Source organism: Cricetulus griseus (genome assembly GCF_003668045.3).
Source record: "Cricetulus griseus strain 17A/GY chromosome 1 unlocalized genomic scaffold, alternate assembly CriGri-PICRH-1.0 chr1_0, whole genome shotgun sequence".
Taxonomy (NCBI): Eukaryota; Metazoa; Chordata; class Mammalia; order Rodentia; family Cricetidae; genus Cricetulus; species Cricetulus griseus.
In genome coordinates, this window is record NW_023276806.1 from 180,326,202 (window position 1) to 180,470,380 (window position 144,179).

General features: G+C 36.1%; 1 protein-coding gene across 1 annotated transcript; it reads right to left on the reverse strand.

The window, feature by feature from the left end:
• Positions 1–9,492: 9,492 nt before the first annotated feature.
• On the reverse strand, positions 9,493–121,187 carry Sema3d (semaphorin 3D). Its single transcript, XM_035451650.1, has 17 exons — positions 121,037–121,187; positions 99,636–99,796; positions 84,721–84,783; positions 75,474–75,593; positions 69,997–70,090; positions 67,540–67,668; positions 56,776–56,918; positions 43,962–44,076; positions 42,873–42,942; positions 38,802–38,946; positions 29,737–29,959; positions 27,956–28,044; positions 25,662–25,703; positions 23,386–23,543; positions 20,841–20,905; positions 16,543–16,682; positions 9,493–9,918 (listed from the first exon to the last, which is right to left on the reverse strand). Exons 1-17 carry the CDS (start codon positions 121,185–121,187, stop codon positions 9,493–9,495), a joined length of 2,334 nt encoding a protein of 777 aa, XP_035307541.1.
• Between the last annotated feature and the right edge of the window lie 22,992 nt (positions 121,188–144,179).

Here is a 144,179-nt window from a genome sequence, read left to right on the forward strand (position 1 = left end):
CTGGTGAGATTAAATTTGAAACAAAGATGAATTGTCTAAGCACATGCACTGTGGATCTCCTTCTTTGACTTCTCAGGTTCGTGTCAACATCCTATAAATCACAGATAAGTCTTAACATATTGGAATGCAATAATTTTATGTTTTTAATTAATATTAATATTCAATATACAAAATGGTGATTCATAAATAGGTTTAAAACTTTAAATAATATCAAATGTGAAAGGTTGAATTATTTTTCTGGTTGTTTATCCTTATAGAATTACAAAAGGAAAAGAAAGTCAAGTCTTATGAATTGATAGGAATTTTTGTTTCTATGTGCAACTCAAAAGCATATTTCTGCTTATTATCAAGTTGCAGGCATAACCTTTAGTTCAGAATAAAGTCAAACTCTCTAGTGCTATTATTTCATATTAGAGCTGACTGAAATAAATAATGCACATTAATAGTTCATAGTGAAAGAAATTCACTGCATTTTTTACTGTTTAACACACAAAATTTATAAACATGAATAATATGTCCTATTCAAATGTATCTTTGAGACAGCATGAATTCAAGAAAAAAATGTATGGGAAATAGTACTTCAAAGATTTAGCTGGCTCCCATTCCAAACTGGAATTTGAAGGACCAGTTTAATATTTATCTCAAGAAAATTCTGTAACCCAAAACACAAAGTGCCCTTTAGATACAAAAGGGAAGTTGAGGACAGTTCATCAGATTCATGGAAAATCTGTGCTTTGAACATAATCCTAGATGATAATGTCAGAGAAAAGAACAATAAAAGAAGAGATAGAGATGGGAACATGCAATAAAATATAAGTAAACAGATATACCTTGGAGGTGGGTACACTGGGAAAGAGAAAACTGGATCTGAAGACCCTTCATTCCTTTCTGTAATTAATGAAGTCAATATTCCTCCAGGGTGTCATAGGTTCTTGGTGCAAAACAGAAATCTTTTCATCCAGACAACAGCCTTAATATTGTTTAGATTTGCTGGTCATTTCCTAGGAGTTGCTTGTGTGATGTAGAACTCAATATGCATCTAAGGTAGAAAGGAATGATGACTGGGTGTGTGTGTTTACATCAACTAACCTTTCAACTTCCTTAGCTTCAAGCAGGGAAGGAAGTTCTAATTCCACTTACTGTCCTCAGCTCACTTGACTTTGAACCCAAATTAATGTCCCTGACCTTCTTCCAGTTTTAATCTTTTGATGATCTGTGAGCAAGCTTTGTGTCCTTAACACTTACTGCAAGGCCACAGCAGGCTCAGGTTTTATCTAAGAAGGAAAGCCAGTGCTTGAATAGGAGGAAAAAGCAGATTGGGAATTGTTTCACTGTAGCGGTTTTGGAATCTGTCTCCTTTTGTAACTTTCTGACTTTTTAGCCATCCTAACAAGCCCAGTGTCATCACATTTCTGCAGGATTTTAAGAGGAGGGAATTTTTGGCGGGGACCATATAAAAACACATTTCTCTTTAAGAAGACACTTTTCTACTTCTTTTTTTTTTTATCCACAAATACATCACATTTCTTTTTATTGTTTCTGTTTTCTTTTTGTTGTTTCTGTTTCTTTTTGTTGTTTCTGTGGCCTCTGTTTTCATTGTAAAAACAGGATTTTCTCTTTAATACAAGAAATACAAATACAAGCCCTTATTTGCTGGTCTAGACATTAGAATAAGGCACCTACTATTTGTGTGTGTAGAGGGAGTTATTGGCCACTGACCATGGCATGTGTGTCTTGTGTCAGGGGTATTGGCAAACTGAAATTCATATATCCCAAATGGTGCCTGGGTACCAGATGGCTGTGATGGCTCCTTCTCTTTCTCTTTTGTCCTGCTTAGCATCTCCACTCAGTTCTATTTAAAACTTATGTGTGCCCTTGAAGGTAAATCAAACCAGAAAATACTAGGGCAAAAAAGAAAACAATTCAAAATAGTAACAAGGATTGTCAGGAAAAATCTTTCTGAATTTGAATGTTCCATGAATTTCAAGATACAAAGTTTCCTTCAAAGACTACTTTTAAGTGCCTGTGTATAAAGAAAATCCATTACAAATTATATGGGTCCTTTGTCTATCAGTTTGGAGGAAGTTTGTAGCACTGAGCCCACCTGAATCAAAGGGTCGAATGAAGAGAAGACAATAAGACCATTTCATAATTGTTTCTTTAAAACAGATGAATACTCCAAATGAAAATGGACTTTCATCAATTTACCAATTTGATTTAAAAAGGAGCACATGCGGGAGAAATTTTAGAAAATGCTTCCATTTGGTGGATTTACTTTTTCTTAGTCATTTCTTAAATTATGAATCCTGATAGTATAGAAGAAACCTCTTTGTTGCTTTGCCTCACAGCTCAACTGACATTTGTTGCTAAAAATTGAATTAGATATCTGAAATAGAGAAGTACTCTCTAAGAATTTCAGCTTCTGCTATTTGAAAAAGAAAAGGAAAACTCATATATTTTAAGCACTTTACTGAAAGTGAATGACTTATCTGAAGATTCTCTGTAACTTGGGTCCTGTTTAGAGCATCGGCTTTTCATTTCCTGTTTGCTTCTATTTAGTGGACTCTCTATTACATTATTTGTTTTCTCTAGAAACCAGTAACAACCAAATAATCATGATTTTCTATACCATGAACAACAAACCATAAATCACACTCTCTGAGCACCAGTCTTTACATCTCAGACTTAAGGGTCCATGACCTCCTGTCCCTAACAAGTTTCCCTACTGGGTTTCCTGTTATTTTTAGGTGAAATTGTGATAACATGGAGTTGCATAACATGGAAATCATAGAGTCATTTTTACCATTTTGAGCTTATTTCTTATATAGATGGATAAAATTTCTTTATGCAATATGCTGAGAAATGCCAAGATGTCTCTATCTATAGTATAATATTAAATGCAGCCTTAGACAATTCTGAAGCAATGTATTGCCCTATTAGCTTGGCTCTCTGTAATTTCAACATGTGAACAAAGTGCAGTTATTCTCAAGTCAAACTTTGCCCCTGGCCACTGAAGTCTGCAATACTATAGCAAACACAGATCACCATGAGCGATTCACAGTTTTTATTTATTTTTCAATAGCAAAAGGACCAATAAGAGAGGGATGTAATTATAATATAATTAAATAATTGGAGATAATTGCCCAATAGTAATTTGTTTCAACATATTAAAAGCTTAACAGTATGTGGCCCGGAAATAACCCCTTTCCTTATTCTGGACAAGTACTTCCCATGTGGTAAACAGTTTTAATTTCTCCTTACTTTGTAGCACATGTTCTGAATATGTAAGCTCATGCTACATATTTGTCTGTATAAAACTCTCACCAGCAGAATCCATGAACATAGAAAACTGAAAAAGTTCAAATTTTAACATATTTGGCCTATTCCTTCACATAAAAATGTTTATTGTGGATCAGGAGGAAGCAATATGGAATCCTTCCTTAAGAAAAAAAAATGATCTGAAAAACCATTTAATGACATTTAACAAGACACAGAGACATTTCTTCATCCTTTGAGTTAAATAAAGAGCATGGTTTTATATATGTACTATGTGAGCCAGAGAAAAGGGGGTCTACATTTTATAATCAGCTCTGAATCTGAAACCTGCCAGGTCATATTTGTGATTCCTACAGCATATTAAAGGTGTATTCCTGGGTTCTTCCTGCCATAAGCAGTACCCATTATAATAGGGTAGGAGAAGGCTGGATTCTGGGCCACTGAGGTTCCAACTGACACATGTTTAAAATAGCCATATGTCAGGAGGAAATTCTTTGTTGGAAGAATAACTCATGGTGCAAGGTTGTTTCCAAAACCATGGCTGCAATACAAGCATTCCTGAGTAAGCTTCTTTCCTCTTTTTCCTTTTTCTCAAATGTTCTAGCATTTACTGTGGAGGAATTTGTACCCTTTTTGATCTTTTTCCTGCCTACCTGCCATTTGTCTTTCTGCCATCCTATTATATGTATAATCTACTTTCTATTACGAGGTACTCAACTACATAAAATTTTGGTCAGAATAAATTTTTTACCCAATGACCAATGTAGTCAAGTTTCAACAATTTACTGTGTTGAATTTAGACATTTTTTAAAAAATTAAATGTAACTGAAAATGCTCTGACGTCCCATAGTCTCATCCTCTGCTTTGCATCTTAGGGGAAACTCTGGCTTGAATTAAGTGCTTAACTTCACCAGAAAATTTTTATATGTTTACTACTTACATATGAATATTTACATATGACTGTATCATTTGCTTTTTTAAACTTGATAAATATTGTAAAATTCTGTTTGCATTCCTAAAATGTTTGAGTTCCTTTCCTTTGAAGTTGTGTTTCTGAGATCTTTCTGTTGTTACACACAGCACGTCTTATTTAAACGCCTGTATGCACTGAGACTGAACTTCAGTTTATATGTTCTGCTTGACATGTGCATCTCCATTGTTCTCTCCTTGTTGTTATAATTATTCCTGCTATGTACATTCTGGATAATACCTATCATCCATTCTGCCACATGGAGAAGTTTGTCCAAGTTATATGTTACTTGCAGAAATTTAATTCTTGGATTATGTGCATTTTTATTGATGAACACTACTTAATCATTCTCCCAAGAAGTTTGTTAAAAAAAATGTATGCTACTATGTTTATATAACTTCTGTATTAATGAAGGGACATTTCATTTATAACTCTCTCTCCAGGGTAAGTGTTTCTTAATGAATTATGCCACCCAGTACAAGCAGCAGGTGGTCTGACAGAGCCTTTCCATTTTCAACTTAATACTGCATTCTTGATTTTTCTTGCTAGAGAATACTCAATTATCTTCATGTTTCAAACAGTCAGTCACCACTGCATTTTCTTCGTTGCATAGCAAAAGTTTCCTTCCACCTCAACTCATCTTAGATGTTAAAAATCTAACCACAAATTGATGGTATTATAAACAGGAAACTCAGTGATTAATTCATGAGTATAGAGTCCTGAAAACTGAATGTGTGCCTTTTAAAACTTAGACCAAAGGCTTTGTTTGCCTTTCCCATCACAAGAGAATACAATGGGAAGGCAAAGTGGCCCTGGGCAGCCACAGAAACTACTAGTACCTTGAATATGTTAAACTTCCCACACCCTGACACATGAGAAAAAATTGTTCTGCTGACAAGCTACCTTATTTATGGTAGTTTTCTATATATAGACTGCATCAAAGATCTTACAGTTTTGGTTGTGAGCTTAACCTTTAACAGCTGAGCCCTCTATCCAGCCCTGCATCAAAGATCATACAAACTATTTGTTACTATTAAATCATGTTTGAAAATTTTCAGGAACATCACAAAAATTTATAGTTTTCCACAGCATATCTCTAGATTTTTTGTGGGAATATTATACTGTCTTCTACTTGCAAAAATTAAATATAATTTTTGAGTATGCCAAGTTAGAAAGAAATCTGAGAAACCATAATAAAGCCTCATCTTAACTTCTTTAATAAATTATGCTAATATATATCTATATCAAATTACAGATGAATATTTTAAACTTAGACTTATAAGACAACAGTGACATTTGGTAATTTTTCTCCCCTCAGAAAAATTTTAAACTATATTACAATAAAGCTTATATAATTGTATCAAATGGGAAAATGCTTTTGGTTGTTGTTTCACAAATGAAATTATTGCATAATTACAATAAAAATATCTATTTTTTTCAGGAATATCTTCTTTTATTTTGTTTAATTCAATTTTCTATAGAAAATCTGCTTGCCATATTCGAAGTCAAAAAAAAGAAATTTTTCGTAAGTACAACACTGTTTATAATAATAGAACAAACACTGAAGCTCATGTTTTATTATAATACAAACAAAATATACATTTAACAATTTTAATTATGTTATACTACAAGACTACGTATTTTTTAAAGTAGAAAGATTCAAAATTGATTGCTAACTACTTACAAAGATAGAATTAAAATCAACTGTGGATCCTGACAAGTTTTTATTTTTCTTCCCCAAAAGAGTTATGTTTCAAACTTTTCACTAATACTTTTGATTACAAAATAATCAAGAAGAGTTACAAAACCTGTGCATTTTTCTGTTCTTAGATTTCTGATTTGTAGAATCTGGGAATTTTAAATCTTATGCTTTTTAAGCCTCACAAACAAACTGAAAATTGTAGCATTATGATCATCTACTATGAGAAAATATATATTTGTATTTAAAGTAAAAACAGCTATACATCTTCCCCAAAGGCTTTGCAGTTAAAACACACTGTGACAAATGTGCCAACAAATGGTACAGTCCACAGAGAGGGGATTCCCAATTTCACTTTCTTTGTCTTAGTGAAATGTGTGAGATATACCTTAGATGTATATTTAAGGGAAAAAATCACTGTTTACTGAATGGTCTTGTTTAATTTTAATTTTTCATGTGAATGAGATGACACAAGCTGTCCTGGGAACTCAATCTTGGTTATGTTATTTCAGCAAGCAGTCACTGTTGCTGTTTTCTACCTGAAGCCACCAATACAGTAGAAATAGCATGGAATAATATACAAAGAGTCAAGTTATAAAATAACAAAAGAAAACCTCCAAGTGTGTGACCGTATCATGGCCAGCATTTTTGGAAGCGAGTCTTACTTTGAGCAAAAGACACTGGAATTGTCAATGATCCATGAAGAGTTGTTGTGGCTTTCTGTAACTTGCTGGTTTTCCCTATGCTTATTTTGGGTTTTGTTAAGTAATTTGACTTTTTTTTTTCTGAAATGTTTGCTCAATCACGTGAATATAGAGTTTTGAGCTTGTTAGGAAAGAAAAAATATATTTTTACATAAATTGATTATTTAGGCTATCCATTTCTAAACAAACTCTTAAAATTTCCAATAAATTAAATGCAAATGAATTCAGTCGGACAAAATTTCATTTAGCAGCACAAATGACTGGAATAAAAATTCAGCAATAACACACAGGAAAGTTAAGGACATATATTGAAGATAAAGAAAAATATAAACAATGAATAAGCAGATATGTTAGAGTCTGTTCTGAGAGATCTGGTGTCTTTGAATATTTGAAACTTAGAGCAATGTTCTGCCATTTCATTATTTCATTACAGAGTTTCTTTATTCGCAGTGGTTAGAAGGTAAACATTGCCCGTGTAAGCAGGAGGTATTCACACTCTTCTAAGGGTTCTGAACAAGTAATAAAGTGTGATTTAGATACTATTTGTGTTTAAAAATACATATAAACCTTAGTCTCCACTTTCATTAGGTAACCTTATTTTACTAACAGTTTTTATAATATATTTTACTCATCAGTAGTAGTTTTGTATCCAAAGCAGTCAGAATTTTAAATCTAGGGTATAGAATAGATTTCCAGAATGTTGATAGGAATGAGTTACAATTGAACTAAGTAATTAGAAAATTGTTTGGGCATTCTTACTTAGATAAAATTAATTTTTTGAAGTCAATACAAGTATTAGAACATTGTGTGCTTTTTCAATGCCCTCCATATTAGAGTATTACTGTCTGATAGACAACTATCTGCAAGTATCCTTTAAATCAAGCATGATCCCTCTGACTTGCTTTGAGTTTGCTGTGAGTTTGTAGGACTCTCAGCAAACTAATAGATAAGCACCCTTGTGTGGTATTTGATTACTAGTCTAACCATAATACACAAGTATGTGTATGTATTTCTTCTGGAGACACAATTCATTCTGGTTCACTTAAATAGTTCCTTCACTTTTCCCTTTCCTTAGCATGAAGCATCTACAAATATTTATTATTGTACTAGGCCCTCTCAGTTAAGTGTAATGTCTTTGAGATAGGCGCCCAATGTGATTGAACAGATTAAACGAATATAAGATCCTGACGATACTATGAATGAAGAGATTGACTATGTAACACTGCTCTTTAATCACACAGGCTTCTGGCAGACGTCTTCCAAGTGTGTGAAATGCATGGGAAATAAGCAAGGTCCATTGGTTCTCTAGAAAGCAGCCTTCTTTATAGGAAGTGACTAATTGTTCATTTCACACTATAAAGAGTGTGAAAAGGCCAAACAGGAAGGCTAAGGGCTTTGTGCTGAAGCGTGGAAAGGTGAGTTCTGCAGAGATTGGCATGAAAGCAATGTTCAGAGGGAAAGCTGAATTTGAAACATGCTAACAAAACACAAGTGGTTTTTATATTAATGCTCATTGTTTTCTTTACAGACTGACTTGTTGTGAAGCTACTAAAATAATGCTGCTTGAACTACAATGTACCACCTTGGAAATTCATAAAATTTGTGCGAAGAAAAGAATGTCAAAGAGTTCATTTAACCCTTCCCGTCATCAAAATTTTGCACTTATCCATTCATTCAGCAAATATATAGCCCCTACCTTGGTCATCTATTTAATTATCTATGTATGTATTACATATTGTTTTCTCCTATTTCCTCAAATATAGTCAAATAAAGATGTAAATGAAAACAATATACAGAATATGATAAATATGTAGAAAACCAAGAACACAGAAATATATTGATTATAAATAAAATATTGCCATCCCAGAATTCTTTACAAATTTTACTTTCACTTGAGCTTTTGCCAACAGTTCGTTATAGCTAGATTGTTTTTAACTGATACATTGCAAGTTGGGAGATAGTTATGCACTAGTAGAAAGAGTTCCATTACATTCTTTCTAGTCTGTTTGTAGTTTCCTGCCTTTTCATTCAATATAAGTTTTCCTGGGTGCCATAATTTATGGCTATCCCTCTGTCTGTCTCCTAGGTCCTATCTGGATTACAGCGCACACCATGTCTCTCTTACTATATTAAAATATTTCCCCATGTTTTTAAAACATGAATTGTGTATTCTGCATTCTAGAACACACTATGAAGCATCAAGTTCTGTCTGTGAAACTGTTTCTCTTGACCAGTCACAGGGAACCTTGATGGGATCATTAATAACCTCTCCAAAAACAACTGTTGCAGTGTACTAGGTGTAGCTTGTCCTGAAAGAAGTGTCACACCTTTCTAAATTCTCAGACCTGGTCTAAGTGTGGGATGGTAGACCCTTGAGAAAGCTACTGTCACTAACATACTTTTTAATTTGTGCCTCTCCTCCAATTCCTATAACATCATCAATTCTAGAATGGAATGATTTAGCTACTTATAAGAATATAACCAACTGCATGAGAAACTCCATGTATAATGGATGTGCTTGGGAATAATGCACCTTCCACTGGAACTGATGATGTCCATTTGCTTACTTCTATATATGATGTTAAATTCAAAACATAAGACATTTACAAATGTAAGGCTCCCATTCTGAGGACAATTCTTGACTTTGCTGATATCAGTTTTGTTATCAGAAAGCTGGTTCAGATAAAGTCATATCTACCACAGACAGTCTTATTCAGTATGCCATTCTGTGCCTTAATGAGACTCCATGGAAGGCAGCTATTAATTGCTTTGAGGGATGGACAAAACAGAAGACAGTATTTTGTAGGCAGGTAAATAATTTTCTCTTTAAATTAAATAGGAAACTATGTAGCTACAGCTCTGTGGAGCTCATCCAGGTCTCTGTGATGCCGTCGATTTCGTTTCTTCTTTATTTCCTGCATGTGCTTCCACTTTGGGCCGCCCTTGTTGCGCTGTCTCCGCTTCTCCCTGTACCACATCTGTTCACAGTACTGGTCCAGGCTGAAGTTTGGGCTGCTAAGGATTTGGATGTAGTCTTTGTATCTCAACCGTGACTCAGCCAATAGATCCTTGACCTGCCCCTCCTGGTGCTCTGCCCTTTGGGTATTTTCCATCTGTTCATTCTCAATGACATTCAAAGTCAGCTTTACTACGGTGTGGATGAAAGTGTGCTCCTGTGCTTTGCAGTAATACATCCCAGAGTCCTTCTTCTGCAGACTTCGAATCAGTAGCCCATAGTCTGTTTTGATGATCCTTTCATCGGGTTTCAACTGCAGGTTGAAAAAAAAATGTAGGTAATAAATTAGAAACAGAGAGCCATAAGCAAATGAAAACAGACCACATAGTTTTACTTAGATGAACCTAAAAGATATATCCTTCAACTTTCTGTCATCAAACATGGCATTGTCAGCCATAGTTGAAGGTGGTTAAAAAAAAAAAAAATCAACAATCAGCTAAAGTAGTGGCCCCCAAGTGATACCGTGAATTCTCTATATTCAATTTCTGCTCTCCAGTGCAGAAGCAAGAATGAAATGCTGTGGAGAACAATGAAGTAAAATGATGTTATCAAGCAGCATGTACCGATATTTCAGATGGAAATCAATGGCCTAAGATGACAAACAGTTTCAAGGGAGATTTTACAAATAGTCACTTATTAGTAGAAGAACTTGGAGTGTGTACTGCTTGTGACAGAGAAGAGAACAATGGTATTGGCTCTACATTTTACATATCACCAGAAAAACAAATGATATGTATAGTTTATGAGAGCAAGAAACTGAGTAGGAAAAACACGGCTAAGGCTTTGGACATCAGAGCTGTAACTGAACAGGCCTGTACTGTGAAAGCTAGCATCGTCTAAACCTAATTTCCCTGTTATCATCTAAACTTGGACAAGCGATACTGGGCTGCCACATTGGTTGGAATTTTTTTACCATAGCTTCAAATACTCTATCTAATATGGTAATGTGATTTAAAGTGTGAGGAAGCACAATGACTAAGACCTGCCCTGAAATGCTATGCACAACCCTTTGAAGCCACAACACTGAGAGACAATGCAAAGGTTAAGCTTGCCTGGTTCACAATTGGTGTGAATAATGAGCTATCTTCAATATAGCAGGGGCATGTTTATCAACGCAAGGGCCTTATTTCAATGTGGGGTGTTGTAGAAAAACAACAACAACAAAGAAACCTGGAAGAATTCCCAGTTTACACATCTGTCCCAGAATTGTAGGCTGCTAGCGGATGGAAAAGAAAGAGGCATAAAGACAGCTAAATTAAATTTATTCACAGTGGGTGGACTATACTTCACATTCTTATGTGAAAAGTATGTAGGAAAAAATCTCTCTTATTCTGGAAATATGAGAAAAGGAAAAGAAACATCTTTGGCTACCAGCCCAGTTAACTAACAAGTATATGGCAAGCCACCCTTGGTGCCAGAAAAGTGCAGCTGGCAGGGAACCAGTTGAGGCCAAAGGCAGGTCACAGCTCAGATCCTTGGTTAATGAGGCTGAATGGTCTCCAGGCCTGCCTTGTACTGCCTCGAGTTCACACCATCAGGCCTCTGCTTGGTTCCTTGTTTGTGCCCTTTCCTTAGACCATTTGGCGAGCTGGCTGTTTTCCTTTCCCACTGGATACAATCAAATAGCCATGACATCTTAAAATGCTATCACAATACAAACCAACCTCAAATTAATTTAAATTCTCAAACCACAGAAGCTTCCTGCCTAGAATAAATGTGGATATGCATTTGTATACATCTAATGGGGCACTGCTGAACAAGAATAGCAGTTTTGTATTTAACACAGGACATGCATGCCTTCCTTTTAAGTAATTTTATTGTAATTGCTTAAAAAGTCTAAATCAATCTTAGATCTCAAAATACTGGGTCTATGAACTTGGATGCTGGCTTCTCATCTGATTGCTTCCTTCTATAATTCATTTATCTTCCCCAGTGTTTCTCACCTATTAGTTCCTGACTAGCACATGGTGAATTTGAAAGTTAAAATGTGATGTATCAGCAGCATTGTAGCTGCTGTGTTGTACAAAGGGTTTTATTTTTTGCAGTTTCTGCAGTTTCCTTCACCGAAAATGCCCTGAAACCCAAAGCATGACACATGTCTAGCTGAAGTTCTAATGCATCACTCCGGAGATCTCACAGAACTCTGTGGTCTGACTCCAACTGCTGCCCAGGCTACAGTCAATGCAGCCGTTAGACACAGTCACAGTTCCAGCTATTTGCTTTCTCTGGTTTTCTTTAATCTTCCAACAGGAAGAAATTATGATTGTAGCTTCATGCACACTGGGCAGCACCCCATAGATGTTCTGTCCCTCTCTTTCTGTATCCTGTTTATGAAGCTTTGTCCTGGGACTGAGTTTCCTTCCCTCCACTTCATGTTAGCTCAATCCCTATGGGACTGTACATTCCATAAACACCAGGCATTTCATTCCTAGGTCATGGCCCTTCACCTTTTTTTTTTTTTCCTTCTATGCAATACTTTATCTGTTCTTCAGTTTTTGATCATCAGTGATAAAATACACTTTAATTTTTTTCTCTTTTGCTACATGGATTTACTTAAAGTATACCAGGTTGTTTAATGATTCTTTTCCAACATTTCAAAGTATAGCTTTAGCACAGTGCAATCTGTAATAAAACAGATCTTGATTTCACACATTGAGAAGATTCCTGCAATTTATAGATTAAAAATCTGTGACCCAGAAGTTAGGAAGATGACCTGCAGTCACTTAGTGATCATCACTTCACTATAATGCTTTCATTTTTTGCGGCGATGAGACACATCCTCAGCCCATGGTCCACAATCACATGGCAGCACAGACAGAGGAGAAAACAGAGCTCCTCTCAAAGAGATCATTTCTGGCCACCTCTTCTAATTCATGGAACTTTCTCCAGTCTAGAAGTGCTAAGCAAAACTTCTCTAAATTTAAGAACCAAAACCATTCTTCAATTGGAGCCAGCTATCCATTTGCCTAATGTGAGCAAGGATTGTATACTTGGCATTGTAAATGGAACTCTTCAGGAAGGCAATTCATTTCAAATGAGAAGAACAAAGGAAGGATGAAGGGCATTTAGATACTAAACAGCAGGTGAAGATGAGAAGTGCCTTATTCTTTATTAAGAGCAGCTGGAAGGCCTAAAGCATTTCTCATGTCTTGGAAGAAACTACAGTTTCAAGAATATTCCTTTCTCCAGAAAACAGAAGATATTACCGGAGGGGAATCAGTATTAAATAAGGACGAACACTCTCATCATGAAAAATATGAAAGTCTATAAACCTGTTGTAAAAAATGTGTTTGTATTTAAAATACTGAATACTTTTGTAGTTTGATATGTGAAGAAGCCAAAATAATGTTTAAGAACAAGATTGTATGCATTTTTTAGGTTTTTCCACTTATGCTACATAATGAAACATTTATTAATGTAATAGAAAACCAATAATCATTTTTGAACAAAAAGCAAAAGGAAAATATTACTAAAGTAATTGGTTCAATTCTTTTAAGAAATGAAATTTATGTGTAACTTTTAGAACAACTTTTTACCTTTGAATAAATATAATCATGAAAATATAAAATAATTTGAAAAAACATTGATGTCTCACTGTGGAAGAAGTTTCTAAGCAGAACAGTTAGGGTAATTAGAAATAAGTAGACTTGCCTATATCAAATATCACCCTTATTTTAGAAATTTTCAAAACTGTTAGAAGCAAAATATATATAATTAAGTTACTTAATGTGTTACTATGAAATTATTGATTTCTGTAATGTATCAATGGCTCAAGGGAAGTATTTTTAAGCGAAACTGCTAACAACTACCCAAACAATGGACACCTAAGATACTTCACAAAAAAGTAATTAATGGGAAGAAGCATTTGCCCATATGTGCTATTACTGAAGGAAGTAAATTTAAAAAAAAATGTGTGTGTTGTGTGTGTTTGTCTCTCTCTCTCTCTCTCTCTCTCTCTCTCTCTCTCTCTCTCTCTGTGTGTGTGTGTGTGTGTGTGTGTGTTTTCCAAATTGTTAAAGGCTTCTTAAATCTTATAGACAGTATCTCTGGTTCTGTGAGGCAACATTGAAGGACAATCAAACAGTATAAAGACCAATGTCTCCAACTTCTTTTGTTTTCAGGATTTTGTCCTAACTAAATAGAAAAAACAAATATTCAGATGTAAAGGGAACCTTTTTTATTACCAGAAAACATGGGTGATTTACAGATCTTCTGTTAGTTACTGTGGATGCTTTGTGGATGAAGGAGAGACAAAGGCATGGTGTTTACTACTAATAGGAGGAAGCTCGAAAATACTATCATGGCAATGAGGAGTACTGGAACCGAATAAACCCAAAATATCACTCAAGCTTGTCTACACTAAGTGGTCTCACTGTTCCTTCTGTGTTATTACAAGCTTAAAACCATTTATTTGCTTTCATAACAGAAAGAACGAAAGGAAAACAGAGACATGCAGATGGAAAATGCAGATACTGGAAGACGCTTTAAAGGCGCTCAACTCCACCAAGAAAAAACAGTATGGCAAATGGCATGAAGGATAGCTTCTTTTCTTCGTTAAAGTTACTCGCAAAGTTCAACAGAAGCTCAGGGACTGCCAATTAATTCGCTAGCTACAGCATAAACACCATCAGTTTCAAGAGCAGCATTATAAGAAAGTCAGCAGATAAGTGACTCGTGACCTCCCGAAAGCAACCAACAGAGACGTGGCTCAATGAGGAATCGGCTCCTCCTGGCACAGAACAACCTGGTGACAGCATCAGTAGCCCAGGAGACTATGGTCCATCCCCAGGGCTTTTTATGAGCAGAGGAAAGATTCCAACTGGCGACCTTATGAGTGAGGAACAGAAGGCATCCTGCAGGGCAACATGCTTCAAGTGCAGCCGGGATATGGCTCTGTTCCTACACTCAGGAAACGGCACTGCAGGTCTTGGACAATGGGAAACTACCCATTTGCAAAGACAGATGAAAATTCCAGTTGAAACATTGCAGGGAACATACTTTTCAGCAAAATTCAATAAATACATTATTTCTGCTCCATTGAAATTCATGGAGCATGGTACCATCATGATATGTGATATAGTACTGTAAGGTACATTAAAACAACACCTAGAAATTTCAGAAAAATTTAGAATGTAGGTGCACCATAGGCAAATACGGATACCTATAGCTGGAAGAATAACTCAATCAGTACTGCACTTTTCATTCTAAAGGTCAGATTTAATTTGCTATGGGGGACAAATAACTCTCTAAATAATTATATCTAATCTAATAGAAAGGAAAATCACACCCCAGGAGCTATAAAATCTAAAAATTGTTTCAACTCATATACAATTAAAATATAAAAATGTACCTAAAGTAAATTTGCATATTAAAATGCAGACAGCTTTCAGTATTTCTTGGACAAAGAACAGGGGCTTGCATTTTGAAGTAGAATAATCATTACTATATCATATATAGATATAATATTAGAAAAATAGAGTAGAAAATAGATAAGATAGTCTTAAACATTGAGTGCGTATTTCTTCTGCCTAAGTTAGAATTTATGGTTTGTGACATAAAGTTTTATAGATATGTAACATCATAGAGAATAGAGTCAACAGGCATATGAAAATTTCTAGTTTCATACATTTATGTATTAAACTTCAGTCAATAGAGAAAAAAGTGATGCTTATGGTTCTCTTATTTTGGTGAATTTTCTTAACACAGACTTGTGATTACAATATGTTATGAATATTTTATGACATAGTAAGTCATACCTATTAGGGCCACATTCAGTCTTCCCTTCACCACAGTGTCTTTTGTGCAATATGAGAATTGTAAATGCCAATAAAATACCATTAAATTCTTTAATCTTTTTATTTATTTATAACGTATGAGCCTAAGCTAGGCTACGCCACAGAGGTCATAGAGTGCATGTGATGGGGCAAGTCCTTCTGTGTATGTTTATCTTATTGGTTATTAAATAAAGCACTGCTCAGCCATTGAGGCAAAAAGTTAGGTGGGACTAGGAGTCAAAGAGGATTCTGGGAAATGTAGGAAAGAGAAGTCTGGTGATCCAGGCAGGAAGTGACATAGCAGGCAAACTCAGAAGATAAGCAGGAAATCGCTCTTTTGCTCTTCCTTTTCCTCCTGCTCTCTTCTCTACAGAGTTGCCATGTGATTCCTGGGAAGAGGACACCAGTGGAAGGTGTCCTCCATAAGATAAGTCTTATAAAATATATAGATTTATGATAATTAAGACTGAGCTAGCATATAAGAAATCCTAGTCAATTGGCCAGCAGCATTGTAAGCTAATATAACACTCTGTGTGTTATTCTGGGTGCCACATGACGGCAGGGCTCTGTAACATACATGATTTTGTCATAAAATATTCATAATATTTTAATCCCAATTTTCTCCTTTGACTTAAGATTTAAGACATAGATACATAAAACTTAAAATATATATATGTCCAAATGCACAATTTTATCTAATTTCCACTTATGATACAATATTATGGAAATAGATATTTCTGTAAATGTTTCATTTTGTGACCTGGATTAAACTCAATAGTAGCTAAAATCTAGAGATGTTACCATGGTTATGAAAATTTTGTGTTCTTATCAGAAAATGTCTTGAAATTCTTTAAGAAAAATAATTTGAAAGAAAAAATCATGTGAATATATTTTAAAAATGAGTATCAATGCTACATTTTCATTGAATAGGCCTATTCTTGTCCCCAAACAATTGTAACCTATGTTGTTAGTGAGTATAAACTCTTAATTTTTATTGAACAAACAGTGAGGGCAGTGCTCAATGACACTCAAGTTGGTGCAAAGTTAGTATGGAATAGCTTTACTTCAGCTTGATGATAGCATCCTTGCTGATGACTGCTTACCTCCTCACGGTGCTCATCACCTGACCGCTGTATGTACCACTTAACAGAGGCTTGCTGGGATTTAGGTATACATTCTAGAAAAGTGGAATTAAATTCAATTCCAAAAATCACCTTTTCATCAGCTGTTTCATGACTAATGCCTAGAAAGCAAACATAGCATTAGAGATTAACCTTGACCCGATTTTAAAAGAAATGGGAATATAGGTTGATTCAGAACAGATGTCACAAGGGAAGAACCATACACATTATTAAGGAGAAAGGAAATTCATGCTATAATACTGTTACCTGAGAATCAAATCCTATCCAACAGAGTGATCTTTAAACTACACCTGTATCACCCTTGTAGTCTTTCATGGCCACATCACAATTATTTTAAAGAAATAACAATTGATTATATTTAACTCTTACTGTTGCAACTCTTCATTAAATAACTTTTAGGTATGTCAATGTTTTAAGGTTATTTACCATTCTGTTGTTAGTCCTGGAAGAGTAATTTAGTGATTTATTGATTGATTTACATATTTTATTCATTTTCATTTTCATTTTATGTGTATTGGTGCTTTGCCTTCCTTTACACCTGAATCACATGCATACAATTCACAAAGAAGCCAGAAGAAGCTAGCAGATCACCCAGCTTGAATTAGAGATGATTGTTAGGTGTTGGTGCATGCTGAAAATTTATCTAGAAGAGAAGCCCATGCATTTTACTATTAAGTAATCCCTTCAGCCCCAACAGTCTAATTTGAAAAGAGATAACAAGCAGACAGACAGACAGACAGGCAGGCAGAAACAAATATACACACACAAAGAGAGAGACAGAGAGAGAAGAGAGACAGAGATTCTATTTACATCGGTACATAGATTTGATGTGATAATATTTAGAAATTTTGGTATCTGCAATCAGGAAAATAAGTAGATAGTCCAGGCTTGACGAAATTGTGACATGAACAAGATTGACAGCCTGATTGAGAATGGAGACCTTGCTTACATTGTCTACTATTTTGGTTTGGAGTTATTTTTTTACCTGACATGTATTTAGTACAAGTCAGTCAATGAGATGTTAAGGGTAGTACCTCAGATATTTTATTAATTCAGCTACTCTATCTAACATACATTCTATCCAGAGTACTTAAAGGCTGTGTTCCATGTGTCATATAAAATCTGTAGCTCAAATTCATCAAGTAAAAATAATGATGACTGACAGGGCGTTGGTGGCACATGCCATTAATCCCAGCACTTGGGAGGCAGAGGTAGTTGGATCTCTGTGAGTTTGAGGCCAGCCAATTCTTCAGAGTGAGTGCCAGGATAGCTCCAAAGCTACACAGAGGAACCCTATCTCGAAAAACCAAAACAAACAAACAAACAAACAAACAACAACAAAAAAAACTGATGACTGTACATCGAGGCTCAAACATGCACTTTCCAATCATATATTCAGATATCCTATTCTACAGATAAACTAACTTAGTATTTTAGGCTTCAGTAAAGGAGTAAAGGTTATGGAACCTAGGGGAATTCCAAAGCAAAACACAGATAAATATTGGAGAGAAAGGCAGAAAAGTGTTAAGATAGGATGGGCGGGAACGAGTCTCTGAGGAATTGCTGTATCAATATAAAATCACAGGATGGGAAAGTATATCTGTGAGCATTCCTGAAGAGACTACTCACTGCAAGTTGCAGCAACACTAATAGACCCAAGGTAGGACATGATTGTTCCCCTTTAACAAGGGAAAGCCAGTGAGTACACAGTGAAGCAGTAGGTGAGGGAGGAATCCAAGTGGACTGACAAGAAACAACCTAACAGGGTCTTACAGGCCAGGGTGAAATTTCACTAATTATCTAAGAATCTGGTAAAATGATTTTAGTGTAACAGCACCATGATCTGACTGGAGGTTTTAAAAAGGATTACTCGGGATATTGAGTTGATTATAGACTGACAAGGAGGAAGTGTGGCAGCAGAGAAACTAGAAAAGTAGCTCCTGAAGAAAAACCACAGCTTTGTTGCCACTGATGGCAATAACAAGAGGCACAAGAGGCGGAGTTCAGCCTTAGAGTCAGAAGGATTATCAAAAGGTCAATGATAGACTGTGAAAGAAAAAGAGGTACCAATAAGATTCCTAGCTGCTTTTTCACCACAGTTTGGGTGAATTGTGACACCATTTACTATTATGAAGTGGTCTGAAAAACATGAAAAGGAAAATTCTTTCTGAGTCATTCACTGTAGATGCTAAATGGGCATTCAAGTGCAGTTTTGTTGAGGAGGAATGTAGACACTCATATTTAACAGATCGGAGAGGAAAGTTTACTATGAATTCGAGAGTCAAGTAGAATCTATTGCTACATTAAGGTAAACAAATCAACAAATACAGAATGAGAAAATGGTTTGGCATGCTGCCACACTGTAAGTGTGGGATGGAAAAGAATTTGAGAAAATAGAGAAGGTGAAATCTGCAAGGTAAGAGGTCAACCAGAAAGATGCAATGTCACAGCAGTATAAGTGTGCAGAATACTATCTATCTGAGCATAAGTTGGTTTGATTTGTTGTGTCTGATGATTTTCTGATATAAATTAACTGTCAATTATTGATTCAACTTAACAATGATGTTGAGTAAACCCACAAATCTTCCTTACTGGGAATCATGAGCAAAGAAGAAAGAATCAGAGATCATATAAATATCAAAAATGAAAATTGTCTATTGGATTTGAAATGGAAGAAGTTGCCGTGACCTCAGAAAGAAGGGAATGGGCAAGATGATGATTTAGAGAGATCTTGTGCAATGGTTTATTACAAGAATGGTACACGATGAAGGGGAGGCAATTACAGTGAGAGCCTGAGTGAACAACTGTACTGGGTTCATTTTCTTTGTGACTCGTGTCATCATCAGATATAGCATTTTTTCTGCTTTATGCTTGTCGTTTTCCCTAACAGACATGTTAATATGAAGTCCAGGGATACATAGATGGTATTGTGTTTATTAGCACATCCTCAAGTCTCAAAATTGTCCTTGGTATATTTGTTTATATGTATAAAGGATTAGATTCATAGCATGCAATTTTATTCACTAAGGTAAACAATGGACAGAATACTGAGTCACTTTCATATTAGAAAATGCATATACCCTATTCTACACCATAACTTTCTTTGCAGAAAGATTAACTGAAGAGCTAAGAACACCCCTGTGCTTTCCAATCAAGAAATGACTGCTGGCCCACCAATTATAAACTATGAAGAGTTATATCTTTTTGGTCAGCAACAATGTGATGAAAGAATGTATCTTCCTTTCCCTACTCACAGGATTGGTGTGTGTGTGTGTGTGTGTGTGTGTGTGTGTGTGTGTGTGTGTGTGTGTAAAATCTCACCAGAGAAGGATGATTTCTCTGAGTTAAATGTCAGCCTGATCTCTCTGGTTTACATAGCTAATCAAGTTCCAGAGCAGCATGCCAGTCAACATAGTGAGACCCTGTCTCAAAAGAAAAGTGTGTGTATGTTGGATTGGGGGATAAAATTAGAAGACAATAAAAATCTCAAAGTTGTCTACATTTTTCAGTTTCAAATTTTTCCCATTTTCCCACTCAGCAAGCCACCTTTCTACCATCCTACATCTCCCTACTCAGATTTTCAAGATCTTCAGTTCTGTAAATCTTTTCTTCTGAATAACCTACCCTGTAACGACCTCTCCTTTTAATAAATTCTGTATTACTAATTATTTCTTTGGCATCTTGTCCAGAGGGCATAAGCACTCTAAGGAATTTCTTTGCCTTGCAGTATACTCAGATCAATCAAGTACATCCATAACTTACTCAATGCACATTTACTACTTGAATACATACAAGAATAAGTGAATGTAAATAAAGTGCAAATGACCTAAAAAATTTCTCTAGTAAGCACCATTTATTTTTTTATCAGTCCTGCCTGGGAAGTCTTTAGTTCCTCAGGATTCTCAAGTGTTTCTGGATAAACCCTTGTTTGCCTCTAACAGAATCTTTAAACTTTACAAGGATATATAAGGCACTAGAGAAGAAACATTCTATGGCACAGGAAAGTAAAAGACATGTGAAACAAATCATGATTTAACAAAGGATTATTCACTTAGGCAAGTAGACAGGGAATGAATTGGTTTATAAAACTCCTGTTGCTTTTCCAGAATGTAAGCATTATACAAAATTATATATATATATAAATTTATATATATATATATATATATATGTTTATATTCATACAGTAACTTTAAAAAGATATGGGAAGACTAGGCTTATCATTTTAAGTGGTAAGAAATGGGCATTGAGCCTATACTTACTATCTTCTATGTCCCAGCACTGAGTGATTGGGTCCCCATACTTTACATCCTGGCGTCTAGCTCGCCTATGGAAAGAAGATTAGGCTAATTAGATCTTCATATATAATTGGAATATAGAAAGACTGTGTCTCATGCTAACACTGACAGATGCAAACTGTACTTGTGTTACTGTGTAAACTAAATGCATGTCAGAGTTCCAGTCAATCAAACATTAAATTCTTTTGGTAGAAAATTCCAAACAACAAATCCTGCTTTGCATTAATATGTTCAGAATTTCATTTTACTACTTTCTGTTCTTGCTCTGACTTGACAAATTATTCAACAGAACAGATTGAACAGGACTAAGATCCAGGTTTATAAACAAGACACAGGAATAACTTTCCTTCCCCTCCTTCTGGTCAAAATCATAATATACAAAACAGTTTCAGTGAGTAGGAAAGAACATATAAACAAAGAAACCTCACTGTGTCTAAGTTTATTCTATTATACCCTTTGTTCAATAAATTCTGCTCAGTTAGAAACAGAACTACAAGTTCAATATCAAATACATATATACATGTTATTATTATCAATAGACATGTAGCTATCTTTGTAATAGTGAAAATAATACAAGGGATTTTGCATTATGTCACATATTGCCCTCAAAAAGATGCATATCTATTTAAAAAGAAATGCCACATTTCTATTGAATCTAAGTATGTCTTATACTTTCATAAAGTTTCATTGGCTTTGTCTACTTTTAATTTAAACAGAGACTATTTTAATACACACACACAAAAGCCTTAATATTGTATATATTAGCATTTTATTACATAATATTTTGTTACGCACATATGTAATTGTGAGGTGTTGCCATTGGGTTAAATGTATCTATCTCTTTAATTACATTTTGCAATAAAAATATTCAACATCACTACTGGTTTGTTTGAATTGTACAGTTCATTGTTATTACCTTTACTACCCTATGTCACTACACACCAGGATTTCTTATGTCTAATAGTATTGCTAAATCCTCTAAATCTAGTATTGCTAGATTCCTCTTTCCCAGCCTCTCTCTCCAGTCCATGTTGTCACTTCAGAGATCAGAGAAACAGCAGTAACCTTTCTCAGATGCTTGGGGTGCTCCCTAGGGGCAAAGTTGACCAGATGACAACCTTGGAAAAGAGTCATCCATTGTACACAACTGAAACCTCTGATGGACATTATGTTAGGTAAGGGATCACATCACAGTGGCATGTCTCTAAGATCAGAGATACAGTCTTGGGAAATACAGAAAGAAAAAAATTATGATGCTATAAGGAACATAAGGTCATGAATGTTTTTCAATCTTGGCTTCCTCAGGAACGGGATCAATTAATCAAAGTGAACATTTATTGCCAAGAAATGAGCACTCTAGTTTTTCAGCTTCTAGAAGAGAATTCCCCAAAGACTCACTAAGATGAGTCTATTCTGGGCAGAAAAGTTTAAGAAAATGTTAGCAATTATGGCTACACATAATCATATTTACTTACTTATGTTTAATTTATAAACTTTAAAGAACATAAAATGTGTCTCAGTTTTAGCCAATGTATGCAGATGCACAGTTAGTACCTATAAGCTTGGAGTCATAATGTTTAGAAATTGACAAATCAGTGAAATATTTAAAATAAAGTAAATGTGGTAGTGAAACTAATATATGCTCTTCACTTAGAGCGCTAAAAGACACCAAAAGTGGAAAAAATAATTTAAAATGAACATAATTAAAGGCACATATAATTTGTTGACAATTTTGTCATGAAGAACATATACTTTGAATAACACCTTAGAAACAATGTTACTAATATGTACATTAAAAATAATGATGATAAATATTCATCAGACATAAGTATTATTGATAGACATTCATATTATTTCTAATTGTTCTGCTATTAAAATAGTGTAAAAAAGCATATCATATAATTCTGGATAACTCTTACTTGTGTATGTGGAATAACACAATGGTTTAACTTTTCTGGATATTTTCAAGTATTTATAAAATAAAAAGCTACCAATGCCAAGGAAACAGTTTGCTGTTGAAGATTATCTGAGTGACAGAAAAGTTACTAGTTGTACTGTGGGCTGTGTCTAGACTTCCACAAGCATGCTTACTTATAAACAATTTGCAAAACAGTAGATGTGAATATATGCATATTTAAAAATCTGAGAGAAGGAATGTCAAAAAAAGTAGTTAATAAGAACAATTTTGCAAGGTATACAGGATGTCATTATGTAACAGCTCAGGTCATTCTGGAACTCATGTGAATTCTCCTGCCTCAGTCTCTTGAGTTGTGGGATTACAGGCATAAGCGACCATGGTTGGTTAAAAATCCGATATATAATTTATCAGAATTTTTCAAAGTTTCAGAACATCTGTTCTGTCTTCCATACTTTAATTTAATATAAAATGATTGAATATTTTAATTATCATATTCTTTCCACAGGCCAAATTTTCAATTTGTCTTTAATTTAAACTACAAGACAAAGCTTCTGTATGAGAAACTCATGTGGGAGGGAGGAGCACCCTGACCTTTTGGAAGTGGGTGCATATCTTGAGCAAGCATTTCCATCCCAAGCACAGTAGGGGTCTCTGGCAAGACAACAATCCGCACACGCTTTCCCATAAGTGTCACATCTGTGCAAGGAGAGCTGAACCAGTCCATCCCAGGAGCCAACATATAACTGTTGCTGCAAATCAAGCAGAAAAAATGAATCAATCCTATTGCCCACATTAATCTTGAGAACCACTGTTTTGTAACCACTCCTTTTGTAAGTGTCTTGCTACTTTTAAAAAACTAGTAGAATTGTGAAGAAGGGTAAAACAAGTCAACTTCTTCTATGCCTAGCCAAACTCTGTTTTGAAGATGTCGATAATAAAATGGGCAACATTCTAAAAAGCTAAAGTTGGCTTGGCAATAATTTAAGAAGGTAAAAAACAAGCTGCTAGACTGTGGAATTAAGATGTCAAATTCTTTCTCTATAGAAGAAGTTATACTTTGGTAGGTTCTAGCAAGCATAGATATTACAGGCAACATTGATGGCATGCCTCTGCCATGACTCTCAGCATGACAGATGACTAAAAGAGATCCCTGACACTATTTTAAGATGAAGTGATCTCTAGAAGAATATAGGTCACAATTGGGAGAGTAAATGTTTGGTATCTCTATGCAGACATCACCAGGTAGACTTGAACAATACAGCCTTTTCTCATAAGCCGACCTCTGCAGAGGACCCACTCCATCTTCCACAGACAGATCTTTCTAAGAAGATGGTCTTTCATGACATTCCTTGCTTAAAAACTGCAATGGCTTTTGTCTTTAAGCTGTTACGAATCCATCACGAGGACAGGTAGAGACTCACATACTCAGGCTTCCTTCTATTCTTTTACTCCAAGTGCACATATTTTGGGTCAAATTTTATACACACATAGAAACAGGTGTACACCCTTAATTTTCATGTTCTTATTCCTTCATTCTATGCCTCTTTTATTTATTTGGTTAACTACATCATTCATTACTCAGTTTGTCTATATCTTTTGCTATCTCCCTTCTCTTGGTCTTTCTGGTTCCTTTCCAAGTTAATTTCTGCCCATTTTCTTTGGGGTATAAGCTTCAATCATTTATTACCCTCCATTGTCAGTGTGCTCCCTCTCTGTCAGCCCACCCAGAGTTTCTGGAGGAGAGATTGATGCTATGCCACTGGTTCTTTTCTGTATCTCCAGTGCACACTAGCAGTAATTCAAGTAATAAATGCTGTTGAATGAACAAATAAACAAAGAAATACCTCAGAAGCAAACCCATTCAGACTTTCCTCTAATAACTAGGCTTCCAAGTTTAATTGTAACAATGACTTAATGTGGAACCTATGTTATTGGATGACTGTCTTAAATCTGGAGGGTGTGTGTAGAAATAAAATGATAATTCTAAATTTAGTCAATTGAGATGTGGATTATAATACAAGGGAACTGTGAATCATATCATATATATTTATGATTATTCAAATTGGCCACCATTAACACTTACATCGATTTGCTTAAAATATTGGCATGGAACATTCTATTTAAACTTACTGCATGATGGGGATATAGTTCAGTGGTGGAAGAGGTGAAGTGCTTGTCTAGTATTTGCAATGGCCTAGGGTCAATCCCCAGCACTGAGAAAAAGAAAACAAGCTTTTGCTCATTTCTGTCAGCAAACAGTATTTAGGAGGCGGTGTCTGAGTCAGATAATAAGATCCTGTCCCCAGAAAAGTACTCATTAACTTACTTAATGGGTGTAAAACCCAGGGTTTGATGCCAACCCTCACTAAGCAAGTAGAATTAAATAAATTTAAACTCATAACAAACAAAAGAATTTCCCAGTTGAGAAAATTGGTTCAGAGTTTGTTATTGAGTTAAGGATTGAAGGTTAACTCTTCAGTGTTGTGTACCATGGTTCATATTTTTGAAATCCTAGATTCCCCAATTAACAACCCTTTTTAATGCTTGAGATTGGCATCTTAAATACATGTCTTACGACTTAAGCAAAAATACAATCTCAGGAGAACAGACACCCACTCTGTTTTTGGAGGCAAAGGAAGGGAGCACATACTGTTCACTATTCTGTTAGTATGTTTCTCTCCATTCTCCCATTGTAAGGCTGAAGCAATGATTTCTGATCATCAGAGGAGAAACAGGCAGCCTTCAACTTTCTTAATTATTAACAGCTTAACTTCCAGTCTCCAGTTTCAATAGTTTCTGCACATCAACTTTGATTCAGGGAACTTCAGGCTTCTGAAGCTAATTGTTAAACAAAAATTACAAAGTACCTGCTTCAGTGACAACTCCATGTTCAATATGGCTGTTGGGTGCTGCAAACAGAAGCAAAATGTCAGTAAAAAACATTTACATCTTTATGGTAATCAGTATATTGTTTTAGTTTACACCAAGCTTGGCTGTCCAGACTATCAGTGAGAGGAGAAAATTAACTTATTCCTTGCCATTTTCTTGCAATGTGTATTGATTCTATGGTACCAGACTTGACGAAAGGGCTTGATGTGTTTTAAAAGAGAAAACCTAGCTAACTGTATAAGGAGGTGCTGTACTGAAAATGCTTCCTAGTTCTTCAAAGGTTTTCACAATGTTCTAAATGTGCCTTTCTTAATGCCGGCATATAATTCATAATAGTGCTGACAAGTACATCTCCATATTTATTTATTGCTCCATTCTGATGTTACTTGTAGCAAAAATTCAAAACATGTTTAAAGTAACAGAATTTAAAAAGTTGTGGTTCTGTTTGTTGATGGTGATATTCTTTATGTGATACCTCAAAATATCAGCATGTGCAGTTTCATGACATGGATCAGATTTTATTTCTAATAAGAACACAAGCATGAGTAGAAAAGCAACCAAACAAAAAAAAAGGAAAGAAAACTTTTAAATGTATCTTACATATCTATTATCTATCTCATATTTATTCATTTATTGATTTTATGTACTAATTTACAAACTATAGATGTTAGGTATTTAAGATGATCTACAAAATAAAAATTTGAAGTTAAAAAGTTTGTTCTAATAATTTTTTGTTGTTGGTAATTTTAAAAAGATGGCCATGATCATTAAATTGTGTTTGGGTTTTGTTTTGCTTTTAATTGCATTTTACATTAACAAATTTGCTAAAGACAGAAAGGAGATACAGGTAGAGCATAGAAGATAAAGGAGTGGAGATTAAGGAAAAGAGAGAAGAAATGAGAGGAAAGGAGAAATGAGAAGAAGGGAGGGGAGGGGAGGAGAGGAGAGGAGAGGAGAGGAGAGGAGAGGAGAGGAGAGGAGAGGAGAGGAGAGAGGAGAGGAGAGGAGAGGAGAGGAGAGGAGAGGAGAGGAGAGGAGAGGAGAGTTTGGGGGACGAAACTCAATGGTAAATTGTTTCCACGTGAAAGGCCATAGGTTTCATCTCCGGCACTAAAACATAGACATAAATTGATGGATTGATCGATCAATAGATGCATGGATAAGAGGAAGAGAGGGAGGAAGAGGAGGAAAAAGAGAAAGAAAGAAAGAAAGAAAGAAAGAAAGAAAGAAAGAAAGAAAGAAAGAAAGAAAGAAAGAACTATGGTCATTAGGATAACAGTCCATCCTTGACTCTAAGACCCATTGGAGAAGATTTGTTTTCTTGCATGTGTGTGTATGTGTGTGTGTGTGTGTGTGTGTGTGTGTGTGTGTGTGTGTGTGTGATAGAAACTCCCTAAGCCTCTGTTCATTCACCCTTATGTTTGGCCTCAAGTTTTCCCTTAGGAACCACCCAGGATTTGTTTTGGAAGAGGCCAGATAGCAGGTCTTGTTCTTGTTAACTTCTTGACCACTATTATCATCACATGTAAACAGGATCCTGGAAACCCAGCATGATATTTAACTCCCTTCACAGTGGAGGACTCATCTCTTTCCAGACAGTGGATGTTTGCATGGAAACAGTTTTTAATAAACTTTTTAAAACAAAACAAAAACATAAAAGAACAAATTTTCTAAAAAAATATAACATTATTTCTAATGTCTTATTTTTTCATGAAATAATTCTAAATACCTCAGAGTAGCTACAAAGAATTCCTACCACATTAAAATGTGTTTATTGTTAAAAGCAGAATTTAAAACAAAGAACTCTTCCTCCAGGTTTACTAACTTCCATTTAGAGGTGAGAGGATTGTGTCATGCATAACTTATTATAGTTTAATTTTTTTCAGTACAGTAAATCCTATACATGATTCATAAACTTACCCAGTTTTCACAAATCCATTTGGGAAATCATTGCAATGTTACATTCATAAAGTATAAAAGCATCGGGTAGTATGTGATACCAGGCTTTCAGTCCATGTGGCCATTTGACTGATTATATGCTTGGAGAATACAATAGAAGAGTCGACCCCAGGGGCCTCTGTCAGTGGTATCCAGCAGCAGTAGTGAATGCCTTTCCCACTTGCTTATATGACCTACTCTAATGCTTAGGCCAGAGAAACAGTGGACACTCATTTGGACTCTTTCTCCAGGAAAACTCAGAGAAAAGACAAAGTGTGAATGAACAGCACTGTCTAGTCGCAACCTCTGTCTGGCGCCCTGGGTGCTCTCTCACCTTGAACACCTGGAGCTCCTCTAGTACTACCTCTTCCATATTCCACTTTTCCTTGGAAATGCTGACAACTTTGAGCACCGTTCCAATGTCTGAAAAAAAAAAAAAAAACATGGACCCATAAGCCCACTCTTTCTATTTCAATCTTTAGTTGAAGGCATGTACCTTGAAAATCTCAAAAAATCTGAAAAATCCCTCACATTTTCCTCTGGATGCTTTCCAAGAAATCTGCCCAAGTAAAGTAGTAAGAAATGAAGCCTATGGTATATGTTGTTGCCCTTCCAGAGCAGATACTTATAAAGAGAGTACAAGGCAAAATACACAGCAGTTTTGTAACTGTACATATGTATGTATGTATGACTAATTTAAATATTGGTTGAAATAGCAGAAGTGAAACAAATTTTTAATTTTATTGTTTAGATGTGAAACTATGCTAAAATAAAAGTTAAATAAACATATTCATTTCTCTTCAAAAAATTTACTTAGAAACTTTATCTGATTCACTATAAACAAAATGGGATTATACTCTTCTAAAATGTGAACAAATGGACCAGAAAACAAATGGATCTTTTTATGGTCAAAACAAACTAGTCCTTCAGCTATAACGTGTTTTCAGAATAATTGTTAATGGGTTAAAAATTACAGTGTATTCAAGTTATTTCAGCTCAAGCTTAAAAGAAACCATGAGTTTAATGATACATATCAAAAATGATGTTTAGAGAAAGTATCTTAAATAATTGTATAAGGAATGCACTGTGGCTGTTTAGCATATAAGTATATAAAGATGATCAAAAGTTCACTACTAAAAAATGAAAATAGAGTTACCACTTTACAATTACTCTATTGAAAACATGTCTTTAAAATTCTGAGCAGTGGGGATTGAGAACAGGGACATTCAGTAATATCACTATGTGTAGAAAATTGCCTAGATTGCTTAATTTTTTAAAAACATGACTCTGTGATGTTCAAAACCGCTCAATACATTTTTATAATACAACATTTACTTTTTAAAGTCACCATATTTCTCTCAGGAAAGGTTAGGTACTACCATCTAGTGGCTGAGTGCTGTTTATGGTAGTGAACTTAAGGACCTATGAACCAGCTTTGGATGGCCAGAGCAAATTAAATTTAGCTCCTGAGAATTAATAACATACTAATTAAAGCTCTAACCCTTAAATAGCCATCTCTGCAGTCTCGGAAATGGAGCATCCCTTAGATTATCTAGGGTTTGCACTTGCCATCTGTAACATAATCAGGCTTGACAGCTGGTGCCCAAAGGCCCTAGCTCTGACAGGATCTTTCCTAATAGCTTAATTTCTGCCAAACAGTTGTAGTTTTCAAAATTTAAGTAATTCTAAAGTTGTTTTATATTCTTAAGAAACTGTTCCAATAAAACATCTAGCATTTAAACTCATTAATTTCTACCACAGAAATGGTAAGTTTATTAGGTAGTACATGTAATACAGGATAAGGTTCTGAGAGTCCATGCTGTCTTTACTGCCACTAAAATAGTGCTATTACATAGTGTTTTTCTTAATTTTGGGAATCACAGAATAAGAAACAATTCTTTATGTAAAAATGTATGCATATATGTGCATATTAATGTATACATATATTTCTGATCACCATTTAACTGCACAGGCTAAACAATTTCAGGAAACACAGGCAAGGTATTAACTGATATTTACTTGATTTGGGGTCACAAATATTTTGGAACTTTTTGCTTTCTTTATCCACTAATGAACACTTCAATTTCTTGGACTGAAAGTGTGGTTTCAGGGTACCTGTTCCGAGAAACATGACATCATACTGTCCGTCTTCAGCGACCACGTGATCCACCGCTATCTGTGTCAGTCTGTAGTCCACATTGATTCTCTTGAAGGTTGGTGCTCCTGCCACTGGGTACACCGACTTATACATCACCGGATGCCGCCGAATGAAACTGATGACATCATCAGGAAAGTCTCGGGTGGATTTAATCATCGGATCATAGGTTCTGCTTGGACACTGAAAAGAAATGTGTACAGGAATAAACGTACTGCATACACACCTGAGAGGTGCATGCCATGGTGATCACACCACTGTGCAATAAATGCAGACTACCTCCAGTAGAGTGAAATCTGGGTTTCTTAGTATAAACATTCAAAATTATCTGACATTATCTGAGTTTGCTAGTGTTTCCCCAGTGTAATCTTACATTCTTAAAAAAAGATTATTGTTTTGAATAAAAATTAACATTTTTAATTTTTATTAAAATTAAATAATTTTAATAAAGGCATGGTGGTACATTTCTGTAATTCCAGAACAGGGTCAGGGCAGGAGCATCCAGACTCAGGGGCAGTCAAGACTAAAACAGAGTTCAAGGCCGACCTATGTTACAGAAAGAAACCAAATCTCATTACCCCACTAAAACTTTCTAATGATGTTACTAGAAACTTATATTGAAGAAACTGCTGTAAAACCAATCTATAAACACAAGAATGTATGGAAAAACTTTATTTTTAATTTTAAATAAATTTAGGATTCCCTTCCAATTTAGCTACATTCATTAAAGATTAGAAGGAACAAATCAACAAGTCACACAATTAGCTACAGCTGCTGAGAAAATTAGATTTTGTCCTGCCCTGAACACTCTTCCACTAAGCCTGGGCTCTGTGAATACATTCAGGCCACTTTCCACCTCTGCCTAAAACAGCTTCCTGAGAGCACATATTAAAGAAAGAGTTAGCATCAACTGCCCTCTGGTGGTCACACTTAATTTACTCCAAGCACAACTTGATATAAATTCTCTGAATTTGATGTGCAGTTATCCAAAGAAAAGAAGGAATGACATTACCATTTGAATATCTTACAAGGTATATACTCTTTCATGTCATAAATTTAATTGTTGTTTCAACAACTGCATCCTAGCCTTTAGTAGAAGGATAACATCATCACATTTCAAATCTTAATGGAGAAATACTGTTTTTAGAATAAAAACTATTTAATCAATAGAAGTGTATAGAGGAAAGTGAATGACATCAGAGAAAGCCTCTATTAAAAGGATGTTGACATTATCAAAATAAAATAAAAACTAAACAAAAATCTTAATTTTTTTCTGAAAAAGATGATGCAGAATAAAGTTCCCACTGGTGAAAGTCATTTATATCAGGCACTAATTAGATTCATACCAGTACTTCAAAGTCTCCTTCTCAGAGGTCAAGAGAGGTCAAGATCCTGGAGGAACTGATAACTCTAAATTTCATACCAATAAATCGCAATGACCCATTATGAAGCAGTGTCTATTAAAGAAGTTGTATTCAATTTTTTAAAGACCCATTAGTGATTTTCTAACTAATTGAAGAGTATCTTTTACAAAAGTCTTTCATGTCTTCCATTAAGAAACAGATCCTTTCCTGGTGTCTAGTTATTTGTCCCAGGTCTTTCTGACAGAGAAATGCCCTGCACTGTTAGCCATTTGCTTGCCTGCCACTGGAAGTTGGTCTGCAGATCGAAGTCTCTGTGTCCCCTCACTGCTTTCTGCATTTCCCCTTTATCAAAGGAGAATCTGTCAACTTGACAGTGGAAGGAACCCTACATGGAATAGATTGAGTCAAACTTGAAATGAATATAGACATAGATAATATTGAGCTCTTTGCCAATTATAGATATACATTTGAGTCTTACTCAGTAGCCATTTCCGAAGGGGATCATGTCTCAAATTGAACCTCCAGTTCAATTTGAATATTTGTAAATAAAAGTAAGATTTTACCTACATCACAAGTTCGAAAGAGCCCTTCAACTTAAGTGGAAAATATCTGCTTAGACTTTATATATCCGTAGTTTCACACTTGCCAGAATTTCGAAGGACATAATTCATGATATTCAAGTCACAAGTTTTGGTATCCAAATTGAAAATAATTACACTCTTCTCTCTAAGACACTTCAACTTAATGAAGATCTCATCATTTAGCAAATATGTAGCCGGCAGTGTTCCTTCCAACTTGCCTCTAATAGGTTCTGAAAGATTCACATGTAATAAAATCTAAGGGATAAAAAGAGAAGAGAAGGGGAAACCTGGTTTCTATCGACAGCTACAGAAAGATTTTGGAAATACATTTTCTTCTTAGGGCAGCTTCCCCCGTGGCATGTTGGCAGTGTTCGGCTGAGACCCTTGGCCCTGCGCAGCTAGTTGTGAACTCAGGTCCTCAGCTCTTTGCTGGCAAAGCGAAAGCGGTTTCAGAGTGTAATGACTCTGAGGGTTAAGGCAGGACAGGATGAACCTAATAGTGTTGTTTTAGGACATTCAATCCAGGGACATTCACTTTAGTAACACACAGCTGAAGATGCCCAGCAGCTATGTTGGTAAAGCAGGAAAGAAAATCCTATAAAGGGCAAACAAACCAACAAAATGTAAAGAAATACGACATTTAAGGAAAGCCATATTTGGTTATTAATTTTCTTTCAATGATCCCCACTGAATCTGTATATCCTAGGTGTTACTGTGAGGTAGGCGTGCATTCTTTTAAATTTGTAACTATTGTCACAATTCATCTAACTAGCCCACCCCATGTAGCATTTCTTTCTTCCTGCGTATTCATAGCATTTTTTGCCACCTATGAAAAGCAGGAATCCTAGTTGGTTAACTGTGTTCCACTTGCTCTTCACAAAAATTCTTCTGACAGTTTAAGCTTTGAGAGAAGAAAAAGATAGGCCAGAAAGCTTTTAGTCAGACTTCACATTGTTGTGGCAAGACACCAGAGAGCAGTGAAAAGTTTCTCTGCTCAATGCTGCTGGCTACTTTCTGCTTTGTCCAGATCCCTGCTTTCTGCTTTGTCTAGGTCCCGTCTAACAAATCAGCACAATGGCTAATGTCACAGAAGTCATGGCACAAGGAAAGACCAAACTGGGCTTCCTACTTCTGAAACTGAGGAAACAAGCACAATGTTTTATGTGTGATAGGTGAAAAAGAAGTATTATCATTTGAAAATGTGAATTTTGTAAGTGGAATTTTATTCCCTTTGTTATTCCTCTAAGTATCTAGTACAGGAAGAGCCTGCACTAGAGAGTTAGGAAGATTTGCCTAAATATAAAGCCATTACAACACAATAAACCATACAAAAAATAATCCAAGGAACTTGAACTTTTTGAGCTCCGCTCCTCTGTCTTCAGATTCCCTTTCCCTTACAGACATTCCCATAACCAAAAACAAAAATGAAACAAAAAATCAAGATATTATTATTGAACACAATGGGTAGTTTAGAAGCCAAGGTTGTGACTTTTAAACAGCTGAAAAACAGTGAGAGATGTGAATGTATATTTAAAATAAGTTGCCTTTCACTGATTTTGGAGAAGCAGCTAGATCAACTTAGTCCTGGAGTGGTCATGATGTCTGTTCTGATGTCTGTTCTTCCTTTAGGCTAAGGAAGTTGTGTTTCCTGAGATACAGCTCTGCTGCAAACTTTCAAACTAAGAAATTCACAGAATTCTCACAGTATGTGGACCAGCTAGCCTTCTGGAAGACTAAAGTTACAAAAATCAATAATACTAGCTATGACTCCATTTAGTCTCTATCAATAAGGTAGAGAATTAGAATAAATATTTGTTTTGATGATTAAAATGAAGCAGAACATTTTGACAGTAAACACAGTCAAATGAATTAAAATGAATTAAAAGTAAATTACTATTTTTACATAATTTGAAAACTGGGGCAAAATAGTTCAAGGGTAGTGGACCATATCTACATTGTAAAAGCAAATTCTCTTTTTAGCAATGGGCAGAAGAATGGTTTAAAACTGAAGCCTACTTCTGAGTAAACACTGGGGAGCATTTGACATTAATGTGCACATTATGAAAATGCCTTATCAGGACTGGAGAATAGCTCAGTCAATAACATGCTAGCCAGACAAGCATGGGGGCTGACATCCACTTGTGAGTAGCCACATGAAAAACCAAGTTTTTTTTTTTTTTTTTTTTTTTTTTTTTTTTTTTTACACAGCAGTAACCCCAGGATTAGAGACACAGAGATGGAGGGATGCCTGGGGCTGGCAGGCAAGATGCAGATGGTCTTGCCAAATTGGTAAACTCAAGATTCACCAAGAAACTCTGTCTCCAACATAATAATATACAAAGAATGATAGAGAAGGACACCCAACATCAATTTCAAGCTTCCAGATTCATATGCACCCATGTGCACACACAACATATACAAAAATAAAACAGAACACACACACACACACACTCAATTCTTTCTCAATACAGAATTAAACTATAAAATAAACTTCTTTATTTGCTAAAACTGTACTAAATTATTTCTAATAAATCAAATCATAAAATTGAAACCGCCCTTTACAAATCTCCCTGATACTGAAGTATTTTTCAGACTATTATTTTTATCCAGTTTGGTTTCCATGTCTGCTTTTTATCATTTGTTTTTTGTTTTGTTTTGTTTGGATATTTTATCTCAGTCAGAACCTCACAGAACCAAACCAAACAGGAAATTAAAGATTCTACAATTTCATCCCAACAAAACCTGGTTTGTTCAGAAGCTGCTCTCTTCAGACACCAGAGGGCAGAAGAATCACTGAGGTAAATTCTTTGCAAGTGTGCAGGTTTATTAACTTAGAGCATCATGGACTAGGAATTGAGATTTGGCATTGGTCCACAGTGGGACAACATTCTATCAAAAGCAAGAAAATTAAAGAAGATTGGAATGACCCCATGCCTGTAAGCATTTAACTGAGGTTGCTACTGGGATATCAACTCAGTGTTCAATCATAAAAGTAATATGGAGACAGAAAATACAAAAGCAAAGACCCGAGTCAATGTATATGAAACAAATTGTATATTTAGCAAGTCTTTCACTGAAGTTAAAACCATTTCCCTGGATTCAAATAAATAATTCAAGTATCACACTGCTACAGACCTTCATAATACTTGTATAGAAGACAAATCAGAGCAAGGAGAAACAAACCAGGATTCCAGTTGTTTTGTTATCACTCAAAAGGCATCAATATATATGCAGCTCTTCATATAGCTTAAGGTAAGCCTATCACTTTAGAAGTTATGAGACCGTGAACATGCATGAATGGTGGTTGATATTCCTCATTTATACAACTGTGCTAATGGATCAATACTATGATTATGTTATAAATATGTATGAATCATTTTGGGTATATTAGCATAAATCTGTCATCCTAGTACTTGATAGGAAGGGTCAGGAATTCAAGGCCATCTTTGGCTACATAACAAGTTTGAGGCTTCTCTGGGATACATTAAGATCTGTCTCAAAACAACAAAAATAATGTAGTGAAACACCATGTAAGTATATATCAAACTTTCCAAGTCATAAGGAATATTTAGTCATAATTTTATATAAAATTTCTGAATTGGAGGAAGAATATAGCTCTATAGTTTTGTATTTTTAATAAGTACTGACAGGAGACTGTGGTGGAAGATGATATAAAATAAAATTAACTAATTTCAGATAGGTAGGAAGGCATATATTTATATGGGGAATGTTAAGAGAGAGGTAAATATTGTATCAAAGAACAAAGGAATGACTGACCATAAAACTCTACCAAGCAACCCCCTTCATTTTGCTGGTTGGGTAATATGAGATTGGGTATGTTATTTAATTATTTTGGACACTGGTTTCCCCCAGTGTAATATGAGGGTGAGTTATGATGTCTCTATCACTCATTCTAACTCTTACATTCTCAAATTTTACAAGGTCAGTCACTTGATAGTCTGTGAAACTTAATTTCGCTGATTTTGTAAATGTGGTTACTTAAAGTGGTAAAGTTCATTTGGTAAAAGCACTTGGGTAATAGATTTTCACATCAGATACTTGGTATTTCTAACTCAATGTCAGCATTACAATTAAAATTAATTATTTTTAAATAAATTACAAATACTTGCAATGTAGAAACAGGATGATCATTACAAGCAAATAAAATAATGATTGAAAAATAACTGAATAAGTAAAGAAACAAAGAAGTTAAAAACCTATGCTTTATTTTAGCCATTTCAAAATTTGATTATAGCAATTTTCAGTGTATAACAGTAGAGACCAGCATATGTGACATATTTTGTTTCTTTTTCTTTTGTCACTGATGAAAAACACTAACATAAGCATTTTCTGATTTTGTGAGAGATACCAATTGCTATTTCTGAGAATGAGCTTAGACATGTGATGTATAATAAGTATTCTGTAAGCCTTCTATAATATTTACAGCTTTTTCAGGCATTAGCTGAGAAAATGGTGACAGTAAACTTGACTGCAGTTTCTTTCACTTATAACTACAAAGTAATGTTGGTATGGAGTTATGTTGATAATTGTTTTCTATTAACGAGTATGATAAGATTCAGTGGTTATATCTGTGCATGAAAATTATTTATTGTAATTAATGTAGATTGTTCCTGTTCCAAATCCTTCCACTTATAATACCCAGATAATTGGAAGCAGGGGTATTGTGATGTCTTGAATTCAAATCAGTACCAAAAAAGTATGATCATTCCTAGATTCATAGCAATCATATTCCATGTAGTAAAGTTGTGGAACAACTCAATGTAGCTTGACAGAAGTACGCGCAGTGAGTTTTCAAACACACACACACACACACACACACACACACACACACACACACACACACACACGTATGCACACACCCCACTGGAATACAATTAGCCATAAAAAGGAAAGAAATTTTACCATATATAAGATGAAAAAGCTTTTAGGATGATGTTGAGTTAACCAATCCACCCACAGAAGTTTATGAATTGCTTATACAAAGTGTTGATGTGGTTAAATTCATAGAACCAAAGGAAAATAAGGTGGCTATCAAGGCATAGGGAGAATAGAAAAGAGAAAGGAGAGCACTGAAAACAATGGACACGTCGTCTCACTCAAGATTTATCATCTCGACACACCTGTTATACAACCTTTAGCTCTATGCTGCATGGTGGTATATTGCAAACTTAAAAATGTAAGAGGTTATATCATAGGTGAGGTGGGGTTTCTCAATAATGTTGCTGCCTGAGGTCACTCAGGCTCCTGAAATAAATCCTTCACCCCTGTAAGTTACACCAGGAAACTCACTGGTTCTCCAATCTAGATGCAGATGTAATCATTTCTTTGATCTCTCAAGGAGCTCTCTCTGGTGTTTTTACATTTACCCAGGAAAAGTCACCCTCTTTCCAAATAAGTAAACAAATAGCAACATAATATAAATATAAAAATTTGACAAAAATAACATACCTCCCAAATAAATAAATAAATAAATAAATAGGATATTAAATACCCAATAATCAAAGCAGAACATCATGGAAACAAATTTATACTGAGGAATAATTACAAGAAAATACAAACAGTTGCATGATAATACATACAAGTTTAGTTACATTTTGTAACAGGAAGATAATTAAGAAAGTCCAACTACCAGTCATTGCCTCTTAAGAATAAGCACAAAAAGGAAATACTAAGTAGAATTTGAAGGCTTAAATCAATTTCTTTTGATGATTATTTTAGATATCTTTGTGGAAATTTTTAGAATCCTTAAAAAGATATGTAGGACATGAACTTTCTTGACACTAAGTTTCTAAGAGTTTGTGCACTTGGGTTTTTGTTTGTATACATGTGTTCATGTCTATGCTTACATGTATATCTGTGTACCTGCATATGAAGCCTGGGGTCAGTATAGGTGTCTTCCATGGCTTTATGCCTTATTATTTTTAAGACAGTGTCTCTCATTGATCATAAAGCTCAAGGCATTTGGCTAGAATGGCTAACCAGAAAGCCCAAGGCATCTTTCTATCTCTGCCTCTCAGCGGTTACAGGCATGTACTGAAGCAGCATCCAGATTTTCTTCCCTGAGACAGAGTGTCTCTATGTAGCCCTGGCTGTCCTGAAACTCACTCTGTAGATCAGACTGGCCTTGCTTGAACTCAAGAGATCATCCTGGTTCTGCCTGCCTGGTGCTGGGATTAAAGACATGTGCCGTCACTGCTAATCACATCCAGCTTTTTGTCTGGTTTCCCGGGATCTAAACAATATCGCTAATGCTTTCACAGTTAAGGGAACCATCGTCCAAGCCCATTTTTCTTTTTAAGCAAATGCATAAATTGTAAAATACATTTTATTTTTTGTTGTCCAGCTTTAAATATGGTTTACACCATTTGAAATCAATGTGGACTAAGAAGAACCTTCTCCTCCCCTCCACTTCCTCCTTGTGCCAGTAGCTTCCCTTTCTAGCCTGCTTAGGGGATGGCCTCAAATTCAAATCTTACTACATCTTTCAGGCTGCTGTGATTACAATATATTCCATCAAATTGCCTTGTACCCTGGGTTATTGAGAATTTCTTCCACTCTAAGAATCATATATTATTTCAAAAGCCCAGCATAATAAAGAAGAGACAGACAGATATCCAGTAGGAGATGATTTAAATGAATCTCTTTAAACAACAGAGCCTTTAAAAGAAACAGACACTAAGAAATTCTAGAGATGTATACAAGATATATGCAGAGATATAGAACAAAACAATTTCTCAGTTGGCATTTTCATCTAATTTACAAAATTTGCATTTGGAATAACTAAATTGACATATCTGAGCTAAATTTTGTAATGCCATAACAATGCATCCATCACAATACAGGCCAGTGTGTTCCTTAGTACTTAAAATTATCATTCAAAAAATTTTAATTTAATTCATTTGAATATTGGAAATACTAGTATATTGCTATACAAAAATAACAGTAATTTCAAAATTGACAGCACATGTAGCTTTAAGAAATGGCATAGCTGGTAATAATAGAATAAGGAATTGAATATGGATTTAAGAAAATAATTCAGTTATTTAGTTGGGTACATACCGTCCCGGGTCGGGGATAAGGTATCCTTCCATCATACTGGACCCAACGATGGTCTGCACTTTCCTTGTGAGCATATGGGCCATTAAAAACTGCTCTGATGTCAGCCATGCTGTACACACAGACAGCGGAGCCTTTGAAGATGGAGCTGAAAGAAAGGAACATGGTCCAATCATTCACCCAGTGAGCACATATCTGCACCCAAGAGCTGTGTGGAATATCTATGACACATTCCAGTAGATAGGCAGTGCCAAAATATTTGCCTATGTCTCGAAGGAGTTTTTTTTTTTTTGTAAGTAATTCTGACTAACAAATGATGATGATGGTGATGATGATGATGATGATGACGACATCTGCCTTACAGCCTTACGGGTAGGTAATGGAAGAATGCAGCAAGAAGGGAATGAGAGGGTTGCCAAGTGGATCATCGGGAACCCTCAGGGAACAGGTGAGCTCTACACTGACACCTAATTGTTAATAAGAATCATTTAAAGTGTAGTTCTCAACTTTCCTAATGCTGGACACTTGAATACAATTCCTCATGTTGTGGTGACCCCCAACCATAAATTATTTTCATTTCTACTTCATAACTGTAATTTTGCTACTGCTATGAATCATAATGTAAATATCTGAATGTGGGATATCTTATTTGCAACCTCAAAGGACCCACAATGTACAGGTTCAGAGACACCGATTCATAAAAAAAAAAAAAAAATGTAGGATAGAAACGGTTAAGTAAAAAAAAAAAAAAAAGAAATGATTAAGTATAATGCTTACTCTCATATTGCTTAGTTTTTTAAATCACTATAATACTTACAAAGAGCTTAACATATGAAGCTGTATTATCTATGTTTAAAATAGTAATCATACCAGTTATCTGTCTTTTTGAAACTTCTTTTTTTGTTCTTTTTTTGTTATTATTGCATTTGTATATGATCCGTAATTCTGAAGGAGGGATAATCTCAATTCTCTTTTTCAACCATTGTTGGGATAGAACTACGGTTGTCATGCCTGTATGCTGACTGAGTGTTTGCTGACTGAGCCAATTTCCTGTCCTTTATCAGTCTACTAAAACTGCACATTCTGAGTTTATGTACTGAATGTGTTGTTCACATGATTTTTTTAAAACAAATTTAAAGTCAGAAATAAACTTTCATTTCTTAAAGTGAGCTTATGAATTATAGTCATCTACTTAATACTTAATGTGGTCATAATCATGTGGTTTTAGTAGAAATGATAAGCAGACAAATTTTTCACAGGAATTTTAAAATTCACAAGACCAAGATGACAGTTGTTAGCACCCTGCAGGTATTTCTTTTTTGCTTTATTTTGGGAATGTAAATTGCACTTTCTTGGAAGCCTGTTCTTAAAATTAAGATGAACCTTTCTGACCAAATGATGTCATCCTGGCTTTACGCAAACTAATGTTTCTTTAACATGAAAAGGTCGATAATGAATATTCTTAGAATGGTGTCATTGGGAACCATCAGAAGGTAATGGTACACAGGCAGATAGGAGGAAAGTGATAGTGTGATAATAATCACGTATCTGCAGATTATATTTTAAAGAAACAATGCACCATTATGAAAAGCTAATTACGTCTTTTCTCTAGACAAAGTATATGACATACATTCCAAAATTACCTCAGTCTTCAGGTCAACATTAAAAATAAAACAACAAAGAACACCAGGAACAAAGAGCTGATTTGTAACTTCACACTCTGGGTGGGCAGAAACTTGATAGGGGAAGAAAAAAAATGAAAGAAATGTCTTAGGGCTCTGTGTCCCTGGCACATATCTACCTCTGTGTGTGGAACACACATCTACTTCAAAGAAAGATTTTGCATGGAAAGGGGCCAAGAAAACGAGAGCTGAGATACATGAGCCGTTGCAGGCACTGCTCCTCATCTTGCATTTGTATATACTCATTGCACATTAATAGGAAAATAGATTCCCAGACAACAGTTCTTAAGGTATCTTCCTGATGTTCCTGTTAAAATATTTCCACCTTAAGTCTCACAACTAATCAAACACTCTGATGTATTCTGAATCCATAGGAAGTTCCAGCTTATTAGGGTGTTGCTATGGAAAGAAACAAATTGTAAATTGTAGGAATTTATTCAAAGGGAGGTAGCAGAGTCATTTCTTTCACTATGGATAACAATATATCCAAGTCCTCAAATATTAATATCAAAGCACATTAGTAAAGAGTTAAGGGAAGATATATGCAAAACTGAGAAGTATTCTAGGCAAGCAATGGAAGTATCTTTGTACTTAAACAGTCAAAATAAGTAATTGAATGAAATAGGATGAAGACATTTATAAAATGTTTGTAGATGCTGCCACAAACTTTTGGAAGTCACAGAATCTCAGTGATAATACAAGGCAGCACTATGCATTAACCAGGCAAGAATATAGGCATAAAAATGATGACAGTCTGGTCTTATTGATAAGAATGGGCCACTAATTTTAGAGAACACTGTAGTGGACTGGTCAGAGCAGCCACATCTACCTGTGCGGTTGTGATTTGATAGGTTGAGGCAGCAAAGCTCCATCCTATGATGGATTACATCTTCATCAATGAACTTAGTCCTTCTAGGGTCACACATCTGGAAAGCACTAATTATGAACATTATATGTATATTTTTATACCTAACAACTCTATGCCATGACTTCATTTTAGAGATATGCTTGTTCATGTGTGCTGTGGCATGAGCTCAGGTGAGTCATTGATGTTTCATGTGTAGCAGAAAAAGACCGAAAATAACAGGAATGGACTGGGGATTGGGTGCAAGTTATCTGTGGTAATTAGCATAGTGGCTACCAAACTGGTATAAAAAGAATGAAGTGAATTTCTAAGAAACACAAAAACCAGTTCAAAACATATATGTACTATGGAACTGTGAAGGAAAATTAAAAAGATCATCTAGCATAAGGTACCCCTAACAGACTCGTGTTTTTTAGCAACTGTTCCCAAGTTGGTAGTGCTATTTTGGAAGGTTGTAGATCCTTTGGGAAGTGGGACCTCAATGAGAAAGTGGGCCTCTGGGGAGTAGGCCTTGATGATTACAGCCCAACTTGGATTCTGGCCCTGGTCTTGCTTTGTTTCATAATTCTCTCAAGTGTGAGCAAGCTCCTGGAGCATACCATGATGGATTACATCGTTGCTCTTAAAAGTTGCTTCTTTTGGATATTTGATTACAGTGATAACAAGTAACTGCTATACCTATGCTCCTGCGGGGCTGGAGATGAATCTCAGTAGAGAGTATTAGCATGTAAATGTCGGTGAAACAAACAAGCCAACAACTATTTGGCTCATATACATGAAAATTTTCAAGGACTAAAAGCGTTCTTTTTGGGGCAGGAGAGATGGCTGAGGAGATAAGACTGCATGCTGTTCTTGCAGAGAACCAGAGTTTAGTTTCCAGCCCTCACTGCAGGCAGTTCATATCTGCCTCTAAATCCCAATCCAAAATAGTAGATGTCCTATTCTGGCCTCTATAGGCATACACCTACATATATGTACACACAGACACAAACAAATAAATATATATAACAAAACAAAGCAAAAGTCTTTTTAAAGCTTAAATTAAGAAAGTACAGAATGGACTCTCATCGGACTGGCAAGATATGAGTTTGACTGGGAGCAAAGAACCTCATTATCCACCACAGGCAAACCACTTACACTGCGGTGGCCTTTCTATTGTGTCAGCTTCACCAGACTAACATCTCCAATTATGCAAACACAAAGCTAGTGACTCAGATGAAGGTATTTAATAGATATGATCAAAAGACATGATCACATGATTTTAAGGAGATTATCCTTGATGATCTGGGTGAACTTGATTCAATAAATTCACAGATCTTTTAAAACCCAGCTGGGATATACTCAGATTCTGCCACTGAAGTAATTTGGGCCATGTTGAGAATTCAGCTTCCCTGCCTTTTCCCAGCAGCCTGCCTTTTGGATTTTGGAACTGCCTAGCAAAGCCCCATGTTCTTGTAACCTATTTCCTTACAATAATTCTCTTCATAGGTTAAAAAAAAATTAACAAAAGGATTGCGTTCAACCTACCTGGTTGTGGTAAAGACTCCATATACTACGGGATTTCTTTCATCTCTCGTAGGGAGTAAATAAATGTCTTCTGTTAATGGAAAAATAATTATGTAGCATATTTTTTCAGTATTGCATCTGATTTTAATAATATATAATACTTCAAGAACTATAAGCAGCATACAAAATAAAGATGAATCACTACAATATTAAGTGCTTAAGGGTAAAAGCTTTCTCAGTTATTTGACTTTACCTCTTAGTGGTATGCGTTAACCAAGTGTAAATGAGATGAATTAGTTAGCAGTTTCCATGACACTTTTCAATTAAGAATATGTGAATTCGTATAAAATGGAAACAGTTTTAATAAATGTTGTGCTGTAATGGCTTCAGCCTAGTGTTTCAATAAGAAAATAACTGCATGTTCAGTGCATACACCACTGATAGTAAAATAGTACTAGAATGTGCTACAGGATCATTCAAGATGTGGTGTGTTTATTTTCAATATGACTGAAGCATAAAATACTGATGAAGTAATTGGAGGACTCCATCATTTTCACGATTTCAAATAAAGTTAGAGGATAAAAACTAATGCTGTTGACTTGATAGGCAAGTAAATCTTTCCAGAACTAGAATTGAGAGGAATACAAAAGAAGAAATAAAGAAATCTGTCTGCAGCTTCTCTGAATATGTTTTGAGTAGATGACCATGGTTAACAAATCTTCCACACTCCCCAGCAGAGGGCATCCTAGGAACAAGGAATCCCGGTTCTTCTACCTGTAGAAGATTGCTCCTACCAAGAAAAAGGGAAGAAGGGCATCGCATGGATAGACTTTCTAGTCATATGGTTCACACCTTCCAATTACTGCAATTCTGTTTTCTTTATTAAATTTAAGGATCTCTCAAATACAGGAATACTTCATTATATTGTGTATCCAGACTGAGAGCAAAACATAGGCTTTGTGTGTTCTAATATCTACTTAGTAAAAATAACTGTAGGCTGAGCTTATTTGTGAATGTATGTATCTGCGCATATGATGCTAAAATAAGTAAATGCTGAATTGCTTCATTAGGCAGTAAGACTCTCCTAAGAACAAGGGATATGTGACTTACGGAGTTCATCAAAATGAGTATCTGCTCCATCGCTTCCAGGAATTGAGCAAATCAGTCTGGCTTTAAGAAAAGTGGTCCATTTGTTTATCAGACTTCGTTGCCCACCCACATCATTCTAGAAGAATGGGAAACAAAAAGGTTAAAAAGTTACCAATAGGAATCTACAACTAACTAAACTGAGTAGGAATTACAGGTAGTGCCTTATAAATACTACCTTTTAGAGGGCACACAACCTGCATATTTACTTCAACTACTCAAAAATGGAAGAGTTAGTTTGTCACTCAACCAAAAAATGTTTTCTTATGGCTAAATGAATGCAATGCAAGCAATTTAACTCTCGTGAGTGAGTAGATGCATGCAAGACTGCAGTAATTAAAGCAGGCTGGAATCAAATTCTGTCTGCCAAGTTTTTGTTCCATGACCTATAAAATGCTAATACATCTCTATTTTGTCATTGATAAAATATGATTAATGTCTTGAAATCCAGTTATTTTGATGATCAAATGGAAAGTTTTGTATAATGCATTTAGTATAGTGCCAGGCAACAGAGTTCAATAGCTGTTAGAATGACTTATGTATCATTTATGTATTTAAGAACAAAATTTGCATGTTTTAGAAATAGGCTTCATTATAGAGTTAAAAATGGTCTTCCTCAAACTAATGCAGTACTAATTAAACATCAAGGAATCATAAGTATACACATGCATACATATGAAAATAATTTTCAATATTAACCTACATTTCCATACATTACTTCTTCTCAGAAGTTTTTTATTTAAAATGATTTTGAACATTGAGCCAAACATAAACATCCATATCAAATAAACAGAATAAACAGAATTATGTCCCATTATACACTACATTTATAAGATTTTAAAAAATGTATTTGTAGCTAGTTTTTTTTCCTGTGCTTATAATAAATAAAATGCAAATGATTCATGGAATGCATATACTAGGCATTCTTTTCTTCAATAAAAAGTATTCTTAGATTCATTTTCCATCAATCTACTTACATTTAAATATGTTACCTAAATCTTTTGTCTTTCCTCATCTCAAATTCTAGAAAGTTAATGAAAATTTAATTGAAAAGTTGGGCATTTGAAAATCTAGTACCTACCTTCTCTGCCTAATATCTATAGTCTAGACTAAATTGTAGGAGAATGTCTGAATGACAACTCTAAGCAAGAAAATTGAATACATTGTATATATAAGCATATACACATACATACATATATTCTTCAAAAAACGAATGAGACACTGAAGGAAGACCAGCTAGCCTCCTATCTTCAGGAAACTTAAGACCAAGCACAGAGTGATACTATATGCAACACTCATTGTGACTCATCTTTTACATTCCTTTTTGTTGAACAGGGATAGCTCTTGATCAGCAAAGTGTAGTAATAATTATTCTTTTCTTGATTAAATTTAGATTTCTAAGAAACAACAATATAAGCCGAAGGACAATTTTAAACATTAGAGGCATCTATCTTGAATAAAATATACTTCCTGTACTTAATAAATCGCAACAATTCTCAGATTTTTGTCATGCTTGTTTTCTTTTTAAAAAATTGACACAGGGTCCCATTTTGTGCCCGTGGCTGTCCCGAAACTCACTATGTAGACCGTGTTGGCTTGAGCTAGCCAAAATCCACCTTCTTGTATCTTCTGAGTGCTGGGATTAAATGTGTGTATCATTGCCCATCAACTATTTCCTTTACAGCTTAAATGATTCCAAGGTGTTATGAACAATAGAATAGATCCATAAGTTACATATATAACTATATATTCATATGTTTATGTTCATACACAATAAAAATCAATGGAAGACACAGAAAGTTCTTAAAATTGGGAGAAACAGAAGAGGAGGATTTGGGTGAATTTTGTTTTGTTTTGTTTTGTTTGTCATGTATACAGTTTAGAATTTCTGCCTTTTGATGATAATAAAATCTACAACAGCATTTGGTTTTTAGATGTTTTAAGTTAGCACCATAAAATCAACTTCTTAGTGCTTTTACTAATCAGAATATTCTTTACAGCTCCGCCAATATGGTGCTTAATAAACATACATTCAATCATTAAGAAAATAACTAATGTTACAAATGAAATTGGCAAATTGTTTGGAAAGGTTTAGAGGGCCAAGGAAATAGAGCCTCTGCTGGAGGTTGTGAACACTGAAAAAACCAAAAGACATGTTTAGGAAGAGGCAGATTCGATACTAGTTCTTTTCACTGGTGAGAAGTGTTAGGGTACATGTAAAGATGAGTTGCAGAAATGCCCCAGGGGCTGGAAATTAGGGGAAGTACAAGGGATAGAGCAATCCAAAACACACCGAGAGAACCAAGACAGAACTTGTTTCTATGAAAACTGGGATCAATTAAACTAGTGAAGGAAAATGTTAGAAAAGTAAATTAGGGATAGACCAAGGGAGGCTTTCATACAAGGCCAAGGTGCCTGTGTGTTATTAAGTACAAAATGAAGAAGTGCTCAAGTAATGTAATTAGAAAAGAAATGAAATAATTATATTTGTCTTTAAGAAAACCACATAGCATAATAATGCCACTCAAGTAACAGTCATGTCTATAACTGTTCTCTCTCTCTCTCTCTCTCTCTCTCTCTCTCTCTCTCTCTCTCTTGGTGTTTCAAGACAGGGTTTCTCTGTGTAGCTTTGGAGCCTATCCTGGCACTTGCTGTGTAGTGGCTTCAAGCTCAGAGATCCTCCTGCCTCTACCACCCAAGTGCTGAGATTAAAGGTGTGTGCCACCAACACCGAGCAAAGTAGCACTTATACCAGGAGTGGGGTTTGAATGCACACAGATAATATGCCCACAGGATCTTGAGTTCAAATGTAACTACTCTTAAATATCTATTGTGTATATTTATTTTTTGAGTATCATTGCTTAAACAGTACTATTTTTGATGATTCTGATGTCTATGAAGATGTAAAGTCGGACTTAACTAAATATGCATTTTTAAATGCTCATGTTTCAGAAAGTTTCACTCTTTTCTAAATATCTGGTATACAAATGTCAGCAAGTGTCCACATTGTAATATTGTCCCTATTCCATTTTCAGTGTTTATCTATGGCAAACATAAAAAGATTCCGAACTACTAGCTCCAAATTTATTCTTTCAAAAAGGAATATTTATTTTTTAATTGGCTAAATAAAAATTGCAATCTTTTAAAAGGAATCATCTCTGACTGCTCTTGCCTTGTCCAGTTCCTTAGGGAGCTCAAAATATAAACAAACAATCAAGCAGAACAAATCAGGTCAACACCACCTGTTATCATCAGAGCAGCAAGCACAACTTTGGCACAGTGCTCTCAGGAAGCACTGGTTACTGCACAGTAACTGTCCGAGAACCCTGGATCACCGGGAGGGAAGTTCAGTACACGAGACTTTGTGTTTCTTCGGCAAGGAAGTATCAGTCTGACTTTGTTGTCCAGCTGTCAACCCACGTGTTTGTTTGCAAATCCACAGAATCCCCTCTGAGAGCTTTGAGCCCAGAAGAGGGCTGAAAGGAGGTAATCAGTCTTGTACTAAATTGTCACGTCTTAGCTTATTTTTGTGAAGCTCTCCAGAAGCCAGCAGTATCACTGACACAAAAGATTTATTATTGAGATGTCAGAATCAGCAGCTCATGGTCACCAGTCACTTGTGTGTGCTTCCACTCTATTTATCATGGCTCCTTTGTTGTTAGGTCCTCTACACAAAGATGCACATGAAAGTAACAAAGAGATGAAGGTAAACAAGGCTGAACTCTCTGCCCCTCCTGGGTGGTGAATAAGAGAGTGCTTGGGTTTTTACAACAGATTATGAATTGCTTTCATCTAGTAATAAGTGGATCAGTCATGATACAGCCTAATGGATAGAACATCTTCCTTCTGGCAAGCAAATTTAGGTTTATATACATATTAAACTGACATGCAAACTAGCTCTAGGGGGAAAAAAAGATCTAGGGAAATATATTCATTAACTTTAAATTGTATTGCTAAATCCTGAAAGTCAATGAAGTTGCCAAGGCAATTGAGAATATATTGAAACTGTATGTTCAAGAGATAGAACATATCAAGAGATATGTTCAATGAGCTGAGATAGTAGAATGTTTGCATGCATATATGAAGACTGTGTAGTCTTAAAAATAACTGAGTTCAACAAGCCACACATGTGTTATACAGGGAAGTGGCTAGTTTTCCTCTCTGCCCTTTTCTTTAGTGATTTGTTTAGGTATGTTTTTGATTTTCCTTCTAAGTTATCTCAACTGTCAGATGTGGGGATCAGGATTCTTGGTTCAAGCTCTCTGGAACTTACATGAGATCATAAGCATCAGAAAAGCCACTGGTGTCCTTTAAAGCAGTGGAGAGTGGGTCCCAATAGATCCAGTGTTGGTAAACGGAAGGGGAGTTGCTCTGACTGGCTCTTTTTCTAAACATATGTGTCTCTTTAATACCAGTCTCTCAGGAAAATAAATAATTCTTTTTTTGTGGCACTTAACCCATTCTATGTGAGTCACTAAGGCTTCAATATTTGTTTCTCCGACTCACCTGAGAGGATTGTCAAGTATGATATCCTGTGAAGACTGAGGTTATTCTTAATTAAAATTTTTATTACACCTGGCATTTCCTTTCTCTTATTGGGAATAGTTTTGATGTTCTTCCCATGAACCAGCCACAAGAAACTACAGTTACAACCTATGGAAGACTTAGAGTCGAACGTAGGAAGAACAACACTGTTTTCTCAGTTGTTTGTGGGGCAGAGCTTCCCTATCATAATTAGTTCCTTCAAAGTAAGGAAATATCCTCATTAAAGCTCTTCTTTGAAGTGCATTGATATTGTTTTTAATATTTACTTTTCTTTTTCTCAGGGGGAGAGGTGTCATTGGAGACACAAAACACATGTGAAGGTCAAAGGACAACTTGAAGAAATCAGGTCTCCCCTTCGACCATTGGATTCTCATGCTTGAAGGCAAGTGGCTTTATCTGCTGGGCCATCTCACCCACCCTAAAATAGTAATATATTTTAATGTACATGGTATATGTCAAATGAGGCTTTTAAGACCTTATTCTAGGTTTTACTTTATTTCTCTAATGTTGCAATTGCAGTTTTAAGCTTTTATGTCTGCCATCTTGAGATGGGATTGTCCTTTCTATTTCTATTCACTTACATAGAAACTTATAGGCCACATTTTTTAAGTTTTCAAAACCTAAAGTCTGTCCCGAAATAACTAAGTGAAGCAAGAGAAGACACACAAAGGAGTCAATTGGGCAGTTGCTATGCTGCACCCATCATTTCCTTGAACAGTGACATTCTTTAGAATATTTGATAACATATTTCAGCACAGGAGTATTTAAAGTTTGCTAGATGCAGCTTTTTATGACCAATGACAAATCAAATAAAGAATATGACACATTGAAATACAACATCCATTAAGTCAAAATCACAATGTTACTCTTTTCCTAGTGCTATTTTCTGAATTTTAATAATGGTCTATAGATGACCTACGTATTTACCTCCAAGAGACATCAGTGGTAGAATAATATTTTCATTTATTGAAAACTAATATAATTTTTATATCATACTTCAAATCAAGACCAGTTTTGTTAATCCCAAGTGTAATACAAGAATAAATGCTCTTGATGGAAGCAACTGGAGAGGACAGCACAGAGATGTTTGTTTTTAAATGCTTTGGAACCCCCCCCCACTTTGAACAATAATAGAGATGAACAACATTGGGCATATACTAAAATTTTTCAAAGGTGAGTCTATAATTCTAACTCTTATTGTCTTAATTTCTTTAAGTGTATTATTCTCTGGAGACTATGGATTTGAAAAATGTGCATTCCCATGAAGTAACACCATTAATACTGAATATGGTTTTGTTGTTGCTGTTGTTTTTACTTGTTTGTTTGCTTGTTTTTTTGAGAAATAATCTCATGAAGCACAGACTGGCCTAGAACTTACTGTGCAGCAGAGGATGACTTTGAACTTCTGATCCTCCTGCCTCTATTTCCCAAGTACTGGGGTTACAAATATGCACCACCATGCCTAGTTTTATACCATGTTAGGTATAAAATGTCTACAGAGATTTTCAAGGAAAAGTTTTCTTTCTGCTTTAGTTTAATTCTTTCTGAAATAATATTCACAGGCAACTGCTTGTGATTTGGCATAGGAGAGCATCAATGCAAAAAGGAGAAACTGTTTCTCAAACTATATCTGAAACTCAGAAAGAATATTAGAGTCACAGGGCATAGATAACTCACTATACTAAAGAGCTTCCTTTGCGTCTAAGCACTAGCTGGTTAGGTTGGGTATACCACTGGAGGAGGCTCTCAGATAGTGCCGGGGCTTCCTAATTTTTGTTTTTAAAGCTACAGCACAGCAAACATTATAAATCCCTTCCCAGGAACTTGTCTGACAGGAAAACAGATGGAAGTGCCGCAAAAGCACATCTGTAACTGTGGGCACTAAATCTCTCACTTAGGTTGTAAGTGACATGCTAAAAGTAAGCACAAAAACCACAGCTCAGTGGAGATCAATAAATACAGAAAGTGTCATCAGCCTCAAAAAACACATCTTCAAAGGCAGTGATTGTCCAAATAGGGCCATATATCAAAGTAGACAATGCAAGTGGAATTGAAGCAAACAGCTATTAATGAGACCCCTAGGCAAGTTATGTGAAAGGGCCATCCAAATTGAATTCCTGGCATGGACAAAAGGAAATGCTCAAAACAAAAAAGAGAACTGGCATGGCCTGCAGCTGGAGCCTACAGTGGGCTGCATAAGTAAGCCGCCACAAGGCTTCCAAAAATGAAGGGAATCCACAAGTAATCAAAATAGCCTTGAGGTGCAAAACTGCCAGATAGCCTCACTAAAGGGACTGGCACTTCCCTGCATTAATAAGAACACACACACACACACACACACACACACACACACACACACACACACACACACACACACACACACAGGGTATTGTATAGATACAGTGGTATCTGCATTGCAAAGTAAATAGAAGTCTTTCCATAGTTCACCTCATGCTGCTGTGACTGATCAGTCAGTGTGTAATTCCTCACCATGGAGATATAAATAATTTACCATGAACGACAGAAATGCACCAGGGTGTAAGATGGCCCACTAAGTATTTCAAAATATTGACAGTTCAACAAGATTGAAGAATTAAATGGAGCTTAACACAGATTTTATAAATCATTTAGGCTAAGCACCCTGTTTTAAATATGAACGAATTACTAACTAGGTGCACTAGAAAGTCACAATCTTACAAAAAGATAATTCCCAGGAAAGATGCCTTGTATGATGAAAGCCATTCTCAATTTAAAAGAGAGTCTTCAGATAAAGAAATTCTCCTCAGCTCTTATTGATTAATAATGTCATGTAGAATTAATTTCTCAGTTAATTGATAGCTCTCTCTTTCACATCTCTCAGCCAAAATGTATATGGTTCTTATTAATAAACTTTCACTAGATATGGTTCCAAGGTACTTTGTGTTCAGAAATATCATATATTTACAAATTACAAGTATTTCTATAACTGAGAACAAATCAGAGAGCTGGAAAATTTCTCAGGGGTTAAAAAAACTTGCTGCTCTTTCAGAGGACCAGAGTTTAATTCCCAGTACTCATCTCAGATGGCTCATGGCACCCAGTAATTCCAGCTCCAGGGGATTCAATACCTTCTGGTCTCTGTGAGTTCCTGTAGACATGTAACATACACTCACACAGAAACCTATTACACATAAACAAAAATAAGAAAATAAATCTTTTCCTGTTGATGACAACAAAAATAACCGTATTTTCCACATTTACAACTAACACAACACCAGCTGGGCATGATGCTGCATATCTGAAATCCCAGCACTTAGAAAGTAGAAATAAGGTGATTGTGAGAGTTTGAAGTCAGACTGGACTACACAGTGAGTTCCAGGCCAGCCTGGCCTCCAGGGTGAAATATTGTCTTCAATTAAACAAAACAAATGGAAACCTAATATGGTACCATTGTTTGTCAGTACAATTTGGTGGATAACATACAGGATACTATACTATACTACTTTCTTCAGCTCATAAGAGATGCTAAGTTGAACAGGTTTCAAGAGTCTATCTATATGATATGTGTGACTGCGCATTTTCAAGTACTATGACTAGGTTTTATATTCTTCACTTGTAAGTCTCCTACATTAGTTTGCTATGTCCTCATATCCAGAAATCCATTTCAATAATCAGTTGAGCATCTGTCACATGTAAATCCAATGCTCTCACTTAAGCATTATTGTTTTTTTCTGGTACAATATTCATAGAATATATGGGTATTTGCATTATATAGGTAAAAAATGGAGAAAGTGGGAAGAGATAGGAGGTATGTATTAAGTTTAGTGTTTCTATCCCCAAAGCAGCAGTCATCACGTATATGTTGACTATCAAATCCGGGCTTTTAAATCCTGATCATACCTGACTTTTTGGGGTTGTAACATCATTGAAAACTGCTTTGGTTTCTTTCCTCTTTCTTTTCTCTTCTCCTCCCATCCCATCCACATGCTTTCCTTCCTCTCCATTCTATTTCATTTACCTGCATCAGGCTCCTGATTACTAGGATTATGGCTAAGTGTGCCTACCCATAACTGCACTTTTGAATTACATTTTTTTACTTAGTTTACATACCAACCATAGTTTTCCTTCCCTCCTCTCCTCTCTTTCCCTCCCCCCAGCTCCCTTCTACCCCCTTCCTGCCCCAGCCACTCCTCCTCTGTCTCCATTCAGAAAGCTTAAGGTGCTGGTGGGAGTTCAAACTTGTACTGCACTTTGGATATCAGTATGGTGGTTCTCAGAAAATTGGGCAATACATCTACCTCACAACCCAGTGATACAACTTTTGGAACATACCCAAGGATGCACGCTCATACCACAAGGACATTTGCTCAACTATGTTGATAGTAACATTATTCATAATATCCAGAACCAGGAAACAGTTGTATAGTAACTGTCTTTTTTATCAAAACATCACTGCCATATAGTAGGTGGTAACTCCTTCCCATCCTACTACACCACAAAACAAATTCTTCTCCAATTGTTTTTGTGGAAATTTACATTTTCTTAAAATTGTTACTGTCCCTCTGGATTCTGTTTCTGTGTTTCTTCTTACCTACAAACATTTCTGAACAATTCATTACTTCCATGACTCAAAAGCCAACAAAATACTAGCAGCTTTCAAACTCTAGACCTGAGACTAGACCTTAGCTTCATAAGTAGCTTAATATGCTAGCATATTTCAAAGCCACATCAACATGAGAATGTCCCAATAGAACATCTACACTGTTTCCTACTTCATAAAGAAATGCACCATTTCTGCATTGTCAAGACCCATGCCTTGACTCCTAAAACCCAGATACCATGAGTATAGGAGTACTTATCTTTATGACAAGTGCCATCTAGGACACATACCATGTGAAGCTGATATCACTTCTGGAATGGGAACAAGGAAGCATTGTGAATTCAGTTCTTTGTCTTGGTAGCCATGTTTCAACATAACAGCATGTTATGTTGATTACTCATTAAATACTGCAGGTATGAACATGACCATGATCATGGATTACACTAATCTGTACCTATCTTCCAACAAGACAATGATATTTATTTGTACTTCAGATGAGTACAAATAAATTCTCTTTGAAATATCTCCTAAATAGTCCTTCATGTCTTTATTCATACTATATTGGATACAACAGGTTTCCTAATCACAAATATTTCTCAATCCAGATGGATTCTTCAAATGTGGGCTAAATATATCCAACTTGTCCCTCTGTATCTCAAATATTGAGTAACTCATTATTGCCTAGGATCATGTTCGAACTTGCTAACGTGGAAACAAGACTTTATCATCTAATTTACAACAAACACATTGCTCCCCTGACAGACACATGCTTTGCATTTTTGATACAAGTTTTCAGCCTTCTAAGAACAAGATCTACCCTGTCAAATGCCTCATGGAACACTTGTCCTCCATTTCTCCATGTAGCATAGGCCTCTTCACACTATATGGTTCATTTCAATCCTTCCCTTCATAAGATATTTTCAAACTTTACTGATAACTTAGAGTTGTCATATCACCTATTTATATCATCTCCTATGATGAGTATCTTTTATATGCATTTCCTTCAGTGTACTTTGAGATTAAAAGACAAGGATAACAACTCAGTATCATCAGTGTAGTGTGTGTGCTAGGGAAGTGATATTTTGTTGCTATTGGCAAAATATTCAAATAAAATGCATGGATGGATTATAATATTAAATATATCAGTCTTTCTCTTGAACAACCTTTAATCTTTGTGTGTGTTTGTGTGTGTGAGCGTGTGTGTGTGTGTGTGTGTGTGTGTGTGTGTGTGTGTGTGTGTGTGAGAGAGAGAGAGAGAGAGAGAGAGAGAGAGAGAGAGTAGTCCTACCAATAATTTTATGCCAAATGAGTCAAGAAAACAGATTTTCCAGGTCAACAAAGCGCCATTTTTAAAAGTTTAATAACAAAAGAGGCAGAAAATTCTTAAACTGGCATAGGTTCCTCTTTGTGTCAAAGTATTAGTTAAATATGAAAGCAAACAATGGCAGCAAGAACAAAACCTTTGTGTTTCCAAATATGGACTGTGGGAAAACATGAGCAGAACAAGCAGGATAAAGGACTCCCAGGCTTTTAGAACAAAACCTGGTAAAGCAAAAAGGCTTTCACAGCTCACTCTTAGTTCTGCCTACTATGACATCTTCCTTTTAGACTATACTCTTATAATTATCAAACTCAATTTTGTTTCATGATAAATCTATGGGTTTTTTGTTATTACTTTACAAGAAAATTAGAGAAATAATATTAAGATATTTTGGAAGTAAGGGAAATACCCACAAAAAAGAGTAAATTGCAAAAAAAAATCAGAAGAATTGTTTTATGTTAAAGTAACACATAAATTAAGAATGAATATGAGTTGGATGTGCTGTAATTGAATTGAAAACAAAGCACTTAGAACCAGGTATTATCACCATTCGGCCCAAGCTATTGTGAGCATTCTTAAGATATCACCCAGTTAAAAGAATGATTAAGAGATGAGACACACTGAGTGAAAAGTCTCTGATGCATCACTTCTTTATTTGATCGTGATTTGATAGGCTGATTGGATGACAGAATCTTACTATGTAGTCTCAGAGGCTTTTTTTGAGTTGGGAAGACTCATTTCCTGCATTTCTCTGCCTTTTCAATTTTTTTTCCACAGCTAAAAAGAGCATTCCATAGTTAATGCTTGCAATCCTAACTATGGTTTTTATATAGAAATTTATAACTGGCAAGGGTCAAGGTATTCATCCACCCTTATGATTCATTTACACCAAAATAAAACCTTTACTTGGTTACTAATAAATTTCAATCAAATGGATTTTATCCATTAAGAAATAAGCATTGACCTTCCTCATAAACAGCACACTTGTCATACAGGTTTTTCAAAAAGACTCATGAAATGCCTTTAGTGCTCATAAACCCTTTCTAACATATTTAACATACTTCACTTATACTAAGTGTCAATCTACCACATGGATTTCGGGGTCATTATACTGTTGTTATATGGCATGCTTCAGTAAACTAACATACTAAGAGCACTCCAGGCATGGCCTTTCAGCCTAGCAGGAGGCTTTGAAAGAATACTGCAGAGTTTTGGCCTCTGAGAGAATGAGGATGCCTTTCAGAGAATCTGTCCCCTGTGGGGGCGAAAGGATCAGTGGGAGAGATAGCATTGTTGGCTAGGATAGTAAGCAAAGAATGGGTCTGGGCTCAAAAGTCAGCTTCATTCAAAAGACATGTTGTCATTAGCAATTTCAAGCGTGGTGTTGGTTTGTATTCCTGTCCCTGAAGTGTTCAGAAGCCTGAGGGTACAGAATGAAACAAAAAGTGACAGGCTTATATGGAAGAAAATGAAAAGTTTGTTTAAGACCAAAGAAAGATTCCTGAAGAAGGTATTTATTAACTTAACAGCTCTTGCTCATAACTGATTTATGTCTCCTCAGGAAAGTTCTTTCGGCAGAAGCAAATCCAAGAAGAATGTGCATACATTCAGACATCAAGAATTTGCCTCCAGTGCTGTCTATAAAGTCCATAGACAGTCAACTAAAAGCCCTGATGGAACAAAATGTAAGTGTCTCAAGCAGTTAATGTGGTTAGTATAACTTACATAAAATGGCAACATTCAGAACTAATTGGAGATTTCTCTACAATAACATTTTATACTTTAAGTTATCTTTTCTTCATTTTTCTCTCAGAACTTAATCTAGATCAATGGCATAGGAAGCATTTAATATAATAAGCTATAACTGCATTTCAAACTCAGTTGTTCCAAACAAAAGGTGTGGTTGTTGCATGTGTGGTGTTGGTGTGCATTTATAAAATTGCAAACATGATTCTGTTAGTGGTTAAGTTACTGCAGTGATTATTCAATTTTAAGATAAGATTGTCTAATGTTACATGAAAACATTTTCCCTCTGGGAATCAGGACAGTGAGTGGTCTTACTGGAAAGAGCATTAAGTAACGGAGCAACATCAGCAGAGTGCCAAAGATGCACAAAACCAGGGAGGCAGATCAAGAATTGAAAATCAAATTGGATATTTGAAAATTACTTGTTTTTGCTCTTCACAATTGCATTTCAAAAATTATACATATATAGAATTGTGAACTCATCTTATAACCTTATCAATAATGGATAGCCTCTTCTCCGTCAACACTGAAAATGAGTTGCTTCACACACATAGACAGGGATCTTACAAAAAATAAATGAATCTTACCTTACACACTCTCCCAACTCTTGAAAGAATGCTTCTGTCTGATGTACTGCCTTCTTGGGATGATTCCCGAAAGAAGAAATATATTTTATCATCATCTGGATTATAGGTGTCTGGAATAGGGAATGTTCCAATAAATTTTGCTCCTGTTTGGAAAATAAAGAGAGTTACAAGTTAGAACAATAAAATAATCCAGCCAGAGTCATCTCTGGGACTTCTGTATATGAAAAACTAGCAGAATTTTCAAAAAGTGATCTGAGAGTCAAATGCAGGAAACAAAATGTGCAGATAAACACGTACATTGTGTACACACATTGTGGTAGGTAGCACAAAGAGTGACTGAACAAGTCCATGAGGAATTGCAGGAGTGGGAGAGAAAGTGATTGGGGATATGACTGTTAGTGATTTCCACTAAATCAGTCACAGGCCATATAATCACAGTGAGAGATTCTGAAGGAATACATTATTCAACGATTTCATCATAACCATGCAAACATGATGGAAAGTAATTACATAAATATAATTGGCCATGATGTCCCTAGGCAATACAAATTTATGAGGTTGCATTGTATATAGAGTATACATGGTCTGCTGTTGACTAAAAGAAGTGCAGGTGACTCACTTTCAAAGTCTTTTTCCTTCTAAAAATCCTATGGTTTTGTGTCCTCTTTATGAGACTACCTCTTTGTAATATCCATGTGCTTTTAAAGAACTTAGGGAAACTTGAAATGTCATTGATTGTGAAAGCTGTGATACTCTTTACTGCACTGTGTGAAATTCACCAGGGTGGGATGAAAATAGACAATACTGCCTAGGTCATTTGCAGCACATGCTCTAGAGATCCTCTTTCTGGGTTGATATTTTAAAGGTGATCTCAGGCAATTTTGTACGCATGATCTTACTCAGAAATGCAAGAGGCTAGTTATGTGTCAGGATTTTTTTTCACATAACACGAGGCCCCTAATGCTGTCTAGTAGTATCAAATGTCATCTAATAGTGGTTTAGTATACACAAAAGCATTGAGCAAATGCTAGTGCCTGGGATTCAACAAATGTGAATTATAATTAGCCTTGGTAGCACAAACTTATAGTGCCAGGTACACTGCAGGCTAAGTCTAGAAGATCACAAGTAAAAGGCATACACAGGGACTTCAAGGCCTACCTTTGCAATTTAGTGAGATTCTGTCTCCAAAACAGAAAACAAACAAAGGACTGGAGACACCTCAGTGGTAGAGCAGATTTTAAAGATGCATTAAGTCTGGGTCCCATCATCAGTAACACAAAATCACAAAGCAAGTAAAGAATCAATGTGATTTTATTAAGATGGAAGTTGTAAGGATGGAACTGTCATGATTATGAGAAAAAATGTGACTGTGACACCTGAGCACATCGTGTGCTCGAAGTAATGACATCAAATTATTTAAGTTAACAAATCCTGTCTGTCCTGCCCTAGAAAGGCATCCCTCACATGTGGCCAGTGACAAAGTATTTGCAGCACAAAATGAAAAACCCCTTTGTGCCACTTCCAAGTCAGATAAAGTTTGCTAATGCCTTGTTAAGAAAGAATTGGACAGTTTGTTTCGTTTAACTGTAAGTCAGTCTGTTAACAAATCTGTACAAAAGGAAACACACACACATACACTCATGCTCACTTAGTCACATGTACAAGCACATTGCACACACACATGTGTACATCAAGTAATGGGTAAGTTCTGTTATCAACCCAGCCTTTTCTAACCAACCCTTAGTGCCCTGGGAAACGAGAAGAGAGAAATGCCTGCACAAATGTCTCTTTATTCCTCACCATTTCCCAGTCAACTCTTACATTCTTCATGATCCAGCTTTGGTCAAGACCCAGAAAATTACCTGAAAGTTATTTTTAGAAAAGTACAAGAGATTTGGAAATTTTGACTCCTCAATTTATCTTAGATTGGCAAGGCTTAATCACATTTCCGCTCAAGGTTTTGGTCTCCAGGCGCACATTCTAGTTGCTGATGGATTACAATTGATTTTAGACCCTAAGCAAAGTAAAAACCATCCCTTTTACTAGAAGATGAACTCTTCTGACTTGCTATTTAAGTACTTTTTTTAAAAAAGAAACATCACAGCTAGTTACAGTCCAGGGCATCTCCAATCCCAGCACAGGGGAGGTGAAGGTCAAAATCACCCTGACCTAAGTAATAAGTTTAAGGGCAGTTTAACTACAGAAATTGGGTTTCAAACAAGCACTCAAACAAACAATCAGATACTGGAAAACACCATAGTTTTTGTTTTCTATATGTGGGATTAGGACTTCAACAAATTAATGAAAATAAATAACTACTACTAATGCCAAGAACTTCTAGGATTATGATAATTAATAAGACCTGACTTTAGTTTTCACTGAAATATTTACATATCTAATGCCATGGCTTCTAAAATCAGTTCTGGTGTTCCAGATGCTTTAAAAGGAGTATCAATGGCTGGGTGGTAGTGACATGTACCTTTAATCTCAGCACTCAGAAGGCAAAGGCAGACAGATCTCTGTGAGTTCGATGTCAGCCTGATCTACAGGTTGAGTTTCAGGACAACCAGATTGTTATGCAGAGAAACCCTGTTTCAAAAGGGGGGGCATCATTGTGGAAAATCATAGCATTCCTATAGACATAGAACTGGAGATTGATAATAAATACTCCCTAGAATGCTTTAATGGTCTCTAATGCAATGCTGCCAAACTATATGAAAATATCTAGTTGTATTTAGAGACATGGACACCAAAAGAAAACAAGCCTTTATGAGATGCTTTTAATCATCCAAGTTTAGGAATCATTAGCATGGATATGACCACTCTGTAGATGGAGACAGAGAATAGCTAGATCTATTATTAGCCCATGGCCAATGATGAAGATGTATGAATGAATGAGAGAGAGCAAGGATTGAATAAGTAAATATTTAGTACATAGGGTGAGCTCAAAGGGGGCTAAAACAAATGATTTAGAAATCATTGGAATATGACTGGCCCTTGTTGTTTAGATAGGTACAGGATCTTAAAACAGATATTAGTGGGAACCTAATACATTGTAGCACTGAAATGTAAAGCAGTAAATGTTACACATGGGTTATGATGATTCTTCAAGGGTTATTATATTTTTGGATCTATTTAACTGACATAAGTTAATTTCTTAATTTTAATTGTCATTTTATTTCATTCTATTCTATTCCACTTTATTATGTGCATGGGTGCTTTGCTAGCATGTATATTTGTGTACCATTTTCATGTATGCTGCACACAGAGGCCAGAAAATGGCCTTGGGTCCCCAGGAACTGAAGTAACCTTTGGTTGTGAGCTACTTACTGTGCCGCTGCTATGATTTGAACACAGATCCTTTGGAAGAGCAAACAATGATCTTTATTGCTGTGCTCATTGCTCTAGCTCATTGACACAAATTTATAATGAAACCTTAAAATCATGAGATACTTATACAGTTGGACAAACTTCACATTCTTGCCAGGTGCGGTCACATCATCTTCAATCCCTATAGTCAGGTAGGGGATGTGGGCAGTGGTGTGGGAAGAGGCAGGAGGATCTCTGTGAGTTTGGGCCCCACTTGGTCTACATAGTGAGTTCCAGGACAGCCAGGGCTACATAGTGAGACCCTGTGTCAAATCAAAAGGAGGAAATCTAACCAACCAAATAAACAAAAAGGCCTGAAATTTTACAATCCTTTCTCTAGAAAGATAATGAAGAATTCATGATTTGAAACAGAAAGTACCAGATAATATGAAGACTAAATGATAGGATGGAATTGTTTATAAAGTATCCTTCAAGCTGGGCATGGGTGCTTAAACCTGTAGCCCTGGCACTTTGAATGATGTTACAGGAGGATTGCTAAGAGTTTAAGGCAATCATAGCTCACATAGTAAGTTCTAGGCTAGTCTGGCCTATAGTATAATTCCCTCTAGCAAAAAATTAATTAATTAATTAATTAATTTTAAAAAGTTTTTGGAGAGGAGTAGACAGGAAAGAGGGAGAATGACTACCTGAAGTGATTTAAGCCAGTTGATCATTACTTTACTTATGGAAACAAACTATGTAAAGAAGAGTAGAACACAGAAGTTCTGAAGAAAGTGAAGACATATAGGTAAAGGCACGGGTGTAGCAATTTCACTAGGTCAAAGATAAATGATAAATGGTGTTCTTACACACACTTACACACATAGTAATAAAGGACCACTGGAGCATTTCTCTGCCCTTCCTATCAGATCAGCTAACCCAAGAGAAAGAGTGGCCCACAGAGATAACACCTCTTTCTGCTTCCAGCTGCCTGAAGCCACACCCAAAGGGGTGTGGTCACCATTACAGGCTCATAGGCAAGACACTGCTACTATATGGGCCATGTTGAGGCTGTGCTACAGGCATGCACAGGGCAACCTTTGTGAAAATGAAAATCAGCATGTAGCTGCTGCCAGAGAGCACCCCCAGAAATGAGCCACAGGTAGAGTGTAATAGCAGTCCACACTTCAGGAATTTGTATGACACCAATGGAGGAGATTATCATAACATTGCAAGCACTGATCTTTAGCTGTGAGGTAACATATAGCATGCAACATACATGACTGGGTGCTATTCAGTTATTGCTGATTTTTATTGAGTTCTTAAATGTGGTTCTTTTATAAGTCTTGGAAGAAAATTGTTTTTGTGGGGAATGGTGGGGAAGTCTAAGCCAAATGTTTATTATATGAAGAAATCTAATTACAGAAAAGAAGACTGAGTATCAAGTAGTACTCTGTTCTGTGATTTAAACAATAAGCATACTTGCAAGCTAAAAATAAATACAAGTTTTGAGAATAAGGCATTGCTTTCTTGTAGATTACACTGGGGTTCTGTCTTAAGAGTGCTGTTGTTAGCATTTTATGATAGAAATTCTTTCCTGATTTGCTGCCAAATTTGGGTAAAAATAGCTATCATTTAATTAGTGCATGGTTGTTGAATTCAACAATTTAAAATCATAGCAATAGGCACCTGGGCTTTATTATAGCACGACTCCATCTGCTGGCATTTAAAACCTATGTCCTATTAGAGACAAAGTTTGAAACTGAGTTTTCACAACTGAACTTCTAGCATGACACCATGAGGTACTTCTAACCTGAAGATGACAAAAACTCAGAACACAGAACAAATATTTTTCTTTCTCCCACCAACCTCTTTTAAACAGGATGATCACACCTACCCCAGGACTTAATTTCCACTGATTTTCTAATTGCTTTTTATTTCTCCTTATATCTTCTTCCAGTTGTTTTAGCTTCTCTTTCCATGTGGGAGAATTTACAGACAACAGAGAGTCTCAGCAGAAACTTTAAATTAAAAACCCCCTCTAATATGGTAAAAATTAAAATGTAAAACAAAAGTTACCAGCTACTCCAGAAAGAAAACAAAAACACATGGATCCAAGGTTCATTACTTGTTTTCATTTTCCAAGTGATGACATTCTTTATTCCACCCCGAGTTTCTAACAAAAGCTCAATCCCATTTGAGCAACCACCCTGTCTTATCATTGTGTCTCTGTCTCTGTACTTAAAGATTATAATGTATTTAAAGTTAGTGTTGGTGGGGAATGACGTCAGCTTGGACTTGACCTAGAACTGCCCAAGGGGTTTCAGATCTGTTATTCTGCATTCTGATAGCTCGTTTAGGAGGGAACTTCTGATCTCAAGGAAGAGCTCAGCTCTTAGGAGTCACACTTCTTGAGTCTCAAATGAGGCTGTGTGGTCCTACAGAGTCTTAGCAGGAGAGAGGTAGCTGTTCTCATTCTGGCTGCTGCCGAGTGGAGCACAGGACACTACATGGTGTACCTTTAAGGATTTTAAGCTCCCTAGTGGTCCAGCAGCTAAAATATACAGAAGAAAAGTCATGATCATAATGTTAAAAATATTCAGTATATGTATTAATAATTAAATACACAATGAATATTACATATCCTTTTCATATCTTATTTAATCTACATGTTGTATTAGGTTTAAAAGAATTTAGCTTGTCGAATGCATGTAAAAACATGGGAATTTGAACTGACAATAGAAGCAAGTCCAACAAGCAAATGTACAAGAAGTAAATGATACATGGGAGTAAGGAAATGTACAGAAGTGGATGTCATGTTCAGCACTGAGCTGACTACTTGGTAATTGATTACCTATCACTTTTTTCAATCTGTAAGTAATTTTATGAACCTCAGCAGCAAGTTTCACATCCATATACCATGCAAATAATGAAGAAAATTAATAAATTCATTGCAGCATATAATTATAGGATATTATACATATATTAATAAGCAACAATAATTTCAACCAGACATGTCTAGACTTTTCTGCACTGAATGAAACTTTTTGTATTTGTACTCTTCAAAATGGTTTTGTCCTCCAGCTGATATGGCCACTGAACTGCTGACATATGGTTAGAAAAAAAAGGAGGCACATTTATTAGTGCCAGGAATTAAACCTAGACTCCTGTGTGCGGGAGAAGATCTACTACTACTGAGGCTCATGCCCGGCTCTGTTTGAGTTTTATAAGTGCTACTTTAAACTTAAATCTGCATTGGTAGTCAGTGTTTATCATACTGGATGCCTAAATCTTAGACAGGGAAGCCCGTGTCTCTATCCATTCTGTGCCAGATCCAGAGTTAATTCAGAAATAGTTTTCATTTCCATAACTACTACAAAAAGGCAGCCAGTGTTGCAATTAAAACAAGCTAGGAGACCTGAACATAACCCTTTGCCTACTCCATCTCAATTTGTGAAGGATAAGGTTAAAAAAAATATAGTTTCTAAATCAACATCCATTTCCATCAATTAGAACAGTTCATCTGTGTTCTGATCTTTAAACTCTTAACTCAGCCAGAAAACCTCACTAGCTTTGGGCCATGTTCTGAATGTGAGTACAAAATGGCCATTTCTCATGATTGAGACTAGAAATGCTCCCTGACAAAGCCAATATTTTGCCTTCATCCATCAGGTCTCTCCTCATCATGGGAACATTACATAATTTCTGTAATCTCTTCCTTTTCTCTGACCTGATTTGCATGGACCAAGGAGTCCTGAATGGGTTTCTAGAAGCAGTGGGCCACTTTCATTCTGCTTTCTTTCCATCGGCAAAGATCTGACCTGTGGTTCACATTTATACATTTGTGCTCAGATGGTGGTGGCCTCTCCCACTGCTGAGCTAAACACATTTTCTTTGTCAGTTTTCACCTTTGCTGCCAGATCCACACCCTTGTTTTGCTTTAGCCCCACATAGAGCATTCCGTGGGACCAGAATATGAAGACACTGTAAGAATCTGCTTGTGCAGTCAAACCTTATCAAATACACTGGTCATCATTCAGAGCTGGACAGACGTATTGTAGTTTCAATTGTACTTGAACCTTCTAGTTAAGTAGAGTATGATATTAAAAAAATGGAAAGCGAGAGATGAAAGTGAGGAAAATTAGAAAACAATCAAATGGGGGCAATAAAATCTCTATGAGGTCATGAGGCTTATGGAGCCTGGTGGCCATGGGAAGAGCAAGGTCAACAGTAGCTTTGAAGGAAGTAGAGGCACTTCCTGATGATTAGATAGAGGAGCTGAAGGGAAGGAAGGGATCAAAGAGAAGTACAAGGTAAATAGGTGGAAGAAGCTCAGAGAACTCAGAGATAACATCTGGAACCTGGCACTGAGGGGCAGCTCAAATGTAAAGCAATCTATTAAAAATTACCCACAGACTTTTTAGATAAATTAAAGTGAAAGGTCATGAAAGAACCAAATCCAAGAGCAAGAATGATGGTTATTTTGAATTGTCTTCTTAGTGGGATAAATAATCACCATGCACAAAAGCCTCCCAGCCTGTCTGTGAGGGTTTTACAGATTTGGATAACTGAAGTGGAACAATCCATTTAAAAGTGAGTGACCTCATTCCTTGGACTACTCTCTGAGACTGGATAAAATGGAACAAAGGAGCCAACAACAGCATTTGTCTCTTGATGCTTCCTGACTGCAGATGCAATGTGAGCAGCTGTTTCCAGGCTCCTGATGCCATCACAGGGGTTCATGAAACCTTTGAACTGTGAGACACAAGAAATTCTTCATCCCTTACATTGCTTTTGTAGGGTGTTTTATTGTGGCACTAATAAAATTAATTAATACAGAAAACTAGTTGTATGATGCCAGGGTTTGATATTATTTTTCTATAAAACAATTATGTCTAATAAAAGAATGTAATACACCCATATAAATATTTTGAGGCCACTTAAAGGAGACTACTTGAGCCCACACTTTCAGGAAACAGCACATATTACAATGGAGATCACTAAGCAGGGTGAGCTCAATGGAAGAAGAGAGAAAGAAGGAAAAAGTAGTCAGTAGTTTTAATGTTGAAGAGCCATGGGGAAAAGTGAAGAATGTTTAGGCCTTCTGTCCTCCCTCTTACATCTTTCTCCCACTTTCAGCAATAATGATAACTGTGGTGGTTAGCCTATACACAAGCTCTTCACTTGTATGTGTATAATTCTGCATACTGCATGGGAGTCCCTGGGAACACGTTGCCTAATTTCTTATCAGTAAATAAAGGTGTGAATTCCCAGAATATTTTGAGCAAGTTCTCACCTAAGTGATAATCAAGTCTGACAAGTACATACTTGTGTTCAAAATGAAACAAATTTGTTTGAGTTTTTTTGCAGGGGGTGTAAGTTGATGCAGTTGAAGAATGGAATGATGATGGAACTGTCTGTAAATGTCTTGGCAAACCATGTCTTTTGGTCACTTTGATTATATTATATTATTTGATTTTAACCAGCAAATATTGTTTTGATTAGCTTTTTCATGAGTGTTAACTTTGTAATTATTAATAATTCAGCTAAATTTATTCCACTGAAAAGTTTACCAGGCATCTTTTCTACTACCCTGACTGCTTTATCTCTTTGGCTTCTGTTTTAATCGCAGCCTACATGCGATTAAATCCTTAATCCCTTATTCACAAACCAATATAGCCCCTAATACATCTTCATTGCTGCAGATTTGATAGCCTCCTAACCATTGCTAACTTTTTTCCTATTCCCTCTCACTTATTTGTATTCATTATCTCAATAGACTGCTCCACCTACCCACACTACCGTCTTTTGTTCTTTAGTGTATTACTAATTATTGTTAAAAGAAACACACATACACACTTGTCCTCATTACAAAGAAAATTACCAATAACTTTGCTCAAATTCATGAAAATGTTTCGCCTCCTTGTTCACTACCCCACTCTACTTAGCTTAGCACACATTCCTTGTCCCTGGGGTCAACCACCTTCTGCTGCCTATATGTAGGTCTGTTGGGTGGAGTAGCTCTCAGTGAGCAAAAGACTTAGAAGTTTTTTGCTGGGTAAGTGTCAGGCCATTTGAAAGGCATCCCGTTGTGGAATTCTATTCAAATAGCAATAAAAATAATGCATCCTAGGCAAATAAATATTGCATACATAGACTTCTTTATGGACATATCATGATGAAGAATGACAAGACTATCTCCTGACAGACTCTCTGAGGATATTTGACATTTCTGAATAGAATGATGCAATTTTATGCTTTATTTTGAAACTCTGAGAATATTTATCTAAGCAGGTGTCAAAGGGGCAATCCATGAGTTGCTCTCAAATCAAGTAATTCCAAAACCCATTAACTTTTAGGAGAGTTTTCTTTTTGGCTGCTTTGGAAATCACTTTACTGTGTAAACAAACTGATTTACAGGTTTCGAGGAAAGGAATGTTTTAAAAGTGTCTTTTCTTTTGTTTATGTTGTCACTATTCAAAAGTCACTCAGAGATAGGAAGATAGCCCTTGGAAGTCTCTTGCTTGGCCTCCTCTGCTAAACTCACTAATTTTGGTGGGAGTAGTAAATGTGATCTGACTGTTTAAACAAAATTCTGTGTTATTTCGCCCTGTAAATGGACTAAAGTAAGACAGTGGATGAAGTAGCTTTGTATTAGTCCTTGAAGTAACCACATAAATTCTTTAGGGATTTTTTTTCTGCTTTTAAAACCACAAATGCCATGTAAAATTTAAATAAAATAATACTTAGACAAACGAATATCATTATCAGTATTTTAAAATCTTGCAGTGCTGTTTCTAAACCCAAACATAAATTTTAGCAGCAGAAGCAAGCATTAAACTATTAAATTTATCTATGCTAGCACATGATAAGAAATGGAAAATGCTGACTACTTTGATCTATACATAGTATGTTATTAAAACATATAATTTTACATGACAATTAAAATACAACAAAGAAGTTAGCATTGCTGTCTATTTCTTTTCCATTGAGCTAATAAGCTTGGTAATTAAAACATAGAACACAGGTTGCCAGCATAAAGCCCAGCTCTGCTGCTGATAGATGGTGATACTGTGATTAAATCACACAAGTCTTTACATATATACTTTACTCATCTTTAAAAATAAAGTGTTAAAGTGATAATGTCTCAAATGTCATTGTGAACTTTTACAAAATAACACATTTATTATAGCACAAAGAGTGCCAAGGATGTAGGGCACAGTGAATATCAGCTATAAACACACACACACACACACACACACACACACACACACACACACACACACACACACACATTTTCTGGAGATTTGTCTAATTCGATGTGAAATCGTTTCAAATGTATTTTTAGATGTTGTACGATATCAACTCTCCCCTAGCACATCTGAATGCATAATAATAACCTCCTTAGTTTTCTGAAAGTAAAGTCAAAACAAACAGAAGAGAAACATCACTGACCGTTGAGCCAGTAGTGTTCAGAAATGTCAGTTCTGATGTAATGGTGGTCATGTGTCAGCCCAAGGGATCTGGTGAAGGCAGTGTCTTTGCCAAGGAAATCAGAAGCTGTTCCAGAGTAGAGGTACTCATCTGCAAGGAACAAAGCAAACAGGACTGCTAAGATTATGGAAGAAGAGGTCCACACAACACCCAGCTTATGGACTGCTTAACACTAGAACATGTGCTTCATACATTTTTTCAGATTTTGAAGAATTAACTTAGGTGGAGAAGTAACCCAATTAACTTATCCACAGAGGTTAGAAAGTTGGATATCCCCAAAGGCCAAGAATTCTGATTTAACCGAGGTGCACACATCGACTTTTCTTTGGATACACTCTTCTTTAACATTTATCCACTGTAAGCAGAGGAACATCATAACTAGGAGTTTGATTTTGTAGCAACTGTCACAATATTAAAAATTAAATGCCAAATGAGAACAGATGGCCCAATTAGTATTTACTTAACGGACACAACCTCAGTGACCACAGCTTCTCTTTGTCCAGCCCCTGCTGAAAGGGAATTTTCAACACTGACGTCATTCCTTGCAATTATAACATGTTGCATTCCTTGAGATGACCATGTCTGTAAAGCTCTGATAAACAAAGGGAAGACTGTGCTCTTGCTTCATCCTAAACTTTTGGTTCTATATCAACTGAAGTGAAGCTTTCATCGAGGAGAGAATGAGGAATAATAGAGATGAGAGGAAGAGAGAGGAGAGGAGAAAGTAGTGTAGGAGGTGGAATCAGGGAGAAGCTGCAGAAAGTGAAGAGAAGGAGAGATGGGAAGCAGAAACACAGGAGTGGAAGAAGAAAGAGCAGGAGCATAGGGAAAGAGATAAGGAGGGGCAAGTGTGAACTGGTTGGGAGCAATGTCCTCTGTTTGCACTGCTTGTCAGAGCACTGGGCAGCAAGCAGGAAGGAGGCTGTCCAGGCAGGATGATATGTTGTACTTTAGAGAACTAAAACCCTGCTACTTCAAGAGACTTCCACAGGAAGCTTCTTTGGGTTACGCCCAAAAACATTAAGTAAAATTGACTAATCTGTATAGATCATTCAAACTTCTTACATAACGATATAGTATATCTTCATTGAAGAGTAACTTATTTTTGGAAGCAGAATCTTCAAAAGTCTGTCTGTGTGTGAAATGATGGAAACACTTTCTAATCTCTGCTTATGTCTAGTACATTTCACCGGCCGTCTTGGAATGATTCAATCAAAACCCTGGGACATAAAGTTGGTGCCTGTGGCATGCCATCACCACTACTGAAAGACACCTCTCTAACATATCAGATGCATGCCAATTTTTACTGAATTAAAAAACTTAAAACATAGAGGCACAAATGATAACATCATTAAAAAGCTTAGGTAGAACCCAGGAGAAAAGGAAGCAATGCATCTTTTGAAATTTATTATACTGCATGTCAATAAGTTGTCAGACAGCATGTGCCTTAGCCATACTTTTGATCTGAATATCCAGGATTAAAAGCTGTCATGTTTATTTTTAGAGTTATACAGGGATTTCTAAGAGGGGTCATCCAACATCCATAATATGATTTTTGTTTCATTTTTATTAAAGTCATCTATGGCATCTAACTGAGTAGAAACGAGCATGAGTTGTATAATTTCAAAATACACACTCACTTCAAAGCAAAATTCCTGTTTCTCACCATGTAGAAATTAAAATATCATGGTGCTTCCCTTTTATCATCTAGTCAAACATATGATAAATGAGTTAAATAAGAAAAGACTAGAGTCATGAACCAATGGAGAAATGCTTACTTATAATGTTCATGACTCCAAGACCCTGCTGATGCTCTTCAGGGCACAACACAGCACTACCTTCTTTCAGCCAGACGGTCTCTTCTATGAGAATTTAAGATATACACAAAGGCAACTGGGGCTACACATGTGAGCAAAAAGAAAAAAAAATACCAAAAGGACAAACCCCTCACATTTCCATTAACAGAAATACGGGAGAAAAGATGCTTCAGTGTAATAGAACTGAATTTTGTAGCTTGAATCATTGTTTATTCCTCTCCCTACTTAAGTATTGCTCTATGTGACACCCTTCCTGAGTAAAGAAAGGTCAAAGCTGAGTATTAGCAAAACCCCAGGTAAGTAAAAGGTTTCTTTTTTTTTTTTTTTTTTTTTTTTTTTTTTTTGGAACAAAGAAGCATGCTATTTGCCTTAGAATGAGTTCAGTCAGACATTTGTTTAAAAATCCTCTGTGCAGACATGAAGGAGTGCTGTCACCTCATTCACTTCACGGATGCTGATGTTCATACAGAGAGACTGGCACCAACATGTGGGGAAGGGCTAATCCAAAATTATCTTCAATTCAGTCAGAAAATGTGGTTTAGTCTACACAGGGCTTTTGCAGAAATCGCTTAGACTTAAGACTTGTTTGCCCTGATCTTACCTGTCATTACTGAAGCAAAAGGCTGCTGAGGATCAAAGGGACATTTCAGCCTGCCAGACTCCAAGCTGTGCATGTCTAGTTTAAATATGAGTTCCTGTGGTAAGAAACACAATGACATTTTTAAATGGATCACAGTCAGCAAGAACAGAGCAGATAAGAATGGGTTCCCATTCATTAACTCGATAAAAATGAACCAAGCACACAGCACACGTATCGTTCTGTGACTTAACTCTTTAGGCACCATTGCATCTTGCAAGACTCCATGCAGAGTTTTGTTTCTTCTTCCCAAAGAGGTTCAATAAGAGTTCAGGTTGTGTATGTATGGGTCTCTATTAGCATGTGTGTGCACATATTCGTGAAGACCCTTGCACACTTGTGTAAGTCATAAATGTGGAGGGCAGACATGGTGTCAGGTGTCTTCCTTAGTTGTGTTCCACCTTATTTTGGGGTACAGGGTTTCACATTGAACCTGGAGCTAACCAATTTGGCTAATGCGGCTGGCCAGCAAGCTCAGGAACTATATGTCTCCATACTGTCAGTGCTGGGATTAGAGATGTATGCAGCATTTGTGTGAATGTAGGTTCTAGTGATCCGATGTTAGGTCTTCATGCTCTCACAACAAGCACTTAACCAACTGAGCCATACCCCCAGCACAGGTTTAATCATTTACTTAGACTAATGATAACAGAATTTCTCTCACTATTTAAATGTCCTTATCTTATTTGGGACAGAGTGTGGGTCATGGGCTTCTGAGTATACTCTTGTCTCTACTTTGGATATTCCAGCAGGAAGCACAGAGATTATAGAGCTTTATGTGGCTATATATGAAATAAATTTGTTTTCTGACATGGTAGTGCAGACTTGTGAGACTGTTACCTGGTAAGCAGCAGTAGGAAAATCAGGAGGTATGGGCCTTCTTTTGATACACAGTTAATTTTGTAATACTCTGTCTCAGAACAAAATAAAACTAACTTGTCTCAAAATAAAAAGCAAATAACCAAGAATTTGCTATGTAATATTTGCATTTTGGAATGGTAATCATTATTTTTGAAAGTAAGCATTTTTTATTACACTGAATTCTCTAAGACTGGTGACTTTTAAAAATGCTTAATGACATACAAGTGTTCGCAAATAGGCAGTGAATTTTCAGAGATGTTGATGCATGTGAAGGGAAAAAAAAGTCTGTTGTAATATTTTCACTGTTATGAAAACACTGCACATGGAAGACACATAGTTATTTTGGCAGGAACATCTATTTTTATAATAGTGGCCACAGACAGAATGACATTGGCAGACTTTTGATATTCAGAGGAAAATCTTCTTACATAGAACTTTCCAAGAAAAATATGCATGAATAATGAACACAATCCCATGATCCCCAGTGTCTCATAACAAGGACAACACCACCTTCCAGCATCTAGGGAGACGACTCAGCCAATGTCATTGGGGAAAAAAAGCCCACACTGCAGGCATTCTGGACAGCTTATCTTTGTTATAACAGATTACTCTTACATCAAGAAAGAGCCACACACTGCTATGACATGGAAAGCAAGCAGTGAAGCAAAAGGGACAGAAAACACCAGGTTAATTTCTGAATTATGTTGTCATCATTTTTGAGATTTTTTCCTCTTTTAGACAAGGCAAATCATAACTACTGTCTCACTAAAAAAATAGCAACAGCAATTGAAATGAAGCTGGTTAGCAACTGTTATTCCATAAATTAAAAAACAGACATGTTTTTAAATGTAAATAATGATACCTAGTAGTTGAAAAGGGTATTAGTGAGCCAACAGGTACTGACTCATATTGTCTACTGAATTCTCTCCCCAAATATGCAGTGTAATCTCATTAATAAATCTAGCTTTGCATGGGAAACTGTAAGGGCAGAAGGGCTATGAACTGGGCTCAGTGTCACACAGCTATGGCTAGTAACTAATACAGTCTCAGAATTCCAGGCTCATGGATTTAAAAATGGACTGGATGTGTAGTCTTCATATGATTATGTGACATGATCAGACCCAAAAGCCTTTAACTTAATTGGGGTCATCCAAGGAAAAAGATAGTGGACCCTAGAAGCAGGAAAAGACCCAACAAGAATGCACTTAGGCTTCCCAACTGTGACTGGGGAGTGACTGGGGCAGGGCAGGGGGAGGACTCTATGTTGTGGCTGTCACAGATGTTTACTAGTCAATGAAAGCACACTATTTGCCACTGATAAACAAACCTGTGGACGATAAGACATTAAATGGGATACTAGAAAGGGAAACAGAACTCCCACCCCACCCCTCTGAGTGTGTGTGTGTGTGTGTACTCCTAGGAAAATCTAGAAAAATATTACTAGATACACTGACAATTGCATAGACTTTTGTTTTTAAATACAACACTATTAAATTGCAAAGAGAAGTCACAGTCTTTGGATTTATGGGACTTGAGGACAAAAACTTTCCTGTAAACTCTTGGAGAAGGACACAGCAAGAGAGCAAGTCTTTCCCAATCAGTGCCAGGGAAAGAAAATGAAATTAACTGATGATTTAATGTGTTTCCCAAGACACAGGAGACTCTTTAAGTTTGTAAACTGCATGTTGTAGGATATGCTTCATATAATCACTTTAGTTTAATTAATTACTAACGTGTACCTCTTTGGACAGCACATACAGAAATATTGTTAGATGCTGGAAGATGACTCAGTGGTCAGGATGGCTCAATGTCACAAATGCTGCAAAGCTGACAGGAATGCCACCCTCAGGACTTAATGGAAAGAAACAGCCCTTCCCGTAAAGCTGACCTTTGACTTCCACAAATGCTCCAAGGCACATAAATAATGTGTGTGCAGGCGTGCACTCGCACACACACACACACACACACACACACACACACCTTAAAATGAAATAAAAGATTAAAAAAAAAAACTTCCTTTCTTTCTTTCTTTCTTTCTTTCTTTCTTTCTTTCTTTCTTTCTTCCTTCCTTCCTTCCTTCCTTCCTTCCTTTCTTTCTTTCTTTCTTTCTTTCTTTCTTTCATCTTCCTTCCTTCCTTCCTTCCTTCCTTCCTTCCTTCCTTCCTTCCTTCCTTCCTTTTTTAAAGTTGAAGCTGGTCTCACCCAGTCCAGGCTAGCATTGAGCTACATATGCAGTCCTGACTATCTTTAATGCTGTGCCCTCTGACCTTCCCACCTCCACCTCCCAACTACTGAAATTATAGGTGTGCACTGCCATGCTCATCATGCACTTATTAGTCATTAAAACATTCTCAAAGTTACAGAGCATTAATATAATTTTGTGTACTATATATGCTATGATATACACATGCGTATTATTTTATATATATCACACATATAATTTACATAACAATAAAAATCATAGCTTTTATTTTTAAGAAAAGACCCTGACATGACAGTATGAGACAAGGAAACTCCAACTGTTGAGTTCATTTTCTGCTGGCATCTACTGCTGGGCATGAGGCATATCCTTAGGAGTAGTTTGTTTTCCCAGTGAGACTCCCTTGGAGTCTCATTTGCAAGTGGTTATTCAGTTGGAGATAGCTTCTGAGTTAGGGATGGAGGCACATGTCCACTTCTCCTTTCAGTTCTAGGCCCCCTTGTGATGCAGATGCCTGCAGGCCTGGGCTTCCCAAGTCTCTGTGAGATCATATGCATGGGGATCATGTTGTCAATAACTGCTTTAGTTGAGACTGAAAATAACTCTATATGCACTTGCTCTTCTTGTTATCACTGAATAAACAAAAGCTTAGAAAGTTTATACCATGTGCACAATGTCATGGAGATGGCAAACTTGACCCTTGGAAATGCTCTTGGAAGCTGTTGACAGCCACCGTGACCTCCCTTCTGAGTTTAGATCCCAGTGACCTCCTTGGAGCTCCATGGCCAAATGCAGTATGTGCCAATTGCCACTTTCCCTACAAGCTTGTCACTACCACTAAATAGTGTCACCTTCTAACTCCCTGCCAACTCCCTGGGGTTCATTTCAGCTTTCCTGTTTAATCCTCTCTTTGTGCCCAACACGGCTGACTGGCTGACCACAGTAGGTGTCTTCCTCCACCTCTTTGCATACAGTGTTCCCTCTTATCCTTCTCTTTCCAAGTAAGTTTCTCTACTTGAAACAGAAAGGGTCTGTAAACTTCTAGAAATAAAATGTCTTCAAGTTAGAGATACGATACATAAAATCAGAGCCATGATAAAGCAGGTTCGTGCTCTCCAGGTCAGCTGAAAGTACCAAGTCTCACTATCCCTGTGCTCTCATAATTTCCTTATTCTGAAAACTTGTAATTTGACCCCCTGACTCTTTTGATATATGCCAAGCTAAGTAACCAGCTACATCAAAATTTCCTTTTAAGGAGCTTGACTTTTAAGTGTTAGAAAACACTGTTTTCTTCCTGGGCAGGTTGTGAGTTTGGCTTATAGCCTCAGGCCTAAATACACACACAAGCTGTGCAGTGCTCATGTAATTATACCCTGTGCTACTGTTATATATTGCCCTTCATCATAGCTAGGCAGGACAGCATTACACCAGCAACAAAGAATGATGGATTCAGTTGCCAAATCTCTGAGAGGTTCAGAATTTAACTATCAGCAATTGAGTCAAGCAATTGAGTCAAGCGGGTTAGATGAGTTGGGTAGAGAGGAAATTCTGTCTGACCACAGTCTAAGGTTTGATCTCCACATGCATCCATTAAATTAACATAAAAAACGTTTTCATAAGCCCAGGCCAGGACTGCAAATATGTATGGTTCTTCACAGGAAATACATGCATAAACATGAGGAGAGTGTCTACAAAGAAGCAGTATAGAGTACATGGCTAAAGCTCATCTGGTCATGCTGGTTTCAGACAGACACTGCCTTGGTTGAGCTCATTCCTGAATTGTTTATGCTACACCAACAAAAATCATTTTTACTATTGTATTTATTAGGGATTACGGTGGTACCAACCTCAGTGTTTGTGAAATTCCAAAGAAGGGCAAAGTGCATGCAAGGCACATGACAATCTATGACACAGAGTACTTGAAAAATTCATTTTAGCTAAAATTCTGAAATCTGCATGTTTCTCATTTATTAGAAATGCTCATTGATATCTGGGATAAATTAATCTTAACTAATAAATCCTTAACTTCTGTCCACGAGTTTAGCACAGAGAACCCAATGATTTCCATGTGAGTGAATATCTACATAGAGTCAAGAAAACTATTGAAGTTGTAGTTACTTATAGTCCACTGTTGTTAACACATATATCAGTTAACACATATATCAAGAACAAAATGAAATCATTAATAATATATAATACCATTCTAAGATCAAATATGTGAAATGTGTTTTTAAATAACTGTAATTTGTAAACATATATGTAAAATGTTTATAAACATGAATTCTTATGTTGCTCATAAGATATGTTTACTCAAACTTGTACATTTTGTAGTATAGGTATATATAGGTATAGTAAATTATATTTTCTAATGTTTCATTACCTCCTTGTTGACTCCAAGATCAATATATCCACATAGTGGATGAAATGCTCCAGTTCCACACACATAAGCATGAGTCTTATTATAGGGTTGAAGAACTCGGATGAAATTTGCACATTCTGTCTATTGGGTATAAAAGTGAAAAGCATTAGTATATGGCTAAAAGACAATGCTTCATTTTCTTTGTTTTGGGAATGCATCAATTATCTAAAATAAAGAAAATACAGAAAGGTTAATTTAAAAGGTTTGAACAGTTGACCTAAAAAATGAAAAGCACATACAGAAATTGTGGGTAAAGAGTGATTTTAAAACTTCTTGAAATTATACTTTTGCAGCTAGTTAAAGTGATAGTACAGAAAGCTTTAGGGTTGTATTCAGGGAGGCCCAGAGAATAAATATACACAGAATGGGAAAGACACAAATTATCATGGAGCACGAAATCTCTCTTACTCTGATGTGAACACAGCCCGGCCCCTAGAGGTCCTACTGTCTACAATTCCAACTGTCCAAAGTCCACCAAGCAAAACACTAGCCATATGTGTGTTTCCTACATCCATCTGCGTTCCTGCCTTAGAGTCCCCCCGAGTTCTAGAAAACCAAAAGCCTTTCAAACAGATTCCTCTATGCTGGTTCTTTCCTCAATTTTTCTAAGGAACATTTTTATTCCAGAAAACTAGTGAAGACTCACATTCTTATTTTGCACATGCTTACATCTAAAAAATTCTTTACATTTTCAATATCTTTGGGATTGTTTTCTATAATTGATTTTCTAGCATATGGCACTTCTTATAAAGAATATTTTAGAATATTCATTCAGGTCATTATAGATTATATTACAATTTCCTACTTTACTTCTACAAAATTGTTGGAAGCAACTTTAATTTAAGAGTGGTAATGTCACTGTGTAGCTGAGCCAGCCAGGAATTCAATAAGGCTCCCCTAAAATTCAGAGTAGCCCCCAGCCAGCAATGGACTGCCAAGTTCTGGGATTAGAACTGTAAAATACCATGCCTAGATGGAAACACTTGCTCAATTGTGGATGCATGATTAATGACCCCACAGACCCACAGAATGTTTCACATCTACTCTAGACACTTATCCTGTACTCAAGGTAGGCAAATGCTCAATTAAAATTAAGAACTTAGGAAAAGTGCAAATTCCCCATTCCTGATTTGCCAGAGACCCCACCAATAAAGTATGATCACTCTTGGGCAATGGGAGGTCCTGATGACAGAAAATGTTTCCAGAACCCATGGCTCACACTGATAGAGTGCCACAGTTATAAAACAGGATTCAGACAAAGATTTCAGATTGCCTTGCCCTTCCTCAACTCTTATCCTTCATCCAAGAAAAGATAGTCTCTCCTGTTTTAGACAAATGATTCGCTTCAGGAGAGACACATAGGCTTAAGGTTGCAACAATTTGCCCATTCGTAAGCCCCTCACCCATCCCTACATATGGTCACAACTAGATTTTACTCCTGGCAAACACTTCAATTTCTGTGTGAGAGAGGCACATTTTGTTTTGTGTGTTAATAAACGGTCCCACCTCTTGAATGCCAGAATTCCATGTGTCTCTAACCCTACATTTCCACAGAAATCAACCACGCCCTGTAACTCCCTCTTCTCATTGCCATAGAAAATTGCACACATACAGTGTACATACAGAAAAGCAGAAACACATACGTACACATAAAACAAAAATAAATAAATCTTAAATACAAAAGGAAAAAGTGGCAGTTGTGGCTTGTACCTGACATGCCAGTATGACTAGAATTAGGCAGAGTTCCCTCACTGCCAGTTATTTAATCGCTTTATCAAATGGCTCATTTTTCCACATAGAGATAGAATTTAGACGGCAGTTTTGAAGGGTCTTAAAGAAATGCTTGCATAAATCAATAAGACAACTCCCCTTCCAAGTATACACTATAAAATCTGGATGATAAGGGTCTATGTGAGGCAGCATTGTTAAAAAGGACAAGTAGGAGCCAGCATGAAGTTTAAGATATGTATGTGATGTTTTAATGATTACAGAACAAAAACAAAATGAAAAAACCAGAATCATATCTAGACTATTCCCTATCATTACCTTTTCTCGGAATCATTTTAGGATTAACTTTCCAGCTAGGCTGACATGAAATAAAACATAGTATGTGCCAGTTCTGAATTACCTTACAGGTCAGAAAATGTCATCCCTTAAGTGTTGTTGGGGGTGTTGGTAGAGGGCAGTTCCCTAAGGAGCTGCATTCGTTGCCAAAGGGAAGGAAAGATGTGATTAGATTATAAAAAGATAAGATCTATGACTTTGCATTTTGCCCAGAGCAGACAATTAAGGCAAACAGCACTTGTACTTTACAATGGCCTTTTAATTCATGTCTTTATGTTTTTAAATCTCAGAGATTATGTGATACTTTCTTTTTACACACAAAGTTTCAAAGTTTTGTTTAAGTGGCATGATCAATAATTAACTTGGTTTAATTCACTCAGTGACTTGCTTGGCTATTGATGGTGGCACAATTCTCTGGGGCATGAAGAAAGATAACTTTGAGAAGCAGCGTTTTAAACTTTCCCTGAACTGGCTCACTCATCAGTTCACAATGGCAGCTGATGCTGACGGTACAGGTTGGAAAAGCATTGGATCTCTCCTGTTATTTTTATTCTTTTCATCTAATTTTTTTTCACTCAAACCACACTGCTCCTACTAGAAAGTGTGTATGGTGTTGTCCAAACAAGAAACAGTTTCAAATTGTTATTATTTATTATTATTATTATTATTATTTATTATTATTATTATTTTATTGCTTTTATACTTATTTATTCTATCCATTTGTGTGTAATGTGCTGATATGAACATGCATTTCTCTGGTAGAAGTGCATGTGCATTGGTCAGAGGCCAGATCATTGGTCTGTTCTCTTATCTCATCATGGAAGTGTCTGGGAATGAATTTAGGTCCTCCCTCTGGCTTGTCACAAAGCACTTTACCCACCGGGCAGACTCATCAGTCTAGTGGGAACTTCCTAATTCTTTCAAGTAATATGATAACTTTCAGCATTTTGTACCTCATATGCAGCCATATTCTTAAGAGTTAGATAAATGTAATGTTAAATTAATATTTACAGATGAGACCATGAATGAAAATGTAAAATATTGTTTTCTACTCAGGTAACTAAACAGATAACAGCAAGCCAGAGGTACTTAGACTTTTGACCCCCAAATTAAATGCAGCAAAACTTAATGTGTAATCTGACAACTTACAAATGCTAAGTTGAGTCATTTGTATGAACTATGGGAAGAGGCTCATGATTGAGAAGCCCTTGATGTATTTATCTTTGTTTTGCCAATGCTGAGAACTGAACCCAAAGAGAGGAAGGGCTTGAGCATGTTACATAAATGTTGTACACTGAGTATTTCCCCAGATACATAAGTTCTGGTTTTATCTTTGAAAGTATTTTGCAAAATATTGTGATAATGCTTACTTTTTGGTTGTTTTCCTTAAGTGGTTTGCTAATATGCTTTTTTTTTTTTTTTCCAGTTTGAGACTAAGCTATATGTACCTCAGGCTGGCCTTGAACTTGCCATGTGGCTGAGGCTGGCCTTGGTTTACAGAGTATCCTACAGCAACTTCCTAAGTGTGGAGATTAAAAGCAGGGACAACCACATGTGCTGTTGCTCTCCTACTTTCTTGTGATCATTTCCCAGATGAATTCCTCAGATGCAACCCTGTATGCAGAAAACTGCTTTGCCTTAAATTATTCAAAATGTTTAAGTAAATTCCTACAAAATGAATATATCTAAATACAAGTACACAATTTTGTTTAAAAACAAAATCTATTAGTGCAAGTATGTATTAAGAAAAGAATCTGTTACAGTAAAAGAGCAAAGGAAAATATTTTAAAGGGAAAATGACTGATATGCCTATTTCAGTATTTACAATCTAGTCCTCAAGACAATGGGTGGTCTGAATAAGAATGACCCCTGTGCACTCATGTGTTTGAATGTCTGGCCCATAGAAAGTAACACTATTAGGAAGTGCCATCTTGTTGGAGTAGGTATGGCCTTGTTGGAGGAAAAATGTCACTGTGAGGACAGGCTTAAAGGACTTATGTATGCTCAAGCCATGCCCAGTGATGCATAGGGTCCTTCTTCTGCTTGTAGATCAAGATGTAAAACTCTCAACTACTTCTCTAGTACCCTGTCTTTTTGTATGCTGCCATATTTTACATGATGACAATGGAGTGAACGTCTGAAACTGTAAGTTAACCCAATTAAATGTTTTTATTTATAAGAATTGCCATGGTCGTGGTGTCTCTATTCGCAACAATAAAACCCTAAGACAAGTGGATAATTTTCTATGAGGGAAAATATATGTCATATAAGTGCTTGTCAATAACATAAACACATACATGTCTATGTTTATAAATCTGTAAATAATCAGTAAAAATGGCAATCAACAAGATACAAGGGACTGCAATGATGAGCCATTAAAAGAAGTAATCTTACAATTATAAAAATACGTAGTACTTATAGCAATTAAAGAATTTCAAGCTAAAATACATTGTTTTTCCTTTTGTTAGCAACAGTTGAATATATTTATTTTACACTTCCATGCATGCACACTGTATATTCACTGTATGCTGTATCCATCAGTAGCTAGGACACAGAAAAATACATCATTTTTTTCACAACTCCAGCATTTATTGAGAACATCCATTGTGCTGAACAAATTTCCATATACTTTATGTGTTTACCCAGTGACACATCACACAACAACCTTATGGGGCAGCAAGGTGGATCTTATTATTCTCCTTGGTAAGTTAATAACTACTCTATGATCCCAGGGTATGACAGTGGTGAAGCCTGGATTGCCCATCATGGAGTTTACATTTCCAATCTCTGAGCTATCCTAATTCCATGGAACACCCACACTGAATGCAGGATGGCTCAGTGGGTCAGCGTCTTCCTTTGCCTTCCAACCTATAGCTTCCTACTCCAAATAGCTCGTCTGGAGAGTTTTTTTTTTTTTTAATTTGGTACAAGAAGTGCTTTTTTTCTAGCCATGACTGTATTTGTTTTACCTCTCCCCAAGTGAATACATCTTTTAACTATGGGCTCCTGCTTGGAGTGTATCATCAGAATCTTAAAGGTCAGTTTCACTACATGGACACAAAAAGTTTCAAGTCCTTGACTAGTAAAAGACTACTCAGTAGGCAATGATCTCCTCAATATTTATATGAGGATTCTCGCATACAGGATCATTTGTAACCCCAAGAAATACTGGGAATCAACCAAGATTCCAATACTAGGACATTCATGAAAGGATGTGCAAAGGAATGCAGAGGTGCTTTTGAAAATGGCATCAGAAAAAGTTGGTGACATAGGAAAGGCTAAAGCACTCTGAGAAGTGACAAAAACTGTTAGGACAGGCTATGTTTACAGTGATTTCATCCTGATAATTAGTAAGTAAATAAACTACAGGAATGCACATTGCAACGTTACCTGCTGTCCCTTTTTAGTGACTATAGGAGAGAAAGATATACTTAAAAGTGACTATTGTCTCACATATAAGTTATTCAGCTTTTCCAATGAACACATTTAGTTTAGACTTACTTAAAAAGTAAAAATAGAGGAGTTTATAATTGTAGAATTTTGTAGCAGGAATATGCTTTTTCTCTCAGTGACGAGTCACTGTTAAGGCTGTCACCTCTGTGCCTAAACTATCAGATAGCTCAGGCTAACCTCATCTTTTGCTTTCTTTTGGCTATACCAAGCAGTTTAATTCAAGATTTATTGACAAAACTGAATCATTCCCATTGTGTCTTTCTCTTAACAACCTTCTTCAATACAAAACCAAAATGATACCAGCTTTTCTTGCCTTCCTTCACTTCCTTGGATTAAACTGGAGGACTATTTAAGGGAGCATAATAGTTCCCACTCCCTCTGCCTTCCATTCACTTCCATCCTAATTAGTTAACTTTAGTTACGGTAAATAATTCACTACTTTGCAGTTATATAGTGCCTTTTCGTAAATGAACAGTCTTTCTAAACACTTGTTAATTATGAACATATGCTTTGGAAGTGGGTAAAAATTACTAGAAAGAGAGAAAATGAAGTCACATAGAGGCAAGAAAAGAAGTCAATAAAACCACGGATTTGCCTGCTTTCTCTTAGTAAAAATCAATGCAACATGATTTCAAAATGAGCATCAGTGTTATGGCGATAGCAAATAGAAAAATGAATTGTAAAAAAAAGTGTGTTGATGTATTATGTAGACTTTATAGTGTTGGGAGGATGTGCCCAGATTTCAGGCTTCAGTTTCTTGCTTCACCATTGAAAAGGTCTGTGATACTGAGTAAGCCATTTGTTTTTTTTGTTTTTTTTTTTCTGGGTTTAGTTTTCTCCAAGAAAATGGGGATTAAGTGAAATTATAACTATAAGGCATGGGAAATAGTTCTTTAAAAAAGATAACCAAAGTGGCATTTAACAACAGCTTTAAAATGGAACACTCTTCCAAAAGGATACACTGAAAGTAAGGAGACAACCCTTCTTGCCTTTTTGATGCAACATCAAATTTTATAGACCTTTGTTAAAAATGGAAAAGCTCTCTGTATCTCAAATCCATAGTTAGCAGTAGACATCCTTAAAAAAAGTTAAAAGAGATTACTACTCACAAATATTGGGCTCAAGGATGGTACGTCTAGACAAATTAATCACCACTTGCCTTAACTGAACAAGAAAGGCATTGAAGTTAGAACTGTGTAACTTCCTGAACAGACAGAAGTGAGAACCCTCTCCCAATCCAAAACTCCACTTCCTGACATTCATAGTTAACCCCTCCTCTAACTCTTGGGAAAAATGACAGTAGCTTATTGCAGTAAACCTAAGACAACTTTCCTTCCTTACTTCTTCATCAAATATGCAATATAGATGGCTCACAAAACATAAAATTATTCACAGTGGTTCTGTCATGTCACTATTGCTTACTGGACAATAATTTTGAAAACTGTTATAACCAAATTACTCTATCCTCACAAGTTCAATGAACACCTGCATTATTTCTTCATCTATGGACAATTTATCAGTGTGGAGATATTGAACAGGAGGAAGAGGAATATATCCAGAAGAGTGTAATCCCTTTCTTTTCTAGTACAATCAGTGTAAACTCTCTCCTAATGCATTTGATGCTCTCATTTCCTAACATACTTCTGCTAACTCAACTGTGCTTCAAAGGGATTACATTTGATGTAATGGGATATAAAATTAGATATGATTACATATTTAATTGGTTTTGTTTAGATTATTATGGTTTGGACACTTTATACATAAAGGTGATAATGTGGTTCAGACCTCTGTCCTGTGTTGGAAACAATTGTCATGGAGGACAGACTTATGTTAACTTATGTGTTATATACATATTGGCTCTATAGTTTTGTTTTATTGCTTTATTTTATTTTTAATAGTCTGTGTGATTAAAGCTAGATCCTCACACATACTAGACAAGTGCTCTGCCACTAAACTTTATTTTTTTCTTTGAGATAGGGTCTTACTAAGCATGTTAGGCTGGCCACCAATTTCTAATACTCCTATTGCCAGGTTCCAAGTAATGGTAAATTTAGGAAGCAGCACCCTATTTGACTTATTCAGGCCACCTAGCTCTCCTTACTGGATAAATAAATGAATGATGAATAACCGAGTAAGCCAGCTCAATTCAGGTTCTTAGTCTTTTCAGTTTCTCAGTGCATTTTATACCTTGTGCTATACTGCTGTACTTTAATCATCTTTACTTTTAATCTAATTATGCTTTCACATAAAAGACATTATTTGTCATTTTTAAATATGAAACCAATGCACAGCTTAACACTCAGTATTATTGCTGTTAGGAGATTTTGCAAAAAAGAAACCACAAGATACTCACATTTTGGTTCAAGAATGGGACCTCTGTTCTCTTCAGTGAAGTACAAGATATGTGGATTTTGTTAAAAAAGAATGTTTCCCTCCATCAAGACAGGGCCCTAAGTCAGGACTTAACACAGAATACCTAGTTTGATCAGAGCATGTGGATGAAGAAGGAGGCAGTGAAAGGATGCCTGCAGTACAAGCCACACACTGCCTAAGTAATCCAGGCAGAGCTTAGCAAACACAAACAGTTTGGTTTACCTGACTGAAGACCTGCAATGGTCTCTATGGCAGTTCAACCCTGAATTTTCCATTTGCATGTTTCATTTTTGGAGAAGGAATACATTCTGTACCCCAGGCTGCTCTTGAACTTGTGGCAATCTTTCTGCCACAGACCTGTAGTGAGCCAATAGCCATCATATCACCCTAGAATTATCTATTAATACCACATGTATATACTTTGAGTAATTTTGTGCAATTGCTAAATTTTAGAGTAAGTTGCTTGTAATTCTTATGCCAGAATCCTTTACCTTTCCTTCTCAGCACATTCTTGCCATTTCCATGTCACCACTTAAAATAAATTATATATGTGCTGAAAATTCAACCTTAACTGGAATAAAAGAAAATGTCTGTTGCACATTTATGTTGCTAAGTGATGATTGTGTTGACATTTACAAAACAAATACACACAAATGTAAAGATTAGATTCACAGAAATACAAGTTTTTCTGGTGGTTTATATTTGAATATATTGATTTGTTTCTAATCTAGTTTTCTGAAGAAAATAACAACATTGAGAATTATTATGTTAGAGTATATTATTATACTATCTTTGGGCTATTGTAAAAATTAGTGTTGCTTTTTGTGAGGTGGGAATATTTTATATCAGATTTTAATCTTTCTTTTGTTGCTGTTACTGAATTTTTCCAATAGGGTTTTATTTGTTGTTTTTTTATTTAAACTAGAAACAAGTTTGTTTTACATATCAATCCCAGTTTCTTTCCCCTCCCACCTCCCCTCCTCCTCTGTCCTCCACCAATGTCCTATCCCATCCCCTTTCTGCTCCCCAGGGAGTGTGAGGCCTTCCATTGGGGAATCTTCAAAGACTGTCATATCATTTGGGTCAGGTTTTATGTAGTGCAGATTACTGTATAATACACTGTATTACAGAGGCTAGCCTTGAACTCCTGATTTTCCTTCTTCTACTTTCAAATGTTGGGGTTGCAGGTGTGTAATCAGGAGTGTTAGTTTAAGTAAAAGTAGCATACTAATGTTATTATTTGACAAAAGTGAATATAAAAATTTACTAGACTGTTAGTATCCAATTTGAGGAGGTAATTTTAAAAGTTCATACTTACATTGGCATCTTTTCCAGCTAATTTACACAGTTCCACTCTTTCCTTAGCAGCAGGCCAATAAATCTGAAAGAGCATTTGAAGGTAAATTAGAATAGGCAAATTCAAAACATCTGATTAGAAATGGGAATAAGTAATACTGAAGAATAAACATCAACTAAGGCATGGTAGTCCAGATAGAAATATTTTCCAAAACCCTTGTGTAAAATTTTCTGAGTGAAAACTGTGAAGGCCATTCATTTTTATTAACTTTCTTGATTTTATTGTATGCAGAAAAAATGTTGTCTTCAATGGGATGTATGGTCTTATTGTAATCTCAAGAGAATTTTGAGTTAGCATGTGTTGCATTCATCATGTTTTTTCTGTGTTTGTCTAAGTTGTGGTGCATTATAGAAATATGTGTTGCGATGGTAGAAACAACTCTTAGTCACTCTCACAGGTTGTTACTCCAAGCCATGGGCCAGTCATTTGTTCAACACATTTAGCATGCATGGAACTCAGACACATCTGGCAAAAAGCCAGTGTTTTAGAATGATATCTTATTTAAATATCACAGTCCCCCTAAAAATAGACATACTTCCTGTCTTCATTTTCATCAAGAAAGCTTAATCACATAGCAATGAAATAAAACATAAAAGGCACAAGATCATGATAATCTGATCCAAATTTTATGTCACCAAATCTGAGAATCTTAACAGTTATGTAGCAAAGGTAGTTTTAACTCAAGTGGTAATTCTTATACATTTATTTGACAATAGAAAGTAGCAAACAGAAGCAAGTAAATTTATAAAGAGTCTTGACTTATGGAAGCTAACATTTTAAAACAACCATAAAACAGTACACATATTCTCTAATATACTGATTTAACCATCATAAGTCACTATGTCTATGTAGCCATCACAATATTTCTTAATCAATCATTTGAAAGAATTTTTCATGCTATTTAGGAGGTTTCAAATATCAATGTGTAAAATATTTGCCTAGTTTCTATTTCACATTGCCAGCATGAAGAAAGATCATTTTTATTAAAGGAAAATTATCTTCTATATCTCTTTATATCCACTCATAAGCCATAAAATGAAACTTAAAATATATTTTAAAGAGAGAGAGCTAATGGTTTCACACATGAATTTGAAAATATGACCCATACTTTACCTGTATATGTGTGACTTCATAAGAGTAGTTTTAGTTTTTTTTCTAAAATTTGAAAATAGTCAAGGAACTTACCAAGAAAATACTACAATTATTGCTTCATTCATAAATTATGAGACTCATTAGTGTCCTTTATTTAAAACTCAGATAATTCACTTACAGTTGTCATTTACTAAGGTGAAAATTTCACACAATTTGTTTTTAAGTAGTCAACATTAGAGAAATTACATAAACATTCAAACAATGATAAGTCCTTATAACAACATCCAAAGGAAATCCTAATTATATCTTCTCTTTGTTTCAACTTTAAGAGGCACTTTAATTGACTCAAGTTAGCAAGCAAGAGGTTGGTCCAATGTCCTTTGGCCTAATTCAGAGATACCAAAAGACTGAACAGGACACCAGAGAGGAAGTTGCAATGTGTTCATAAAACTTAATTAAAGACAATTCAGAACCCCCAGAGACAGCAGACATTTCTATCAAGAGGTAGGCTGCAAATGTTTGATTGATTATAACAAAGTTGGAAAATGTTAAGCTAATGAGATGTGATAAAAGATTTGAGCATTAAGTACAACAATTCAAAAGTATTTATTTTCTTTTCTTTCTCATACATCAGATGCAGCGTGCAAACAGCCACCCTGACTTATTTATTCTCTACAATAGCTGCAGCACGTGGAAGAGGAGAAGAATACAGTAGTAGATCATCAAAAGTTTGTGTTGTAAGAAAGAGAGAAGAACACTGACAAGAAATTAAATAAATTCTAAGAAACACACTAATGTTTTGGTTATGTTTCACTTATGGCCCAATTACTATTGTCTATTCATTCCTAAAACATCTGCAAGGAATACTGTTTGTATTTTCCATTTCTTCCTTTTTAACTTCTAAAACTTTTATCAACTTTATTTAAAAAAAATCATTCAAATAAATAAGAAGCACCACACACCCAAATCAACCGTATCTTACTTCTTTACAACTCAATGGACTTCTATGCAGTTAGAATAACCTTTGGAAGAGAAGGTTCAGTACTGAATATATCAAACCCACAATATCCATGACTGTGCAGCAGATATTCTCTCTAGTGAATATGTAGTTTTGGCATGAGCACTGACATGTCAAGGACCCCGATGCCTCAGCCTTTAATATCATGACCTTTCCCTGATTAGAATACTTATGTTGACAAGTATATGCAGCAAATATCAACCATAGCTTCCTCCTCCCATAGGACTGTATTCTGAGACAACTTCCCTACAGAGACCACTACTATAATTGTTAGCCTGCTTCCCACTCAGCTGTATATAATGAATGTACCTAGTTTCCAGGCTGTTGTTACATTTCCATCAGAGTGTACAGCCCACCCAACCTCTGATTTTCTGCAGGTATGCCTGTAGATTCTTTAATTCCCATCACCCAAGTCAGGTCAATCCCAAAACTGTTCAGGTTCTGGCCTATGATAATTAGGAGTAGAATACCAGCTTTATATCTGAAAGGTTCAGGCATTATGCTGGCCTGCCCCTGTTACCTGGTGGAATCCACTCAGGCAATACCCTGGTCAGCCCAAGGTTCCATGGGAAAGAAGTCTGTACGCAGGTGCAGAGGACCCCTTTAAAAGATAGGCCCCTGCCCTCTCTCTCTCTCTCTCCCCCTGTTCCTGCTCTCTGTTCCCTCTCTCTGTTTCCCCGCTCTGTCTCTCTATGGCGACCGGCCATGGCGGTCAGCCATTTACCCTGTTCCTCTTCTTAGTCTCCCCATTCTACCGGCCCTTATAATAAACTTATAGTCAATTATGTCCATCTCAATATTTCTCTTTTCTTCTTTTTAAACAAAAGAATAACATTTTAGCGCCCGGACGTGGAAAGGCTCTGCCCTTATACCTTCTGCGACCTGCTGGCGGGTGCATGTTAGGCTAAGGGTAACCTTATAATCCACTTCCATCTCCGCTTTTCCTGGCACTCCCTCCTGCCTACAACAGCCTGAGATGCCGGAACTCAACTTGCGGCTTTTCCAACTAAGTATTTCTGGAACTCACTGATCTGCCTATTCGCTACAATCCGGTAAGAAACCCAAACCGTTCCTATGGGGCAGACCCAGCGCTGTTCAATCTGGGTCCATTTTTCGGTTTCTGGCCAGGTGCTCTCAGACAGGGCAATCTGTACATTTTTTGGCCTTGCCCACGGGAAATACATTTTTACGGGATCTTTCGGTTACTGGCAGCAAATAGGTAAATGAGCGGAGTTCTGCCTCCCATTGGGAACTTTCTTTCACCTGGGAATGTCCCTCATTGTTCTGTTTGTTCTTTCTCTGACTGGTTCTTCTTGGTTGGCAATGTCTACTTGAGATGCTCTGAGAGTTTTGTTTGTCTGCTGGTTTTCATTTTTCATAACTTGAGCCTATGGCCTGCGTTCAGGCCTTGATCATCTCTTCTTTCGAAGTCTTTCTTGTACATTTTCAAGTTATACTGCTATAGTCCATTAGCTTCTTAAGGAGTCTATTGTATATTGGAATTTGGTGACTAGTGATAACCAATGGAATGGCCATTGCTTCTTCTTACTCTATTTATTACTTTAATGTGCACATACGGAGCATTGAATAATCTTTTTAATTTCCCTTGGAATTGGAAACACAGGCATTCTGGCCAGAGTTCTGGAGGGAGAATATGGTGTCTGCTCTGAGTCTGACAGTCCATTACAGTGACCAGATGGGGCCTACATATCGGCACTGAGTTAAGGAGCCAGCACATCCATGAACAAGGCAATTGTTTTATAGCTCTGATTACAGGACAGCTTGTGCTCAGTAGGCAATGGGAAAATATTAAACAGCATGAAAGTAAGTAGGCTGTCTGATATATAACCTTTTTATTATGGTATCTGCTTGGTTCTGAGGATTTATATTCTCTTAATTTCATGTATTAAACAAGGAAAGTGGTCCCTTTCTTTCATCCCTAGCAACCTTAGGTGAAGAGGTTATTTACTCCAGTTATCCTCTCTGTATATAACAGGCTCACACAATGAAGCATTGTGCACAGTAGCTTTGTGCAGCCACAGAGGGAGTGGAAGGAACTCCAGAGGCCGTTCTGATGTATAGAAGAATTTCTTACTATACTGAGTACAAAAAACCCAGGGCACGATCCTTTCATATAGAACTTAGCTGTGAACTTCCCTGAGGAAAGGGAAATAGCAAAGGCTATTTTCATGTTAGTAAAGAAGGGTGCTTAAACACTTCAGCAAAGTACTAAGTTTATAGCTACAAACTCAATTGTTTCATAAGTGTTAAAATAAGGGCAAAGTTTGATGGGCTTCAGCTACTTCAAGTGCTTTTGTAATTACTCTGTATTCATAGTAAGGACAAGAAAAGAGCTACATCATCATTGGGATATGGAAGAAAATTATTTCATATTGATAAACTTAGCATCACTTTACAGTCTAATTACAACTTTTGGCTTACTTGGAGTTTGAAAGTTTTAGCTAAGTCATTTGTCTTTAATTTTAATTCAGAAATTAAAATTCTGAAAGATTCTGGTTTTATTTGCTTGTTGTTGTTCAATAACCACAAAGATAAAGATCTTAAATAACTGTCAGATTCCACGCTTTACTTTAGTAAAATAAATTGTGTCCAATTGTTTAACAAAAACAAGAAGTTCTGTGAAGAAGGATTAAAAATTTGTTTTTTTTCCATATGCTGTAATTGCACTTTGAAATTACAGGAAGTCTTTTTATTTTTTAAACTAGAACACATTTATAATTTTGTCCCATTAAACAGTTTTTCCATAAGGAAAAAAAACGTACTTTTACATAAAAAATAAATTTAAGGTGCTTTACAGAGAAAAACTTAAGTTTTGTGCTGAGTTTGCCTGTAATCCTGTAAGTAGACATGTAAATGTTACGTTTTTGTTGGGATCCAGTTAACAAGCTTCACTTTTTATTTTAAGTAAAACTATTTTGCTCCCCCGCTCTGTGTGTGTGTGTGTCTGTACAGTGTCTCACTATTTAGTTGAAACTAACATGGTTCATCCAGAATCCTCCTGAGTCAATATTCCTAGTTATAGAATTATAAGCTTGTATAACCTGCCAACCTAATAAATTAAATTTCTTTTAATTTTTATACTTCATCTTAGCTAAGAGGTAAAGGGTCATTCACTTTTGATTACTACTGTATAAATCCACTGAACATTATACATATACATATACATTATACATTATACACTGGACAATATCCACTGAATAGTATACATATATAATTTTAAAACCTCAGTTTCAAAAGAAAATAGTTTTAAATTAATTGGATAAAGGGATAAAGCTGATTAGGCATTATTTCCAAATAAAGCAACTAATTGAATTCTGAGGAATGTTTTAAAAATGGTTCAATGTGTGTATTATAGTATCTTTAGACAAAATTCCCAATTACTGTTTTGCTGGAATCCAACAAAAATACTACTGAAAATCATAGGTAATGCGATACAGAAAAGAAAAATACTTTTGATTGATTCAATCAATATTTCATAGATTAATAACAAGGCTATTAGTGTTTTCTTACCCATGAAATTCCAATGGGAATTCTTCATGAATGACGTACAGTAACTCTTCCATAACAATTTGAAGTTAAAACATCATTCTTCTGAGATCTTATTTTATGGGGTAGATAGTATAATTTGATGATCAAAGGGAAATTTTTACTGGGGAAATATCTTAAGTGAGGTATAGCTCAAAGATGCAAAAATTTTCAAATTTGATTGGCAAGTCTCATTTAGATTATCCCATCCATGACCAAACAATAACAGACTTGGAAACTGGAGATCTGAAATTTTCCTTTCCCCTGGAGGAATTAGTTTTTGTCTGAGCATGCTCTCTCGCTGCTACAAGGTCCCTCTGAGAGCTTGTTAGGGAAAGGGCCTTGGGGATCCTCAAAAAGCTCCTGCTCTCTAGCTTTCCTGCTAGTTAATGTCTAAAGGGAGAGGACAGTAAGTGACACTGAAATCCGTGGACATGCTCAGTGGTTAAAGTGCCATTAATCCACACATCCAGAGTATGCACAGACAGATGATGGCTTCCCATGGGATCAACCAGAGCCATGGTACAAGGCTTCCCATGAAACAGATACAAGCCATGAGCAAAAGTGGGATGTTACAAGTAGCTTTCAGATCTTCCTTTCTAACACCCACCCCCATTTTCCCTTCTGTATCTCTTTCCAATAGCTGAAGCAGCTTATCCCAGTATTCTGGGCTTTATCATTCATCTTCAAAGTGTGCGCCTGACTCAAATTCCCACACAGCTGTTTCCCAAACTCTACAGCTGAACATGCTGGCTTTTTGGGCCCCTAACTCAAAAGGTGTTGTTTTTGTCTTCCTCTTCTTTCTCTCCTCCTGTCAGATGTTGAGATTTACTGCTTGTCTTCCCTCTTGTTTGCTCTTAAATAAAATTTGCCTTCAACTTAACAAAAAGGGAGGGGTGTGATCTTTTTCCTTAATGCAGTATTGAGTATCTTACACATCGCATGGGAGATGAACTTTCTAGCCCCAGAGAGGGAGGCACACTATAATTTTAGGCTGGATAGATGGCTCAGCTGTTAAGAGTACATACTGGTCCTTCAGAGGAACCCAGTTCAATTCCCAGCACCCAGGTTCAGCACCTCATAACTGTCTATAACTGTAGTTCCAAAGGATCCGATTCTTCTGACCTAGGCTGCACCTGCATATCCTCAAAGAGTTAAAGAAGGACATAGACAGACAGACAGACTGACTTTAAAATAATAAAAATATAAATCTTATATGGGGTTGTTTCAATGGGGATATTTTTTTTAGATCAAGGGAAAACTAGGTCAAAGCCAAGTGAATACTTGAGAAGTGAAATACTTTTGGTAAATAATCTGTCTCATGGTGAAGAAAATACATACATCAGAGAAAAAAATGCATTCACCCACATGCAGAGAACAGTTAGGGAAATAGCTTCTTAAAGAGGAAATGTTCACATCTCATAATCAAAACAAAGGTGTTTCTCAAGGAAAGTTAACTTTAAGATTCTGACAAGGCCAGATGACAAGAAGTTGCATCTTCCTGTAGTGTCAGTAAAAGAGTCACTTCCTTGACATTTGCCTACATCTAGATTAAGACTCCTTCCACCCATACAGGCCTGCACTGGTTCAAAAACATGTAACATTTTCAGATGGAAAAATGCCCCAAATTCACTAACGTAGAAGTCTGACCAATTGACATAACTAATCAGAATTTATTAGCTATTTCTTTCTGCTGTCAGTCATGATGATGTAAAAATAGAGGAGTGAATGATGGGAGAGAATTAGGTTTTGATACTATGACTGAAAGTTTATACATAGAGCTCCAGCTTTCATATGAATGAATACTGGTACAACTTAAAGTTGATTGGGGAGGAAGAAAATGTTCATTTACAGTAAAAGTAACAGATAATGCATTTTTAGAATCCATAGTTCCTTAAGCCCTTTTAAAAATGCCAAGTATGGTCATTATTATAATGTCTATGATGAACATGTTCTTTTTTATTATCTCTCTTTTTTATTCAGTTTGGAATATTCAGTCCAGCCCGTGGAATTGTACTATTCACATTTAGGATGGATCTTCCTACCTTAACAAAGCTAGCCTAGATGATCATTACAGACATGCCCAGAAATTTGTGTCCTAAATGCCATCAATGTTAACCATTGTCTCCAACCCTTGTCAACCTGACACCCAAATACATCATTTTTTCTCCCAACAAAAGATTTATACTGATTGTTTAGAAGCTTCTACATAATGCCACATGCTCATACTGCATCCTTTACAAAAGAGTAATACTCTGCCCATGTGCTGTTGACCACATGTCCCAAACACTACTGACTTTCTTCTCTATACTTTGGACTGTAGAAACAAAATAGGCTGTTGATGGCTTTGGAAAGAACTCTCCACTTCCTTAATTTAATCAAGGAAGTCTACTCATAAGAGACACAAGATCCTTTGCTATTTTACTTCTTACACATGTTTTCCCTATCCCAACTGAACAAAAGAAAATGATACTTATCAAGATCCTATTTAAAATATGAGTTACTTAAAATTAAACAATTTCCATTATTTCAAGAATATCTCATATATATTGAATTAGTTAAAATCCAAGCATAACAGGGTTTTTCCTCCTCTGTGTATTCCTCCTGTGATATATGGTTTTTCTCTCACTTTAGATGTTGAAATATCACCTGACAGTTTATAACTGGTATATTTTGCATTCTTAACTAGAATGAATGAAGTTGGATATCATGGAAATATTTATATAAACCTGAAATTATGTTGTATTACAGCATTGATTCTAACAGCAGAAGGTCAATGGATATAAGAAATGAAAAAAGTGTCCTATAAATGATAAAAGAAAAAACATTCAAAGTATGTTATTAATAAAATATTTTCAGCTTTATTCCTGTAATAAACAACAGTGAATTCAAGTCCTAAGATTACAAAAATCAAAACAATACAATAAGACAGTCTGCTTAAATTCTGCCAAAAATATATTCAGTGATGTTTAACCAAAGGTATTCTTTCTTTACCAAGGCATTTTTGGTTACTTTAATTTTATAAACAATGTTACCTATACTGCAAGTATTTACTCGATAAAACAAAATATTGTTATCACCAACCAGGCAAGTCCATTCTCCTATATTTTTGAATAAAATCATTTCTACTGTTACAAACATATCATACCAAGGTAAGGATAATGTTGACACCAAGGCTATCCCAGAAATGGATCATAATACATTATGCAAACCCTTTCTCCTGTTTATATATTTTGATCAGTCTGTGAAGTATTTGTGTTGTTCAAATCATCTTGAACCAACCTAAGGATAGTGTTGCCATCAAGAATATCCAACAGAGACAGAAGAAACCGAGACCTCAGTAGATCACTAAGCAGGTGGTAGCACCATCTCCACAGCCACGAAACTCTGGACTCTACTATTATTAAGTAATATTTCTGCTAGGATAAAAATATTTTGTACACAGGAGTCGGTGGTGCACACTTTTAATCTCAGCACTTGGGAGGCAGAGGCAGGTGGATCTCTATGAGTTGAGGCCAGCCCGGTCTCCAGAGCAGGTGCCAGGATAAGCTCCAAAGCTACACAGAGAAACCCTGTCTCGGAAAAACCAAAAAAAAATTTTTGTAAATATTTGTTTCTTTTTTCTTTTCTTTTTATTTTCATACTATACTTCAGATCTGCAAAGTGTCCAGTGCTTAGTCCTCAACCAATGACACTATTGGAGATTGTAGAACTTGATAAAGACTACAAAGTGAGTTCAAGATCACCTTGACAAGTGTTATAAGGTCCTGGCTCACAAACTCAAGGGTGGGTAATACAGCTGAGTGGTAGAGAATTCAATACTCTCTTCCTCATCCTTTTGTCTTCCTGTAGCTACAAAGTGTGGCTACTTTCCTAGCTGCTTTCACTAGGCACTTGGACATAAAAGCCTGCATTGTCACATGTCCAACACAATTGGGTCAATTCACTGAGGACTGAAAATCCCAAACTGTGGGATATTTGTAAAAACAAGTCAAGGCTGCCTTAAACTGTACATAATAGTACATATTTATAGTTCTTTGATACTTAGCTGAAAGGTTCTTAAATAAACACCATACTTATATTGGGTAATCCTCTTTAGAAGCACAGAACTTACCATTTTGTAAGACAGAATGAACATAATGAAGTAACCCCACATTTGAGGAGTATATACTTGGATGGGGGGACATAAGATAAGACACCTGGCATTCCTATAATCACATGGAGTAGTATAGTAAATGGAAAGCATAACCTGGAGGTAAGGCAAAGCCTTGGGGAGCAATTATAACAAGAAACTGCAACTGAATGACTGCCTTTGGGAATCCAAAGTGATGAAGCAGAGTGAGAGGTCAGGGGGAGTTTCAGCAAAGGCAAACCTTTGCAAGTGGATTATTCATTTCCAAAGTGTTAACATGTTATTTAGAGGAGATAGAGATAGGTTTGGGGTGAAGGAGATGGAAGAAGTGGGTATGGAAGTGACTGGGATGGAGGAAAAAAGATTAGGAGGAGAAAGAACAAGTGCAGTAACAAGGAGAAGCATAATTAAGGTGAGAAGCATTGGAAATGGCAAGATGAGTTGAGGGCCTTAAAAGCCTGAGAGGCTGACTCAAGTTCCCAGGCAACCAACAGAATTGCATATATGGTGGAGAGACACGATTTTCTAAATTTTTAAATTCTGGTGGCCATGGTAAATGGATTGATGTGTGAAAAATAATTTTAAAAACTTGGTTGATTGATATTTTATGTCATTACTATTAGTGGAATGTACTGACAGGTTTGCCACATTTAGTTGGGTCTGCCAACTAAGGCTCTTGCTAGAAATGTACTGTGTCTTTGCTACTGATGTTTCCCGGTTTTCCACTCTCAGATGCTGAATTGAAACACTCATTAATATTCCATAAACTAATTTTCATCTCAGTGTTGGTGTCTGGCATAACTGAATACACACACACACACACACACACACACACACACACACACACACACACACACACACACACACACATATACTCAAGAGCTAAGTGACAGGTACAATTTTATGTCCTTTCTTGGAAATGATGTCGCTTCTAGATGGTTCTAAATATCCATTTTGATCAAGTATTGAAGTAAAACAAAACTCAATGTCCATTATCTGTTACAAAACCTGTCCCAGAAGCAGTGCACAGGTTATACATTTACTGAAGAACCGATTTGGGAAATTCTGATTAAGTTATAAAACATTACATCTTTGGCACATATTATATTTATACTGGCATGGAATTTTATTCTCTACAGAAATAAGCCCCCCCCTTCAAGAAAGCAAGATAACACAAAAAAGAATAAAGGTTTATATTTTTAACTAAATGCCAGAACATTTAAAAGAAGAGAAAGCAGTCTTCATAGCATTTATTTTGTAATGAAAATGTTCCAAAACCTAAGTCTATACCTGTACAGTTCACTGTGTTAGGCTCAAAAGCTAGACTGATAAAGCATAAAGATAGTACAAAGAGAATCATTAAGTACTCATTTCCTAATTCATTTTTTATGTAACTTTGTTGTATTTTCTGTTCTTACCATGATAAACAAATGCCTGTGCAAGTGTGAATGATAATAGCTACTTCTCAGAAGGCACATTGTTTTTAGTATATGATGTCGACATGCACATTGTATGATAAATTTCACTTTCTTCAGTTGAGTTTTTTGCACAGACTCTTTTTAAATTTCCCTTGGGAAAATATTAACAACCAGACTCTTATAACTCAATTATGTGCTGGGGATTGCTTTAACTCTATAGAGCACAAAGGACACCTTCAGCCGTCAGAGCCCCGACATGTGTGGTTGCCTTCCTCGAGTAGTCTAGATCATTACTGAAGGGCACTGAGCCAATGCAAACTCATAGGTCTAAACGCTGCTGAAGTACTACATCTCAACACTTACTGGCTACCGTGGAGCACCTTTTAGCACTGGAGTGATTTATGTAAATTGAAATGGTGGATACCTACATAAACACAAACTGTATTTAATGTGTATATGACTTCCTTATGAATTACATGTTTTAGAGAGGTACAAAGAAATATGTTATGTGAAAAACCTCTAATTGAATGAAGTATTCAAATAATCATTTATTATAAGAATGTCATAAAAGAATTGGATATTTCATAAACATTTACTTTATTAAATATTAGCAAATTGTGAGCATGGAATATTGCCAAAGAAAGTTAAGCTTAAAATAGTCACAAAAGGAAGTTGGGCTATCTCAACTTATTTTAAGCAATGATCTAATACACTTAGTTCAGATAAATGAAGCTTTCTTCCAATCCCTGAAGGCAAAGAGGAGAAAAAGAACAGATTCCCTTAAAAACATGAATTGCTTTTTGTTATTATACTAAACCAAGACATATTTGGGAAAATGCATTGCAAGCCAGATTGTATAAAAGCAAAATTGCAAAACAAATGTTTTCTTTATCTTCATTTGTAGAAAGTATTATCTTCTGCTATGATATTTACTGATAACTGAGATATTACACAATATCATCTGTCTCTCCCAGGGGTTTGAATACTTTTAAGATAAATTTCTGAATAAAAATATAACCTTAAGAATAAATAGAATGGAACCACAGTATTAAAGTAGAGGGAACACCTTAAATTCTAGCACATATTCTGCTGTTTATTACATGTCACCATAAATAATAAATACATAGGATAAAGGATAAGTGTAAATTTAAAATACTGCCTTCTAAGTTAATGGATTAAGAGAATTTGGGAAAAACTCCTAGAAATATTTTAGCTCTCCAGTTTTCTTCTAGAAACACAGCTTCCACGAATGCATGTATACACATTTGCTTTCAATGACACTTAGCAAGATTCAACATTCAAAACAAAAACAAAAGCAAAAACAGAAACAACTGATTTTTCCTTATGGTTCCATAAGGAAAAATGTATAGAACTACTGAAAAGATAAATGATAAAAAGCAAATGTCTTCCATCCAATGACTAGCCATCTAGATAAATTATACAGGGTGTGCCTGTTTTACTGATGCATTTAAGAAAATCCATTCTCCCTCTCCCTCTCTCCCTCTCCCTCTCTCCCTCTCCCCCTCCCTCTCCCCCTCCCCTTTCCCCTCTCTCCCTCCCTCCTCTCTCTCTCCTCTCTCTCTCTCTCTCTCTCTCTCTCTCTCTCTCTCTCTCACACACACACACACACACACACACACACAGACACACACACGGATTTTGTTTGCTTGATTTGTGTAAGAAGAAGTAGCAGTCAGGTCTGGGGAGACAGTTCAGACAGTAGAGTGCTTGGCATCTGATCCAGCAGCCAAATAAAAGAGCTGGTTTGGAGGTGTGCATCCTTAATTCTAGCATGGAAGAGGTGGACACAGAAGGATCCCTGAGGCTAGCCAGCTTACTACACTTGGGAAATCCGCAAGTTCCTGGTACATTGAGGAACTTTGTCTCAAAAAGATGAATAATGTAAGAGATTCTACATTGAGTTAAAAACTTTATACACATCTTTGCACATGTGCACAAACATGAACATGTGTGCATGCATACACTCCCACAAACATTAATCAATGTAAAAATTAATTTTTAATACAAAGAGTATGGCTTATCTTATACTATCATATTCTAGATATGTCATGATCTTTTCTACATATTTTATCTATTATCTTATTTTTGGCATGTGTGCACAGACCTTCCTTTCTTCTTCTTCTTTTTTTTTTTTTTTTTTTTTGGTTTGTTTTATTTTGCTTTTCAAGACAGAGTTTCCCCTATGAGCTCTGGCTGTCCTGGAACTCACTCTGAAGACCAGGCTGGCCAGATATCCATCTGCCTCTTCTTCCCTGAGTGCTGAGATTAAAGGCATGCACTACTATCTAAAGGCTAATTCTTAGTTTTTAATGTTCACAATGAGCTAGGGCACACTTGACTGTAATAGCCTCAGACCTGTGTTATCAAAACTTGGGGGTAGAGGGTGGATACTTGAGATCAATTATTGGCATTGATGTAGACCCCAGATAGATTCTATCCCCCAGGCATATAATTCACATAGGGGTCTTTGGGTCAGGCTTAGAATACCATTCTTTGAGCTTTGCCCCCAGTAAGTGGTCTTTACATTCTGTACAGTCCTGGTTCACATTAAAGTGGACCCAAAAATCAACCAAAGAAACAACCCTGCATGAGCTTTAATGCTCCTACTGCAGGATAGGTCACTGTCTCTGCTCAACCATCTGTGGATTGGCAGTGGATGATAGAGAAAGCTTCTGTGTTGACATAGTTCTATGTTTTGGTCATTTGGGTTAGGAAAGACATAGAGTTTAGAATGTTCTGACCATCTCCAAATTTTACTGGCTCTGGTCAAGAGAGACAGAGTTTAGAACATTCAGCACATCTCTGAATTTCAATGGTTCTGGTCAAGTGTGTAGCTTGGACTTAGTATCCTTTCCCTGATTCAAGTGAGAGACATCTTTCCCACACAGTTAGCTGGGTTGAGGAGGTAATATGAGCAAGTGCTTCCTTTTAAACCTTCTTCAATATGTCTTTTCTTTTTATCATATTAAAACCAAGCTTCATGGTCACTAATCAGGGTCTTTAGCTCTAATGAAACTTTCTGGTTATGTGAACTGTTCAGACTGATGTCTGTGGGGTTATTATTGCTGGAGGGTTTTATTCAGGCCTCACCTTTGTCTTTCTCTATATTTAAGTGGTATGGCTTCTTAAACAGTCCATAATTGGAGCATCATGAGTCTTTATTAGCTCAGAATCGTTAGGTTTTGATAGAAATTTGTTAAAATGTGAAATAAAAGTGTGGAGAAACAATGTTAAAATGTTACCACAGATTTGGATCAAGGGAATACTTATTAATGAAAAATAAAACACATTTTGATTTTATTGCTACATGTTTAGCAAAGAATACATGTTTACTCTTGATTAATTCAATTGCCATTTCTTCATTACAAATACTTGCATTTCTAATAGGGAAGTAGATGTTTATAATTCTTTGCTGCTTTTATCTATGTTTTCAATGGCTTCAATATTATATCCATTTACTCAAAAATATATGTATATAGTGAAATCTACAAACACATAAAATATTTGTCAGAGGAAATATGTTTTTAAATGCCTTCTATTATTTTTGACATAGAAGACCTCCTGAGTGACACTGTGGCTTAACAGAAAGCAGACTTAAGGCACAGAGGAAATTCAGTGAATCCACCAAGATGTATATAAATAAACTGACCTTCTTAAAGTTTTTGTTTAAGTCGACCAGACTGAGCAGGAAGACATGGTCCTTGGCTCCTAGGAGCAGCCTGCCCCTCTCCTCATCTAAAAGAAGAGTCTGGAAATCCAGTCCTTCCGATGAACCCAAAAATGGAATGCAGCTGTTTGAAAGCAGCAAGTCTATGGAAAAGTCAAAAGAGGGAAAGTAAGGGAAAATTCATGGCATGAAATATATTTACCTGCCCAAATACACATATTGATCCACTTTGTGAACATACTTATGCAGCATTGACACATTGGAACAAGTTTAATATATACTCCTTCAGAAATAGATACTTTGGCCTAAATACATTGGCTTTATTCTGTGTAAAAAAATACATTTTGTTTTTTTTTTTTTTGGTTTTTCGAGACAGGGTTTCTCTGTGTAGATTTGGAGCCTATCCTGGCATTCACTCTGGAGACCAGGCTAGCCTTGAACTCACAGAGATCAACTTGCCTCTGCCTCCTGAATGCTGGGATTAAAGGCGTGAGCCACCAATGCCTGGGGTAAAAAATACATTTTAAAATTAATATAAAACTTGAAATATAAAATACAAATATTGCAAAAGCAGTTCTTAAATTACAATTTAAAGTATTTCCCTGTAGTAATATTTGAAAAAAATGATAAACTCCATTATATCAACAAAGTATAATCTATGTCATAAATGCCATGGGATTTCTTCTTTTGTGCTTCATAAAAATTTTACTTAATATGAAAATTAATGGGGCTATTATTAAATTTTCATTCATATTTCAAATTGCACATTGCTTATATTCACCTATTACATACCATGGCTCTCTTCCCAACCTTCTAGTCCTTTCACTCTCCCTAAATATTCCTCCAACATTCTTGTTAAAGACATGTTATATCTGTTTTTGTGAGTAACTTTTCATTGTCTTCCTATATTGTAATTCATCCATTAACCCACAGGACTAATTTGTTGCTTCCAAGTTCTGGCAGCCACCAATAAAATATATGCATGCAAAGATTTTGTGCACACAAATTATTTGTTTCTTTTGAGTGAAGCACAAGAAACAATTGTTGGGTTACATATTTAGTTTTGCTAGAAAATGTCCAAAGTGCTTTCCAAGATGCCTAAATTAGTTTGTGTTTTTAATTAGTGATAAATGCATTTTCATGTGTTCTTCTAAATAGAATCAATGTTGTCAACATTGTAGATGTGATCATCTTAAAAGGTATGTATTATTATGTTTTCTTACCTTGAATTTGTCTGAAGATACTGGTATGGTGTATGAGTTCATATGCTTATTTGCTATTTTTATGTTCTTACTGGTGAGGTGGATATTTATGCCTTTTATTATATTCTTTCAAAAATTATGTTGTTTCTAACACTTGAATTTTAGTAGAATTTATTTTTTTGCAGTTTGGATATTTGTCCCTCATGAGACAGGTATTTTCAGATGTTTACTTTCTTGTCTATAACTTCTATATATCTTTTTTCTATGTTTCAGGTCTGAAAGAAAATCTCTTGTAAATACAATTTTATTTGAAGAGATAGAAAAATGACCTTGTGTTAAGTACACCTGTTATCCTTGTATAAGGATGTAGGTTGGGTTCTTACTACCCATAAGGTGGTTCACAACATTCTGTAACTACAGTTCCAAGAGATCAGGGTCTCCCTTCTGGCCTCTGCAGGCACCAGGCACACCATGGTACCCAGATATACATGCAGGCAACACTCATGCATATAAAACATGTTTTAAAAATGTAACAAATTAAAGATTTAGTTTTTACTTTTTAAGTGTGTGTGTGTGTGTGTGTGTGTGTGTGTGTGTGTGTGTGTGTGTGTGTGATTGAGGGTGGTGGGAATGGAGGTGTATGTTCATGTGAGTGCAGTTCCTCCAGAGGCCAGAGGTATCAGATCTCCCTGGAATTCTTATTACAGGCAGTTAGGAACTATGGCAGCTGGGAAGTAAAGTCACATCCTCTCAGAACAGTATGCATTCTAAACCAATGAGCTAGTTCTCCCTCACCATTTCCTCCTATTTGTGATAGCATTCATGCTGGTGCATTATTTGAATGGTTGTACTCTCACTACATTTTTAATTTCTTAGTTTTTGAAATTATAGTATAATTATATGCCCTTTCCCTTCCCTTTCTCTTCTCTAAACTCTCTCATATAGGCCTCCTTTTTCTTTTTCAGGTTTATAGCCTCTTATTTTCATTAACTGTTGCATGCATGTATGTACTTACAAATGTATATACATATACATTTCTAAATATATAAATACAACCTGCTCAGTCTTTATCTGGATAATGTTATTTGTATGTATGTCTTCACAGCTGACCATTTAGTATTGGATGACAAAATGATGTGCTCCTCCCTGGGGAAGATATTGTTCTGCTCTCAGCATTACTTAGCTGTCTGTAGTTCTTTGTGTAGATTGAGGCTTCCTGGTCTTTTCTCATCCACTGTAGCATGTTTGTCGTTTTCCTCATTCAGCTCATGTTTAAACACTCATGTTAGTGAGTCTTGCTGAGTATTTTTTTTGCAACAGGAAATAATGATTAAAAAATATAACCAATCAAAAGGAAGAGTTATGAAATCCAGTGTCAGTGGAAACACCTACAAAACATCTCCCACACCTATTGCTCAAGGACCATTATGGAGATTCTAAGAGCCAAAGTTCAGAGAGTTTGCTGTGATACCTTGTCTCCCAGCCATGCACAATTCCTTGCTAATTCAGATGTACATTCCATGTTCAGATGCATATTTCAAAAGAAGTTGTAAAAAAAAGTTCCATTAATCCTGAAAGAAATATGGTCGGAAACTGCATGGGACCTTCAAATGACTATATAATATAACTTCACAAATGAAAGCACTCATCTTAATCAAATGCAAGTGTATATCCTATGGTTATGTTCTTTGGTGCCAAACCTGATAATTATATTGGATTTCCTTGTTTCATTCTCTTTGATATCTGTTTGCAGGGCCAGTACTTTTGGTTTGCAACAATCATAACAGACACTTCTAATTAAACTAGATCTTCGTACCACATTTCTTTTAACCAAAGTACCTACAATTGTATCTTATATTTCTATAATCCCAGAGAACTGATCATCAACAAGGTAGTAATAACAAATTTATCACTTTATTAAGGTTGATTATGTGAAAATTTAAAAACAGCTTATAAATTTGAATTAACTATTAATTACTATTCATTTCTACATTGAATAATTGTTATTTTTCTCAATTTCTAAGATAGAATTGAAATTTTTAATTTAGAATGTGAAAAACTTGGAAAGGTGTAACACAATCAGAAATTTCAATTGCCTGTGGTTAGCAAACAAAACTCTTTCATTAATATTTATACAGGATATTTTATGCACACTACATGGACACTGATGTCTATGTTCATTTTTATTGAGGTAAATACTATTTTTCAGCTAGGTACAATATTGCAATATAATTTTACAACTCAAAAAGACCAAGGCCTAGGTTTTTGGCTCATTTCCAATGAGCATTCCATACTGGTTGTAAGTAGAACTAAGAAGAAACAATGGCATCAAGGGATTGGCTAGAACAGACTTGATTAAAGCCTTTTAAAAGAAGACATTTTGCACAAACCTTCACTCAATTAGGCAAGCATTTATGTTCCTTGGGATTTCCCTTAGTTAAAGCAAAAATGTGAAAAATCAAAAGTATTTGAATAGACTCCCAAGAGTGTATTCTTACTGAACTAGTAAAGCATTTTGTGTGGTACAAACCCTTATGACTTCAACTTTCCAAAACTACTTGTTATTCTGATTGCAATGAAAATTACAAAATTCAAGATTACCTAGCTTATCTGTGTGGTTGACAAATCATTGGCAGCATGATTTAGTGATCTAGAACAAGTCCTTTGACCTCCATGACTCAGCTTCCTAATACACAAAATGAAGATAATAGAAGCTATATGGCAACTCAAGATGGACATTAGAATAACAAGTTGCACACACTACATGCTATGTGTTGAGCAAATACTACAGGGAGGATGATGTGTTCTCTTTAAACTTTATGCAAAATCTATGCAAAGAAATCTTAGCATTTCCATATTTATACAACTTTGTCAACAAGTAGAAGAGGTAATTAATAGTATTTCTTAAACTTATGACTTGTAAATGAGAAAAGTTTAGTAAATATTGTTGTTCTGAATATTAGCATTGACCTTCACTTTGGGCCAAACAGTTTTTTTTTTTTGTTGTTGTTGTTGTTGTTGTTAAAGAAACACGTTATCATATTTTTTTATAAACCAGAAATATGAAGGTTAAAACATATATGTTAATTAATGGTATTCAGATAAGATTAAAATAATATTTATTACACAAAAATTACATAGCCTATGGGAGGCACTGTTCATATTATTGTATTAGAGAATCCTGCAAGGAAAACTATTGGATCACTGTGTGTGTGTGTGTGTGTGTGTGTGTGTGTGTGTGTGTGTGTGTGTGAAAAATATGTGTTTAAATTAAAAATAAAATACAACACACATGAATTATGTCCTCGGAGAGGTCAAATGTTCCTCCTGAGTCATCACAAGCTTAGCATCTCTCCATTACCTACCCAACATCATCATGGCTTCAAAATCACTTAAAGTAGTGAATACCTGATGAATCATCAGGTCAGAACAGACTAAAGCTATATTTCACCCCAATACCTATACTACTCTCATGACTTCATCATGCCAGGTCAACATTCTAAATTCTTATGATACCTCACAAGATAGCCAAATACCATTCAACAAGGTAATCTGGTAGAGACTACACCCACAGCTAAACACTGAGCTGAACTCTGGAATCCATTTGCAGAGAGGGAGGAGTGGTGAACAAAGGGGTCAAGACCAGGCTAGAGAAACCCACAGAAACAGCTGACCTGAGCAAGGGGAGCTCATGGACCCCAGACTGATAGCTGAGAAACCAGCATAGGACTGTCCCAGATCCCCTAGAGGTGGATGTCAGTTTGCAGGTCGGGTTAAACTATGGGGCCTCTAGTAGTGGATCAGTATTTATCCCTAGTACATGAATGAACTTTGGGAGCTCACTCCACATAGAGGGATACTCTTGCAGCCTAGACACAAGGGGGAGGGTCTAGGCCCTGCTCCAAATGATATGATAGATTTTGAAAGATCCCCATGGAAGGTCTCACCCTCCCTGGAGCGCAGAAAGGGAGTGGGATAGGGGGGTTTCGCGAGAGGAATGGTAGGAGGGAAGGGAGAGGGAACTTGAATTGACATGTAAAACAAGCTAGTTTCTAATTTAAATAAAGAAAACCAAAGAAAAAAAGCTCAGTGTTTAGCTGTGGGTGTCTGATTCTGCTTCCATCAGCTACTGGATGAAGGCTCTAGGATGGCATATAAAATAGTCATCAATTTCATTATCGGAGAAGGGCATTTAAGGTAGCTTCTCGACTATTGCTTGTTAATTGGGTCAACCTTGTAGATCTCTGTATATTTCCCTAGTGCCAGATTTCTCTTTAAACCTATAATGACTTCCTTTATTATAGTATTTCTTTTCTGGCTCTCCTCTATTCTTGCCCTGACTCAATCTTCCTGCTCTTCCATGTCCTCCTCTCCCCTCCTCCTCTTCCCTTCTCTTTCTTCTAACTCCCTCTCCCCTCCCACCTGCTCCCAATTAGCTTAGGAGATCTTGTTCTTTTCTCCTTCTCTGGGGGACCATGTATGTCTCTCTTAGGGTCCTCCCTTTTTTCTCAGCTTCTCTAGAGGTGTGGATTGTAGGCTGGTAATTCTGTACTCTATGTATAAAATGTATATATGTGTGAATACATTCCATGTATTTTTTGTGACTGGGTTACCTCACTCAGGCTGGGTTCTTCTAGTTCCATCCATTTGCCTTCGAATTTCAAGATTCCATTGTTTTTTGTTGTTTTTTTTTTTCTTTTCCACTGAGTAGTACTCCATTGTGTAAATGTACCATATTTTCTCTATCCATTCTTCAGTTGAAGGAAATCTAGGTTGCTTTCAAGTTCTGGCTATTACAAATAATGCTACTAAGAACATGGTTGAGCAGATGTCCTTGTTGTATGAATGTGCATCCTTTGGGTATATGCCTAAGAGAGGAATTGCTGGATCTTGTGGAAGACTGATTTCCATTTTCCTGAGGAACCACAATACTGATTTCTAAAGTGGCTGTATGAGTTTACACTCCCACCAGCAGTGGAGGAGTGTTTCCCTTTCTCCACATCCTCTCCAGCATAAATTGTCATTGATTCTGACAGGAGGAAGATGGTATCTCAGAGTTTTGATTTGCATTTCCCTGTTGGCTAAGGATGTTGAGCACTTTCTGAAGTGTCTTTCAGCCATTTAGATTCCTCTAATGAGAATTCTCTATTTAGTTCTACATCCCACTTTTAATTTGAATATTTGGTGTTTTGGTGACTAGCTTCTTGATTTCTTGGTATTTTTGGAAATCAGCTCTATGTCAGATATGGGGTTGTTGAATACCTTTTCCCATTCTGTGGTCTGCTGCTTTGTCTTATTAACTGTGTCCTTTGCCTTACAGAAGCTTCTCAGTTTCAGGAGGTCCCATTTATTAATTGCTGATCTCAGTGTCTGTGCTACTGGTGTTATGTTCAGGAAGCTTTCTCCTGTGCCAATTCGTTTGAGGGTACCATCTACTTTCTCTTCTAAGAGGTTCAGTGTAGCTGGATTTATATTGAGGTCTTTGATCCATTTCGACTTAAGTTTTGTGCATGGTGATAGATATAGATATATCTGCAGTCTTCTACATACCAACATACAGTTTTATTGCAGTTTATTGATATAATTCTGGGCATTGCTATTGATTATTGTGACCTATATTATTATTACTTTATAAATCTCTGGGCATATATGCTTAGAAAGAACAAAATACATGGAGGTTTAATTATCCTTGCAAATTTAATGATTCTAGTTGTCTTGGAAATTATTTACTATCCGGGCCAGGGACCTGGGGTGGAGACCAAGTCTGTTTTGCTGCTATTCCTTGAGATATGCTCAATTCATGAAAAGGCCCAGTCTTACTTCTATTTAAGTTTCCAGTAGCTATCTTAGAGTCTGAGAAAAATAAGTATTTAATGACGATTTGTAGTGTGGAATTCAGTCTATAAAACATGGAAAATATGTGGGACTACAATAAGTGAAACTAGACATACAGACAGTGTTGAGATAGCCAAGGGCAATGATGTCAGGCAGGGGAGTCAGGCTATTATGTAGGTGACTGGAAGCCATGGACATTTTATTTTTCAAGGAAGTGGCAAGGACTGAAACTGAGTGTTAGAGAGATAAGTGTGCCTACAGAGCTCAGGATGGATGATGATGGAACCTGGTGGCGTCAGGAAAGCTAACCAGAAATTTCTAAAACAAGTACAGTTCCTGGAATGCACACATGCCAGTGCAAGGAGACAGACATTTAAGATCTGTGTATTAAAAAAATATTACCTCTATTTATACAAGGAGAAAATAAAATTGATATATTCATTTGCTGTATTCTATTTCACCATAACAAATTCTATTTGGTTTGGTTTCAAACAAACTTAGCAAGAAAACAGCTGCAAAAATATTGACTAACCTGAAGTATTATCATTTCCAAATGATTTAATGTTGCATTGTGACAATGCTAGCAAAGTGATTAAAGCATGCCTCACCAAATCTCTGTAAGCCAAATAAAATAATTAGACTAAAGCATTACTGATGAACATTTTTCAGTTTAACAGACACATTAAGAAGGGATCTTGGGACAGAGACTGACATTGGTTCCTCTTCTTAATCTTATCTTTATTTCATGTTTTTGCCAAACCCAGCAAGGTTATTTCTTGTTTCCATTGGATCATCACTTAAAACCTAAAAAAGAGTAACTATAGAGACTATATCTTTACTCCTAAAGCTGACACTCATCATGAACCCCAGGATTCAAAAGGAAAGACTTCGCTATTTTGAGTGCAAACTTCCAAGTTTTATTTTTTCTAAAATCGGAAATTCTCAGGATGTAATTGTCAGCATTGTTCTCATCTGTATGCCCTGTAATCTTGTTGAGATGTCTTCCCTCTCTGCCTTTAGTGAAAGGATAAGTGTGTCCCTTCACATGTCCCATATAGAAGTCACTTGTGAGCTTAGATACTCAGGGTCACCCTTCCTTGGGACATCAGCAGCATTTACTCTGGAGCCTTAAGTGGTTTCTTTGATCCATTTAAACATTGAGCTAATCCACAAAAGCTTCTAATCATTCCTCTTTTTTTTTTTCAGTGCATTCTTATTCTCCTGTCACCTTCTTCTGAGTTTGGAATTTCACCCAGATACTCAAATCCATACTTTTGTAGCAGAAACATAATCATGCAATGCCTATAATCTAATTACTCCAAAATAAATTAGTTAAATATATCAGCATTTGTCTATTGTTTTAAAGTATAGACAGACATTATCTTCTTCACTGGATTTGATAGAAAGACACCAGAGGAATTCATGGACTATAACTCATTATAAAGAAATGGGAAGAGTTTATGAGGATCAGAAATCCCATAAAGGAGTTGCAATTCCATGCCTGTTGGTACTTGCACTTTTCTTTACTCCCTTCATCCTCTCTTTCTTTCCACTTTTCTTATTTTCTCTTAGAATCCACCCCCTCTCTCTCTGCAGGCATCTCTGTGTGTGTGTGTGTATGTGTGTGTGTGTGTGTGTGTGTGTGTGTGTGTGTGTGTGGTTTGAGGACAACATATGTTGTAGATCCTTTACTTCTACCTTCTCTGGATTACTTGTCTGCTGCTATGGACTTGGGGCTAGATATGTCATAAGATTCCAGAGCCTATTTCTAGTTCTGTCTCACTGTAGCAGCACTGGAATTAGAAATGCCTGGTACCACTTCTGATTTTAAATGTGTTCTGGATATCTAGATATCACATCCTTTCACTTAAGCAGAGTTATTTCCCCACCTAGCTCCTTTATGAGATAGGTCTCATGAAGCCCAGTTTGACTGGCTCCACCATGCTTTCAAAGATGACCATGAACTTCTGAAACTTTCTGCTTTTGCCTGCTTGTCCTTACTGAGGTCCTTGCTGTGCCATGATACCCATTGTCTTTGTATTTTTCAAAAGAAAGTTTTATAGGCTTCATCAACAATTTTTATATCTGGACAAATTGTGTCAGAATACGAAAGTTATTCAGTATTCTTATCAAATCTGATTTTGAAAGCTCTGACAAGCTCTTCTGAGTATCATTCTTGGGTTGGAAAGAGCTGATAGCATGGTCAAGACACCATTGTGTAACAGCTATGCCATGTGGAATGCAGAGGACTTGTTTTCTATAATTAACCTGATATAACTAAACCTAAAAATGCTACTCCTCATCTCTGTGTAGGACTAAGTATCATGGTATTAGTACTTCTTACAATGAGTTATCAATCACAAATGGACTCACATTTAAACTTCTGAATGCTACTCTTGCTCCTAAAAGTAGATAGACCCTTACCTTTGGGGAAAACACAAGTAAGGTATTAAATAATCGTAAATATGGGAGATCTTTGGTTAATCATGTATGACTATCAGGGTGTCAAGCTACTTAACATGGACTTCATGTTATGGATTTTCCCTTAGTGTTAGAGCCCTGCAATAAGGACTCCTCTTGGGTGAAATGGTCAGGTGCTCATCCATGTAAAGGGCAGGTTAAAGACTGTGTAATTCCTTTTTTTTTTTTTTTTTTTGAAATAAATGATTGCTTTGCAAAGAATTCTTTGTATTTCCTTTTTAGTGTCTTTTAATACAATTGTTCATTCAGCCTAAAGGCTCATATGACCTGATGGTCTTCGTCCTTCCTCTTTCCCCCTCAAAGGAAGGGAGTGGTGAGTAATACTGAATCTAATAAATTTAGGATTTAGCAACACAGACTTCCTCAGTTTTCGAGTGCTAAATGAACATGACCTTCAACCCCTGAAAAATTAAATTTACTGCCAGAGATCCTGAACTGGGTGGAGTTGGCAGTCTCTCTCCCAAGTCTGCTGGAAGCTGGCTTTGCATATCCTTTAAAAAGAGTCCTTCACTGGGTTTCACACAAACACACACATACACACACACACGCACACACACGCACACACACACACACGCGCGCACACACACACACACACACACACACACACACACACACACACACACACACACACACCAAGGTTTTGAAAGGTAAAGATTCATCCCTTAAAAAAGAAAATCAGCTTTGAAGAAAGTCAGATTTCACTCCTGAGAATCTAAGGACCACACTTCTGCAGAAGGAAATCTTGCATCTAAGAATAGATGCAGATCAACACCCAGCCACCTCCGTCTGCCAACCCAGGAGGCTAACCAGAAGTCCTTGCCCCCACCCACTTTATCTTCAAGGAAATGGCTGACAAATGTCTGAGGACTCATAAGTATAGGAGTATTATAATATCTTCAATGAAGTGTATTTAAGTCATTTGCATATAATGCTTTCAGCTTGTTTTCTATTACATTTAATGTTTTTCCTAACTCTGACTTACTTGGGCCTTACATTTGACTTATTGGCTGTCTTAAAAAAAAATCTCCTCTATGAGGTTACTTCAAATATTTCTCACATTATTTTTCCAGAATGGTTTTGGCTGTCAATCCACTCCCAAACAAAGTTTGGTTAAAAAAAAATGAGCAGAGACAGCAAAATATTCATTTAAAATAAAAAGCATCCTCCAGTGCTGTAGTTTATTTAGTTCCTTCAGCGTCTACATGTACTTGTTTAATTCCCCAGTTTTTATTCATAGACAAATCATTCCCTTTGATTCACTACAGTAGAAATTAATTAATAATGGCTCCACTTGACTTCCAACAAGTTTTAAGAGTCTTGAGATCAAACACAAAGCTTTTGGCTGCCAAGTAACTCATTACTATCTACATGAAAATGCCAATTACATACATGTCTGTATTTAGTTATATACAACCAACTGTTCAAAGAATACAAAGTATAGAAAAGAAAGAATGTGCCGGGCATTGGTGGTGCATGCCTTTAATCCCAGCACTCGGGAGGCAGAGGCAGGAGGATCTCTGTGAGTTCGAGGCCAGCCTGGTCTCCAGAGCAAGTGCCAGGATAGGCTCCAAAGCTACACAGAGAAACCCTGTCTCACAAAACCAAAAAGAAAGAATGCTAGTCACACATAAAACCCTACCAAGAACTACTTCAGGATTTTATATTTCTGTGATATTGGCATTTTGCTAGGTAACAAACTCACCATAAATACTTCAGGCAAATGCAAGTCCAATAAGAAAGAGTAACAACAGAATTGAATTCTTACATATTCTTCTTTAGTGGAATGCTAATTATAATTTTGTGCTTTAGCTTTAGAATATTAAATACAATAAATGTGGATGAGATGATTTAACCTAAGAAATGTTTATTAGAATGAAAGTCTATTGTTTCCTCAGATCTATGTTCCTATCGGGACAAGATGGGGATAGGAGCGTATCAAGTTTGCATTGTCACATTATCCATGTCTTTTTAATTCACAGGTTTACTCTAAGTAAGTTAGATTTTACTTGTGGATGCTTCATATAAACTATAGCACATGAGAGTCATGATATTTGAATGTTAAACTCTATAGTTTCAAAGAGGAGTCTTTTTGGCGGGATTTTTTTTTATTAGTTCAAATTAGGAACAAACTTATTTCACCTATCAATCCCTTCTCCCTCTCCCTCGCCTCACCCCCACTCCTCCTCCCCTGCCCCTGCCCCTGACCTACCCCCCACCCCATCCACTCTCCACTCCCCACTCCCCAGGCAGGGTAGGGCCCTCAATGGGGGATCCCCAAATTCCACCACATCATCCTTGGCCGGGCCTAGGCCTTTCCCCAAGTGTCCAGGCATTCCTCAAATCTTGCTATGATGGATAATTTCCCATTGTGTTGTGAATAAGTAGTACTTCCCTGGGGAGCAAAGCCACTATGGAGTAGACTTCTCCTCATAGGTAGCTGAGAGAACAAACAATTCAGAGGGTACTTGATCCTACCATGATAATTCTTCACCTGCTCCTTTAATGCTTTTAGAATTTCCCAATTTTCAAGGAGTGCTGAAAATCAAAATTCTACTTCATTAGTGAGTGAGTATGTGCTCCAGCCAAGTACATGGACTTAATCAAAAAGAAAACTCTGAAATCCACATCTTAATATGCTTGGCTTGAAGTTGTAAAGCAAATACAATGAAATAAGAAGATTTCTCATAGTAATACCACTTCAGATAGAGTAAATGGTTGTACTTGTTATTTAAATGAAAACATTTTACAGTTCTTATAATTTTAAACATCAATTTCTCTTAAAGTTAGGTGAATGTATATCAGAAACAAGTCATATGTGAGGTGTTGGTCACAGCTGAGACATTTCAAGCCATCTGTATGTATCCCAAGCCTTTAAACATGCTTTCTGTTTTTCCTGGAAGTTGTGCAAAACATGTCCTCACTCTTGCTATTATGAAACTTGAAATAATTTGCTACATATATGTCCGGTTTTCATTTATCATGCTCTTACATTTCCACTGATCTGGGGAAAATTTCACATTGGCTTTTCATTTAGAATAGCTGTCAATCACCCATAAGAGTTTTTTCCAGGTTTTTTCCAGATGAAGGCCTCTAATGTTGGTAGAGGTGGTCAGAAGACTGTCATCCTTCTCACACATGCCTATTAGAGGACGTTTCTCTAACACACAGCAGTAAAACAATATTTTCTACTTATATTTTCATGTTTCCCATAAGTTGTTTATGTCTCATAACCTTTATGTTGTCGCTCAATGACTTCAGGCACACTTAAAGTCCCAGTACCTCTGTGAGTCTCAGTTCAGTTTCTTAGTTGTCAGTTTTCCCTCTAAACTTGTCATCCTTCTGACCTTAATACCTCCAGAGATACAACCATTCCTCCACACCCAACATTCTACTCAGCTTTAGTTTACTTTTCTTATTTCTTTACTATTCTTGGATTCTGGTAAATACCTATCATTTCTACTAAATCGCTTTCACATCCTAATCATCATTATCCAGTGGAAATTGAAAGTCTAAAGAGCAAGAGGAAATTTCTGTCCTCTTCAAATATTTATGTTTCATATAGTCAGGCTAAGACTCATATTGTTCTTCTCAATTATTTACATATACTCAAGATTTATTTTGTTTTACTCCCCTCCTGTCACATCAACCCTTACCATATGTTGCTGCCTTTTTGAGTTTTCACAATAACCACAAATTAGATATATTTTGTAGTAAAAATTCTCTAATGGTAATGGGTATTTTACTCAAAACATTTGGAAATTTCTTCCAATATTCAAAATTCCTCTCTCATCTCTTTGCAGTTATTTTGTGAATTCCGTTCATCCATCTCATGAAATGGTTCAGCAGGTGAAGGCATTCACCAACATGCTGGGTCACCAGAATTGGATCCCCAGGACCTCGGTGGTGGACACAATAACTCCTGTACATTTTTTCATAGCCACCATACATAGAATTTGACACACACACACACACACACACACACACACACACACACACACACACACACACACTAAATAAGAAAAAAATACACCTACACATGAATGTGATTTTAAAGATCCTAGCATCTCCTGTTGGCAAGAGTAATGAATGTCTAAATTGTTGCTATATTTCAGTGCATAGAAAAACTACCATAAACTTTTAAGCAATGAGTTTTCAAAATGATGTGCACTTAGCTGATGTACCTCTTCTTATCCAGGCAGATTTTGTTACAGACTGTTAATAGTGTAGAGATGGTGATGTGCCATCTAGAATCTCAACAGTGGATGCCTATGGTGACATCCATATGCCCATCTTGAAAGGGAAGGAGAACTTGGGGAACAAAGCCATCTAGAGAACTGTATTTCTGGATTTACCTTCCATTTAAGTCAGCTGGGATTCTGACTAATACACAGACTGTCATTAAGAGCAGTAATTGATGTCTGGACCCCACTTATAACACAAAAGCAGTGAAACACCAAGGCCCTTTTGTGCTCAGCTTGCTTGATTTAAAGAACTAGATTCTTTCCTTCTCACAAGCAGAGACTCTCAAATTCTTCATCCTAAAGTATGAATTCATGCAATTTTTACAATACTCTATTGTGAGATGAGTAAGCTATTCTTACAGCTAATTCTTACAAACAGTAAACAACCTATTTTATTTAAACTGAAAATGTAAAACTTCAGTTTACAGTAATTCAAGTCAGCCAATACTTCAGGGAAGTAAATTCCTTTTTTTTTAATGGATAAACAACGATCCAAGAGATACAGCAGAATGGGAATTGATTGTATGCTTTTTTAAAAAAGGATATTTGTCATGCTGTCTATGGCAATATTTCTGCCCAAAATGCTTAAATATCATTTTGTATTTAAAAGCCCAAAATACATAAATATCATTTTGTATTTAAAAACCCTAAGTGTGCTTTGTATGTGTCTTCAAAGACACACTATATTCAAACTGTTTCAATTTGTCACACGTTCATTCTGTGGTAACATCTGAGTTGTTTACATAACTATTATGTAAATTGGTCCTCAAGGAGAATCTACCATTCTAGAGACCCAGCATTCAGGTGAGGACGAGGAAGAGCAAGCAATATCCTGATAGAGAACAGAGAGTACATGTCAAAGAAAGGGCTGAAGCCTCACCATAGCTTCCATTCTTTCACCTCTTGTAGATGTGCTTCCTACTTTATTATTTACAATTAATATTCTCTTCTACAAAAAAAACTGTATGTAAATTTACACTGACTATATTAACATGAGTTTGTTACTATCGCATCCTCTACTTTTTACTGATAGATGAGATAGGCAATATGGTATTAGTCAAACACACCTGTTAAGTGCCAACTCTGTAGAGAATAAATATATTTATTCTAGTTTATTCATCAGTTGAATTAATGGAGTTCAAACAGCATGTTTAATTTTGTTTTCGTTTCTCCTTTTATATTCTCTTCTTTACTTCTTTTCTTTTCTGATTCTGGAACTCAAGTAGAACAAACTGGTCCTAAATTCCTAATATTCCTGTCTCTCCAACTATTTCACATCTAATACGACCAGGCAAGATCTAGATCCTGTGGCTCTAAAAACTGATGCATTTACTATACTGAGAAAAACAGACATGTTATTGGATGAGTCAAACTGAACAGGTTCTGTGAGCCCATCTGAAAGGAAAATTCTAGTTGAGAGATGTGCTGCACTTTATACCTAAATGAAATTGTTCATAAAATGGAAAAATGAATTTATCTACTTACTCATTTAAAATTTCTTATAAAACAAAGTGTCATTCCATCAAATAAATGAAGATATTATTATAAAATAGCAGGTAAAAAAGTAACAAAGGACTTCAAGTTTTTCCTATTAATGAAAACTTATGTGAGTTTTGGTTTCTTGTACCTTGGGGTTGTTGAATAGAATATATTTAAGAAAGTAGTGGCAGAATCTAGTATTTTTTTTAATGTCTTGATATCTGTGCTCCTAAATATGTCACATTTCCCTGCTGGTTAAAATCAGGGAATGGCATCATGGGTCTTAGACACACCAAATGTCAGCATTCCACTAGGTTCTGTTTTTTCAAAGCTTCTTTCTTTGGGACAAGCTGTTTAGGCTCTAGGACCTCATTGTCTTATCAGTTACATGTGCCTGGGAGCAATGATTTCCCCAGAGCAGAAAACTATTTTTCTTCCTTTTTTTAGAAATTTCATTTAAATTAGAAGCAAACTTATTATACATATCAATCCCTCTCCCTCCCATCCTCCCATGCCTCACACCAAACTCTCCATCCCATCCCCCATCCACTCCCCAGGGAAGGTGAGGTCTTCCATGTCACATCATTTAGGGCAGGGCCTAGGCCCTCCCCCATTTATCTAGAGAGTATTCCTCCTGAATCCATCCATGCACTAGGGATAAATACTCGTTCCACTGCCAGAGGGGGTCTGGTTTGGTCATGGGGATGAGGTATCTGAGTATTGAGCATTTTCATTGTCTTCATAGTTCTTCTGTAATGTTACCCAGGCTTCTGTATAGTGCATAGCTGAGGAGGCATGGATTATGGATTGATACTATACTCTTAAAACTAATTTTAAAAACCAAAGTTAAAATTTTCATTTTGGCTGATTTTGATCTCTTTGCTTTCTCCTGGTAATTAAGGCAGAGGCATGAACGTTTACTATGTATATAATATTTATGCATAGTGAGGGGTCAGCTGATTTCAACTAATTTGTCAGACTCTAGAGAAATAAAAGGATGACTAAATACAAGAGCAATGTCAACGGATATCCTTGCTAGAGAAACGAGAGTGTGGTGTACAAGCAATATCCCTCAAAATGATGCCAAGTTAACACACATTTAGGTGTCCTATACTTTACTTTAATGCAGGAAGAGGATGCTTTTAGAAATGACATTGAAGAAATTTCACTGCTTTCCTTCTACACATCTGTATTTAATATGGAAAAGGCAAAAGACATGCAATTGGAGTCCCCTGAAGATACTCAGAATTTCCAAGTTCACAAATTCCAAAAGGAAACAACAAATTATTTAAAGTGGGCTGATTATTTCATAGCTGAACTTTGATATATAGAATTTTGTTTTAATTTTACTGAAATTTAGTTTAAAATATTTACAGTTATGAGTTTTAATGTTTTGCCTAAGAAAGGATTGCTTATTCTGAGATTCAAAGATATTATTTCATGATTTAGTTTCAACACTATATAATTTATCTTCTTTCCTTATGTTTATAATACAATTTGTATTTTGTATGTTGTATATTCTGTAGGATAAAGTAGGATTTGATTTTCCTTCAATTTTTTTGTGTTTCAAGACAGGGTTTCTCTGTGTGGCCCTGGCTGCCCTAGAACTTGCTTTGTACACCAGACTGGCTTTGAACTCAGAGATCCCCACCTTCCTGTGCCTCCTACATGTTGGGATTAAAGGTGTATGTATACTATCACTGCCCTGGAAATTAATGTTTGACACATGGATACTAATTTGTTCTAGTATTGTTTTATTTTATTTCCTCACTGAATTGTAAAAGTATCTTTCACAAAACCAAAGTACATATAAAAGTTAATTATTGCACACTAGATTTCACAAATTAATATTTCTACATTACTATATATAATTGAACACCACTGTTGGGAAGTCTAGGTTATATAACCACCTCTTGAAAATAAGTCTATCACATCTCAAATAGTACTATCATGGAAGAAATGCATGTTTTCTGCTTCAACAGTGTGTTGAGATATAGGTATTTGAGCTCTGAGCTGCCTTTTCAGAAATCCAAACTGCCCAGGTGGAAGAGCTTCCTTAGGAGGCCCCAGATTGTACATGAAGAAAGAAACACCAGTAGCCAATCTTCAAGCCTATCTTCAGCAGACTCTTCAGCTATGGAATTCATTTGCTTCTAGTACTGAGTTTCATGGTGACATCCTGGTATGTATCAGTAGTCATCCAAATTATATTGATTGGCAAAATGGGTGCTTTCATAATAAAACATTAAAATGTGGCTTTGATGATTGTCTTTGCTAAACATTAGCACACTTTAGAGACTTTGTATTCATTTATGTATGTGTAGGCATTGTGTACTCAGATGCTGGAAGAGAGTGTAGGATGTCAGGTTTTGTCACTGTCTGTCTATTCCTTTTTTTCTTTTTTTAAAATTTTTTATGGGTGCAGTAAAATTTATTGATGGTATTCAAGAGAATATGGTTCCCTAAGCCTCTCCTTATTCTGGGGGTCTGGGATGGAAACTGTGAGGGAGATGATCAGTGTGGGGGTTGTTGGACAGGGACTGCTCAGCAGACAGGGCCCCTCTCTTGCTTGAGTCCTTGCTGGGGTAGATGGACAGGGTGGCCTTCTTACTCCTTGGGGGCCATGTAGGCCATGAGTTCCACCACCCTGTTGTTGTAGGTGAATTCATTGTCATACCAGGAAATGAGCTTTACCAAGTTGTTATTGAGAGCAATGCCAGCTCCAGCATCAAAGGTGGAAGAGTGGGAGTTACTGTTGAAGTCACAGGAGCACTGTCTCCCTATTTCTTTTTGCAGGATCTCTGGCTGAAGCTATGGCTTGTACTTGAGCTAGTGTAGAAAAACAGATTCAGAAATCCTCCTTCAACACACTTCCACCTACCCCTGAGCTGTGATTACAGATAATTTCAAGGTTGCCAGACTTGTTACTGTGGGTACTGGGACCCAAAACCTAGTCCTCATAATTTCAGATATCTTAACTGCTGAGCCATCTTTCTAGCCCAACTCGGGATTTTAAAAGTATCATCACAGCATAGTTTTCATAAGGAATGGAATGGATATCACAAAGAGTATGTCAGTCTTGATGATACATGAAGGTAACCTCAGCACTCAGCAAGGAAGGTCATGAAAAGTGTCAAATTAAGGATCTGATTGTTTCATTATCATACTTCAGAAATTGTTGATTTTTTTCTCTAAAAATTGTTTTATGTACTTGTACATCATCAGGATCATTTTGACATTTGAGACAGGTTTAGTATATTCTTTCCTTTATAGATATATAGTCCAACTTCTATCTATCTATCTATCTATCTATCTATCTATCTATCTAAATATACATATATGTCATCATCTATTATTTAATTGTCTAATTTTGTTTTTTTTTTCTTAATGCAGGTTTTTGTTATATAGCACAAACTGTACTTAAATTTACTATCCTTCTGCCTCAGGTTCATGAGTCTGGGATTGCAGGCATAGGTAACCCAGCTGTCAGAATATGGCTTTTGCAGCATGCCACCTGAGTGATCAAAATGTTTAGTAGGATGTTTTCATTCTGATTGATCAAAGCTCCTGTAAACCTCAGCATCTTTGAGTTTTACTGTGCTAAGTTAGGCCCTAAAGTGTTTGTTCCATGCCTTACAGTGGATCACCCCCATATGGACTCTGCCTCCCCCTCATTGCTGTGACCTGTTGTTCAATATAGCTATGAAGAGAGCCCAAGTAATAAAAAGGGTATCACAGAGAGTATGGCAGTCTTGCTGATACTTGGCTATAATCTCAGCACTATGGTAGAATATTATTTTGAGGTGTGGGACTTTTATTTATGCTGAACCTGAATAATTTTGTGAAGCTGTGATTCTTTGCTTGTCTCAAACACCTGATGGTTTAATAAAGAGCTGAATGGTGAATAGCAAGGCAGAAGCAAGAATGGGGAGAGCTGGAACGCAGAGAGTATAAATAGGAGAACAAAGGAGAAGGGAGGAGCAAGAGAAAGGGAAGAGGACATCAGGGGCTAGCCACCCAGCCACCCAGTCAGCCATGGAGTAAAAAGGAAAGAAAGATATACAGAAGTAAGAAAGATAAAAGCAAAGCGGGAAAAAGTAGACCAGTTAATGTAAGATAAGGAAAGCTGACCTTCATCCAGCATCTGATGGAAGGAGAAGCAGATACTAACAGCTAAACACTGAACTGAACTGTAATCCAGTTGGAGAGAGGGAGGAGTGATGAGCAAAGTGGACAAGACCAGGCTGGTGAAACCCACAGAAACAGCTGACCTGAATAAGGGGGAGCTCTTGGCCCCCAGACTGATCACTGGGAAACCAGCATCAAACTGATCCAGACCCCATGAATGTGGGTGTCAGTGAGGAGGCCTCGGAATTCTATGGGGCCTAGGAAATCTATAGGGATCAGTACATATCCCTAGCATGGGAATAGACTTTAGGAGCCTGTTTCACATAAAGGGATACTCCCTCAGCCTAGACACACAGGGGAGGGCCTAGGCCATATCCCAGAGGATATGACAGACTCTGAAGACTCCCTATGGAAGACCTCACTCTCCCTGGGGAGCAGAAATGTTATGGGATAGGTAGGGTGTTAGTGGGGGGCAAGGGAGGAGGGGAGGGAGAAGGAACTGGGATAGACATGTAAAACAATCTTGTTTGTAATGTAAATAAAAATGGAGGAAGAAAAAAAACTCACAAGATGAAAAAAAAAAAAAAAGCCAACCTAAGGCTGTGCACTCATAACTAAGAATAAGCTTCCGTGTATGATTTAACTGGGAACTGGTTGGTGGGCCCCTCAAAAAGGCCCAAAAGCAAAAAAAAGTAAAAGAGTAAAACACCAACAATACAGCACTCAGGAAGGAAGATAATGAGTATGAGGTTAGCAAAGTCAAAATCCCTGGCTTTGGTTTTCATTTTCAGACAGCACTTAACTTGAAGCCAAGAAGCTTTGGGGGAAAGATACAAAAGATCATCTGTAATTAATTATTGGTATAATTCTCAAATGTGGCTTTTAATTATTGTTGAATCAAAATTCTAATTAATTATAGCTCACAATGAGATCCATCATTTATATAAAAAGGCTTTCTCTATGTTTTTAATACTTCAATAAAATGCCTTTATACATGTAAGTATATGAACATTAAAAACATTCTCTGCTCCCTAACACATGAAACATGAAATCCAAATGCCATTATTTTTCTTCATCTTTTCCATTTTTTTTTTTTGCTTTTAAATTTTCAATGCTGGGGTTGATCCTAAGGTCCTGCACATCCTAGGCAAGAACTCTACCTCTGTGATTCATTCCAAAACTCATATCAGCATATTGAATGTGCAATAAGTAGAATATTAAGATTTAATTTGTTTTTCAATTTGAAAAGTAATTAACTTTTATCACCAATATCAATTTTCATTGGAGGAAGGACATCTTAAAGAAGAGAAGATATTAAAGCTATCAGTTTAGTTTTAATAAAACTTCTTTATAAAGTTTTTTTTAATTTTCCCAGCAGAATTTTAAAAACATGTGGTAAGAAGACTAGAGTAAATCATACAAAAGAAAAAGAAAGATTTTAGACATAAAATTTTGTAAAAAGATATACACAGACTCAAATATCCACAAAACAGATATGTGCAACATAAAGTTTTTATATTACTCATTGATATTAATTTAAATCTTTAAAAGAAATTATCTTAGATTTTTGCTTTATTGGTATACTTGGATTTTTATGTTGATCTTTCCCACTTCAAAACCTCTAAAATTGGTATCTGGGCATTGTAGACTGTGAAACTTATTAGGTATAGTAATATTTTTCTGTGCAAAATACACTTTAGCTTGTGATAGTAACATTAACTAGTAGCAGTTTTATAGAACTTATTCATTTTTTATTGTTATACATTTGATTTTTAATGCAACTGAATAGACCTGGTGGACTAGATTAATCATTATAAATATCAACTGAAAAACTGTACTTGAGTAGTTTAAGAATTATTTACTTCTCAAAAGAAAATAATTGTAGCCTGTGTTCTAAATGATTACTGACAGTTGCAACTTTGTAGAAGTGAATCTACATTTCTAAATAAAAGAAACAAGGTATTCAAAGAAGACATTTGGATATCCTACTGGAAACTAAAAATATTTATGTACTCACCTTTGTAGGTTAGCTTCAGCCTTGGAATATTTTGTTTAGATGTTTCAGTGACGGGAAGAAACAGCACAGACATGATTAGCATCATCCAAACATGAAGAAGGTGAAGATCTTGACTTCTTGACCTTGGCTTCTCATCTTTATTAGCATTCATGATGAAAATATTGTCTTTCAAGCACTGTCAACTCAACCTAAGAAGCAGAAAAAGAAAATGAAAATATTACTCCAAGATAATATCTTAGATTCTCCAGAGTTAGCAACAGCTTTCTCAATGCATGACATAATTCCAAAGTATAATTTCTCTGTCTTCCTCCTTTGTTTTTACAGACAATTTACAGAGAGAACTAAGTAATGAAATTCAAGTTTGTCTTTAGTTGGAGGAATGAATACACTAGTAGAAATTCAACTATTTTGTTAATGAATAACATTCTTCTTCTCCTCAAGTTGATTTATTTTTTGCTTTTGTTTTAATTTCATCTCCCTGGGGCACTATCTTTTTTTTTTTCAAAGCATGGTGGGCCTGCTCATAAAGTAGAAGTGCTTGAAGATCTCTATTTGTGATTGATTAACAACCCCAAAGGAAAAGATTCTCAAATGGGAATAGACAAAAGAAAGCATGTCCCCCTTTCTGGCATACAAGACTTTATAGATGTTTAGGTTTGTGAAATTGGATAAGACCTGGTTAGGGCCACAGAATAGAAGTTAGAATAGAACACACCCTCTGCCATGATTGCAGGTGAATCTGCTCCAGACAGGGCAAGGCTGCAAAAAAAATTACATTGTAAAATATGAACATTTATGAGAGGAAGAAAATAGTTACTAACCACACTGTCATCAGAAAGACTGGATGTTCTCTGGTAAAACACATAGAAAATAGGAACAATTCAATCTAAACTGAAATTAGAAGTCACATGCACCTTTTATTAAATATGTATATATCAGATGTCTTCAAAATGTGTTCTGTATAATCCAAATAATTTAACACTAATGACATCTGTGAAACATAACTCTTTAATAATGTCACTGTTGAGAAAAACAGATTTAAAGTTAAATAATTCTTCTCTCACATGGTTAAGTAAGAGTTGAGTCAGAAAAACTAATTGGGATTTAATCTGGTGGCTGCCTTCTGCATGCCTAAATCCATGGTATCTTTGTGTAGAGTCCAGCTATCTTCTATTTATAATTGGTTCTTAACTTCTCTTGCCTCATCATTTAGGTATCATCTGTGTTTTTAGTCAATAGTCACTAGAAAAGATGCTGCTAGATTGGAGCCCAACAAGTATTCCTCAATGTAGTACCTGATTTTTTAAATTATTATACAGATAACATTGGTATTTCATTGTTGATAGCTTCATACATAATAGAAGTGAATTCTCTTAAGTAGTGTTACTAATATTGAATACTCAGAACAAATATTTCAAGCTTATTTGTGTTAGTTTCAGAACTTTAAGGTTGAATTTTTTAAAGTGAGATCAGTTATTCAGGATTCTGCACTGTGTGACATACCTTTATTTGTTGGTTCAGCCTAGTTTGTCCTAGGAAAGTTTTATGCCATTAAGCTGTAGCACAGATCATTAAATACTTTCAATGTCAAGGTTACTTTAAATCTCAGAAGGTAAATCCATCCATAAAAGTAAAATAGTATCAATTATTTTTTTATTTTTGTCTCTTTTTGGTATTTTCTTTTTTTCTGATTTTTAAAATTTGAATTAGAAACAATATTGTTTTACATGACAGTCCCAGTTCCTTTCTCATTCCCGTCCTCCCCTACCACCCCCCCCCCCACTAAAACCCTATCACATATTCTTTCTGCTCCCCCTGGATGGTGAGGCCTTCCATAGGGTGTCATCAGAGTCTATCATATCCTTTGAGATAGGTCGTAGGCCGACCCTCGTGTGTCTTGGCTCAGGAAGTATTCCTCTACGTGGAATGGGCTCCCAAAGTCCACACCCATCCTAGGGATAAATACTGAACTACTACAGGAAGTCCTGTAGATTTCCGAGGTTTCCTCAATGAAATCCATGTTCCTGGGGTCTGGATCAGTCCCATGCTGGTATCCCAGCTATCAGTCTGGGGATCAAGAGTTCCCCGATGTTCAGGTCAGCTGTTTCTGTGGGTTTCACCAGCCTGGTATGGACCCCTTTGCTCTTTACTTGTCCTTCTCAGCATCTGGATTCCAGTTCAGTTCAGTGATTAGTTGTGGGTGTCTGCTTCTACTTCCACCAGCTGCTGGATGAGGGCTATCAGGTGGCAAATAAGTCAGTCATCAATGTCATTATCAGGGGAAGGCATTTAAGGTAGCCTCTCCACTGTTGCTTAGATTGTTAGCTGGTGTCATCTTTGTAGATCTCCAGACATTTCCCTAGTGCCTGATTTCCTCTGTAATCCTAAAATGTCTCCATTATGGTATCTCCATTTTTGTTATCTTCTATTTTTCCCCTGACTCAACCTTTCCACTCCCTCATGTCCTCTGCATCCCTCCTCTTCTTCCCTTCTCATTCTCCTAGCTCCCTCCAGCCTCTTCCCATGCTCTCAATTTGCTCAGGGGATCTTGAACCTTCCACTTCTGCAAGGTAACTGCGGAGGCCCAGGTAATAGTTATGCCTCCATCCACAAGCCCAGGTAGGCTGGGGGCTGTTTCCAGTTTGGTTTGCGGGCCCTGCTCAGAGACATCTGATGCCAGGGATCTGCTCAATGGATCCGAACTCAGCAGAGGAGCCCAACAAAATATCAATTCTTAAGGTATATGCACCAAGGACTATCCCTTGTGTATAATATGTGACATTAGTTCTTATGGAATATTGCATATGAATATTTACATTTATTTGTATTTTTAAATGACATTTTATTAAGTGTGCACTTAGAACTTTTTGAAGTTTTTACCCAAGTAAGTGTAGTATGACAGATAAAAAGTGTGATGGCTTTCCTTGGTTGTCAACTTGATTATATCTGGAATTAAATAAAACCCAAATGACTGAGCACAACTTTAAGAGTTTTTTTTTTCTGAATGAAGTAATTTGAAGTGGGAAGATTCACTTTTAATCAGGATTTTCTGAGATGAGAAGATAAAGAATTAATCCAGATCTCTTGAGGTGGGAAGTTTTACCTTTAATCTGGACCACACTTTCTTCGGGGAACATAGCTATCTAAAGACATGGAAGAAGGTAAATATACAGGTTGGAAGCCTCCTGATGTGGGTGCTTGTAACTGAACTTGGACCCTTTGCAAGTGCAGTATGCACAGTGCACTAGTGAGCTATCTCTCCAGGCTCTACTGTGTTTATGTGGAGTCAGAGTCTTACTATGTAGCCCTTGTTGACGCCATACATACTATGTAGCAAGATTGTTCTCAAGCTAAATAGGTTTTCTTTTTACCTCATACTCCTAGATTCCTAGATAATAGGTATTTATCGCTATGTCCTGATTAAGTTTTATGTACATTTAAATATATTTATATGATTTGAAATGACATTTGTATATAAAGATATACTTGTATGTATTATATATTATTTAATTTCTTTTCGGTCATTTATATCATAACTTACAGTCAGTTTTTTAAGGTGAGGGGAAGATTGAGATTCATTCCAAAAGTGGCAATTATTTCTGTTTTATTTGTTTTTTGTTGCTGTGATAAACACCCCAGTAAAAAGCAACTTAGGGAGGATATAGGTTTATATAGTTTACAGATTATAGTCCCGCAATGGGGAAGCCTGGGTAGGGGCTCAAGACAAGAACTTGGAGACAGGAAGTGAAAAGCTGTCTACAGGCTTGCTTCCAGGATCACCTTTAGCTACTTTTCTTACATAACTCAGGTACTCCTGGCCAGACATGGTACCTAGTGAGCTATGACCTCCTCCATCAATTAGCAATAAGGAAATATATTCTCCAATGACATGGCCGCAGGCACATCTAAGGCAGGCAATGCCACAGTTAGGTTTCCTCTTCTCAGGTATCTCTAGCTTGTCACAAGTTGACAAAAATTAACCTGCACCATGTACAAATGATTAACACACAACAACAATACTTCCTAAATTGAGATACAAGAAATGTTACAGAGAGCAGCTTAAAGAAAGGACTAATCATTTGGACAAAGGAAATGATAGAAACCATTAGGGGAAACTCAATAACTAGTGATTCTGGCTCTGGGTTTGATAAAAGCTAAGCACAGACCAAGATAGTTTGTGCTTGATGGTTATAAGCAGAAGGGAAGACGACTAGAATATAATCAATGGGACTTGATGAAGAGGGTACCAAAGAGAGACTGTAACTCTTTGCCTCTGCCATATTTTGAAACTAATATATGCATTGATTTACTCTCTTTGGTGTTTACTTGATAATGCAAACATACCCATCAGTGTGTGTTTCCTTTCATTCCCACTGTTCTCTCACTTTTCTTTTTCTACCTGTGAGTAGATTGCTGGTATCTGCTTCCATCTCACCAACAGCTTTGGGATGCAAGGATGTTACCTATACCCTCTGAAAACAGTGAAAGGTGAGTGGAAAAATAAACTGAGTAGATTAAAATCCTCATTAAGTTCAGGACTTCTGAGCTCTTTTTGCTGTGTAATATTGTGTATAACAGGGATGTGCATTTACATACAGAGCAAGAAAGAGGACACACCATATGTCTGTTTTATTAGTAATAAGGACCTCAGTTTGAGATATTTTCTGGAAATTAATGACTAGTTGAGGTTAATGACCCTTGGCTATGTACTGAGATAGCTACTCCTCCAACTGGTCATTAATCGCTACGACATGCCCCGTGCCTCCAACATCGTCTGTTAAAAAGATTGATGCTTCGGTTTCAGTGAACAGTGACATACTGTTTCTTATAAACCCACTCATTCATAAAGTTAAATAACTTAAAAATCAAAGAATTGCTTGCTTTACCATGATGACATTCTGGTAAGTGCCTACACGTGATGAAACCTATACCAAAGGGGAGGAATGAAATACAGAATAAAAAAGTCTAGGAAATGTTAGAAACTTTTTAAAAAATAAGTAGTTCTCTACTATTTAATGCATTCTCTACACTCTATTATTTTTGAACCTTCTTTCCTTCTCAACAAACCTTTAAATTTAATATTTGATCTTTTATTTTCATAGATTATGAATAAGTACTTTACCAATAACCTATGTACTAATGAATTGCTATTTGCTATCTTTTTGTCTGTGCACATGTATATGAGTGTCCACATACACACACATACATGTGCATGAGTTGTACATCTGGGAGGAATTATGAATAAATAGAAGTAGGTGTGAGTTACCCAAAGTGGGTGGATTTAGTGAATTGCATAGGTTATACTGCATGCTACTGTCTGTAACAAGCTCGACCTGGAGCCAATTAGCTGCATATAATCTATTCCAGATGTTCATGGAGACAAACAGCACTCTTGGGGATCTTCAGATGTGTAGCCAATAGGGAGTGTTCTGATTATGAGATTTTTACACACTGTTCCACTAAATCAGAGATTCAAAAGCACAATCTAACACTCAAGAAGGCATGTGCCATTTCCCTAAGGAACATAAAAAGTCCAAAGCTTATTATATGGATGGTAACTCATCAAAATTTTTATTTGAGTAGCAAGAGATATAAAATTTTATGTGAACTTCATTGATGTGACTTATTTATATATAACTGCTTGTTATTAAACTCATTAAGGCAAGCTGATGAATTGTTAGTATTGAAAAGTAATCTATATAAGAAACAACAAGTGAAGTATACAATAATTTTTTCAAACATGAAGACTTAAAGGCTAGAACATTTAGACTTAAGACTACTTTTCAGGTGTGTGTGTGTGTGTGTGTGTGTGTGTGTGTGTGTGTGTGTGTGTGTGTGCATGTGAGTGTCATCTGTGTGTGTTGTATATGTGTATGTTTGCATGTGTACATCTAGGAGGAGGAAGACAGAAAAAAGATGATGGCTTTCCACATTTTATTAGTGAAAAAAGTTAACCTTATATATCTTGGCTCAAGCCAGGAGACAGGAAACTATAATCACCAGAAATTAAAAGTAATACCTGTGTTTTCTTGGTTGTTTGGTTTTGATTTTGTTTTGGTGTTTGGTTTTTTTTTTTTTTTTTTTTTGAGATAGGGTTTCACTGTGGCTTTGGAGGCTGTCTTGGAATTAGCTCTTGTAGATTGGGATTGTCTCAAACTCACAGAGATCCGCCTGCCTCTCCCTCCCGAGTGCTGGGATAAAGGCATGTCCCACCACCGCCCAGCTCTGTGTATTTTTAATACATATAATATGCTACTATTTTAGAATACTGTAGACTATGTAGCGCTTTGTCTCAGGTGAGTTTCTGTGAAATTTTCTCCTTACAATTTTGCAGGTCTAGTGGTATTGTCATTTTTCAGGTCTTGTTTTGGAAGCCATCTAGTTGAGTTATTGCAAATATAGCTTTCCTGTCATTTCCAGAAGACACACTGTCATAGCAGATGTTCTGGTTCTCTGGCTTTTACAACCTTTTCATCCCTCTTCTGCAATGTTCCCTGAGCTCTAGCCACAGTAGTTGTGCTGTAGATGGATCCTTTGTGGTTGAACACCCTGTAACCTGTTGATTTGTGTGTTTTCACCCCTCATGATTGATGTAATGAACTCTATCCATTACAGAGAGAAACTTCTTTGATGAGGGCCTGGGTAGTTGGCTAAGTTTCATTACAAAGCATGATTGCCTTCCTGTTGAGTGGTTTTAAGTTAATTAGACAGTTGTTAGTTACTGCCAAATATGAGTGCCACTATTGCACCTTTGGGGATATTTTGCCATGCTGATTTTTGCTTTGGTTTATAGATTCCACAGCTGGTTACAGCCTAGACCTCAAGGAGGCTTTCAGGTCAAATCGAGCTCAAATCTTCCAAGCCCTGTGTCCAAAATGTTGTGCCTTCAGTAAAAGGGAGTTCTTTTCTTGAACATCTGGGAGACAAGCAAGGTTAATAGTAATAGTCTATCTTATTTTAGAAGTCTCTTGATCTCCTACACAATTCAAAAGAAGGTTTCTTATGCTTGGTATTAGGGTTTGCTTAGATAGTCTATAGCTCATGGCATTATATGTCAATTTAAGTAAATATAAAATAATATAATGTATTTTGTGGCATTGGAAGATTATCTAAATTTTTATTTACATTTTATTAAATGTTACCCTTATAATAGTATGCTCTTTGCCTATGCACTAAAGTAGTATGAACATCACTTCACTAGTAGTCATTCATAGAGTTGGGCTAAATCATTTGTTACTAAAGATACATTATAGTAGTAGTGTTATTGTAAAATGGCTTAAAGATACTATTTTATTTTAAAGGCCTTGGGAGTATATTTGTCTTTAAAAATATGTTCAACAAAACAGCATTTCAGATTATGTGGATTTAAATTACTGAAACCATATCCTCATAGACAGAAATATCTTTGGAAAATAAACATTTTTTGGCAATTGAAGTCATACATTTCCATAAGAAAAATAATTTGCTTTATAAACATAACACTATATGGGGATGAAAATAGAGAGTGTGTTCTCTGGGTTATCAATTGATAATGATATGACATCATGTGCTTGGTAACACAGTATGCACGGTTATATACATTTGATTAAACATTAGTCTAGTTTCAAACATCCTCATCCTGCCAATGGCTATTGAAGCTATATGCCTCAAGAATATTTGAGCTGTTCGAATTTTACCCAGCATCCTAGCTATTCATAGTTCCTGAGCACCATTTCCCTGCAGCCATATAGCCTTCTTTAGTTACATCTTAACAACTGGGTGTAGAAGTTCACCATAGATTTTCCTCCTTCCAACAGGATCCTGAGTTAGGATGTAAGGGACCGGCTCTTCTAGGTAAGCATACAATTCTGAGTGGCATTTCTACTACACACCACACACCCACACACCCACACACTGCACACACACATACCCCCCCCCACATTTTATTTCACAATCTCTTAAAGGAGTCAAAGGAGTAATAAAGTCTGGGATTTTAAAATATATAACTCAGTTTGTCAGTTAGTCTTTCAAAGTCTTCAGTAATTAAACTATTTTTGCTATGTGTTATTATACCTACATAAAAGTTCTTGAGTAGTCTATGGGTGGCTCAGGCTGCAGGCTAAGAACAAAATCCTTGATCATCTGACCTCTGGGTATAAAACCTACTTTGAGGCTAACAGGGTTTATCTTTTCATAGGCTACACTTAATTTCTCTAAATTCAAGCTTCATATTTAGAAAAGTGGATCATCAGGTCTCATTAAAAGTGATGATGATAAAAACAAAGTGTGAGACTCTGTCCCGTGTCTGGCACACAGCTTGCAGCATTAGCTACATACAGCACTGCTATTTGTTACACAAACTATAATAGTGACTACTTTTCTAAAGGTAATAATTGGCAATGGAATGTAAAAGGTAAGATGGAAACTCCCATGATCCCCTGTCATGCATACAGATGTGTTTGTATCATTTGGCATTAAATGCCCTGCTCTCAGCCTGCATTGTAAAGCTGTTTTCAATGCATAATGAGATAAAAGCCCTATTGCCTTAATAGTCAGACACCCATTTTCTCTCAACTTCTTTCTAGGGCCTATATGTACTGCCAAAATTAAATCCAAACAAAAAGAACACACTTATCGGCTTTACTGCATGGAGATGTCAGAAAACTAGAAAAAAAGCAAAGGCAAAATAGAAAAGAAATAGCATTTAAAATGTTTAACTTGGGGTCACTAAATATCTTTGAAGGAAATGATTTGGAGAGGTTTAGCACTCATAATATTTAGGAACTGTTGCAGCAGCCAGTCAGCTTGAAGGTGCTTTTGAAGGCTCATTTGAATAGAATGGATGAAGAAGTTGATATAAATTAATAACTACAGCTTTCATTATAACTTATAACTCTTGTATACTATTTTAGGAGTACTGAAAACATTGAGTTTCCCAAATCAGTTTCCAGTTGTTTCCAAATGACATTCTTGATATTTTCTGCCTTTCAAAAAAAACTGTCTTGTTACTTCCAGAAAAATCATAATCTCCATTACAGATACATTCTTTATTTTTTTTAGATTTTTAAAAATTTGTTAATTCATTTTTTATATTCCACACTCTGTGTGTGTGTGTGGGGGGGTGTTCAAGTGTTGTGTGTTTGAATCTCCATGTGTTTGGAGCACATGTATGGAGGTCAGAGGACAGTCTGTATTTGTTAGTTCTCTCCTTCTATCATGCAGTTCTGTAATTCAGGCCATCAGATTTGGTGATGAGTGTGTTATCCTGAGCCATGTCACCAGTCCTCATTCCTTTTCTTTTTTTAATTTTTATTTTAATTTGAAAGAAGATTATTTTTCATGTCAATTCTAGGTCCCTCTCTGTCCCTTCTTCCCCTGCCCCAACAACTAACATCCAACCTATTCCATACCCTTTCTGCTTCACTGGGAGGGTGAGGCCTTCCATAGGGGGTCTTCAGAGTCTGTCATATCCTTTGGGATAGGGCCTATGCCCACCCCCTTGTGTCTAGGCTCAGGGAGTATCCCTCTACGTGAAATGAGCTCCCAAAGTCCATTCCTATGCTAGAATATGTTTGCTAGACATCTATGATGACTAACTTCCAAAACCCAGCACAGAGCTGAACATGTACTATTAGTGTCCACTCTTTCTATTTTCTTCATCTCATCACCTCTCTGATCAATGGTGGTGAAGCAGCTATGTTAAAAACCTTACTGAAAAAAATAGAAAAAAAAAAGACCTGTGAAAGATACAAAGTTTAGAACCCTCTGAAACTGAAGTGATGACTCTGTATGCATGGCATGGATGTGTGTGTGTGTGTGTGTGTGTGTGTGTGTGTGTGTGTGTGCGCGCGCGTGTGCGTGCGTGCGTGTGTGGGGTGTGTGTGTGCATGCGCACATGCTCACACACATGCCTCTATGTCTCAAGGACATTCTGAGTATCCTCATTTGTTTTCAGAAGACACTTGTTTTTCTTAGAATCACTTGAGAATGTCTCAAGAACCTTCTGTTTGCCAAAAAAGGCCAGGAAAGAATGGGGACACTTTGACCTTTAGAATCAGGTAGTTTTGAATCAAAATTTAATTTTAGTTGTACTACTTCCTAAGTAAGATTTCCTTGAAATTTAGGAATGGCAGTTTTGCTATAAAATCTGTATCTATTCAGTGTATCTGAAGAAGCACAAGACATTGGGTAACCTGTATTGAACATCGGCAAAACTCTGCTCTCCCCAGTTGTGTGACCCGCCATGGTATCTTGCTGGTACTTGTCAGTTATATTCAGAAAGTGCTCACTTACCAATATGAGACACAGGGGTTGGGGGGGGCCTAGGCCTTATTCCAAAGAATATGGCAGACTCTGAAGATCCCCCATGGAAGGCCCCACCCTCCCTGGGGAGCAGAAAGGGTATGGGAAAGGTAGGGTGTCAGTGGGGGACAGGGAAGGAGGGGATGGAGAGGGACCTGGGATTGACATGTAAAACAATCTTGTTTCTAATTTAAATTTAAAAAAGAAAAAAAAACAATATGAGAACTTTAGTTAAGATTATCTCTTTCCTATTAACTTGATTTCGGTGGAGAGAATTTTATGCTAGACAGCTGTATTTTACTGTGACTATTCACAATTGTCTTTCTAGTCTTTTTTTCTTCCTTTCATTTGTTATTTGTATCAATAAGAGAAAATATAACCCTGAACATAAGAATAAAGCATGCCCATGTTTGGGAACAACTCATCAAGCATACAGACTCTTGTCTGCAGTGCCCACTCCTGTTACAGTCACAGAACAGATTTATTCCAAATAAATCACATCCAGATTAAAAAAGGGATGGGAGAGCAGTGTCTAAGTGGTAAAATATGCAAGCAATTTAGAGGAAAAACTTAGCGATATAGAGATTATTGCTGTCTTGGGCAAGAAGGAATGTGAAGCTTGACTATAGCAATGCATGCAAGCATCTTTTGGAATGTAAAAAAAAAAAGACCAACAAATATTTGGTTATAGAACAATGAAGAAAAGCCATCTTCTTATCCTTCACACATCAATAAATCAAACTTACATATAACTCCTCAATAAAACTGTTAGACCGGAATACCTTGTAAAATTAAACTTCTCCTTTAACAAACAAACCTTCAGGTACATTCCTGTTTAGTTTAGGGTTGACCTTCAGGGACTGTGATAACATCTGTAGCCAGGAATCACAGAACTTGGGCTTTCAAATTGCTACATATGATTCACTTAAACTAAGCATATTTTAATGGAAACATCAATCTCAACTTACCAATCAATCATTACACTGAAAATTTAGAAAGTAGCATTTTTAGGGAACTTACTATAATCTGCAAATTGTATTTTATGATTATATGAGTTCAGGGCATTTATACCATCTGTTTTTCTTTCAAACATGTTGAAAATAAAATCATTTGGTTAGAAAGCAAATTAAACTTTACTGCTTCTAAAATACTTGTATTAACAGGGAACAGAAATGGGGTGGAGGGAGGCAGTTCTCTGTATTGATTTCTATTGTCACACAACTTGACCTTAACAATACAACTTTTGAATGTATATTAGGGTCTCTGGTCAAGGTTTATTATAGACAAAAATGATAAACATGTATAATGTGTACTATGGTGGAAAGAGTATTGAGTTAAGAGACTGAAGACCTTGCTGAAGGCCTGAGTTTAATTCATACAAGCATATTTGTGAGTTTGGGAATGTAATTAATCACTCAATGTTGGGGAGCTTCTGTATGTTATAGCAGATCCATATCATCAACATCACATTATTATTATGTAGGAAATATATAAATTGTTCATATATATTGTATATTGTAATTGTGTAATAAAATTGTGTTAATATATAAGAATAATGTGTACTGGACAATAATTTTTTAGATATTAATTTTTCAACTCAGCTTTGCTCTCTTTGTGATAGATATTACTAGAACATATCAAGTACAGTGATTTACAGAAAGCCTGCTTCAGATTTACTATAAATTGTTTTCATCAAAGAAACAATTCACAATTATTCATACACATACTACAGAAAGGAAGGTAAGAGAAAAGAGGTTCCTTATCAAAGCTATCACCTTTAATGATGTATGCAGCTTGCTGTCACTGATGGAGCCATGCTACTCCATTTTCAAGGACAGGCTGAGGCTGAGGTTTGCTCTGGCTGAGTATGTGACTTACTACAGTTGATATTCTGGACTGGGCCAGTATCACGAATCCAAAGAGTGTTTACTATGTCCAGATATTTTAAGTGTTTTCTTTCCAAATGGCATTTCTAATTTGAAATATAAACTCCTCAGCTTGAAATCCAAGTTCTTTCTTTAACTGCATAAATTGCTTTCTCTCTGTTCTTCAGCATGCACTCCTTGTCCCAGACAAAATGGTCAGTGAATGCATGCCATACAAATCATGTTCATTTCTTTCTCCCTGGGGGGGGTGTTCTACTCACCCTGATCCAATCTCATCCAAAAAGCATTTCTGGATAAGTTTCATGTCAAAGCACTGATTCAGTCTTTGTCAAGACAACTATAGTAGGCTTTTCTTTTCTACATTAATTTAGGATATTTCTCACAAATACTCTTCACCTTGTGATGTTTACATTTGGGATTTCTCACGTTTTGACTTTTCAAGCTGAATGTGTTACACATTCAGTAGAAGGGTACATCACCTTGGAATTTGGGTCTTTTCCCAGATGAATAGTCTATGGTATGATACTATTTCACTATGCAGGGCAGTGACAGCAAGCAACAGCTCCCTGTCCATCACTGATCACTGAGGCAAACAAGCCTTGAGTTATGCTTCTAAACTATGGTGTTGGGCTATTAGACAGGTTAAATATATGAAGTACATTTCTAACATACAATGCTTTTAGTTAAAACATACATTTTGTGACCTAAGTAGATCATAAATAAAGCTGCATATACCTTGGCTCTTTTTCCCCCCTGAGAATCAGCTATCTTTATTTTTAAGTTTCTATTTTGGGATTAGTTTTGACATCAACTGTCTTTATCTAACAAATCCCAAGCCTAATAGATCCCTTTTTTTTAAGAAAAAAAAGGAAAGAAAAAAAGCACAATACAGCACAAAATCCCACCAAAGCTAAGGAAACAAAGTACAATAACTGCTCTCCCCTCACACACAATAAAAACCTCACCAAAACAGTATCCACATAGCAGTACAAAAAATGTGAAAAACACAATAAGTTGGTCATCTACTACTGAACATGAGGACTCTCCTGAAGTAGTTGAAATGCCAAGTGTCATTCCATTGTAGAAAACTGATTTTCCCTCCCCTAGCAGGTATAAGAAACAGTTCAGTTGTTAACCTTATCCTTGTGGCCAGGTTTTCATTCATTCACTCATTCAATCATTCATTTTTAAAAAAATAAAATATAATCGTCTAGAACAGATATTATCACATTGAATTTGGACGAGAAAAAAAAGGAAAGAGCCCAAGAGAAGACACAGGAATAAGAGACTCGCTTGTTTGCACACTCATAAATCCCATAAAAACACTAAACTAGAAGCCATAATATATATTTGACTGTTAGGCACCTCTACCTAACCAAAACATTTATATGGTGCTTGGACATTGAAAGTGCACATTTTCTTTTATTTACTTCAAATATCTCATAAAAGCTTATTGGGCTCAAAACAAAAACTTAGCTAATGTATAGAAAAGAAATCACCAACTAATTAAATGGAGACATAAGAAGCATTTACTCTCCTGACTCATTGAACACTAAAGTTTGGGAAAATAGAAGGATGTAGAAATTTTCATTAAAATGATCTTTTATTAGCTGGTAACATCAAAATTTGTTACAGAGAACTTGATAAAATATAATTACTGAAGAGAATCGTTGATCTGAGAGGTTTTCCTTTATGAATAATAGAACATATTGAGATTCAGAATGCTCAAGGGTCAGAGCATTGCTGAAACCATTTTTCAATTCATATTATCTATTTCCTCAAGATGTTCAGCTATTAAAACGGTGTGTGTGTGTGTGTGTGTGTGTGTGTGTGTGTGTGTGTGTGTGTGTAGCATGTTCATGGCTGGTGCCCATGGAGGACAGAAGAAGGCATGAAATCTGATTGAACTGGAGTTACAGATGGTTGTGAGCCACCATATGTATGCTTCCATGAAATGCATGATTTAGACTAAAAGGGGAATTGTAGAGGAATCTGTAGCCAGCCCCTAACTAGGCGTGGCTACAGATTCCCCTACAGCATGCCCTCTGCAAAAGCAGCAAATAGTTGTAACCATTGAGATGTCTCTGTAGTGCAATACCATTTTTGTTTTGGAAAACTGGAAGATGAAACTTCTATTTTCTAAATGGGTATGTGGTCAAAATGTCATCTAAATATTTATCCTTCTAACCATAGACGGGTGGCATCATAAATTTTAGTCAAAGAATCTTCCCTTTGCAATGAAGATTGGTTAGCACAGAGCCTAATGGGTGGTAAAGGTAACAAAGCAAGTGACTGTTGAGTCATAGGCTTTAAAAGGAGCACATATCAGGCATTCTAATGGTCAGGGAACACTGAGGAACAACAGACAAAACAATGAGAGTGATATATGTATGAAAGGAAACAAAGACCTGAAATACTGTCTTATGGTTGTAACATGACTGTGAATTCATGAAACTCAATTGTCTGCATACAGTTAAGCCTATAAACATATAGTCATGGATGGAGGATGAGCTCCAATATCACCATCAGTTCCTCCAGCTCAATTCAAAGGGAGCTACTGGAAACTGGGGTTTACTTAAGGGGAAGGAGCCATTGTCTTTAGTGATGTAGTTATTTTTAACATTGAAGTATCTATAAGATTTTAGTTTTTCCATCTTATTATGGAATATGCAGGAATGTGGCAAACTCAGAACAGCCCTCGCCTTCATGTCAGGAATGTCCTAGTCCAATATTTGAGCAGAGCATATCATAGATGCTGTATTTTTACCCACATAAATTTTCATGAAGTGTACTTGAAACTTTCATAAATTAAATTTCATTGTCCATTCGTATTTGTCCACCTGTCAAGAAGTCTATTAAGAGAACAAGATTTCTGTAACTCAACTGTGGCCAGTCAGTAGCTGAGAGACAGAGAAAGAGAGAGAGAGAGAGAGAGAGAGAGAGAGAGAGAGAGAGAGAGAGAGGAGGGAGGGAGGAGGGAGGGAGGGAGGGAGGAGGGAGGGAGGAGGAGGGAGGGAGGGAGGGAGAGAGAGAGAGAGAAACTCTGAGAACTTCAAACTGCAGGAAAATGGGGTGGAAGATTTCCTTCTCCTCTCCTCCTCCTCCTCCTCCTCCTCCTCCTCCTCCTCCTCCTCCTCCTCCTCCTGCTTCCTCTTCTTCTTCCTCTTCTTCTTCTTCTTCTTCTTCTTCTTCTTCTTCTTCTTCTTCTTCTTCTTCTTCTTCCCTTTCTTCTTTATCTGTTCATCCTCCTCATTCTTTCTTTTTCCTTCCTGATTCTGCTTCTTCTTCATTTTGTTCTGTTTTTGTTTTGCTTTGTTTTGTTTTGTTTTTTTGAGACAGGATTTCTCTGTATACCCCTGGATGTTCCGAAACTTGCTCTATAGAACAGACTGCCTTTGAACTCACAGAAATTTCATCTGCCTCTGCTGCCTAAGTGCTTTGATAGAAAATATACAATTTTTAAATTATATTTACTTAATTAATTTTGGCTTTTCAAGACAGGGTTTCTTGCTGTCTATTCCTTGGCACCTCATCTGAGATTTGTATTATGTTGTATTCTTAATAGCACACAAAATTTCCTTATTAGTTACCTTTAAATTTCATATACATTTTGTAAACCCCTTTCTCCTTTTAAAAGTGTAATAAAAACATTAACAAAACAGTATGCTGCTGAATGCTGTTCTTTTTGGGTCTACAGAGTCTGCCAAGGCCAGGTGTTGAAGCATTAGTCTCTAGTATTCTATGATGAAGTTGAGAGGCAATACAGTCCTGATTATATACATCCTCTCTGAAGGGAGTTGGTCACTAGGAACATATTCTTGGAGGAACATAGGACACCAGACCCTCTTCTTCCTCAGCTTTCATGTTGCCATTATGTAAGGAAATCCTTGGGCCAAGGCCACCATGAGCTGTTCCACTGTAGGCCCCCAAACAGCTGAGCCAACTGACCATCAAGTGAAATCTGAAACTCTGTGCCAAAGTAAATCTTTACATTTTTAATTGGATTTTCTCAGGTATTCTATAACAGGAAGATAATCTTACACAAATGTTTGTCTTACAATTATTAGAATGTAAAGTTTCAATGCCTTTCATTTGACCAGAGAATGTGATTTAGCACATTAGATTAATCTTTGTAAACCTGGATCCCTCTTGAACAAATACATTTCAACACCACCAAATAAAGTGTTCTGTTTCTGTCTTCCCTTCAAACTAGAAATGATATTCTGTCTTTAGCAGGTGTGTGCTCCAACAGCAATGTTAATAATAGTGCTATAGTTAAAATACTAAGTAATTAAGTGGATATCATGAGAAGATAAAAAATCTGATAATAATCAACTCAGAACTGATTAGAAGTTTAGACAGGAAGGTACACCTGCAGAACACAGATGCATTTAATGTCTGGCATCTTTTAAATCTAGCATCACAGCAATTTAAGCCTGAGTCTCTACAGAATTCTTTTTGGAAGAATGTGATGATGTTTCTTTGTAATCATTATCATTTATTAGATTGTTATAAAAAGTTATAAATTTCTTAGAAAATATCCAAACCTAATATGCTCTAATCATCCTAGAATTGATGTTATGGAAATATTCTAAAATATTTCATGAACAAAGATATATACAAATACTTTGAAAGAGTTATAAATTTTGGAATACAGGAAAGAAAATATGTAGTTTATAACCCACAGGTACTACATGGGCCACATAATAAATTTTGCAAGAAAAAAAGAGGTTATAAATTAAGAAGAATATCATATAAGGAATTAGTTTTAATGACAGGAATTTGGCAGTTCTACATTCATCATATATATATATATATAATATATATATATAATATACATATTTATATATATTATAGTGTAATTAGACTCTTTTACATGCTAAATATAAAACAAAGAAACAAAGTTCCCCACTCAGTACTGCTCCCTTAAATGACACAGAGGTCACACAGCAAGCAAAGCCCATATGCAAACTGGGACAAGAGCTATGTGCAAAATTGTGCAAAGTTGCTTGAGACTGTTTTTACCTCAGTTTTAGTTTCACAAAATGCCTAGAGAAAGATTCAACTAAAGCATTAAGCTGGAATAAAGATCTGGAGAAGTTCCATACATGGCAGATGAAAGAGCATTAACTATGGAGGAGGCAAAAATGAAGGTCAGATTCTTCATATGATATAAAGATAGTGCTGACGCTATTAATAGAGAATTCAGACACATGCTTCTCATGGTGGGACAATTAAGAGGAGATAGCTGGAAGACTAAGATTGGAGGTTTGTTTATGCTTTATCTGTCAACTGGATATCTTGATTAAAGTGGTGAGAAGGCAGGTAAGTTAAAAGTTGAAGAAGAGGACACCAGCCATAGTGGATTATGTTAGTGGATTAAAGTTAGTGGATGACTAACTTTAATAATCACTTCCATGGAAGCATTAGGAAAAGTGAGGTGAGGTTGCCAGGAGAAGGGGTCCAAGTAGTTGAATGAATAATAATAAGAATGGTCATTGACACAAACTATTATGCAAAGATTAAAAGGCAGAGCAAACACCAATGACCAAGACCCAGAATAGCTGCTGGCAATGGAGGAGGTGATAAGGTGTATGTGGAGCACTGGATTTATACCAGATATTAGGAGAAAAGTGAACTTATAAACTTAACTTATTCAATGTGCTTAATGTTATTAATATGCAAGTAATATTTGATTTAGCATCGATCACTGTCTGTAATCAGTACTAAGAAATTATAGATTATGCAAAACTATCAATTCCTATTCAGAGAAATATCTATTATACAATTTTAAAAAATGAAGATACGTTTGTTTCAGTAAATGATTTAAATTTAAGTATGAAAGATCTTGAAATTAATGTCACTAATCTGTACTTATTTGTTTTCATAAACTATTATGGTAACTGCTGTTTTTAAAGATAAAAGCTTTTAATCATTCAGAAGGCAATTCCAAAAACTCTAATTCATATTATTTGTTGTGTCTTTTTCATTTAGTGTAAATTGTTACAAGACTACCCATCATCATCATTATACATTTACTGAGAAGAGGATGTTATTGAACCTATGACATGTCCTGGATTATTGGTGTTACTTTTTTCAGAATTGTAGAAATAAGAAACTGTCAGTCTTCAGATTTCTGAGGCATTATTATATCATTTTCTGTATATCAAGATATACATCCTAAAAGACAATTCAATGTTTATATATTATCCTTCTGAGGTCTTTGATAGAGTTGAAGACAGATAGTTATGGTTGTGGTTTTCCTTAGTTATAATAAAATATAAATTAGACTCACAAAGATAGGATAGATGATAAAATATTTTCTTTAAATTTTGTCAAATATTAATTGACTAAATGTTGTTAACTATAGTTCTTGATTAGTAAATGTTTTGTTATATATAATTTTACTGCTAAAGTTAAAAATTCATTTTTATTTTGACAGAAAAGAGGAGATGATAGGGAATGTTCTGATGTACATAAGTTTCTCTTAATGGTTTCATAAAACACTGATTGGTCAATAGTCAGGCAGGAATTGTAGGTGGGACTACCAGAAAAGGAGAATTCTTGGGAGAGGACAGGCAGCTAAAAGCCTGCAGAGAGATGCCATGTAGCCACAGGGAAGGGGCATTCTCTGGTAAGTCAAGACCATGTAGAGATAGATAGATTGATAGAAATGTGTTAATAATTAAGAGAGAGATAGTCAATAAGAAGCCTGAGCCATCAGCCAAGCTGTTTATAATTAATATAACTCTCTGTATGTCTACTTGTGACTAAAAAGCTGTGAGACCAGGCAGGACAGAAAGTCCATCTACAGTAGTATTTTAATAAACAACTATTTCAAACACACAATAGCACATATACTTAATGAATATTTATGATTTTTCTATAGATGAAGGTTAAACACTATACATGGATAGAAGAAAAACAAGAAATATTAAAGCAACATAAAACTAGATAAACTTGTCTGCTGAAAATAATATCAAACAATTAGATCTTACTATGGATCAATGTTAATGAATGTATTATAATTTTAAGACTTGTATATGGAAGTATTACTAGCACAGGCAAAATTCATTCTCATAGGAACAGTTTTTATCATTTGCTCAATATGGATAAAAATATTCGCTTTACTAGAGCTAATGTTAAAGAAACATGGCAAGATCTATGACTCAGTAGGCAGAAGTGCTTGCCATTGTGGGTCACTACCTGAGTTCAGTTTCACAGGACCCACGGTGTGGAAGGGAAGAATTGACTCTAACAAGGTGTTCCATGACTTTTCTACATATGAGCTATGGTACCATGCCCGACTTAACCAAACAAGAAAGTAAATGTGAAGTTTTGTTTAAAAAAACCTAAATAATAAACTAGTACTGTGAATGATAAAATACTCATGTACCATCCAAGAAAATATTATTGGACATCTTTTAACTACTCTAATCCATTCTCAGTACTATAGACTTCATAAGGAGCACATGAGGAGAAATATTATGCACTTTACAGAGCAGTGAGCAAGGAACAGAAAACAACCTGGCAGGGAGATTATATTATAGAGTATAAGAGTGTGATGAGTGTTACATGCAAAATGGAAAAGATTCATCATACTCACTTCAACCACAGCACCAATTCTGTCTGACAGGCTATAGCAGAGTCTGTCATTCTTGTTTCCTGACTCCGACATTTATTATTTATTCCCTCTAATGCATAGCTTACAGCATGCAAAGCAGGCACATTATCAACCAGTTTTAATTACCAAGGACTCCTTATTAACAGCAAAATCCATTTAAACCAGGTTTCCTCTGCTTCCCTCATGGGAATGGTTTAATAATGAATAACTGTATTAGTCATAGTGAGGACTTGGAATACTCATTCCTTTAAAACAAAGTTTTAAGTTTGGTTAAAATAATTCAAGATTCATTGATATCCATAATACAAAGAAAATAAATTGTTTTGACCAGTTTCACATATTGTAAACAACTTTGATACTGCTCAGCAAATCTAAATCTGAGGGGTTAAAATTAGAGGTACACAAAAGGAAGAAAATAAAGATATCATATTTTCATCCATTCTCCAATATAAATTGTTACAGTGCAACTTTTCTGGATCTTTTCAAGTATTTTCAATTATCTACTCATACATGGAGATATATTTTGCAGGACTAATTGAATTAAACATTAAAATATATAACCTTATTAAATTAATTTTCTTTATGGTTAATAACTATTTTTATTGTTTAGCAATTCATCCACTTTAATTTTATAATTTTTAATTTTAATTTAATTTCTTTATTTGTCTCAAAATGTCCGTCACAGCTGGTTTTCCTAACCCAGGATACAACTCAATATGGCACACTAGACTTGCTTCAGCTCTCTTTTTACACTAACATACAAATCAGCCACTAACTTTCCCATCTTTTTCATGATATCCATTTCTTGATGAGAGAGAAGTTCAAGTTATTCTTTGAGTGCTTTACCCTCCACATGTTCAGTCTCAAAATTGTCAAAGTCCATAATCTATTTCAGAATGTTAATTAAGTTCACAATAGGCTTCATTTCTCAAAGAATCCTCAGAATCCAGAGAAAAATCAATCATTGCACTTTTGGGTATTCTGTACTATTTTTAAAAGATTGAGTGTTCCCTTGATCTTGTCCCACATGAGAGAAGTCATGAGGCATGCCATCCTTGGCAGAGGATCATGGCTCTCCAGGAAGGATCATGAAGGTGTCCTAAGGATACAGCTTTAGCTATTACTTAAATGGACCTTCTTTGTGGTTTCTATAATGAAATTCCCTCATGCCGTCTTTTCATCCATCAGAGTGAAATCTGAATAAGACCGTGTTCCTTTGGGTTGAGTAGTACCAGTTTACCTAAATTAATGTTTATTTAGTATCTAATAATGTTTTCTGCTGAGACAAACTGGGCTCTGTTTTCTCAAGGCCTTTGCCAAGTCTCATAAATCTGGGGCAAGGCGGCCAGTGTTACCCCCACTAATAACCATAGTGGCCACACACAGAATAAACAAGGGCCTGGCTTTCCAGACATCACTGAGAGACTCTATTGGGGTACATTCAGATTTCTCGGTATTAATTTATGATGTGTGGAATGCACTTTGCACTCAAAGAAAGAGAATTGGAAAAGAATACAAAGTACACATTTAAACAGTGCTTCAGCATATACTATTTAAATTTAAGAGTGAACCCTCACCACAAGAAGGAAAGTTGAAAAAAGAAAACTATGTGTTACATAGGTATCACATCTCAGTTGTTTTGTTGCATGGTAGAATTTCTAAGCAATTACATACCAGTATCACTGTAAGTATAATTTACTGGGTAAATTTCCCCTTCATTTTGAAATTAAGTAATTTTTTTTACTCAATTGGAGCTTATTGAGCTGTTTTCTTTTAACTAATATAATAGATTCTTGAATCAAATCTTTCTAGAAAAGAATTTTGCAAGTGCTTAGTTTTATCTATAACTTTGAAGTCAGACAGTTAATTCCTTGTGACTTTGTTTTAAAGTCCAAGTTTCTTTCTCTAGACTAGGAACTACAGCAGTACTTTAAACTCTTAATGAAAACTTTCTAAAGATGTCATAATTTATTTATAAAAGACACAGACTACATGGAGGGACTAGGAATCCAACTCATGGTGGTCCCATTTTAATTTAATCATTCTCCACGGTAAAAAAGCATTTTCCCCAATTTGCATTGGACATGAACCTCAAGAGCAGATGCAGGCGAATTTTAGAAAGAAGGAGAAAAAGCAATTTTTATATTTGTTTGATTTTAGAGATCCCAGAGTTTCCACAGAAAGAGAGATTCCAGAAAAAAAGGAAAAGGAGATGGCATTTTTGTGTGTCTGAAATTCCCATAGATGTTTTCTTTAATTTTATGGTTTCTTTGCCTTTTCACTAGAAATATTCCCACACACACAATATGATGGGAATAGGCTAACCTCTCTATCTTGGCTGGGTAATAGCTTCTCAAAATAAATATGTATCATATACATTCTTTTCTGGAGTGTTTCTTCCTGAACAATACCCATGATCTGAGATGGCTGTCTCAGAAGGTGACAGGGGTTTAGACAGTGCCACCTTGGTTCACAATCGTTACATCAAAAACCTGTCTACTCCAATCAAATTGACAAATCTTTCTCCTTTCGAATATTAACTGGTTGCATTCACCTTTAGCATGCAGCAAAGATGATTTCTAGCAAGCTCATCTTAGGTGTCATAAGATGATGACTTGTTTCCACAACTTGCAGTTATGAATAGAGTTGAAATGACACAGAGACCACAAAAACTCAGACCAGACAAATGAAGCATCTGACTCTAAACTCTCAAGTAAATAATAATAATTAAATTATAACTCTAGTCAAAGCAGATGTCTACAGATTAAAATAAGTAAGTAGCATAAATACATCGTATAAATATAGTATGCTACACTGCGTGATACATTGTCATGCTTTCTGGTCAAATGTAATGTGTGATATGCAATTTTAAGTATTCCTAAGTCAAAATGAGAAAAACAAAGTCATAGATGAAAATATATTTTTGTCTCAACTTGTGCAATGAATCCAAATCATGGTTTGGTTTCTTTTTTATATCATTTTATTTAGATTTTAGTTTAAGTGCTTGAATGGCATGAATGCACGCATGCCGATGTGTGTGTGTGTGTGTGTGTGTGTGTGTGTGTGTGTGTGTGTGTGTGTGTGTGTGTGTGTAAAATATGCATACAGGTTTTCATGACTGTGTATACATATATGGAGGCCAGAGGCAAGCACCCTGTGTTTTCTTCTGTTGTTTTCCACATCAACACCACCACCACCACCATCTTCATCACCATGAGAGTCTATCTCTGAAAACAAACTTCATTTATGCGAGAGAGACTGGCAAGTTTGCCCCTTGAATGTACCCATCTCTGCTCATCAGCACTGGCATTCTCAATGGTGAATCTTCAAACTCAGGTCTTCATACTTATGT

What these genes read in the sequence shown, in the direction of transcription:
- Sema3d (XM_035451650.1), bottom strand. Translation starts at nt 121,187, where the DNA reads ATGAATGCTAATAAAGATGAGAAGCCAAGGTCAAGAAGTCAAGATCTT. An exon ending in TAAACAAAAACTTTAAGAAG is followed by an intron (nt 84,784 to 99,635) that starts GTCAGTTTATTT and finishes ATGCTCTTTCAG; the next exon opens with ATTTATTGGCCTGCTGCTAA. An exon ending in TGAACACTACTGGCTCAACG is followed by an intron (nt 56,919 to 67,539) that starts GTCAGTGATGTT and finishes TTTTCCAAACAG; the next exon opens with GAGCAAAATTTATTGGAACA.